This window comes from Oreochromis aureus, linkage group 10, assembly GCF_013358895.1.
Source record: "Oreochromis aureus strain Israel breed Guangdong linkage group 10, ZZ_aureus, whole genome shotgun sequence".
In the NCBI taxonomy this organism is placed as follows: domain Eukaryota; kingdom Metazoa; phylum Chordata; class Actinopteri; order Cichliformes; family Cichlidae; genus Oreochromis; species Oreochromis aureus.
Genome location: NC_052951.1, coordinates 32692275 through 32836453, shown reverse-complemented (window position 1 = coordinate 32836453; position 144179 = coordinate 32692275). Strand labels below are relative to the sequence as shown.

The window sequence follows — 144179 nt, the reverse complement described above, 5'->3', positions numbered from 1 at the left end:
GAGATTGTGTTTAAGGTTTAGGTTGCTGTGACACTAATTCAAACAAAGTTTATCGCAGTTCTATCTTTACACATTATCATAGTAAAAATAAAGATAAATGCACTTAATTACTTCACTTGTCACCTCCCTCTCTCCAACCACTTCCTTAACAGTATGGAGGAATAGTGGCTCTACTCGGGTCCTTCTACACACAGGAAGTGACTAGCAGCAACATGGCAGCTAGAGATGACTGACAGTCACGTCAGTTGAGTTCAGTGTAACTTATATGGCACCAAATCACAACAACAGTCACTTTAATGTGTTTAATATTGTAAGGTAAAGACCCTACAGTCATACAGAGAAACCCCAACAATCACACCACCCCCTATGACCAAGCACTTTGGTGACAGTTGGAAGGAAAAACTGCCTAACCCGGACTTGGCATTCCACCTTTTTCCCATTTATAAGCAGATTGTGCCACAGAGCTACAGATTTTCAGATTTGGAGTGGTTAATTCTCAGCACTTTTACTTTGCATGTTTCTACAAACTTCCTCAGTGTAAGATGGAGGTTTTGCAAAAACACTAGAGAAGCCATCCCGTGGTCACCAAATACGACACCTTGAAGATGACTCTTCTTCTTCTTCTTTTCAAGTCTATGAAAGTTATGAAAAGAACCGATGACAAATGGCATTTCTGAGGGAAACCAGTGTCCATCATCAGTGAGACTAACTGTGGACCATCTGGGCAAACTCACCCAGTATGTCAATCACCTGTGAGAGAAAGATGTGGAGTAACACTTCTGCAGCTGACAGCTATAATTAGTTTACTATGGAGTTGGCTGATTATTGGATTATTAGAATATGTGCTGTTTATAACCCACATAGATTTAGACTTTTGTTTTGATTTTTGGCTGACCCTGTGGGACTCTATACATACCGATTAAGCAAAACCCACCAGACTTCCATCAAACACTTCCTCTCCTCCTTTCTTTCACCCTCTCTGCCTCCCAGAGATGGCGAGGTAAAACCGGAGAAAAAGAGGGAGAGGAAAGCGGGGGGGCGGGAGGCAGAGAAGCCATTTTATAACTAAGTGACCTGGAAATGTCAGAGATGAGGAGCGAGACTTTCTACAAGACACACGCACACACTTTTTCCCTCACTCTCACACACACTCGTACAAATTTAGACTCTTACACACTTTCTTTCTTTCAGACACACTTTTCAGGGTGAGACGGCCCCGCAGGTGGTTCTTCTTCTCTTGTAAAAGGACTTTTGCCTTTGAAGCAACTGAATCCAAATCAAAAAGGAGCTACGCAGGAAAGTTGTATTACATCAGATATGGGACGTGTTTGTATGCCGGCGGCCCCACATGGTGACGGGAGGTAAGTGCTGGCCCTCTGAGAGTGTCACTACCATAGACAATATAAAAGATGGATGTAACCACGGTGATGCCCCCCACTGGTTTGTGAAGTCTTACTATGGAGCCTCTATATGAGTGTTTGTGCTGTCACCATTTTGGTATTTTGAAACAGGATGTGACACGCAAGGGGTGGACCCGACCGTAAATCCAAACAAAACAAAATTTTTCTTTTATGCAGTATGACCCGAAAGAGACTGAGCCATAAACTCCTGGCAGTGTTTCCAGAGGTCAGTGCAGAGGTGCTGTTTCAATAGGACTACATGTGCCGTTACAACCACGTGTGAAACACCACTACTGAAGTTCAACTGAATCATGAGAATGGGAAGAAAGTTGATTTAAGTAACTTTGAATGTAGCAGGATTGCTGTTGGGTTGGTCCGAGTACTTCAGAGACTGTTGGTCTGCTGGGATTTTCCCACACAACCATCCTCAGTGTTTACAAAGAACAGTGTGAAAAAAAAAGTGAGCGGCACTTTACAAGAGACAGTTACTTGAGTTGCAGTTTTGAAAAGGCGTTTATATCCACAGTAATGATGAAGTGTCACCTTTGAAGGCTTAGATTTATGCTTATGCTGCAGACTCATTGGTTCAGTGTGTTAATGCCTGAAAAACAACAGCACTGGCAGAGTGTTTAACAGATGAACCTCACAAACAGGACGAATGATGACTCACCACAAAGCCTGCTAAATAACCAACACCTCCACATCCACAGCTCACTGTGCACAACAGAAGCTGTTCATCATAAACAGGGCAACACTTTTTGCCATTCTAAACCATCAATCTGACACCAAAACTCTGGTACCAACTGCAAGGAAGGGATCAAGAATATTAGCTACAAAACAGCATCTGGAAACAATCTTTGTCTTCAAGAACTTTACTGGCACTGTGCACTGAAGGCTCGAACAATCTGAATGGGATGGATAGTCACGGTTCTGGGTCAGTGTTGACCCAGCATTTTGAGTTTCTTATGTTTTGGTTTATTTTTGCATTATGGATTATTTTCTGATGCTCTGGTGCTTTGTTGATTATTATTATTATTATAGATCTGTTTCAGTTATTCTTGGTGAGGGATTAGCTCTTAGGTTGTGTCTCGTGTTTAGTTTAGGTTTAATTCTGCCCGTGTAAAGTCCGTATTTCTTAGTCTGCATCTTTGTTTATTGTTTCCTGTTTTATCTTGAAAGGTTGTGTACTATGCCAGTGTGTCCAGCTTTGCTCCCCCTGTCTCGTAGCCCTGATCTCTCCCAGCTGTGTCTCCCCCCTGTCTTCCATTCCCTGATTACTTCCCTGTGTATATTAGCCCTGTGTTTGCCCTTGCTCAGTGTCGCGTTGTACCCTCACGTTATCTGTGTGTTCCGTCTGCCTGCCTGCTTAGTTTATTTTTGTATCCTCAGTTTAGTTTAGTTTCTGTTCCGTTTCTCCAGCAATAAAGCTGAGTATTCTGAGTTCACGTCTGCCTCCGAGTCCTGCATTTTGGGTCCTATCTCCCTGCCTGCCCACACACAGTCATGACAGATAGCACTGACTCACTTCCTTCTAATAAGTTGATAGTGTAAATCCAATATGAAATCAAAACAATTACGAGGTCTTTGAGGTCTGACCTGTGTAGTTTTTTTTACTATTGCCACAAATATGTGCCGTTTCTCATGACACACATTGGTTGGTTTAGGCAGGTGGAGTGACTCAGAAGCACAGAGGGACTGTGTAAGTAACAGGTTATTTTCACGCAGAGGAATGATTCTGCATTTTGTCATTTAATTTCTTTGTTTCACACACACAACTCTCACCTTCAGTAATACAGTATACAGAGTTGCTCGTGTAAAGGAGAGAACTTTATTTTGTGCACTTTTGAAAATCTCTGGTTTTGTGTTGCAACTCTACAACTTAGTCTCTTAGGAAGCGTAGCCTTTTCTACAGGTGCGAGCTGCTACACCTTAAATGTGATCATTTCTAAACAATATTTTTGGCCGTGATTTTGATGACCTGACAACTGAGCTGTGCGGTATAGATTTTAACTGACAGCTTAGAACTCCACAAGGTCACTGCTGGCTGTAAAAACCAACCCTGGCACAGGAGGAAGCGTGGGTCAGAAGGTCAGCAGTCCAATTAGCTGTGATCCTGTAGTATCCTTCCCACTAATTCATCTATTGGAGTGTGTGCAAATATCAGACAAAGTACTTGTCTGATATCTGCACTATATGTACATCATATGTACATCAGCCCATTTACCATTTGAGAGGCTCACGGTAGAGCTGGTACTCCTTCACATTGAAGGACTAGGATGCCCTTTAGTGGGAGAAGAGAAAGCCCTGGGGCAGACCCAGCTTGGGTGTCCCCCAAGATGAGCTGAATAAAGTGGCTGTGGGGAGGGAAGTCCCGATGTGCCTGTTTAAACCCAAACCTGGATAAGCAGCAGAGAATGGATGGATGGATACGTCACAGTGCATCAGTACTAAGAGTTTCTCTACAAGTGACTGCACGTTCATGTTATCTCAAAGAAAGCTGACCAGTAAATGCAGAGTGAAAAATGTATTCAACAGACTTTATTTCTTCTGATCTCTGTTTAAAACATAATATCTACGGCGGATTAAAATCGGCCTTAAGGCGGAATGATTAATCATAACCAGTGTTGGGAAGGTTACTTTTAAAATGTATTCCACTACAGAATACTGAATACATGCCCCAAAATGTATTCTGTAACGTATTCCGTTACGTTACTCAATGAGAGTAACGTATTCTGAATACTTTGGAATACTTAATATATTATCATGCTGTTTACAACTACATGAATGTCCTATTGCTGTGATTTATTACTGTTACTGAAGGTCCGCGGCTCAAACGTAGTAAAGGGACCTCTGGCTAATACGTCGGGTTCGTGTCGGGCTGGTAGCCGAAAACTAGCTTTACTTTGTTGTCTGGGTCAACTTTGCTTGCGGAGACAGAGAGAGCGTTGAAAGGCTTCTCCAACGGAACTTATTTTTTCCGGAGGAAAACACGAACACAGTGTACAGTTGAGTCTTAATAGCTTACTTACAGCTGGGCTCGTCAGGCACTCTTCTTGGCTGCTGTGGTTATTATTATATTTACATGCTTCCAGCTCCCGTTTTTGCTCCGTGACAGCTCGGACTTTTCCTTTCTCTCCTCCCTCGCTCACAGACACATAACGGGTATGGTAGTCCATTCTCCCTGCAGCACGGACTACACTGCCCATCAGGCTACATGCTTTAGGGCCATGCCTGTAGCATTCTGCCTTTAGCTTAGCACAACAACAACAACAAAAAGCGCTCTCTCACCCAGGAAACACGCAGAGAGAGAGCGCGTCACCCCTGTAACCATGGCAACCGTAACGCTGCCGCCTGGAACAACAGAACGTAGCTGTCAAACAAACCCAAATAATCCTGACCCGCGACAATATGAAACAGGGAAGTACCGCTGTGTATTCCATTTATTTCAACAAAGTAACTGTATTCTGAATACCACCTTTTTAAACGGTAACTGTAACGGAATACAGTTACTCATATTTTGTATTCTGAATACGTAACGGCGGTACATGTATTCCGTTACTCCCCAACACTGATCATAACACAGCACTCGCTGCATTATTTTTCCGAGTAAACACACTCTCCACACATGATTGTGACAGCATGCCCACTCCTGTTATTTTTCTTCATATCAAACTGTTGCCCTCTTCATAAACCCTTTGGAGTTATACTGTGTTGTGTTTATTTTTCTCATCTTAATCCTCTTCATGTCTTTGTGAAGCCACTGAACTCGGTTATTTATTTGCACACATTACTCACTTTTCCCATTGTTCTCTTCCTCGCTGATTTGGGAAATTTGTCAGGGGGAGTTTTTCTTTTTTCCAACTGGAATATTTTTGGAAACACTGCAGGGTTCATGCTTACAGTTCAACCGTCCATCCAGTCTGTTATCCATCAATCTGGAGAGCCAGCAGGTCTCCATCCATCATCCTCAAATACAGCATCCAACATTCCACTCGTCCATCCATCCATTCTGACAGCACACAGGCAGGCCACGTTTATTCATCTATACTTCAATCCATTAATCTTATCACTCATTAGTCTATTTTCTACTAATGTTCATCAATATCTATCCTTCTATCCATTAATCAAGTCACACAGTTGAAATTATTGAGGGTATGCAGTGATTCACCCAGCAATTAATCAGTTTTCCTTTGTGAGTATTGCAGCATCGACAGCGATCAACTCAAAGGAAAATGACGACGGAGGCAAAAATGTCCTTAATATTTCGGGAACTTTATTCCACATCAAGACGCGGCAAAACTTTTCCTCATGGGTGCCATTTTTGTTGTGGAATACTTTTTTCTCAGGGGCGTGATGACGTAGCATACGTGCCCTTGAGATGAAACAGTGCCTCCTTGTGGTAACAACCAAAATACTGTCTCTCTGTTAAACAACAGTAACCATAATGCAGTTAAACACACTGTACAACATGAGTACACACAATGAATATCTTAACATTCCTACTTCACAGCCTGATATCTTGACAAAAGATGAAATGGCCGCAATAGAAGGATCGACCTGTCTTGAGGGACTAGGGATATATACATTTTAATATTGGTGTTCTTGCTAGTCAGCACTAAAAAAATTAGTTGGTAAAATGAATTTGTCATATTTTATCAACATAAAACTCTGTTGTGAATGTAGACTCGCTGAATATTTGCTTCTCTCAAATAAACTTTGAAACTAATATAAATTAAAGTATGGTACAGTATGTTTCATGCCCTGTTTGCAGGTCTACCACATGTTTTTCAGTCCTCCGGGATAAATCATCCTTACAAACAAGAAAAAGTAGCAACAATTTTTAAAACCCAAACCTAGTTTAATTACAAAGTTATTTTGTTTTCTATCTAAATGGTTTGCCTTGTAAACCTAACCGAGTAGTTTTACTCTCGAAACCTGATCAAACACTAATGAAAGACTTTTAATGGGAAAGTAATACCACAGAAAGTTTCTCAGGGGTGTGAGAAGTACAATGATCTCCACCTTTAACACCCCCCACCCTCCAAATGCAGACATTTACCTGCTTTAAAAATCCTCACTATGGGGAACATGACAGGTTAGATTAAAAAACTAGTTTTACACCACAAAAGAGAGAGAGTGTGTCAGGGAACAATAAGCAACAGATTTAATTTGTATTTCAAGAACTGCTTGACACTGAGTTGTAGGTTACTATGGTATCTAACACTGATAATAATGCTGATGCCTGGTTTCTGAGCCCAACAATCTCACTCATGAAGTCAGCACAAAACTGAATATACTCACAACATTTAATCTATTCATCTTTGTTTCTGGACACGGATCACTGGCATAAGACCCACATGGAACTGACTGTTTTTAAACTTCCTTTGGCATTACTTTTGCACTTTAGTTAGGCTTTTTTATGCTTGAGTTTTTAATCAAACCTACTTGGTTAGGTTAAGGCAAAAACATGATAGGTTTAGGTACCATAACCTAACCTGATTAGCTTTAGGAAATGATAGTGGCTTAGGTTTCGATGATGAAAAGCAGTAGGTGTGAAAAAAACATTACAGATTAAAAAGCTTAGTTGCCACATTTGTAAAGTTCAGTTTTCTTAGTTGCTAAGGTTGACATATCCCCTGAGAGGACTCATCCACACAGGAAGCCACTAGCAGTGACATCTTAAAACAGACAGAGTAGAGTTTCTATGACAATCATCATCTTCCGGGTACAATAGGTGAAATAAGAGCAGGTGATGATGAAAAGTGAACAGGTCCCAAGGATATTGCTGATTGATATATGAGGACATTGGTTACCTGAAGCTCCAGTGGTGCAATCAGTTAGCGCGCAGTGCTTCTAGAGAGTATGGGGCTGATCAATGCCGAGGTCGTGAGTTCAAGCCTCACCTAGAGCAGTGTCTTTAGGCTTACCCTGACTTATAATAGATAAGAAACAATAGTATGTGGGGTGCCTGTAGAGCAGGTTGTCATTTCAGGGACCAACCTGGCTCCTCCAGTCTCCATGCCAAATATCTTTGGGCAAGATACTAACCCCATGTTGCTCTCTGATGTGTGTGTGAATTGTAGATAGAAAAAGCATAGCAAAAGAGTGAGTGAGTGATCAACAGTCAAATCTGTTTACATGATCCAAAACATTAAAAAGTATACCTCCTGTTTGAATATTCAATTCTAAATTTACAGTTTCAAGATTGTTTTGTTTGAAATTGACAACTCAGTTTGTTGTGACGCACTTGTTCATATATTGATCTGTTTATCCAGTCACTCAACCATCTAGCTTTTCCATCCATCTATTATGCGTGCAGTAATTTATCCATACAGTTTTAGTTTCAATCCAGTTCATTCAGTCCATCCTCCCCCCAATCCTACACAGATCTTCTCTTTTCCCATGAACTCAATCATCCATTCAACAGACAACTGCCCCTTGATTAAAGAGCAGGCTCATAGAAACAGAAACTCTGTGGGAAAGAAAATGGTCGCAGACATTGCATCAAATTGTATCAGCACGCCAAATTACCCACGAGTCTCTGCTCATTTTTCTCCCGTTGTGTCCAATCTGTCCGTCTGGCTCCAATGCTCCGCTGGGCAGTGCTGATAGGCCTGACAGGTTTCTGGATCCTCCTCGGATAACTGGGCCAAAAAAAAAAGAGAGAGAAAATGGATCTGCAGGGGACAGGAAGGAGCTGACACACTAAAAACTCTTAAATCCCTGTTTGGATTTGTGGCAGTTTACAAACATGGACGAGTAACACTAAGTATAGCTGGAAGCAGGAAAGAGAAAGTGTGAGGAAGTCCGCTGGATAAACTAAATCTAAACACTCTAACTAGGTCATATGGATGGATGTCCTGAGTTTGGTTTATTAAATGTTTTTCAGGCCCCTCAACAGAATGTGACACCACAACTCACACTTGATAACATCTGCACTGTAGAAGTACAAAAAACACACTGGATTCCATGGTTAAGTGTAAAAACCTGCTAAGATAATCACTAATCTTTTCTTTATTGAGTGGTTTTGGTACTTAAACCAAGTAAATATCTGGTAAAACAAACTTAAAGCTCTAGTCTGTTTGACACTGCTATTCTTTAAAAGCTTTCCTTCATGTTGTTTGTATGGATGTTCTTCAGGGAACAAACAAAAAACTGACATGAACGTTTTGGTTTATGGTTTGTTTCCATTTATATATTTTTATTTTAGCTCTGAAATGGTGGATTAAGGTAAAGCTGATTGTTTTTAAAAGATCGTTTCGTTATAACCACCTGCAGAACATCACTAACTGGCCTTTGTGGCAGTAGGAAAAAAGACATGGTCATTTTGGACATGATGATGTGCTGCTTTCTGACTCGGAAACTTTGGACTTTCCAACTAAACAATCTGAAACAGGCCTCAGGTTGTGTCTTTTAGATGATTTGGTCTAAGGCCAGCGTTTTTCTCTCATTTTTCTTCTTCTTCTTACTTCTCCTTTCCCAGTCCTCCTACTCTTCCATCTTTTATTCCCCTCCTGTCTTTCTCTGCCTAAGGCCACATGTGCTACGCAGTTGTTACAGCCATCAGTTTCTGTTTCATAAACCTCCACTTCTTCACTCTGCTTTCCTCTCCTCCCTGCTTGCGGCCATCCAGCTGAGAATTAAGAAGCGTGATGACCTCCCACCTCAACTCACTGATCATCACACAGCAAACATGCTCCGAAACACAGAAAGACAACCGCAAGGGACAAAGGTTTGGATCTGTCTGAACAAATGTTCCGTCGCATGAGTGAGCTGTGTGGAGTTGATTTGGGGTTATCAAATTTTATGCTGGTTATGTCCATCAGTTACATTCAGACAGAAGAACATGCTTTTACATGTTGAAACATTAGAGTCTGTGTAGATGGTGGATTCGAAGGAGGCAGCCTCTGAAAAAGGACACTGTGTTACTGAAAGGTCTTGAAACCTTGAGCTGTCTCTCTGATCACATTTATCAGCAATATCAGTAAGTAATCTAAGGATTTAATTCCTCCACTGTTACCTTCTTCAACGACATGTGTTGCTGCCATCAGAATCAAAATTTCACTTTTGGTCTGTCTTCTATGTTCTAGCGTGAATAAAATATGAGTTTCCACGTTTTACAGATCATTGACTTCTATTTTTTATTTACACTTTATACACTGACCCAACATTTTGGAAGTGAGGTTGTGCCTTCAGCACATATGTTGCTGAGAGTCTTCAGTGGTGAAGCAATAAAGAGTATAAACTCAACACAGAAGTGCCTTTATGAGTTTTCCTTTTAAAAGCCATCCAGTAAAACTAAACAACCGATGACTTTGTGGGCTATATAGCTTATTTTAATTCACAGCGTGAAACATTCATTCCAATTAGTAAATTTTGGTCACTCTAAATGTAAGAAAGTAGGATTACATAGGGTTTGTGCATTGGTTAACAAATTGTGGTTGAATTTCCAAATAAGAATTTCAGTTTTATCCATTCCTTGGTTTTGAGAAAAGCCTCAGCTTGAAACTTTATATCAGGACTTCAAAAGCGGTTTGGTGTCACAGCCCACATAGTAAAATTGGTATGGTCCGGATCAGGCCCACACAATGTGCTTACACATGGCCCACATACCGCAAAGAATGACGGCCCTTTGGTGGCCCAGACCAGGTTTGCCAGAGGTAATCCACACATGGGCCAGCAAAGGGCCACCAGTGTGTCTGCAACTGGCCTTGTGCTGGCCCGTGTGTGGGCCACCTTTGGCAAACCTGGTCTGGGCCACCAAAGGGCCGTCATTCTTTGCGGTATGTGAGCCATGTGTAAGTTGTGTGCAACCACGGGCCAGTTGCAGACACACTGCTGGCTCTGTGCTGGCCCAGAACAGTTTCAGCTCTGGCCCCAGATGTCAGCCTAATGTGTACCTTAATTAAGCCATGTAATAACAACATGTGCATAATAGTGCAAAAGTAACATGACGAAACTCTGTTCAGACAGTGAATGGACTGATTCTTATATAGCATTTTTCTACTCTCCCAGATTACTCAAAGTGCTCTATACAACACATTCACCCAACCACACACCTTCTCTTAACTGAGTGCTTCCTAACTGCATTTATACACACAGACTGGGGGATCGAACCACTAATCTTCCGATCAGTAGGTGATCTGCTCTACAGAGCAGATCACCTACTGATACCTCCTGAGCTACAGCCATCCAGTGGCAAAGCTGAGTAAATCCTCACTAGGATTTGGATAAAGTGTACACTCACAAACCTGTCAAACCTGCATTTGAAACGTTGGCTACCATAGCAGTATAGTATTGCAACATGGCATTTGGGTCTTCTCACTAAAATAGGAAAATAGGAACATAAATAGTGCCATCATTGCCAGACCTGGCCCACATCTGGTTGACATACACTCTGCCATAACACCGGTCAGTCAGAAGTGCCAGCTTGATGCCGGATCCCGGCCAGACCTGTTTTCTATGAGCCTGGGCCACATAAACCAAACCATAATCGGGCCAGATGTGGCATCCCATCACATAGACAGGCCTGGCCCATATCTGGATGACATACTATGTCTTATCATGCCAGAAGTCAGCCAGCAGTGCTGGCTTGATACCAGATCCGGGCCAGACCTGCTTGCTATGTGGGAGTGTGTCTTTTACACTAAGCTTTTTAAACAGGGACAATTTCATATTTTAACCCAAACCATTTACTGCCTAAACCAAACCAATTAGGTTTTACCTATACTAGAGACAGATGAAATTAATAAGAGTATAAAAATCAGTTGCTGTGACTATGTGCTGAGCAGTGATTCACTGGCACTACCGATCCTTCCGATCTCGAGCTGTGAACTGTTTTTACCCTTTAAAAGTGGGTCGCTTTGTGTACTTGACATGTATCAGCATCTGTAAAAACAGGTGTAGGGCCATAAAACTGTGGTTCAACCTCACTAAAACTGAAAAAAATTGATCAATGCAGAAGAAAAAGGTTTTAAATGTATTCATGGTGATAATAAACAGGCTGTTTGATTGTTCACAGTTGATGTTAATTGTTAATTTCACTTTATAGAATGCCATTTACCTCATCAGTTCTTTTTTCTACATAAAATGAGTTAGCATGCCTCTGGCTCTTTCTCCCTCAGGAGTGCGATAAGCAGAGTCTCTTCTCGACAGTCAGTTTGAATTTACTGATTAGCCTTCAGCTAACCTGTGGACGACAGGATCCACCGGCTCATGTCTGTCTGGATTAGGGTCGTCTGTTAATTCACCTTGTTGCTCCTGGCAAAATACCAAGTCTGGAGAAAAGACAGACAGAAGGAAACAAGAGGAAGAAAACAGCATCTGCATAAAGAACAACTTCCAGGAATGAAGAAAAGCAAAATGTCTAAAAACAGAAGTACTTTCTCTCTGAGGTCATTTTCTTCTTCTTTTGTCTCCTCACAGTCGTTCATCATCCTCAGGTACATTTCAGGCTGACGGGGAGGTTAATGTCTGGCGTGTTGAGTGTTCAGCTTGAGTCGGTACATTCGCGCAGCAGTTACAGCTTTCTTTAGGTTATTTTAGCGTGACACTCCAAACTGCAGCGTAAACAGTGTTTAAGCATAACATGAGCAGTCAGAATAAAACTTACTGACCCAAAGAAATGCTGTGATGTATATGAATTAGCAAACATTTACTTCTCTTTGAAACACTGGCTACTAATAATGCTTTTTAGCAGTTAGTTTCTTATAATGGACATTTTACTTTACAACATGTAACCCAATGACACTTTAACATTTGGAGTGTATCAAATAAAATCAAACAGTCTCAGCAGTTTGTAAAATACCCACAACATTTAATGTTTTCAACTAACTATATTTTTACTTTTCCTTGTTTTTTCTGATATAAAAAGAATAATTCCTGCACCACCTCATAATATAGGGCCTTTACCAGGCACTTTTATTTAAACTATGTACTATTTTTACTTTTTATCATGCTTCTGTAACACAATCATTTCCTTTGTGGGATTGGTAAATATCTGTCCATCCGAGGTATTTTGACCCGTCACACATGAGACCACAGATCCAATCCAAACATGGCTGATAGTTTTTATGATTCCTTTTGCTGTCCGCTTCTTAAGTAATGATGTATTGACCCTGTTTCTGGGTCCAGGCTGCTCTTGCAATGGATGACGCACATTGTCTATTGACCTCCCAAGACCCAAGCAGCCACAGGAAACAATCACTGATCATTACATGGCGTTTATTTATAAAGTACTGAGGGAAAACAACAGAACAGGAGAATCAACAATTGGGCATCAGCCGAGGCCAAAATAATAAACAAAACAAAGCTAAGCTATGATGCCCGCACTCATAACCTCATGGAGAAGAAAGAACCAAAGCAAAGACAGAGTCTGACCTCCTTGTCCTATCCAAAAACAGGAGAAAACAATGGGTCAAAAGTGATAGCAGCTCACCCCTACCCACTCCACTTCCTCAACTATTTCACTAGCTGGGCCCACGTCCTCATTTTAGGTTTGACAGCATTTTAGTAGGTAAAGGTGAATGCTTTGACATGAATTGAGCTGCGGTTTGGGGAAGGCCTCAAAGGGGACTGGCGATGGCTCCCGGGCCTGGCAGATCCCCGTGTACTAAATAGAAATGAAGAATGGAGAACAAGGAGGGAGGGAGGGTGGGGCATGTAAACGAGAATGATCAGCTTGCAGAACTGAGGGAACCTATATAGATGACAGCCAGAAGGAGCGTGTTTGGAGGCGTGGTCCCGCTCCTGAAATTCCGATACATAATCTCCAATAGAAAGAACCTCAGCCAGCGTCTCGTTTACGAAAATTAAAACAGCCATTTTTGAAAACAGGCAACGGGGAAAATGGCTACAAAAAAACAACCCCGTGTTCCCCGAGTCTAACGAAATGCCACAGACCAAGCAGCAGGTATATTCTTGCTTTGACGTCCTTCTTTGTTGTAGCGTTCATGACCCATATTAATTATGTCACGGGACGAGCAGACCCTTTGCTATAATGCAAGCATGCAAACAAGATGCTACTAGGTTGTAATTGAAAACCTCTCAATCCAAGTTGAGTCGTGGCAATCCGTGGCGAGTCGATCCAAGTAGGTACTAATGTAAAAGGGGCGAAATCTGCCCTAAATTCAAGGAATAAGAGCTGCTTCAACCAAAGTGCAATGGATGCCACTCTTGCCCAAACTTGCCTAACCAGAGGTTTTTTCCTCAGCAGGAGTGGCAACATTTGGGGAACATTACTCACCACCAACCCTTTCAAAATATGAAATTGGTGGTGTACTGGGGAGTTCTGTTTCTGATTTGTCAGGCTGTTTTCAGGCTTCAATAACAAAAAGTTCAGATTTACTGAAATTTTGAAGTTTTTTCAAGGAGAAAAAAATTCCATAAACTTTTCCAGCTCATGTCCCTCCTCTAGGTGCAATGGTAGTGCATCTGATTTCAGCTCAGAAGGTTGTGTGTTCAACTCATGCTGAGGTCAAAATGAGTGCCTTTGGTTTCAACTTCCAAGTTGTTCTGTTAAGACACATTGTTGAATTAAACATTGAAGAAGGGTTTTTTGTTTGTTTTTTTTGTTGAAGAACAACTTTATTTATTTCTAAAACTCCCTAAACTTTTTTTGGCTACCAACTGGACCTTGTGACACAATGGTACGATCTGTTTTCTCATCACATCTGGGTCAATGAATTTCTGGGGTTGTTTGTTTAGGAAACATGTTGGACAGATCTATGGAGCCAGCAGAGTGGTAAAATTGTGAAATTCTTTCACTTGTGTAAGCTTATAAAATGAATACTTCCCTGCAGCAACAACCTCTAATGTTAAATGCTTCACCTTCCTTTCCAGAGCCTCCTCCTCCAACCTCCACCTTTTGCTGGGGTACACTGAGGTCTTCTCACACCAACTGAGAGGTATAATCTCTCCACTGGGTCCTTGGTCTCCCAGTTCGATATGTCCAAAACACCTCAAAACCCTCGGCCAACATCTGATCATCAGTCTTAGCTTCATGTTGCCCAGTGAGGAGGTCTTGGTCTTTGTATCCGCTGGCTTATTTTTGGCTGGCCTTGTGGTGTCTTTTGGTAGCCCTAATTCTGTTGACCAATCAAATGAGTCCTTTTACTGGCCTGCATTTAATAACTTGTATAGAGAGCAAAAGAAGGTGTACATGTGGGACCTTGTGGCGCAATGGTAGCGCATCTGATTCCAGCTCAGAGGGTTGCATGTTCAACTCATGTCGAGGTCACCTGAAAGCTTCCTCAGTTTCAGCATTAAAGGTGAATCTGGGGGCGCTTTCCTATAAATTAGTACACAGAAAACATGTCAACACCTTCAAATTTATTCGTGTTTGTTGCATTAATAACTGGAAAAGCTCATTTTCCCTGTTCAAGAAGAAGAACTCCGTTATCTATTTCAAAGAGGTTCAAATGTTTTTTTCTTTAAATGAAAAAAACAAGAAAACTGTTTGAACATTTACATAAACAAGTTTGTATGTTAACACACACAATGTGTGTGTGTGTGTGTTTGGCAGGTAGTACACTAGTTATCAGGTCTGTCCAGCTGCTTCATGCTCTCTAAGCGCTTTACCAGTCGACACAACACTCCCAGGAAAAATAAAAAACATCCCTCACGCTCACATCTGTCTTCAGTTTGGCTGTGTAACAGAAGCATTCACGTTTCTGTCCTTTCTGCTTTTACTCTCGGTTATAGAGGTTCGACTTTCTGTAAAAAACATCATAGTCACTGTTAGCCAGGCTTTATTTAAAGTAGAACAGTCTGTAAAGCTGCCCTGCCTCTCACCATGTAACACTGACATATACCCCCATGACCCAGAGATGTGGACGGATAGACGGACAGATGGCAAAGTTAACCATGCAAGTTTGATCATAGCTGAGATTCAAGGATCTTCTTATAGTCTGTGACTTTTCATATATTGAATATTGTTTCCTTAAAAATGTCATTAACACTCATTCTTATTTCATCACTATATTAAGAAAACAATCTTTTGAGCTCAGAGAGTAAAAAACAGCAAATAGGTTTGTTTTATGCACAAAGCAAATCCATTTTCTTTGGCTGGTGCTGTGTATTTGCAACAACAGTGAGGACCACACTAAACCCAAGAAACGTAAAATCATCAGTTGAATTCTTTAAATGAAAAAATATCAATGGAATGTGAAAAATACCAGATGACAATAAGCAAAATTTTTACACTCATTTCTTTTTTTTCCTGATCTGCCTTCGTGAGCTGCAGCACATAATTTCCTCTGGATTCAATGAAGTAGTCTGATTATTATTCTGATTTCACTGCCTCTCCTCCCCACAGGTCTGAGCCTACATAGGTCAAGTCAGCGTCTTCCCTGTTTGTAGACGCCGATGGAGGAAACCTTGAATGGAGAGCAGAAAGCAAAGGGGGCACAGCCTTTCACATGATCTGGTTATACAGCAGAAGTGTATCTGACTCCAGATCAGAAGGTCCCGTTTTCAAGTCGCATTATTTTTTTTCCCAACTTGTTGTGAGTCCTTGGCTATGTGCGTCATAGCTAGTGGGTGTAGACTCATTACCTCACACTCTGGTTGTAGACTAAAGTCTCGGACTGCCTTTGATTAATATCATCATCAATGTTTCCATCCAGTTTATCCTTAGCCATGAAACATTGCTATGCTGACTGGTCATTAAAGATTTAGGTCGAGATCTTCTCCCTCAGTGATTCAGGTTCAGGTTTCCTTGTTCGAGCCTGTAGATAGACTTCAGTCATATATTCTCAGATCAAAACAAACAGCCAACAGAAATGCATAAAACAACACCAAAACAACAGATAAACAAATAAGGAGTCCACACACCAAAACTATGATTTTTTTTTTCAAATCAAACTTAAAGTTAGAAGTTCCATGTGTGCAGAAGAAGCAATTGGTTGAGCTGATTCAAGGTGATGTTAACGGGAGGCTGCTGCTATAAATTCTCTGCAACTTCTCACTTCATGCCTTAAATCATAACGATTGTGCTGTAACATCCCTCATAATTACAGAAAAATATTCTGCTGCAATCCAAGCATCTGAAAATGCCTAAAAAATTGAAATATATCTATTATTTGACCTTTTCTATCAAAATCAAAGTCAAAGTCAGTTTTATTTGTCAATTTCTTCAGATGTACTTGCCATACAAAGGAATTGAAATTACGTTTCACACTGTCCCATGCGTAGACATAGACAACAATAAAGTGCAGATGCACAACATTTAGGTACATACAGGATATAACAAGACAGGACCTACACATAACATATAATAAAGTGTTCCACAGTGCGCCCTGGAAAGTAGTGTACTTGTCTACTTGACGTAGTCCCAGGTTGTGGTTGGTAAGTGTTTTTGTTTTATTGCAGCATAAGACTGTAGCAGCAGTAATAGTAATATAAATAATATAAATAGTGCTAAAGAAAATACTAAAAATATATAGCAGCAGGTGTGTGCAGTTGTAATGTAGAGGTAGTCGTTTCCAGTCAGGAATGTGGAGAGTGTTTCCTTGTTGTGGAGTGTGTGTGTGTGTGTGTGGGGGGTCCAGTCTGTCTTCCTATACTCCTGCCAGTCTGGTGGTTCTGCTGGCTGGGAGCCGGGAGGGGAGAGAGTTCAGCAGTCTCACAGCCTGGTGGATGAAGCTGTTGGTGAGCCTGGTAGTGCGGGAGCGGAGACTTCTGTATCTTTTTCCGGAGGGCAGGAGGCTGAACAGACAGTGCGCGGGGGTGGGTTGCATCGTCGACAATTGTGATGGCTTTGCGGTAAGGCGGGTGGTGTAGATGTCTTTGCAGGAGGGGAGTGGTACACCAACTATCCTCTCAGCTGTTCTCACAATGCGCTGTAGAGCTTTTCTGTTATAGTCAGTGCAGCTACCGCCCCACACAGTGATGCAGCTGGAAAGGATGCTTTCCATTTGTTCTCGTAAAGAACAAATGTCTGGAGCATGTGTGTTCTTGTGTATTTAGAATTTCTCAGGCTCCAGTCGTGCGATTAAGTGATATATTATCATCCAGTGACTTATCATTTACTTTGGAGGGCAACAGACAGATGACAAGCCGAGTATGTGGAGACAACCTGCTGTTAGAAAACAAAAAAAGGACAAATACAAATGCATTTTCTATGTAAAATGCAGATATTTCACTCATCAGCAACTCTCTGCTCCACGTTCAGCTGGGACTGCTCTCAGCCATCAACACATTTGTGTCTTTGTGAGGACGTGCAGTGACTTCGTTCTAAACTGCAACCAAATTTAAAAGGAAAAAAACTTTGAAAGCTCGTGTTAAAGTATTTCCCAGCTTTTTAAAAATGTTGTTATTCCCAGAGTCTAAAACTCCAACTGGTGCTCACAAAGATAGAAATACACACTCCCACACATGCTTCCATCTTTCCAGCCTGTATTAATCCTGGAAGCTTCCCCTCTCTGTGACCGAGAAATTTACTGATGTACCTTATGGGGACTTAATTTTTGTCCCCCGAAGGAAGCTGAGTCCCCAAGTTGGGAGTGTGTGAGAAGATTTATGTCCTCCCAAAATGAGTAATACGAGTACACACATGCACAGGCACACAAACTGAGTCCTGAAGGAGATTTAGCTGTGACTCCAGATGATTCTGACAGATTTAGGCAATTGGAGAAAACAGGTGGTGTGTGTGTGTGTGTGGGGGCTGGTTCCAGATTGGTTAAACTGGAGGATGAAGGGATGAAAGGACAGGAGAAAAAAGCAAACTGCACACTTCCGAAGCTAAGGTCTGAAAAAACATTGTCATTGGTTGAGCAAAACTGAAGTGGGCGGGGCCACACACTGTGCATCTCTGCTGCCTCCTTATCACAACAGCATTGGGACATCGACTGCAGTCAGTGCAGAAGCCCAAACATCTGCAGTTCTTCTGATGTCCACTTGATGTCAGTCTGCACAGACTCCAGTATCACAGCAGAAATAAACACGTTTACAGTCAGAACTTCAGAACAACAACGTCAGCCATCCGGATACTGGTGATAGAGGTGTATCCCGTGTTGACCATCCTAGAAGTCCAGGCTCCAGTGTTGGTATTTAGAGAGTATCTGTGTACGAGTCTTTGTTGCTCCCACAGTCCATGATGCTAAGCCAGCTTTCCAGCAGTAGCTGATAACTTAGGACCTCCTCTTTCCATCCCTATGAGGTAAAATAGGGTTTCAAGATAATAAAAAAACCCACCATGCTACCATCCAAAGTGCTAAACTTTAAAATGCAGAATCCAAAAGCAGCATTATGAATATTCGACACTTCTGATGTCTCACAGAGGGAAAGAAATCAGAAAAAATCTGAGGTGAGAACCACGGATGATTTAAAGAAATGCATTAAGGCTGAGAAGTCTTTCATGACTTCAGAAAGGAAATGTTAGACAAACAAGCTAGTCTCATAATGCAGGCTAAAGTCCCCCTCCGTGGTGAGCAACTGAGGTCGTCTCTGTGTTGGTCGGAAACGTCTCATGACCTTACGAGGCGTTGTCACTTCACAGCACAACATATGTGGAAGATCAGCAACTTCGGGCTCAGCTGGGTGGTGAAAAGGATCTTATTTCTCTGTGTTTGTGTGAGTTTGGACTTCCACAGGGAGAATCTTTCAACTTTCCAACACGCTGTACTCCCCTGCCTCGCTCTCTCCCTCCCTCTCTGCAGTCCCCCGTGTGTGTTGTTGGTGTGTTTTTGTTCCCAGAGCACATTCGCTTTCTGCATCATTCAACAGCCCTCCAACCATCTACCACACACGCACAGAGACACAGACACAAACGCCAATGAGGATGCATTTCTTTCTTTTTCATTTTAATTTCAGTTCACACACACACGCACACACAGATTGAATATTTAAACCAAGAGGATCTACTCTGTCTCACTGAGTCAGTCGGGTGATGTCATTTTGTTTTGTTAGCGTAACAACCTTTTTAAATCATGCACGCTCTTGTTGCTCTGTTTTTGGTCTCCACTGACGCCTGAGGGAAATATTTCAAGGATTTTCTCCAAAAGCAGTTGCTGAAAAAGAGTCTATGGCTACGTTCACACTGCAGGTCTTAATGCTCAATTCCGATTTTTTGATCAAATCCAATTTTTTTGTCTGCTTGTTCACACTACAAATAAAATGCGACAGCAAACGCGCTCTAGTGTGAACGCTCAAAGCGGCCCGCATGTGCAAAAGAAGACGTCACACACAACGCGCTCTGTTTAGACCCAGAGCAAACAGTATTGTTTGACTGATGGCCCTTAATATAAAGACTTCGGACTTTACGTTTCCCAATTTTTGCTTTAAGTTATTTTGTTATTTACATAATAATGTAAATAACCTAATAATGATCCTTATTGCTGTTTTAGAGGAGCGGTGCTTTAAAGGATAATCTGCAGATTTCTGTCAGAATCTGCAGATTATACAGTACAAATAAAATGTTCACGTTGTCTTCCCAACAGTTTCACTAACATCTACACTGGATGGTCAGGAAGCGTTCGCGATGTCTTCTCCGGCGCTGATAATTGGCGTCTGTCTTGTGTCAGTGACGTAAAAGACTGATTTAATGCGACATGACCGTTCAAACAGCAGTCGCTTTCTAAAACATCGGATATGTATCGGATTCAGTACCACATATGAAAGTGACCCAGATCGGATTTGAAAATATCGGATTTGTGCCGTTCACACTGTCATACCATGATCGGATATGGGTCACATAGGGTCAGAAAAATTGGATTTGATGCGCTTTTGCCTGCAGTGTGAACGTAGCCTTGTGAGAGTGAATCACAACCCATGGGCTGTCTCTCTGGACTGAATACATTTACTGGACTTTACTCATTTAAAAACATCTAAACCTGATTTCAATTAAAGTTAAATTAAAGCGTTGTTCTTTCTCTCACTGTGAGCCTCAGGCTTTGTCATCATTGTCAGATAGTCCCAGTCAGTCTTTCACATATTTCAGTTGCATTCATTACCTGCTTTATTTTGGTAATATTGTGCATTTCCTGTTGTTCTTCCTGCATCTGTACTTTATTGATTATTGACTCTGAGTTTCAGTGTGGTACTGTCATAGGATTCCACTGTGTAATTTTCCACAGACAGCTGTAAGCGGTGTTCTTGCAAAGGGGAAGCACAGCAGCTCACAGTCCACATAAAGGGGGTCACTGACTCTCTGCTGGAGCTCCAGACCTCCTCCCACATTAACACAAGCACAAAAGTTCTGCGCCAGGAGCTTCATCATGGCTATCCACAGCAGATTCAGTAGGTGTAGCGTATAGGTGGTGCCTCACGGTACTTTTGTACTGTGTGCGTGTGGATATATATATATTCTTGATTTTCCCTTGGTCATCTGTCAGGCTGTCGCTGCATGTCCTAATCTTGCTGTTTGTCTAAATTGGTTTCAGTTCTATCAGAGTGAAAGGTGTTGCATCAGGACAGCAGTGCTGCAGGAGCACGATCACTGTGTTTTGTTTTCCTTCCATTCACTGGGTCAGGCTGTGAGTGAGCTCTGCAGTAACATCCTGAGGCGTCTCAGGGAGAACCACCTGAACTGTGCTGCTTTCCATCATGTTTACATGAACATGAGACAGAATTTCTAACGGCAAAGTGATAAAAATGTCCAAAGTTTCTAATATTGAAGTCAGTGCAGACTGCAGACTGCTCTAAATGCTGTGTTTAACAGAGGTTCTTATCCCAAATATGGTCATCTCCAGCACAGAAGCCCCACCCACTTACTGTCCAAATTTTCTATGATTGAGAAGCAACCAATCAGAAGATAGAACTGAGGCCTGGGATAAGATACGAACTGTAAATCATACAACTCCACTCTGTTAGAGTCCGAGGATATAAAGGAGCAGAATGGCTTCACTTTAACACATCTGTGGTCCTGTAGGTGTTTTAAAAAGAGCTTTTTACAAGCTATAGTTCCCTTCATGCTCATGAAAGGTGAAAACTCTTTCTGTTCTACAGGTGAAAGTCCTGCATTAAACAAAAGCTGACAAACCCAGTGGGTGCATGCAGTTAGTTAAAAGCATCTTTATTTCTTTCATCTATCACCTGAGTTACCTGCAGTTTGCAGCTTCACCTTCTGCAGGTTGTGGTGTTTCTGCATCTGTCATGTTATCAGCAGAGATGTCATCTCACCTTAAGGCTCCAAAACCTGCGCAGGTCCTGACGAGGCAGAGGCAGCATGGGCGCACCTGAAACTACAACATGTTTAAAGAGTTTTGTGTGAATCTAGTTTAATTTATGCAACCAACAAAAGAGTATGACAGGACCAGGAAGGAGGAAGTTTAAAGGTAAGAGGAGGTGAGGAATAACAGACGAGGGAAAGCGAGAGGATATCTATGGATATCATTTTCAGTATATAAAATTCAATTTCAATTTAGTGATGATCATTTTCAAACCATAAATTCAAATTCAAATTTAACTTATTCAAATTCAGTTTCTGATGGCACAGATTTCTGCCCATAGATATCACAGAAGAAGAAGAAGCAACGAGGGGAAAATTTGTAGAAAAGGGACAAGGAGGGTTTTGTTGGGGTTTGCATGGAGGAATTAAGCCTCAGTGCTTATGTAAGACGCCTCCAGAAGACAGGAGGACTTACATAACAGGGAGGAAACAGCAGGATCACAGTGAAACTTTCATGTAAAGGCTAGAAAACACTGCCAACTGTCCACCTGTGGCTGAAGAGCAGCTTGTAGTTCAGGGACTGACCTGCTGGTAAGCATCATTTAAGGAGGTCTCATGGGAACTACTGGCCCTCCAAAACTTTATATTCTGCTTGCACTCAGATATTCTGAACCAATCTTTCAGACATTGTTTTGTTTTACAGTTTCAGTTTTTTAAATACCTTTCTGTGAGTTATTAGAGATGTCACAGAGCCACCAGGTACTTTGCAGCATCTGCCATTCTGACTTTTCTCATCAAACAACACTTTAAATCAGTACCTTCCTGACAACCACCACAACTGGCTTCTTCACAAGTTTCTGTTGACGTTTAACAGAGCGACAGGGTGCCTTAAATGACCAATCAGCATGCATTAAAAAATTGGACAATTATCCACTGCTGTATCTGTGAAAACAGGTCTAAATCATTATTTTATCTATTTGGTTTCATTCATTCATCAATTTTGACAGTTTCACGAGCACCAATTTTTTCACCTTCATTTGAACTGAAGCAAATATCTGTACAACAGTATTAACAGGAAGTGGAATGACCCCCAAAGACACAGATAAGCTCTGGCTTCTGGTCCTCTAGTTCTGACTTTGGAAGAAATTCTATAAAAGTTCTTCTTTCCTTCACCTGTAAAAAGGAGGAGTAAAGTACCATAAATCATCAGAATGCACATTTCTGAATTCTACACCTGCTCAACATGAATGAGTCTTTTACAGATTAACTGAAAGACTGGGCTGAAACCAGAGCGTCAGTTCAAAGGTTACTGCCAGGAAAATGACAAATGTGACTTTGAACCCATTAGTTTATCATTGTGTGTAAGGTGGTTTAGATTCAGACCAATACTGTAGGAGGAGTAACAATTCTTATGAACTGTGGACAGATGGATGGATGGACACCTCACCATGGCATAACCTCATCAGACCTTGGGTCAAATTCCTAAAGAGGACTAAACATCCATAATAAGAGATCATTTATCTGCACTTGTGGAGGTGGATCATTTTCACTTTTTGTCTACAAAACACACATCGCATCATGCTGTTTAATCCCATCTGCGGTTGTTGGCACTGGTAGTGACCTCTTAGATCGTAGATCTTAGTAGATGCTATATTTTGTATTCACAAAATATTCATACAGTAACTACTCATTGTCAGTTGTTGCCATCTTGGGTACATAGCAGAAAGAGAGAAACCATCCCAAATTTCCACCAGCAGGAGTCGGACACGTTGCCATTATTGTATTGAATCCCGTTCTTTTTATTCTTTTACTGGACAGAGAAAACACAGACTCAGAGTGTACAAAGTATTTATAATCATTTTATTCATCTTCCGGAAGAGAGATGTGCAGAGCGCTAAGCCACTTGCAGATCTAAAGCATTACCAGCATATCATCTATGTTATAATCCGCTCCCTCCTCCTCTACTAAACCATCACTTGATCTATTTCAATACTACATGTCTGCCCTATAGCTGCAAAAACATCTGCACCTTAGCTCCTCATGTTATTTTGGCACACTTACACGTCACACAGTTTCGATCAAAACAACTTCTTTACTTCTGCCCCTACTTGATGTGTGTGTGTGTGTGTGTGTGTGTGTGTGTGTGTGTGTGTGTGTGTGCACGTTGCTTAGTTCCGCTTTTTCTGTCTACATCTGTTCCTGTTCTTAATATACTGCCTCTGCACAAAAGACTTCCTGTTCTGCACAGTTCCAGTCTGGCTGAGCTATTGGTTTGTGAGTCAAAGCTGGCCTGTTATTAAAATACGTAAACAAAATAATCAGAAAATAAGCACTAAGAAACATATATATATATCTATTCCTCAAGAATTGCTAAAGCTAACTAGCTAACAAAATTATGTGACAAAATGGGGTTGTTGAAGGATTGCAAACATAATTTCAGCTAAAACGCGCCCCATACAGTTTGAAACAATGCTACCTCATCACCTGGTCGAGCTGATGACTCACACACTGACGACTGGAGTCCTTGCTGCAGCAGCCTGGGGGTTAGTGAGCTGCAGACCATTTCATCTGTTGTCAATGCTCCGTTTCTCCCCCTCTGGATATAGCATACCTTATAAAACTGTACTAACAGGAAGATTTAAACTGAGAAAATGAAGACTTCACTTAAACCTGGAATTATTTCCCTGCTTCTACACTGTTGAGCTAGTTAAACTAGCAACATACAGTATAAAAGATGGATGTAGTCACTGTGACCTCATCCATTGGTGAATGAAGTCCTATTATGAAGCCTACTTTTCCTTTGGATAAAGAGGATTATGCAGAGCCAACCTTTGTCCCTGGTTCACCCCAACCGGTCGCAGCAGATGGCCCCGCCCCTCCCTGAGCCTGGTTCTGCCGGAGGTTTCTTCCTGTTAAAAGGGAGTTTTTCCTTCCCACTGTCGCCAAAGTGCTTGCTCATAGGGGGTCATATGATTGTTGGGCTTTTCTCTGTATTTATTATTGTGCTATCTACTGTACAATATAAAGCGCCTTGAGGCGACTTTTGTTGTGATTTGGCGCTATATAAATAAAATTGAATTGAATTGAATTGAATTAATTCTCCTTTCAGACTTTAAGAATCACTACAAATTCACAAAATGGACATCATTTTTCATTTCAGTGGGAGTTCAAATGAGAAGAGGTGTGCAGAGGTGAGTGAAGAAGGTTGTTTTCTCATAGACTTCTATAGGAAGTCTATGAGATTACAGCCACATCTATCGCCCCAAGATGGCCATTAGTGAGACTGCAGGTTTAAAGCAATTTTCCAGAAGGTGCTTCCATCTTTTATACTGTCTGAGAGCTGAAGTGCAACATTTTTTTTAACTGGAAGTCACAGATAAAAAAAATCGTGTTTCTTCTTTTCTGGTTCGCCTGCAGCTCAGTTTCAGTGACGGCAAAGTCAATGAACTAAAATTTCAATGGAAAAACATCGGCCAGCATGCCGTGACTACAGTAACTGGCAGCCCGAGGCCACTAAAGTGCAGATTTAATGAGTCGAACTGTCACAGGAAAACATTGCATTCAGCTGTCTTTGTGCAGCTTGCAGGAATAATGTTGAGACGGACGCTCACTCCTGACCTCCTTACAGCCTGCCTGCCACGCTGGTGATCGAGGAAATGAAGCTGTCTCTGCTCTTACACTCCTTTCATGTCGGTATAGATAGCAGAAAGCCCTTTGCTCAGCGGGCCAGTGTGAGCCGGTCTCCTGTGATTTAACTGCTGAGGTCGACCAAAGCCAATCTGCCATGACTGAAGTCTGCAGTGCTGCGCTGTGCTTGTGAAGTCTGGTGCTTTACTTGAATATTTCCATTTTATGCCACAATATACAATCCACATAACACAAACAAAGATAGTCCCTGTTAATACTGTTGTCCTCATCCTTACACAACCCTCACCTCAGCAACTCAACATCCAGTAAATACAACATTGAGCACAAGAGGAAATTCAAAGTAGAGAAATTCTTTCATACTCACTATGAAGTGGGGGGCATTCCCAGGACTTCCTATCAGCATATGTCCTTAGGAAGCCAAGCTGTGGCCCTCGGTTCTCTCCAGGTGGGGGGGAAGAGAGAGAGAAAAACAGGCAAACTATCAGAGAGAGAAATAAATAATGATTATTCTGATTCTGGATTTAACAGGAAGCCAATGACAAGAAGTTCTCAAAGAAAGCTAACATGATTTCCTCCACCAGCAGCAACATTGCGGCCAACATCCATTTCACTCAACCATCGGCCTCTGGGGCTGAAAATGAAACCACACTCAAAAAAATGAAATTGTTGTTGTTACATTTACAAGATTCTAACTTGTTATTTAAACAAAATAAGGTAATGTTTCTATGGTGAACATAATTAAATCATGTCAGATCTGCATGAAATTCAACACCTGAGTGGTTGGTTTCCTGGACTCATGAAATTCAGAAGATCACACAAGATTTCAAACCACAGGATAACCACTGCAGCCATAAGAGGAAGAAAAGAAATCACACACGCCGTGTACGCTGTTGCTATTTATTGTGGTTTAACCTTCCAAGACAAAAAAGGTAAAGAAAATGCTGTATCAAGCCTTGCAATCATAGCTGTCCTACTTTTTTTAAGTCTAGATTGACAGCTTGGTGGCGCAGTGGTTAGCACTGTGGCCTCACAGAAGAAGATTCTGGGTTCAAATCTGCAATCTGACTGAGTTTACAGTGGGTTCTTTGGGTTCCTCCCACAGTTAAAAGTCATGCAGTTAATTGGTGATTCTAAATTACCCATAAGTGAGTGCAAATGGTTGTCTGTGGTGTACCCTGCCTCTTGTCCTATATCATCTGGGATCGGCCCCAGGACAGACCCCTTGTAAAGATACGAGTATGGAGTAGAAGTTGTTATAAATCCATTAAAACCTTTTAAAAAATAACTGAAATGAACTTAAAACAATCATGGAACGGATTTCTATTAGCATTAAGTATTTGTCAGACTAACGTACTTTACATGGGTTGGATCAACTCAATTAAACTAAGTTTGACTCAACTGCAGTTGAGTCATCATTAATTAATTAAGGTGGTCCAACTCAAGTACATTAAGTTGCTAAAATAAAGCAATTTAATTATGTGGAAATTCTTTCCATGATCTTTTTATGTTTATTCAAAGAGGGATTTTTTGAGTGCAACAGCTAAGGAGCATGGAAACAAAGCATCTGGACTTCTTTGAGTTTCTTGAAGAGGTTTCACCTCTCATCCCAGAAGCTTCTTCAGTTCTAAGAGCAATTGATGGAGAGTCCTCGATTTTTTAAGCCCTAACAGGAGTCTTCATAAGAGGGACAAGGACCCACTATGCATCCTCTGCCTAATCACATGAGCTAAGGTGTGAAAACAGGTGTGTGGATATCAGCCAAGGTTTCAGGTGAGCCCACTGTTCTTGTCCCACCCGATCATGTGATTTACTAAGATCAAGTGGCCAAAGATGTGAGCGGCCGTTAAGGCGTCTGGGAAGAAATCTCAAACTTAGATTATAGATAACAGACAGGTGGTGTTGTAAGCCCCACCCTCTGTTCAACTACCGTCGTCCACAGTGGACCTTAGATTACTATGACCTGGATGACTGAGAACCTTCACAGACAGTGAAGTGAAAAACTTCAGTTCCTCTTTTGGCCACTTGAGGGGGCTGCAAAACTGAGTGAGTCCACAAAGACTTTCATGTTAAAACATCCAACTTTACAGCAGAAATAAACATGTTTAGAGCCTGAATCAGAAAAAAACACAGTCTTGATAGCTGATTTCTCTTTTATAGTTTTGCTTGTTTGTTTTGATTTTTTGAATTTCTCATTAAGTCATAAATTTAAGAGCGTAGTCGCTTGATAGTTATTGCAGGACAGGGAGCTCAGATGAAGCATTGCAGGAGAGGACCTTTAAAAAAAAGTGTTGTAAGCACGTCAGTGCGGGCTAAAGAAACCCCAGCAAAATGTGGAACAGCTGACTGCACAGAGTAAACCTCCATCACAACTTACAGTCTGTGCTCCTGCCTCAGTGAAACCGAGTCACGGCTAAATGAATCCTGGATATCTGTGAACTCCAGCTTTCATCTGCTCTCGAGGTTTTGTGAAGCAGCCGTCAGGTGGACAGGTGCTTCTAATAAAGAGGTGTGTGTGTGTGTGTGTGTGTTCACAATGAGAGGTGTGAATTATCCCCGTGGATATGACCCCCATCACCTGCATGAGGGCACACAGGATGTGCGCAGTTACATGTGTGTGTTGTAGAGTAAAGTGTCACGCAGACAAATCTGAGCTCCCCAGGCAGCGACACGCTCCATCCCCCGAGTGCCTCATCTACACCGACATATGGACGTGCACACTCCTCACCTCTGCAGCTGCTCTCCCACACATTTCCCACTCGTCTTCACCGGAGCTCATAATCTGCTCAGAGACTCTGTGGGCTCACAGCAGAGCTCTGTCATAATCCAACGGGACCAAAGTGTGCCGCTCCAGCCCGTCCACGTTTTTGAAAACCTTTATCCATGTGGGACGGAGGCTGCAGGCTTCACTCTGCTTCACCATCACAGACTCAAGACTTCTCCCATCAGTGTCCGTTTTTCACCTGAACTTAGAGACCAAACCCTGAGAATTATCTCCAGATGTGAACAAACACCAACATATGTCTGATCCCCACATTTACCCTTTAACTAATAACAGCACATGAACGCAGCATGGCGTGTAATCTTAAAGATTACATGTTACACATTGCAAAACAGGAACAAAGATTTTTGTCTTTCTCCATCAGGAGAACTGGGACGTGTCCTGGTGGCTGCTGTGCATCCATAATCACACGTGGTTAAATAACACACACAAAATAAATCTCTTATCTGCTGTTTGAGAAGCAAGACTCTAATTTTAAACCTGTTTTAAAATGCTTCTGTTTTAACAATCTGTTAAAGAAACGCCTCCATCTGCAGGACACGAGGATCACTGACTCAGTGTTTTAATGGAAGTCATATCCAATGAGCCCCACAGTCAACAGATTTGGAAGATTTTGGACCAGTTTGTTGGTCCAAAAGTCCCAGTGTGGGAATATCAGTGTTGATCCTCCAGGATACTTTGAGAATCAGTGCTAAGAAGCGCTGAAGCTGCTGTGGCTGCCCAGCACCCAGCTGAGACACTGCGTAGTGGTTTTTCTCTTTAATCTGTCACCCGATGGTCACTCAAAATAAAAGAAAACTTTCAGCTTAAAATGAGACTTTTGTGAGCTTTAAATCCATTGAGGTTTCAGTGGATTTGTTCAGGATTCAGAAAAATCAGTTTTCTCTCTGTGATGTCATCACAATAGAAAAAAAAATTAATATGGGCGGAAGAATAAAACACTGAGCACGTGCAGCAGGCCAGGAGAAAACCCAGAAGATTAAAACATTTTCATTCCAAAGGGAGACACTGAATCCTCCTTGAAGTGGATCTTCACTGCTTTTCCTCATTTCAGTATATATATATATACCGGGTGGGCCATTTATTTGGATACACCGTAATAAAATAGGAATGGTTGGTGATATTAAAGTCCTGTTTGTGGCACATTAGTATATGTGAGGGGGCAAACTCCTCAAGATGGGTGGTGACCATGGTGGCCATTTAGAAGTCAGCCATCTTGGATACAACTTTTGTTTTTTCAATAGGAAGAGGGTCATGTGACACATCAAACTTATTGGTAATGTCACAAGAAAAACAATGGTGTGCTTGGTTTCGATGTAACTTTAATCTTTCATGAGTTATTTACAAGTTTCTCTTTGTTCACAGCCATTGACATGTCGAAGAGGTTAACACGTGAGGAGCGGATCGAAATTGTGTTGATATCTGGTGAACGCAGTAACCGGGTCATTGCAGCAGATTTCAATGCAAGACACCCAACGAGACCACCCATCTCCCATGCTACAGTTAGCAAACTGCTTGCTAAGTTTCGTGAAACTGGTTAAGTGTTGGATTTGCCAAAATGTGGACGCAAGAAAACTGTCACTAATGAAGAAACATCAGTGGCTGTCCTAGCTTCATTCAGCAAGAGCCCACAGCGTAGCACTCACCGCATGTCACTGGAGAGTGGCGTTAGTCGAACATCCCTTCGGCGGATATTAGCTACTCACAAATGACACCCTTACAAACTCCAGCTACTGCAGCATCTCAACGAGGATGACCCAGATCGGCGCACAGAATTTGCAGAATGGGCAAAACAAAAACTGGAACAGGACCCTCAAATCACGCAGAAGATTTTGTTCAGTGATGAGGCAAACTTTTATGTGAATGGTGAAGTTAACAAACAAAACCACCGCTATTGGTCTGACACTAACCCACATTGGATGAATCCCTCCAAGACTGTTGGAACAACAAAAGTGATGGTTTGGTGTGGTATATGGGGTACAACGATAGTGGGTCCATTCTTCATCAATGGAAACCTCAAGGCCACTGGATATTTGAAATTGCTACATGACGATGTGTTTCCCTCTTTGTGCACTGAAGCTGGCACGTTCCCTGAGTTTTTCCAGCAAGATGGTGCGCCACCACATTATGGGTGCCAGGTCCGAGCATTCCTAGATGAACAGTTTCCTGGAAAGTGGATTGGTCTTCGTGGGCCAGTTGAATGGCCCCCAAGATCTCCCGATCTGACCCCCTTAGACTTTTATCTTTGGGGTCATCTGAAGGCAATTGTCTATGGTGTGAAGATACGCGATGTGCAGCACCTGAAACTACGGATACTGGATGCCTGTGCTGGCATTTCTCCTGTGGTGTTGCTATCAGTGTGTGAAGAGTGGGAGAAGAGGGTTGCATTGACAATCCAACACAATGGGCAGCACATTGAACACATTTTATAAGTGGTCAGAAACTTGTAAATAACTCATGAAAGAATAAAGTTACGTCGAAACCAAGCACACCATTGTTTTTCTTGTGACATTACCAATAAGTTTGATGTGTCACATGGCCCTCTTCCTACTGAAAAAACAAAAGTTGCATCCAAGATGGCCGACTTCTAAATGGCCACCATGGTCACCACCCATCTTGGGGAGTTTGCCCCCTCACATATACTAATGTGCCACAAACAGGACTTTAATATCACCAACCATTCCCATTTTATTACGGTGTATCCATATAAATGGCCCACCCTGTATATATATATATATGTGTGTGTGTGTATCTGTCTGTTTGATGTCACAGAGAGAGGAAAAGCCTAATATGGTTCTCTCAGGCACAGAAGCCCCACCCACTGGCTCTTCATGCATTTTTTTCAACAGTTCATGAAAAAAGAAGCTGGTTTAAAGGAGGAGAAGCTAAACCACTTACTTCACAGAGGACGAATGAAATCAAGGCCCAGATTGAGATAAAGTTCATTATTCTGAACTGTGAATCAAGCTCTGCGGGAAATGAACACAACAGTCTCTCATCAAAGCGAGATGTATGGCGGTTGAGCTGGGCTGCTCTGTGGACGTTTGGGCTACAAGATGGCGTCTCATCTCTCAACAGACAGTTTCTGTTTTACGCCTCTTGCACTCGGCTGAAATTTCAGTGAGATAAAACCTCTCCAGTATTATCACAAATGTAAAACTTCATTTTCTGTGCAGTTAATCTAAGTGTATCATTTTATATCAAAGTTGTTCTATTGCAAATTTAAAAACCTGGCCTTTGGCTCCATCTAGTGGACACTGAACAGAAACACTGCAGCTTCATCTCCTCTCCTTTGTTTCTTTTATAAAATGTCCTGAAGGCTTTCAGAGGAACTGACGAGTGACACCTGTTTAATTTGAGACCAAAAGCATCCCAGCTGTAGCCTGCAGAGGATAAATGGGCCGTGACAGAGTGCATGATGGGAAGCCCAGCAAAAGCTTGACTAAATATGGTGTAATGATCAACCTAAAATTAATGTACCCATCATGTGAAGATATACTAATGAAAGTTTACAAGTCAATTAGTCTCATTGGATTATTTTTACACTTTGAATTGAATCACTTAAAATGCAAATTGACTCCATCAGTTCAAATCTGCAGGGTTGGTTATATAATCCACTGGAAGCCTGTAATTATTGTGACAGCACACTGCAACCTGCATTAGTTTAGTTGAAGCACATTTGTGAATTACTGCATCACACTCAAGCCAAACAGCATGATATGTGTGACAAGTCCACACGTGTTTCTGCAGGTTTCAAAGTTGTAAAACAGGTGTTCTTAACACATTTACAATATTTAATAAGGAATAAAAGATTTCACACTAAGTTTAACATCCTGGGCAGCTGCAACCTTCAATCCTGCAGTCAGAACTTCAAGAGCACTCAATGTCCCATTAATGTGCATGTTGGGACCACTTTTATTTACCAGGGCCATGCATGTCACGTTTAATGTAAAAGCTAAGGTTCACCTGTACACCCAAATGCAGCAAACAATGCTAAACTCTCAGCTCTAACCTCACAGGGACAATCAGGCACGACTAAAACTGAATGCAAAAATATGGATCAAACCAACAGTTTAAATATGGACGTATTTACATAAAAAATACGACATAAAAAAAATGTCGAGGTTCAGACTCTGAATCTTCAAACATCATTTAACATAAAATATCACCAGAATACAATCAGATCATCTGCAGCCTGATTTTAAAAAGTCACTTCAAACTACATTTATTCATTTCCTTATTGTTTTTACATCAATATTAGGATAACCTCCCAGATCCCAGCTTCTGCTTGTCCACTAACTTTTTAAGGACTGACCAGACTAACCAACCAATATTTAGCATACAGAGAATTTCAGAAGCTAGAAAACAGTGAATCTTTGTATAAATTTGGTTTGCCAAGAAAAGTCTTTAAAAATTATGACTTCTGATTTTCCTTCACATATAAAAACAAACTAAATATGAACTGGAACATCTGCCAAAATACCTGGTCATGACTCGAAAGCTCAAAACTCATTTTCTTTATTTCATGTAAATAAAGAAAATGAGCAACATGAATGTTAAACTACAGCAGTATGCACTACTTTATGTAAACTTTTACAAGAACAAGATATTTCACCGACTTTTGATCTTTACTATTAACATAAAGTCAAGAGACAAATAATTATGAACACTGACCAAATTTTAAGGTGGAATGTTTTCTTTCACATTTTATTAAATGATGGAGTTGACATCACGAATCAGTCAAAACAATTAAATACCAATATGGCAGCCTTGACCATTCATTCTGTCCTCTTTAACTCACATCACTGAGGGTTGAATTTCTACCGGTTAACATTAACGTGGATAGTCTACTTCCTTGTTTGGAGAAAAAAAGTGGCACAACTTTTTTGTTACACTCCAGTCGTAACACACATAATTATAAGCAAAAGAACTCTACTGTGAATAAAGCAGCACTGAACCACAGTGGAGTCGAGGAGGCCCAGCAGTAACACGTCGTTCACATTTTAGAACCTTTATTGTCTTTCGTTGTAATCGAGACTGCAAAGACCCCACTTCCAGAGACACAGCTGGATCTGGTGGGCAATAACATTCACTAACTTGAGAACAAAGTTTAATCTTTATTTTTCCTGCCCCCTGTAAACATCTGCAGCACATCTGAGATATTTATTTGGCCTTCATGATTGAATGCGAGTATTTCTTCTTTGAGTTAAAAGACATTTGCTAGAACACAAGTAATCCAAGATGTCAACAGTTAAAAAAGAAAAAAAAAAAGATTACGAGAGTTGTTTTTTGACACTTTATAGACCAAAACAAAAATCGATCACTCTCATCTTCTTTATGTCCACCAGGGTTAAGGTCAAGCTGGATTTTAGGCACACGCTGAACAGAAACAGGAAGAGGATCCCCATTTCTATATAAATGGGTAAAGGTAAATTTAACTGGTTTAAGTAGATATAAAGCGATTCAGTTGCAGCTCTATCCTGAAAACTGACATTTAAAATACAAACAGCAGCTAGGACTTTATTCTATCTCGACTTCCATATCAACAGGCTTCAGTTTTCGGACAAACACAATGTCATCATTGTCATTATTAAGGTCCGGCTCGCCAAAGTCATCCTCCGGCTCCTCTTTAAAGACCACCTGGGAAGACTCAGGGAACTTGGAGACCTCGAAAGGGAGCTCAAAAACTTTGTTCAGGTAATCCCCTTTTCTGCGTTTTTTGCCAGTCATGGCTATGACCTGTGAGGCGATGGACCAGGCGAACTCCACCTTCCGGTGGCTCTGAGAGCTCAGATCAAAGTTGTACTCCAGAATCTCATACAGAGCAGGAACATATCGGTTGTAGTTTTGCTGCACATATTGGTGCACCTCAAACAAAACTCCTCTTGTCAGAACTTGCAAATCAAGTTTTGTTTTGGTTTCTGATTTGGAGCTGGGGTCGAGGTCCAGTCCGATCTCCTTGCAGTTCTGGTAGTCAAAGCATTTGACAAATCCACCAAAGCCATCCAGCTCCCCTTCTAGATCTGGGTCCCCATCTTCAGTTGGTGAGTGTGGAATCTCTTGCAAGTTGCCATTCAGCGGGACGATCATATTTAACCACCTGTTGATTTTCGGTGACATGTTTTGCTTTTTCATCAAGCTTTTCTGTGTTGTGTACCATCTCTGGATCTTCTGCGCAGCCTCAGTCTCACCACTTTGAAGATCAAGATCAAAATTGTGCTCAAGAATGTCATTAACAGTATTGCGGGCCTCACCACACAGCTCCTTTACAAAGCTGAAGATCTCAAGCACAGCGCCGGTTGTCAGGACGGTCAAATCAAGCTTCTGGTCTGATGGGCGTTCTTTGGTTGACCAAAGGTTTAGACCCAACTTTTTACAGAAAGGGTGTTTTTCTTTTTCAGCTTCTTCACTCTTTGCTGAATCTGATGAATCTAACCCTTCCTGCCCTTGACTCTGGAGTTCCTGTTGAGTCTGAAAATTGCTGGTCACATCAACCATGTGGTAAATCTCAGGAAGTTTGAAAGGCTTGCAGAGAAAATCCATATTCTGACTCTTTGGGTGGCTCACAAGATTTTTATGTTTTGCCATCATGTAAACTAAGAAATTGCGCTCATGTTGCTCATCTTGGAGCGTAAGAGTAAAGTTGTTTAAGAGAATTTCAAATAAAAAACTGCGTACACTCCTCAACAAAGCAGTTCCAAACTTGAAAACCTCCCACATCACCCAGTTGCTCAACAGTTGTAGATCTAAGCTCCGTTTTGGTGAACAAAAGTTGAAGTCTAATCCGATCTCTCTGCAATGGGCGAACATGTCATTCACTCGGCTCGATGTCAGGATCTGTTTTGTGCGAGCAGCGCGCCTCAGCCACAGCCTCTGCTTTGAGGTTTCTGCACATCTTCCCTCAGAGAACAGACACCAGTATGATTCCTGACTTGCATCCTTTGCCTGTGTGGGTGACAAAGAAGATTTGTGGCCATTATTCAAAGGCTGCATTGGTGAGATGAAGACTTCTTCCTCTTCTGGCTTTACATCCTGTAGCATGTTCATTTCTACCTCTGTTCCTGACAAACAACTTTCAGGTTTCACATTTTCTGGTTCAGGTTCTGTTCCTGACTGGAATTCTGTCTCAAACTCAACAGGACACATGTATGACAAATCATCCTCCTTCAACTCCTCCATTTTGCTAGCCTGCTGCTTCCGTGTTTGTCTTTTATTGGTGGCCAGAATTTGTGCTTCCAGTTCTTGGTTATCTGCATCAGGTGTTTTTCTTTTTTTACCTTTATATTCCAATTTATTCTTCTCAGCCGGGATCTTAAAAAGTTCCTTTCTGAAAGTGTCTTTGTCCTCAGCTGTCAGACAGGTGTATTTTCTCTCTATCACCCTATTTAGACACATTCGGAACTGAGGTTTATTAAAAGCATAACCAAAGTTGTGCTTGACCAGTTCATAAACTATGTAAGTGTGTTTTCCACACAGCACTCGGGAAAAATCAAGCATCTCTATCATCACACCATTGATGAGCAGACTTGGGTCCAACTTCTGTTTGGGGGCGTGACTTGGTCGAATAGCTAGGGTCACACCAAGCTGTGCACAGAAAGGGTTAGCGCCCTGTGTTTTTCTTAAACGGATTCCTCCTTGTTGTTTTGCAGTGTATTTATTGCTAGCAACTCTGGTAGTTTCAGCTTCGTGGTTGTCTGAAGACTGGCAGTTCTTGCTGGAGACAGTGAGCACTGAACTATCAGCAATTTTGTTCCATTTTGGACAGTATCGTCCTGACACGTCTTCTTTGGACCCGGCTAAAACACTTGGATCTGGCAACTGAAATGTTTCTTTCCATCTATTTGGCTTCATCTTTATTTGCTCCTTCAGGTGCTTAATTCTGTTGTGGACACGAACTGCATAGATGTAGCACAGACTGTCATTGTTTATGTCAAAGCCAAGGTCGAAGTTGAACTCCAGCATTTCGAACAAGAAATACTTCTCAGACCTGGTCACCGTTTTGGCAAACTGACAAATTTCCAGCATAACACTATTCGTCAGCAGGCTCTGATCCAGCTTCTCCTTCCTTTCAAGTGCCGCATTGAACTCCAGACCAATATCAACCGATTCTGGGAAGGGGACTGCTCCTCTTTGATACCTAATGCCATGGGCAATGCGGCGCTCCCAGATGTAGCTTTCATCAATGCCGTCCATATTGACATTTAAAGCCCAAAGTCATTAGAAACTGCTAAGATTGTGTCAAAAACCCTGGTCCTTGCTCAGGCACCTGGCTAGACTCCTAGTCAGCTTTCTTGTAGAGAAAACCAAGATATTATCTGAAGGCATCATCTTCACTGCCACATCTTCTCAGTCTGCAAGTAAAGACAAAACAGTTTCAATTAGTTAGGCTTAGAAAAATCTTAAAGCAGCAGGATCTGATTTCATCAAAATCCATGTGATGTATGCATTAAAAAAAATATTCAGCACTTGTAAAACAGAGTTAAACCGTGCTTAATAAAAACAGAGTAACACACAGATTTAAAATCTAAAAATAAGTTTTTGGAGCTTCATTTAGCTACTTCCAGCGCCCCCCGTGTGCGGCAGCCTGTTACAGCAGCTCTGCTCATTCTCAGTTTCTTTCTTTCTCATCTTTTTTTTCCTCGTAATTTTTATAACTAACGTATTAGCAATTAGACTCTGCAATCATGTTCTACCGTTTTGTGTTAGTCTTGGTCGTTTTTCTTTGTTTTTTTCCACCCGTGTTTGGGGACCCAGTGCAGGGATCCTTTGTTTGCAGCAGGGATCAGCTGTTAGCGCTGCGTCCCACAGCAGTGCTGCCGGTGGACAGACTCGCCATTCCCAGCGAGCTGAGGAAGAAAAGACGGGGGTTTCGTGCTGGGAGGGAGGGCCATCGCCCGAGCAGGAGACGTTGTCGACCATCTCTTCCTTCTGTAATTATTGGAAACGTAAGATCTTTGCCCAATAAAATGGATGAGCTCACGTCGCTAACCTGGTCAAAGAGGGAGTACCGGCAATGTAGCATCATGATGCTAACGGAGTCCTGGCTAACACCCCTAACCCCGGGCACATCACTGTGAAAGAACAACTCTGCAGCAGAGACATTGAGCTGTTAGCCGTTAGCATGCGTCTGTACTACCTGTCCCGGGAATTCTCGCATGTTATCGCGATAACAGCGTATGTCCCCCCCTCGGCCAACGCGGATGCAGCCTGTGACTCTCTCCACTCTCTGGTCAGCAGACTGCAAACACAATCTCCGAGAGCCCTTCTCCTAATATCAGGAGACTTTAATCATGTCTCACTGGACTCCACACTGCCCACCTTCAACCAGTATGTGACCTGCCCAACCAGAGACAATAAAACACTGGACTTACTGTATGCCAATGCTGAAGAGGCATACAGTTCATCACCTCTCCCTCCACTGGGCAGATCTGATCACAACCTGGTGCACCTTGTCCCTGTGTATGTGCCCTTAGTTCGCAGGGAGCCACCAGCCACCCGCACAGTACAGAGATGGTCGGAGGAGAGCGAGGAGGCTCTTAAGGATTGTTTTGAGTCGACTGTGTGGGAGGTGATCTGTGACGACCACGGAGAGGACATCGACAGCCTTACTACATGCATTACTGACTATATTAATTTCTGTGTGGACAACACCGTACCTACCAGGACTGTACGGTGTTTCTCCAACAACAAACCTTGGATTACCCCAGAAATTAAAGCTGTCCTCAAGCAGAAGAGGAGGGCCTTCAAATCCAAAGACAAAGAGGAGTTGAAAAGGGTGCAGAGAGAGCTGAGGGGACTGATAAGGAATGGGAAGGACAGCTACAGGCAGAAGATGGAGAACCAGCTTCAGCAAAACAACGTTGGTGAAGTCTGGAGAGGCCTCAGAACTATCTCAGGCCACAAACACCAGAACTCTCTGCCTGGGAGGGATGTGAGGTGGGCAAATGAACTGAATCATTTCTTCAACAGATTTGATTCAGCCATGAGGCAGTCTCCAACATCGGCTGCAGACTCACCCACCCCCACTGCTGCTGTTCCACCTCTGACACCTCAGACACTTCACACCTCCTCTATTCACCCTGCTCACTCCTCCCCACCCCCAACAACAGCATCCAGTACACACTCAACACAAGGCTCCAGCCTGTCTCTCTCAACCACCCAGGTTAGGAGGGAACTGAGGAGGATTAAAGCCAAGAAGGCAGCGGGTCCAGATGGCATCAGCTCGAGGGTCGTCAGGTCCTGCGCGGACCAACTGTGTGGTGTGATGGAGCACCTCTTCAACCTGAGGCTGGGGAGAGTCCCACAGCTCTGGAAAACCTCCTGTGTTGTACCAGTGCCAAAGACTTCACGCCCCAAGGACCTCAACAGCTACAGGCCGGTGGCTGACATCTCACCTGATGAAGACCCTGGAGCAGCTGGTCCTGACTCAGCTTCGGCGCCTGGTGAGCTCATCATTGGACCCACTTCAGTTTGCCTACCAGCCTGGCATTGGAGCGGATGATGCCGCCATTCACCTCGTGCATCGTTCCTTCTCTCACCTGGAGACCGCTGGGAGCACTGTGAGAATCATGTTCTTTGATTTCTCCAGTGCCTTCAACACTATTCTTCCCACAGTCCTGAAAGACAAGCTGGAGAACTCTGGAGTGGACCATCACCTCACCTCATGGATTCTGGACTACCTCACCGACCGACCACAGTATGTGAGGACTCAGGGCTGTGTGTCGGACAGGGTCGTCTGCAGTACGGGGGCCCCACATGGAATGGTTCTGGCTCCGTTCCTCTTCACCATCCACACTGCAGACTTATCCCACAACTCCACCCAGTGCTTCCTGCAGAAGTTCTCTGACGACTCTGCAATAGTCGGCCTCATCACTGATGGGGACGACAAGAAGTACAGAGGACTGACTCAGGACTTTGTGGACTATGGGCTCAAAATGTGGTCATAAATATTTTGTACTTGTAAATCAGTTTTGTATGTGTAAAAAGAATTTGTGCGTGCGTAAAAAAGATTTGTATGTGTAAAAAAGATTTGTGTGTGGACTTAGCCAAAAACCCCCTGCAAGTTACAAGTACAATTTTGACCCTATTTTTCTTCCTGTCATCTGATTGGTCAATGTCATGTCAATCACAAATGTAACAATCCAATCAGAGAACAGATGGGTTTGGCTGTCGGAGGGGCACTTTTTGAACTGCAGGTCCTTGAAGGAATAAATGCCCTTTACATGCCAACCCAGCGTTTTCCTTCATCACCACGAAGGAAAACAGTCTGTGGTCGTCCGAGTTTGGTGATTTTTGTGTCACAGGTCTCGTGTTTAATACAGGGACTTCCACAGCCTTTTCAACAGCGCTGCGGACCGCTGGGGGGGGCAGTGTTTTGGAAATGACAGTCTTCATTACAAAGCTTTCTTCGTTATGAATTAGCATACATGTTTTTATTGAACATTTGAAGAACTAGCAAAAAAACCAGAAACTCTTGTAGAGGACATAAAGTCAGAGATAGAAACGACAAGGAGCAGGTGCATCTAGTACAGGTAGAGCTGCTGCAAAAACCCACAGAGCTCAGCAGCCAGCGCAGCAAATTCTGGATCCTTTGCTTTTAGTTAGCAGTTAGCATTAGCAGCACATCCTGCATCCGATGTGAAAGGACTTTTATGCTGCGCACTGTGACTCACAGCAATGGTCCCGGGTCAGCCCTGACTTTGTGTTAAACTAATCCTAAAGTAATAATGGTATTTCTAACCACTGATATACCACAACTTTATCCTTTCAACAGCTGCTGAAAGTTAGCGGACCTAGCTGCTATCGGATATTTATATAGAGATCCTCCAGCTTCAAACTGTATTACCCTTCAAGGACCTGCAGTTCAAAAAGTGCCCTCCGACAGCCAAACCCATCTGTTCTCTGATTGGATTGTTACATTTGTGATTGACATGACATTGACCAATCAGATGACAGGAAGAAAAATAGGGTCAAAATTCGTACTTGTAACTTGCAGGGTTTTTTTGGCTAAGTCCACACAAATCTTTTTTACGCACGCACAAATTCTTTTTACACATACAAAACTGATTTACAAGTACAAAATATTTATGACCACATTTTGAGCCCATAGTGGACTGGTGCCAGCAGAACTACCTCCAGATCAACATTAGTAACACCAAGGAGCTGGTGGTAGACTTCCGCAGGCACAAACATCCTCCACTGCAACCACTGAACATTCAAGGTATGGTTATTGAGGCTGTAGACAGCTACAGGTACCTTGGTGTTCATCTGAACAACAAACTGGACTGGACTCATAACTCAGACGCCCTCTACAGGAAAGGGCAGAGCAGGCTGTACCTGCTGCAGAGACTCAGGTCGTTTGGAGTGGAGGGCCCACTCCTGAAGACCTTCTATGACTCTGTGGTGGCCTCAGCCATCTTTTATGGTGTGGTCTGCTGGGACAGCAGCATCTCTGCCGGGGACAGGAAGAGACTGAACAGGCTGATCCGCAGGGCCAGCTCTGTTCTAGGATGCCCTCTGGACCCAGTGGAGGTGGTGAGTGACAGGAGAATGGCGGCTAAGCTGTCATCACTGTTGGACAACATCTCCCACCCCATGCGGGAGACTGACAGCACTGAGCAGCTCCTACAGGCTGCGGCACCCACGGTGTGGGACGGAGAGATTTCGCAGGTCTTTCCTCCCCACTGCTGTCAGACTCCACAACAAAGACTTTTGCAGCACAAAAACACAAACCCACACATGTGCAATAAGACTAAGTGCAATACTCTTTTTCTGACAAAGTTGTATTTTTACTTGGTTGTATATAGCAATTGTATTCTATTTTTATCCTATTGTTAGGATTAAAACTAATCCTATTGTATTATTTTATTCTATTGTATTCTATACAGTTGTGTACAGTATATTATTCTTATTGAGTTCTAATTTTTGCAATATAACTTTGCACTTTCCACTTTCGGCTGTAACAAAACAAATTTCCCAAGTGTGGGACTAATAAAGGTTATCTTATCTTAAACTACAGAAAGAATTTGAAAATTATTTTAAAATATACCACACCTAAGTGGTTTAAGTGCAAAGTCAAAATAAAATAAAACGCAGTCAAAGTATGAAGTCTAATTTTTAAAACGAACGAACAGATTTAATCTTGAATTCTTCTTTACTGTGAGTAAAATATTACTTTAGATTACTGTTTTGTATTTTAAAGTATTTTAATGAATAATCTGTTAAAATTATTTCCTCAAGGATGTTTCCCACAGATAAAAAAACCCCCAAGTGATAAGACCCCAGCATTATTAGTATTCACATGGGACTGTGTCAGTGAGGTGGGGTAGAAAACCGTCTGTGCCCTTCTTTAAAGATGTGGTTCAGTCACTCAGACCGTGAATAAAGAAATTTGATGTAAAAGATGTGTTCAGGAACTCAGTTTTATCTTTTAAACAGTAAAACACACATGAGCTGTGTTCACTTCAAATCCACACTGAGAAAAAGAAATTTATTTTAAACTAGTGGTATGCAGTACTGCAAGATTTGGTATTGAGCCGATACCAAGAAACTACAGGGCCAGTATCAATTATACTAATATTTTTTCAAATTGCCAGATCTGAATAAATTTTCATGACCATTAAGTGTTTTGGGGGGATTTTTCCTTTGGATGATGAATTAGTTAAAACCCAGGACATAAATTATAAAATGTTTAAGTCTGCAGCACATCTACTTTCACAGGTAACACAAATCAAACCTGAGCCATATTATATTTGGTGAATTTTCATTTGCACTAAATGTTTTCCTTTAAACAACATGTTTCAGTTAGATGACTGCTCTGTGCTGCAGCGGTACTTAAACAGACAGCCAGGTTGCCTCTTTGATGAAACCGCAGAAACTAAAGTATCAGTCAAATTAGGCTCGTATCGATCAATATCAATACAATGATAGGTTTCAATATCATCGATATTTGGATCAATCCGCCCACCAATACTTTAAGCGTTCAAAGTCCAGCCACATTGACTCATGGCTCATCTTTCTTAGCTTTTCCTATTTATTCTCTTAAGTAGTTATCATCACTGTGGGTGTAACATAATTGTGGCCATAAGCGTGCTGTGAAGGCGCTGTTTGCACATTTAAGAAAATGTGCAAACAGGACAAGTTTGTTGTCCTTTTGTTGTTCTGTCACGACTGTGAGTGTGGCTCATATTTTTAAGAAGCAAATAAAGATTTCATACAAGCAAAACCCCTCAGTTTTTATTGACATCTAATAACAACAGTAACATGTATTAACAGTATTCTTAAGTATACTTACCTTTACCTCTTTAAAAACATTGAAATAATTGTTACAATGGCATTAATGCTCATTAAGGAAAAAGGGTCAAAGTGCATTATGGTTCCACAATTGTTTGCAGATTTTCTTGCATATGCATCATTTTAAGAAATTGCTAAAATATGACCTTTTTCGTATGAATATGGGATTTTCCTAGTCTAACTTTTAAAACGAACGAACAGATTTAATCTTGAATTCTTCATTGAATTGTTTTCGCCAATATTTATCCTCCCTGACTTCAAATTAAACTGACTCCACCTGGAATGGCTGCATTACTCTTTGCCGCAATAGGCTGCAGTTCTGCACCAAACCAGCGGATTTCAGGTATTTGAAAATCTTAGGTTCTTCGCTTATTGTTGCGCATGTCGTGGGGACAGGGGTGAACGGTTAGCTTTACAGATTTATGCTAAAAGCGAACTCCCTCAGTTTCCTGTTGAGTTTATGGAGCTGCAGAAACACCAACATCGGCATCCGCGCTAAGCTAACAGTGGGTTGTCTCGGCGGGTGGACGGAAGCTCCGAGGGCAGAAATACAAGCACTTACCCACAGCTGAAGCAGAAAACAAACACATCGGTAGTTGGTGAGAGTTAGAAAGTCTGTGGCTGCATAGTTTTTTTTAAAGCACGTACTGCAACACGGCGCTAAACAACAGCTGCAGCGACACATGCGTGCTTCCTGAGTACGGGTCGCGTTCAGGGACATATCGGACAATTCAGTTTTCACACAGTCAGTTTATATTTGTTTCACTTGTTACCCACAACGCGCCAAGACCACACGACTGCATGGCATATGGTTTGGTTACTTCAAGAAGACAAATAAATGAAAAAAATAAAGTGAAATAAAATAAACACATAATGTTTCCGTGTTAGGCGAACGTGATAACCACTACGCTACGGAAACCGTGTGGCGGCTCAAGTCACCTGAGCATACTTTTTAAAAGCTTGTATGCCATCTACCGTTGCACGAGTGTTTATTTCTCAGCAGCAGCAGCCCCCAACCTTTTTTGCGGCATGGACCGGTTTAATGTCCGACAATATTTTCACCGACCATTAAGGTGTCACGGATAAATACAACAAAATAAAATGATACGACCAAGACAGTGGTATTTTGTAAATATAATAATAAACGCGAATTCACTGTGTAATTGTGTAACTTTATTAGCAGCGTCCTCCTGAGATACGCCAACAACAATGAGAGTAACATCCTCCTCTCTGCCCCTTAAGGGTCTCTGGTCGCTATGGTAACACGTAAATATCAATCAATCAGACCTTTTATTTGTCACATGCAAGTTTGCACCTGCAGTGGAATTGGACCCCCCGACCATACGTACATAGCACAGACAGGTCGGAGACAGGTAGTAATTTGGAAGAACATTGAAATGTACAATACAATGGGCAAATGGAGGAGGGAAACAATGAGGTGGAGTTGTTGCCATGTCTGTCCCGTCTGTAACAACTGAAAATAAAAATAAAATTAAATAAATAATAATAACAACAAAGATCGATCAAATGGACCAATACGGCAAAGCCATGGTGATCCACTTGATAAAGTAAATCCGTTGGGTATCTTTGTTGGCCTTCAGACAACAATTCTGATGGCTAAAGAACCAAACGGGACAAGCAAAAGAAAAAAAAGTATAAGTAGACGAGACTAGACAAGGACATGAGAAGCCAAGCAGGAAAGATAAGGAAGAGGGAGAAAAGTGCGACTTGCCTTCGTCAAGAGCCAAACGAGAAATATTTCTTTCCATATTCAATATTTCTTTCAAAATAAGACACACAACTACAACACAGGAAACGATTGAGTTAACGATAAAAACCTTAAAAAACTATGAATTTCACACCCGAGCCTCAACTCTCGCAGCCAAACGACTCTGGTCGGTGACCTGGGGGTTGGGGACCGCTTATCTACGGTACGTGGAGGAATACAGGAATTTGTTTTACATGTTCAGTAGTCCGCCCACCACAATATCAGAAATAGCTAGCTTCTTAACTTTTCCTATTCATTGGCTGTGTCCCAATCCAGCGACCGCACGCTTCGTAGTACGGCGCGTACTGGGAACTACGAGAAGTGCGGAAGTGAGAGGCTTGTAAAATGGGACAGTCTGGCCTTCGTCGCGCTGCTCAGGATGCCTAGCAACCATGATACTAACTGCGAGAAACGTTTCATACAGCTTTGTTTGACAGAAATGAAGGAGAAAAAATGTTTTGTTCATTCATTTTTTTATGACATCACTTTGATTTGTTGAGACCACAGGACTGTAAAACATGATTGTTGGGCTTCATTTCTGTACTGAACAGTCATTTAAGATTAGTTAGTAAATAATAATTAGCTAATGTTGTTCATGAGACAAAAGTCATCTCACTGTGGTAATGTTAATATAATATGGACAATATTATATGTATTGTCAGATTATATATATATATATATCTATATATATATAGATATATATATATGAGCTTGAACTCTGGTTCAAAGATGCAAGTAGCAGTTATTTATATTTCCTATCACCTTAAATCTTCACTCAAAGACAAGTATCCCTGACAGTGTATATACAGATGTATTATATATATGAGACAAACATTGTTCTTTCAATATGTTGGCATTACTAAATTTGGCTCAATGCTTACATATATGTGTAAAAAGAAAACGTACGAGCTGTGATAACTGTTTCTGATAGAATGAAGATCAGACTGATATATGAAATATTCCTTTATTGGGTGAGAAAATCAGACCATGTCATAACTGCTTTAAGTCATACAGAATAGATATCAGAGCCTTAAACAGGCTGACTTCTGCTAAATGGGTCAAACTGGGCAGAAAGTCTACAAACACATAACATCCTTATAGAATATGATGTAACACTATAGATCAACTTACCTCAGAATATATAAAGCATATAAACAATTACAGCAATATGATGCAACAAACACAGCAGTGCTACTAATCCAAAATACTCAAAGCTTCATAGAACAAACAAACATTTATTTTTAGCTCCATTCTGCTGCTGATACATACTTAGGTTTCTGAATATTAAACTTGTTGCTGCCTTTCATAGTGTGTAACTTGAAGGCCCTGAGTACTTTCTCCCACACTGAAAACACTGGGATGATAACATTATTTGAACATTACCTAATAAGACTGATTCAGGACAGACAATTAGTTATGTTAAACTTTCCTAGCAGTCCTTCACAAACAGGGAACAGTCTGTCTATTCTCTCCATCTGTCAGCTGCTGCTGGCTCTTCCTCCTCCTCTTCCTCACACACTGCTGAGTTTGTCCTGGTGGATCATCAGGGGTGCAACACCTCACAGATGATGTGCAGCAGTGGGTCCCTCAGTCTGTCCTCACTCTGGACACTTGCAGTTGTCACACATGGAAATCAAATGTGTGATAAGCTGCAGGATTCAAACACAAGTGTAACTTATAAATACATGTTCATACTTTTATTCCACAATCAGAGAGACAGAAACAGAGAGAGTGCAGGACAGACAGACAGGTGACAGTCTCAGGTGTACACACTGCTACAAAACAGCACAAGAGAAGGAGGATTTAGTGTTTGTGTTATTACGAGTGCTAAACAAGAAGAGTTCCCAGATGGTACAGTGGACACATGTGTGACTCCTGTGATTAAAGCATCTTTCTTTCAGCTTAACGAGTGAACCGTCAGCTCGTTCAAACACACGTTAAAGTCCGTTTGGCTCCACACCACCGAACAGAGGCAGCAATATAACATAGCTAACATTAACAGTGCAGTGAATCCTGCTTGTGCCGTCATATTCAGGACTGCAAACCGAGCAGCATCACTGACTTTCAGCTTGTTGTGTTTGTGGATATATGACTGACTTTAATTATCCATAAAATCATCACATTCTCTGTAAGATTAAGGTCGACTATCGAAGGCCGTATATTTTAAAGTAAAGGCTTTAAAACCAAGTTAGTACAAACATCACTAATGTCACATAACTTTGCCGACATGTCGCCAACAGTAATGTGTTAATGTTCGTCATTATTAAACATTCCGTCATAAATAAGTGACATAATATTCACTACTTACTCCGCTTCATCCATCCGCTGTTTTTTTCCAAAAAACTATCCACACCCACCACCGCGCTATGAATTGTGGGATATATGGGACCACGAAGTGTACACCGGACCACGCTTCAAATTTGGGGAAATCGACGGCGCATCTGGAGTACAATTCGGATCGGGACAGCCGTCATCGTGTTGCTGTGGCGTAATAGGTCTCAAAATGCGTACTCCGGAGCGTGCGGTCGCTGGATTGGGACACAGCCATTCTCTGGGTAGTTCTTATCACTATGGGTGTAATATATTTCTGACCACAAGCGTGACTTGGGGCGCTGTTTCCACGTTTATGAAAATGTGACCAAAGTACAAGTTTTCTCCTTGGAGTAACGTTTTTATCAGGCTAATGATGTCATTCCGGGTTGAAACTCCGCTTCAGGTCCCAAAGTCAAACAAACATTGCAGCATCACTGAAAGTTAAAAACTGTTTGTCTTTAATAAAATGTTCAGTTTTGCTGCTCTACCAGGTGTAACAATTAAATTTAAGATCCAGGAACAAAAACAAAGTTAGAATTTAGAAAAGAGTTAGCACGCTAGTTGTTTCCATCTAAGGATGATATACCATGTTCTCACTGAGGGATTTCTTAAAATATTTCAATTCAATTCAATTCAATTTTATTTATACAGCGCCACATCACAACAAAAGTCGCCTCAAGGCGCTTTATATTGTACAGTAGATCCTACAATAATAGATACAGAGAAAAACCCAACAATCATATGGCCCCCTATGAGCAAGCACTTTGGCGACAGTGGGAAGGAAAAACTCCCTTTTAACAGGAAGAAACCTCCGGCAGAACCAGGCTTAGGGAGGGGCGGGGCCATCTGCTGCGACCGGTTGGGGTGAGAGAAGGAAGACAGGATAAAGACATGCTGTGGAAGAGAGACAGAGATTAATAACAGATATGATTCGATGCAGAGAGGTCTATTAACACATAGTGAGTGAGAAAGGTGACTGGAAAGGAAAAACTCAATGCATCATGGGAATCCACGGCAGCCTACGTCTATTGCAGCATAACTAAGGGAGGATTCAGGGTCACCTGGTCCAGCCCTAACTATATGCTTTAGCAAAAAGGAAAGTTTGAAGCCTAATCTTAAAAGTAGAGATAGTGTCTGTCTCCTGAATCCAAACTGGAAGCTGGTTCCACAGAAGAGGGGCCTGAAAACTGAAGGCTCTGCCTCCCATTCTACTTTTAAATACTCTAGGAACAACAAGTAAGCCTGCAGTGTGAGAGCGAAGTGCTCTAATAGGGTGATATGGTACTACAAGCTCAATAAGTCTATGTGTTGTATTATCTCGATTAACATGTTTAACTCTAGAGTTGATACTTCTTGGTAGTGAATAATGTCCACAACCCAGTCTTTCTATCTTTTCAGTAAAATCTGCAAATGTTTGAGGGTATCTGTTTACAATGATTTTAGCAACTTCTTCACAAGATGCACGTTTAGGGTTCCTGCAGTGAACTTGCATGGCCTCCACAACAATTCTAACCATACTTCTCCTGTCCTCTGGATGAGCTCTGTCTCCTCTTGTGATTGCATGCGACAGTCGAAGTGGAAATCTTTCCCAAGGAATCTGTAAGTGTGAGACCCAAGAGCTGGAGTAATGGTTGTACATAGTGGTGGACGTGGAGGAGGAGGGGTGAGGTGGATGGCTTGATGTTTCAGCTGATGCAGCAGGGCAAAGCTCCAGAGTAATGGTGTCATTCAGGTTCTCTGGTCTGTTGCCATCTAAAAAAAAAAAAGAGAGATCATTGGAAAAGCAACTTTAAATGGCTATTCCAACAAATATGTCCTCACTAAAAGATGAACCCTGCAATTAGGATTGAGTAGTAACAGAAAGGCAGTTTAGGGGACCTTGTCTGAAGATGAAAAGAATCAATCCCGGGACTGCAAACTCAAGGTCTTGTATTGAAAAGTCTTGTCTTGTATTGAAAAGTTGAAAAATACATTGAAAAATACACTATGTTTTACAGTTTGTCACAATTTCCTCCCTTAGTCCTACCTCTACCAATAAAAGGTTAATGGTGTAAGATTCAGTGTCTACTTTTCTTTATGTTTTCTGTGTTAATTAACTACCAGTCAATGTGAGCCCCAAAAAGCTCTTCAATATTATACTGTCAATGTACATGTGTACAATGGTATGGTGAAGAAAAAAGAAGCTAATCAGTGACATATGAGTCTGTGAGTTGTACAGAACCTACACAAACCTCCTTTAAATGCAAGAAGTAGTTTACGTATTTGAATTGGTGTGAGAAAGGGTTTGAGATCTTCCACCTCCACAAACAAAAGATCACTTTTTTGTTGTACACCAATAACGTCCATCAGATGTTCTACAATGCAGATTATTTTCTCTCTGTCTAGTGCCGGCAGGAGGCTTGTGAGTTCCTCTTCAATTTCCATCCCTGAAAAAGAATCAAGAGGAAACTGAATGGTGTAGGGAGACAACAAAAAGGCCTGCCATGTTATAAAGTGGTAGTGGGTAATAATCCATCAGACCGTCAGCATTTACACACACACTTCTTTCTGTAGGGCAACGCAAGCAGGGAGGTCGAAGGTCAATGAGGAGTACTGAGTGATGCAACTCGAGCACAAAGTACAATTCAGAATTGAGTATGAATCAAGCATAACAGCTATCTTCCCAGAAACCAAGCCATCATCAGTGTCATCTACAATAGAAACATAGCCTTTGACATACTTGGTACCTTTGTAGACAACTGCTGACACATCCAAAGTGGTCTGATTAGTGCAGCCTGCTTTTGCCACAGCTTCTTGAATGACAGCGTTGTAAAGATGATGATTATAATCACTTGTTTCTCCAATGATTTGAACTGTAGGTGGAAACAGTTGGCCCACTGAGAGGTAGGACTGCAGTAACTGATGCCGTTCTGTCAGAGTCTTGCATAAGTTGACAAAGTTGTGCACTGTTCTTGTACATGCTTTGAAATACAAGTGCTTGCTCTCAAACCTAAGGGTCCACAAACGAATGAGTGGTCCAAAGTGAAGGACAAGCTCTGCATAATGTAACAAATAGTGATGTTTTGCGTTTAAAGCTTTGTCAGGAAACCTACTGTGTCTGAGATATATGTAGTCCTCTATCAGTATCTTTATGTCAATGTCATTGTGACTTATTTTGGGGGCACATACAAGATCAACAATGTCTCTAAGTTTAAGGCATAACTGCCAAACCTCACTATCCACAGGATGTTTTATCTTTTCACCAATGTACAGAGGCAGTAGTCATTGAAGACATTAGTTTTGTGCTGCTGAACCCCCCAGCCTCTGCCCTGTTTTCACCTCACTTGGCTTACTTAAAGCATCACTTCCTACATGTTTGAACTGTACAATTGCTCTGTTTAACTGGTTGTATGTGAAATGCCCTTCCACTTACACAAGGGTATCAATATATAGCGACAAGTCACTGGAAACCACTTCTTCAAATAAATCATGGCCCAAACATGGAGGTAACCCAGAGCACACATGGAAATACTTCAGTGAATTAAACACAGAGTCAAATTTAATGCCATTCACAACCGAGTGGTCACTTGTAGAGAGGACCTCAACACTGTCTTTATAGTTATCATCTGTTCTCTTTTGTCCAAGTGATAGTGGATCATTGATAAAGCTTTCCCTGTCAATTAAGCAGTATCTGCAAAAATGTTTGCTGCAGCTGAAATTCTCAGTGAAACCACCTACGCAGTGGGAGCCCAGATTGTCTCCTAAGATGGCTATCAAAGCTGCCTTGATTATGGTTCCATCCTCTACCAGAACCCCTGTCTCTTCCATATCTTTAAGGTCTGCAATAAGACTGGAAAAAACTTTGTTATGGTCAAAAGTTTTGAAGTCAGTGTCCCTGCAAAGCAGAACAAGTTGCATTGCATCAACAGAGGACCGGTTGTGTGGTAAGATCTCATCTAGAGTCATGTACACTGCCAGGATTTTATGTTTCTTTTTGCCAGACCCTAACGGATTAACCACTTCAAATGCATCTTGGTAGAGAATGAGTGAAAGAGATGATGGATAGTGCTGTAAAAGTGCATTATCTTTGACATTTTGACCATCTCAGACATCCTCTAAAACCGTATCTGGTGATTGGCGCAGTTTTGACTGTTTGTACTGTTCCCGTATTGTGGGTTGTCTCAAGAGAGACTTCAGTGTTTCTTTAATTGGCACATACTAATAAATAGTGCTGTTTGCCTGTACTGTCAGATCCTAAAAACAAATTGAGTGGGTTTCTATGGGCTCAAATTGTGGTCATAAATATTTTGTATTGTAAATCAGGATTTGTATGTGTAAAAAGAATTTGTGTGTACGTAAAAAAGATTTTTGTGTGGACTTAGCCAAAAAATACGTGTGAAACTCTGCACTCAAGTTTCAAGTTACAAGTACGAATTTTGACCCTATTTTTCTTCCTTTCATCTGATTGGCCAATGTCATGTCAATCACAAATTTAGCAATCCAATCGGAGAAGAGATTGGATATATATATACATATATATATATATATACATATATATATATATGTATATATATATATATACATGTTCTCCCCGTGTTTGCGTGGGTTCCCTCCGGGTACTCCGGCTTCCTCCCACCGTCCAAAGACATGCAGTTTGAGGGGATAGGTTAATTGAATAATCCAAATTGTCACTAGGTGTGTATGTGTGAGTGAATGTGAGCGTGAATGGTTGTCTGTCCCTGTGTGTTGGCCCTGCGACAGACTGGCGACCTGTCCAGGTGTACCCGCCTCTCGCCTCTCACCCGGCGAGAGGCAGGGTGAGGCGGAGCGTCCATCCATGGACACATTTATATATATATATATATATATATATAAAAAAAACACCAACACGCCCCTGCGGGCGGTTTATCCTTCAACCTCGGGTCCTCTACCACAGGCCTGGGAGCTTGAGGGTCCTGCGCAGTATCTTAGCTGTTCCCAGGACTGCGCTCTTCTGGACAGAGATCTCCGATGTTGTTCCGGGATCTGCTGGAGCCACTCGCCTAGCTTGGGAGTCACCGCACCTAGTGCTCCGATTACCACTGGGACCACCGTTACCTTCACCCTCCACATCCTCTCGAGCTCTTCTCTGAGCCCTTGGTATTTCTCCAGCTTCTCGTGTTCCTTCTTCCTGATATTGCTGTCATTCGAACCGCTTCATCGATCACTACAGCCGTCTTGTTCTGTTTGTCTACCACCACTATGTCCGGTTGGTTAGCCACCACCATTTTGTCCGTCTGCATCTGGAAGTCCCACAGGATCTTAGCTCGGTCATTCTCCATCACCCTTGGGGGCATCTCCCATTTTGACCTTGGGACTTCCAGGTTATACTCGGCACAGATGTTCCTGTACACTATGCCGGCCACTTGGTTATGGCGTTCCATGTATGCCTTGCCTGCTAGCATCTTGCACCCTGCTGTTATGTGCTGGATTGTCTCAGGGCATCTTTACACAGCCTGCACCTGGGGTCTTGCCTGGTGTGATAGACCCCAGCCTCTATGGATCTTGTACTCAGAGCTTGTTCTTGTGCTGCCATGATTAGTGCCTCTGTGCTGTCTTTCAGTCCAGCTTTGACCAGCCACTGGTAGGATTTCTGGATATCAGCCACCTCCTCTATCTGCCGGTGGTCATTACCGTGCAGGGGCCTGTCCTTCCATGATGGTTCCTCGCCTTCCTCCTCTTTCTTGGGTTTCTGCTGCCTGAGGTATTCACTGAGCACTTTCGGTCAGTTGGGGCCATCTTCGTGATGTATTAGTGGATATTTCTTGTCTCATCCTGGACTGTGGTGCTGACACTCACCAGTCCCGGCCCCTTCCTTCCGCTTAGCGTACAGCCTCAGGGTGTTGGACTTGGGGTGAAACCCTCCATGCATGGTAAGGAGCTTTCTTGTCTTTATGTCAGTGGCTTCTATCTCCTCCTTTGGCCAGCCTATTACCCCAGCAGGGTACCTGATCACGGGCAGGGCGTGGGTGTTGATAGCCCGGATCTTGTTCTTACCGTTCAGCTGACTCCTCAGGACTTGCCTGACCCTCTGCAGGTACTTGGTGGTTGCAGCTTTCCTAGCGACCTCTTCATGGTTCCCATTAAACACGGGATCCCCAGGTACTTGTAACTGTCCTCTATGTCTGCAATGTTGCCTTCTGGTAGTTCAATCCCCTCAGTTCTGACTACCTTCCCTCTTTTTGTTACCATCCGACTACACTTCTCCAGTCCGAGCGACATTCCAATGTCATTGCTGTATATCCTGGTAGTGTGTATCAGTGAATCGATGTCTCGTTCACTCTTGGCATACAACTTGATGTCATCCATGTACAGGAGGTGGCTGACAACCGCTCCGTTTAGAAGTCGGTATCCGTAGCCAGTCTTGTTAATGATCTCACTGAGGGGTTCAGGCCTATGCAGAACAGCAGTGGGGACAGAGCATCTCCTTGGTAGATCCCGCGCTTGATGGTGACTTGTGCTATGGGCTTGGAGTTGGCCTCTAGTGTTGTACGCCACATCCCCATTGAGTTCCTGATGAAGGCTCTTAGGGTCCTGTTGATCTTGTACAATTCTAGGCATTCCAGTATCCAGCTGTGGGGCATTGAGTCATAGGCCTTCTTGTAATCAATCCAGGCTGTGCACAGGTTGGTCAGTCTGGTCTTGCAGTCTTGGCTGACTGTTCTGTCTACCAGTAGCTGGTGTTTTGCGCCTCTGGTATTCTTGCCAATCCCTTTCTGTGTCCCGCTCATGTATTGACCCATGTGCCTGTTCATCTTAGCCGATATGATGCCTGACAGGAGCTTCCATGTAGTACTGAGGCAGGTTATTGGTCGGTAGTTGGATGGGACCGGTCCTTCTTGGGGTCCTTGGGGATCAGGACCGTCCGACCTTGATTAGCCATTCGGGTGTCTCTCGTTAACTAGCAGCTGGTTCATTTGTGCTGCCAGGCGCTCGTGGAGTGCAGTCAGCTTCTTCAGCCAGTAGGCGTGAACCATGTCGGGGCCTGGTGCTGTCCAGCGCTTCATACTGGAGACCCTTTCTTGAATGTCTGCCACTGTGATGGTTACGGACCCTGTTCAGGGAGGTCGCTATGGTCTGCCCTCAGATCCACTAGCCACTGAGCATTGCCGTTATGGGTTGTGTCCTTCTCCCATATGCTCTTCCAGTATTGCTCCGTCTCCAGCCTTGGTGGTGCTGTTCTCTTATTGTTCCTTGCCACTGAGAGTACACCTTTGCTGGTTCTGTGGAGAACAGCTGGTTTATTCTCCTGCCTTCTATCTCTCTGGTGTACCTCCTCAAGCGGCTGGCCAAGGCTGTGAGTCTTTGCTTGGCAGTTTCCAGGCCCTCAGGTATGGACAGCTTGCTGTATTTCTTATGCACCTTCTTTGTCGCGCCTTTCTGCAACTCCGTTGGTTGGCTAACCTCCCTCCGTGCTACTTTGATCTTGCCCTCTAGCCTCCTTCTCCATGGAGGTACTGCCCCTTGTGGCTGTTCAACTTGTAGCCAAGCATCTCACTGATCACTGCTGCCGTAGTGTAGATCAGCTTGTTAGTGTCGGTAATCGTGGTTGTAGGTATTGTCCGTGGTGCTGCATTAACATCATCTAGCAGACCTTCTGAGGGTACTTCACGTAATCTTGGTAACCGGCTACGGGGGATCCAGGTTTCAAGCTTGGCCATGATCCTATCTTTCAGGTCAGTTCCTCTCGCACTCAACGAGTGCCAAGATTAAGTGAAGTACCCTCAGAAGGTCTGCTAGATGATGTTAATGCAGCACTACGGACGATACCTACAACCACGATTACCGACACTAACAAGCTGATCTACACTACGGCAGCAGTGATCAGTGAGATGCTTGGCTACAAGTTGAACAGCCACAAGGGCAGTACCCTCCATGGAGAAGGAGGCTGAGGGCAAGATCAAAGTAGCACGGAGGGAGGTTAGCCAACTAACGGAGTTGCAGAAAGGCACGACAAAGAAGGTGCATAAGAAATACAGCAAGCTGTCCATACCTGAGGCCTTGGAAACTGCCAAGCAAAGACTTACAGCCTTGGCCAGCCGCTTGAGGAGGTACACCAGAGAGATAGAAGGCAGGAGAATAAACCAGCTGTTCTCCACAGAACCAGCAAAGGTGTACTCTCAGTGGCAAGGGAACAATAAGAGAACAGCACCACCAAGGCTGGAGACGGAGCAATACTGGAAGAGCATATGGGAGAAGGACACAACCCATAACGGCAATGCTCAGTGGCTAGTGGATCTGAGGGCAGACCATAGCGACCTCCCTGAACAGGGTCCGGTAACCATCACAGTGGCAGACATTCAAGAAAGGGTCTCCAGTATGAAGAGTTGGACAGCACCAGGGCCCGACATGGTTCACGCCTACTGGCTGAAGAAGCAGACTGCACTCCACGAGCGTCTGGCAGCACAAATGAACCAGCTGCTAGTTAACGAGAGACACCCGGAATGGCTAACCGAAGGTCGGACGGTCCTGATCCCCAAGGACCCCAAGAAGGGACCGGTCCCATCCAACTACCGACCAATAACCTGCCTCAGTACTACATGGGTCAATACATGAGCGGGGCACAGAAAGGGATTGGCAAGAATACCAGAGGCGCAAAACACCAGCTACTGGTAGACAGAACAGTCAGCCAAGACTGCAAGACCAGACTGACCAACCTGTGCACAGCCTGGATTGATTACAAGAAGGCCTATGACTCAATGCCCCACAGCTGGATACTGGAATGCCTAGAATTGTACAAGATCAACAGGACCCTAAGAGCCTTCATCAGGAACTCAATGGGGATGTGGCGCACAACACTAGAGGCCAACTCCAAGCCCATAGCACAAGTCACCATCAAGTGCGGGATCTACCAAGGAGATGCTCTGTCCCCACTGCTGTTCTGCATAGGCCTGAACCCCTCAGTGAGATCATTAACAAGACTGGCTACGGATACCGACTACGAAACGGAGCGGTTGTCAGCCACCTCCTGTACATGGATGACATCAAGCTGTATGCCAAGAGTGAACAAGACATCGATTCACTGATCCACACCACCAGGCTATACAGCAATGACATCGGGATGTCATTCGGGCTGGAGAAGTGTAGTCGGATGGTAACAAAGAGAGGAAAGGTAGTCAGAACTGAGGGATCGAACTACCAGAAGGCAACATTGCAGACATAGAGGACAGTTACAAGTACCTGGGGATCCCGCAGGCGAATGGGAACCATGAAGAGGCCGCTAGGAAAGCTGCAACCACCAAGTACCTGCAGAGGGTCAGGCAAGTCCTGAGGAGTCAGCTGAACGGTAAGAACAAGATCCGGGCTATCAACACCTACGCCCTGCCCGTGATCAGGTACCCTGCTGGGGTAATAGGCTGGCCAAAGGAGGAGATAGAAGCCACTGACATAAAGACAAGAAAGCTCCTTACCATGCATGGAGGGTTTCACCCCAAGTCCAACACCCTGAGGCTGTACGCTAAGCGGAAGGAAGGGCCGAGGACTGGTGAGTGTCAGCACCACAGTCCAGGATGAGACAACGAACATCCAAGAATACATTGGGAAGATGGCCCCAACTGACCGAGTGCTCAGTGAATACCTCAGGCAGCAGAAACCCAAGAAAGAGGAGGGAGACGAGGAACCATCATGGAAGGACAGGCCCCTGCACGGTATGTACCACCGGCAGATAGAGGAGGTGGCTGATATCCAGAAATCCTACCAGTGGCTGGACAAAGCTGGACTGAAAGACAGCACAGAGGCACTAATCATGGCAGCACAAGAACAAGCTCTGAGTACAAGATCCATAGAGGCTGGGGTCTATCACACCAGGCAAGACCCCAGGTGCAGGCTGTGTAAAGATGCCCCTGAGACAATCCAGCACATAACAGCAGGTTGCAAGATGCTAGCAGGCAAGGCATACATGGAACGCATACCATAACCAAGTGGCCAGCATAGTGTACAGGAACATCTGTGCCGAGTATAACCTGGAAGTCCCAAGGTCAAAATGGGAGATGCCCCCAAGGGTGATGGAGAATGACCGAGCTAAGATCCTGTGGGACTTCCAGATGCAGACGCACAAAATGGTGGTGGCTAACCAACCGGACATAGTGGTGGTAGACAAACAGGAGAAGACGGGCGTGGTGATCGATGTAGCGGTTCGAATGACAGCAATATCAGGAAGAAGGAACACGAGAGCTGGAGAAATACCAAGGGCTCAGAGAAGAGCTCGAGAGGATGTGGAGGGTGAAGGTAGCGGTGGTCCCGTGGTAATCGGAGCACTAGGTGCGGTGACTCCCAAGCTAGGCGAGTGGCTCCAGCAGATCCCGGGAACAACATCGGAGATCTCTGTCCAGAAGAGCGCAGTCCTGGGAACAGCTAAGATACTGCGCAGGACCCTCAAGCTCCCAAGCCTCTGGTAGAGGACCCGAGCTTGAAAGATAAACCGCCCGTAGGGGCGTGCTGGGTGTTTTTTACACATATATATATATATATAAATATAAAACCTTCTATTTTATTTAAAAAAAAATACACATGATACACAAGATAGGAAACATTTCAGCTCCTAGAAATTCTCCTAGAAATTCCTCCACAGCACTGACACACATTTTTATATCAAACTAAATCAGCTGTTTACATTTTTATCATGATAGTCAGATTAAGTTTCACATCTGTTAAGTGTTTAAGAAAAATACCTGCGTGATCATCAAAGAAGAGAAAAAAGAGGAACTGTTGGATTTTGCTCAACTTAACAGGAAAGACTCCAGTTAAAAGCAAACATGTGGGCCAGCAGTCACCAAAATAACAGACTGACCAACACAGGACAGTGGAGCCAATAAAGAATAATACAGTTTACCAACTTATTAAAAATAGTCATGACCTAATGGAGGAGCAGCACTTTATGAAGAGCCGACACAAAGAAAGGACAAAGAGAAGAGAATCACTGAACATTTAACTGGATTTATTTGAATCAAAGATAAGAAGAAGAAGTAAATTATCTGAGTCAGTGGAATCAGAGGAGAAGCAGAAACAAATAAACACAAAACCAGCAGGTGATTTACTTCCTGTTTTACTTCTAAAAATCGCAAGCTCTGCCCACACAGGACAGTCCAAACAGGAAATGTTGGAGCTGTCACACCTCTCACATGGTGAAGATCAGATGACCGCTGAAAGTGGTTTGATGGTTTTGATTGTCATGTATCCTTGCACCAGCCCAGAGACGTACAGACACCTGATCTCCAACCTCTAGAAGCAGTGAGGCTCCATTAGAGGCGCTCACACCGCCAGATGTTTGTTGTTCATATGCAAGAAAAATGTTCTCTCCATTCCTGAACAACACACCACCTGTACCAATGTTTCCATATCCATATAAGCTCCACTCAAAGTGGTAGACTCCTCTCACTGGTGCAGTGAAAATACCTGTGGGACATTTGTTTTTGTTAAATGGAAAATCAGCTGTTAGAACATCTGGAACATCAGCCTGACATCAACATAGCTGTGTCAGTGTTATTACCTGTGTGTGGGTTGTAGGCATTTCCAATGTTTGTGACAACATGTTTGAAGATCAGAGTAATCTGACTGTTAAAGGGTCCAATGTCTCCATGGCCTTGATCCAGCAGAGAGGCTGAGAAAGCCACCTGTTTGACTGAGAGAGAGAGAAATGTCATTATTTTAAATTTTCTGTTCTAGAGTTAGAATCTTCCCCAAAAAGCAAGAAACAAGAAAGCTTTGGGGAGATTTTAGCATTGGTTTCTTTAATCTTATCAACAAAGATTCTGAGGAGTTTATTACTATCTATTTTAGAGTGTACATCTAAAGGTACCACATCTGGGGATACAATAGCACTGATTTTGTCACAAAGAATCTTGGGATTTCTCTTGTTTTTTGATATGAGTCTAGAAAAATATTCTGATCTAACATTTTTCACCGTATCATTTAAGGAGAGCATGAGATCTCGAAGATGGAGCCTGCGTACTTCAAGTTTGGTTTTCTTCCATAGTCGTTCCGTTTTGCGGCTTATTATCCTCAAGTTTAAGATTTAAGACTCATTTATCCAAGGGCATGTCTTCTCTTTTAAGGCAGAGCTTGTTTTAATAGGTGCCACTTGATCTAAAATGGATATGCATTCCCTATTAAAGGACTGAATAAGAGTATTTACATCATTTCCAGTAAAAAGTAGAGAACTGTCAAACATAATGGAGAAACTCTCAGCAGTAGTCTCAGTTATGGTGTGTCTGAGTTTGTAACTTCACTGTCATGGTCCACGGTGGGTGGCTGGAATTTCCATGAGGCTCCTGAACCTACCTGGGATCCGCCCCTGGGCAGGGCCACCTCCTTCTGCCCACCTGGAGCCAATTGCAGGCAATCAAGCCAGAGTGATTTAAGCCACACGCTGACGTTCATTCATCACTAGTTTGTCAGTTCTGTGATTTATCTTATTAACAAGACTTTCTTGTTCTGCAGTTTCTGGCTTCATCTTACTTCAAACCCTTGGCTCACACTCTACCCTAGGACTCGGATACCAAGCAATCATTCTCAAAATCACTCTGTGCCTCACCTGCCTGCCCTCCTGCCATCATACTCCTTCTGAAGACCCCGGATCTCAGGTCAGCCTTTCCAGGCCACTCTGCTCCCCTGGATTCTTGTCACCCCCCTCTCAACACTCTGTTTCTTCTCCTGCAATGTGACTGTTACCTGCCCAGCTCCAGTCTGCATCTCAGGCCCCGTTCCCTTGCCCTAGTTCTACATTTCCCTAGCCACGTTTCCCAGGCCACACCACGTCAAGCTCTGTCCTATTACTTTTGTCCTCGCCACGTTTCCAAAGTTGCGCCCGAGTCCACTTTTAGTACAGACCATTCGGTCCTGTGACATTCACAGGTGTTTGTTTAGAGCTAAAATTGAGTTTTAAAAAAAAAGACACATTATGATCATTTGAATGTACATCCTCAACAAACACATTGCCAATATTGAGGCCCAAGGAAAAGATAAGGTCCAAGGTATGGCCTTTTAAATGGGTTGGACCTGAGACATGTTGGACAAGGTGAAAAGAATCAGATAGATGCAAGTTCTGCTGCAGCGTTTGATGAGGCATCAGCAATATGAATATTGAAATCCAAAAGAATTAAAACCTTCTCCAGCTTGACAATAGAAGATAAGAATTCCATGAAATCCTTTAAGAACACAGTAGAGGGCCAGGAGGGATATTAGAACAGACTAAAACACAAGAAAAGATGTTCGTAGAGCCCACCTTAATTGTTTGAAACTCAAAAGAGGAATAGTTTTCAGTTTGCATACCTCTGCATTTGTAACAGTCATTAAAGACGACAGCAAGTCCTCCACCACGGCGACCTAAACGGGGCCCCCCCAAGTAGGAGTAGCAGGGCGTAGTTCGTTTAGGGGAATAAACTCGCCATCCCTCTGCCATGTTTCGGTGAGAAACAGAAAATCCAGGGTTTTTTTCCTCTGAAGAGCTCAGCAAGAAGTAATCCGGTGGGATAGAAGAGCACACAAATGGTCGGGGGAAAGTTTTCCTATAACTGTCCCAATCATCATAAAGACGTTCCATAGACTCTCCGATGCGGAGCAAGGAAGAATGCTCATAAATCACAGCAGCATAGCGCCATATATTAAAGGGCTGATATAATAGCATAAAATACAATACAACGCAGGCAGGTTGAAGTCAAGCCGAGCAAAGGCGCCATCTTCCTGCCACAGTCGGGAATGGAAAAAAACCAGAGGTGTTGGTGTTTGGACCTAATGGTCCCTGTGAGTCCTCTGTTGATTTGGGACTTCTGGAAGTTTATTTTAAACCTGCTATTACTGACCTTGGTTTTAAGTTGGACAGTGATTTAATTGGACAGCCAGATAAGAGCAGTGTTGAAATTCAGTTCTTGTCATTTAAGGCGACTGGCAAGAGCAAAATCTTTTCTTTCTAGGCAGCACTTTGAAACAGTCATCGATTCTTTTATTTCTTCCTGTCTGGACTGTAACTCACTCTATGTGGGAGTCAGTCAGTTGTTGCTCTTACATCTGCAACTTGTTTAAAAAGCAGCTGCACAACTGCTAACAGCAACTCCTAAAACAGAGTATATAACCCCTGTGCTGGCCTCACTGCACTGGCTCTGTGTCTTTTAGAAATCATTTTAAAATTCTCATGTTTGTTTTTAAATACTTTCACAATCTTGCTCCGCCTTACCTCTCTTCATCCATACACACCCCGTCTGTCTCTTAGTTCAGCTGACCAGCTGCTGCTGGAAGAACCAAGATCCAGGAGGAAGCTCAGAGGAGACGGGGTGTTAGGTCTAATTGTTGAATGTTGCCATTGTGTTTCTTAAATTTGTACAGTCTTAGTTTAAGCAGTATTATCAAAGCCATTCCTTTGATCCTGAGCACCTCTAACCACTCTGTGTTGGGGGAGGTTTTATTGTAGATACATCCTATCTGGAAGATCTGTTTCTTGTGTTGTAAGCTTCCTGCTTTTACGACCCTTTGGTCAGCAGGAGGTCTCACACACACACACACACACACACACTCTCCTACTTACATATAAAGGTTCACACATATACATACAATGCCTTACAACCATGTGGGCGTTGCTTTGCTGTGTTTTGTGTGAACTGTCTCTCAATAAAAGGCAGCGAGAGGAGGCCGGATTTGGGGTCATTTTCAATTCAATTCAATTCAATTCAATTCAATTCAATTCAATTTTATTTATATAGCGCCAAATCACAACAAAAGTCGCCTCAAGGCGCTTTATATTGTACAGTAGATAGCACAATAATAAATACAGAGAAAACCCAACAATCATATGACCCCCTATGAGCAAGCACTTTGGCGACAGTGGGAAGGAAAAACTCCCTTTAACAGGAAGAAACCTCCGGCAGAACCAGGCTCAGGGAGGGGCGGCCATCTGCTGAGACCGGTTGGGGTGAAAGAAGAAAAACAGGATAAAGACATGCTGTGGAAGAGAGACAGAGATTAATAACAGATATGATTCGATGCAGAGGGTCTATTAACACATAGTGAGTGAGAAAGGTGACTGGAAGGAAAAACTCAATGCATCATGGGAATCCCGGCAGCCTACGTCTATTGCAGCATAACTAAGGGAGGATTCAGGGTCACCTGGTCCAGCCCTAACTATATGCTTTAGCAAAAGGAAAGTTTTAAGCCAAATCTTGAAAGTAGAGATAGTGTCTGTCTCCTGAATCCAAACTGGAAGCTGGTTCCACAGAAGAGGGGCCTGAAAACTGAAGGCTCTGCCTCCCATTCTACTTTTAAATACTCTAGGAACAACAAGTAGGCCTGCAGAGCGAGAGCGAAGTGCTCCAATGGGGTGATATGGTACTACAAGGTCATTAAGATAAGATGGGGCCTGATTATTTAAGACCTTGTATGTGAGGAGCAGGATTTTGAATTCAATTCTGGATTTAACAGGAAGCCAATGAAGGGAAGCCAAAACAGGAGAAATATGCTCTCTCTTTCTAGTCCCTGTCAGGACTCTTGCTGCAGCATAGGTGCTGGACATTCGTGCTGGACACAGATGAGGCGTCCCTTGCGCAAGTAATCGACTGTTGCTGACTGTCTTGTTTTCATTCATGATGAATAAGTCTCTAGAATTAGCGGGGTTTGTGGGAACAGACCCAACATTTATTTGGTCCTTCGGAGCCGGATCCTAACACATCGCATCCACCGCGAGGAGAGGGAGAGGACCCCACCGCAACGTCTGGGATGATTGACGGAAAGCCCTGGTGCCTTGATGCTTGTCACCAGGCCGGAAAGTTTGCGTCTGAACTCCCCTCGGGATGGATGGCGATTGACGGGATACAGAGACCCTTCCCATGAACGGAAACAACACAAACAGTAAGTACAGAAGGCCTTGAGAGAGCGGCTACGTGACCCTGCGTTGATCGCAGGTGCGGGGCGCTTCTAGCCGCGTGAGAGAGACGCAGGCTTCTCCGCCTTGTGGGCGTGGAGACAACCTAGGTTCGGTGACTCCGCCGTGAGGAGTGTTCGGAATCTCCGCCATTTGGGGCGTTTGGAGAGTGTCCGACGGTTGAATTCTCCGCCATATGGGGCGTTTGAGAGTTTTCAACAGAGAGCGCTGGCTGTGCGTGTAGACGCAAGCGATAGGCCTATGTTGTGTGTGTGCGGGCCAGACGTGGTCTGCGTGAGTGTGGCTGATTGTTGTCTTGTGTGAGAATAATGTGTAAGGCTGCCTTAGAAGGGGATGTAAAATTTATGGAGAAATCTTCACCGGGCAGCATGCAGTATATAAGTTGTCGGTGTAAGAAATATGGATTTGAAGGGATATTAGTGGAAGTTCAGTATAAAATGCTTGTAGAAAGAATAACTGTAAGTGCAGCAGGTAAAACAGGGACAGCTAAGCAGAGGAAGGAATTGCAGTTAGCAGTCGCTAAGTTGTGGAACAACACCTAGAAAAGCATTAGAAAGAGCAAGAATGTTAGCAGAAAGGAGAGCCAGAGAAAAGCGTGAGAGAGCAGAGGCAGAGGTGGAGGAGAGACTAAAGGCTGAGTATGGAGAGGCATTAGGAGCAGCATTGAGTCCAAAACAGACTAGGCAGGAGAGGAGACAGAAAGGAAAGAAAGTGAACATAAGCGTTGCAACCACATATCCATCCCTGACACAACAGAAAAAAAAAAACATATGGTGTTTAAGTCTGCCTTGAAAGAGGATGAAATACACTGCAAAGTTTTATTGGGCAGCACGTGGTGTGTGGATCGTTGACGAATGAAGTGAAATTGTGCTCTAAGCAGAAGTGAGTGTGTCTGACGTCACGGTGTGTGTGAAAAGGTATCCAGCTGGGGCAGACGTGATTCTGCAGGTCACCTGCCCAGCGGACAAAGAAATAACATAGTTGTGTGGTGAATGATAGCACGAAGAGTGTTTGGTGTTTCTCAGCCTGAAACAGCTGTAATGCTACTTTCTGTTTATGAGAGAGAGAGAGAGAGAGGTGTGTGTTGTTTTAAGCCAGGGGTGCCCAATCCCAGTCCTCAAGAGCTACTGTCCTGCAGCTTTTAGATGCATCCCTACTCCAACACAGCTGAATCAAATGGTTTGATTACCTCTTCTGTATGCCACCAAGTTTGGCAAAGGCCTGATAACAAGCCATTCATTTGATTCAGGTGTGTCTGACCAAGGATGCATCTAAAAGCTGTAGGATGGTAGCTCTCGAGGACTGGGATTGGGCACCCCTGTTTTAAGCAGTGATGAGAATCTGATTGGATGAATGTTTGAGATTGATCTAGCTGTTGATTTGTCTTTTGTTACTAAGTTGAGCCTGCCAATTGGGTTGGTACGATTTATCCCCCTGGCATGAAAAACATGTGTCATGACTTAAACAAGGCCTTTCTTTCCTTTGCTTTCCTTTCTTTTTATTTTGTTACTTTCATGGTGCACTGAAAGTTTCGGTTGATGATCTCTGTTTGAGCAGATCCGCACGATTAGAACAGAAGCGCTATACGACTCGTCGTCGAGAAAACTGTTGCAAAAGTGAGTTTCTCCAAAAATTAAAATGGGCTCGGGAGAAAGCCACTTATTTGGGACAATCAGAAAACAAGTCCCTGCCAAAAAGGATTCAGCGACGTAATCCAGTCTAAATTCTTTTTTTTCTTTTTTTTGAAATGACGTCATTGCTGGCAGTAGAAACTTATTGCGTCACGAGAGGTTCTACTGTCAGCAAATAAAAAATGAGTGGAAAAATTGACTGACTGACAAAAGCTGACAAGACTGACTGACTTAACACCATTGTGTGAAGTTAACCCCCACCTGACAAAGGTGTGGATGTATCTCTGTGTGTGTCTCTATTGCAGGAGCAGAAGGAGACCACAAGAGGAAACTTGGGTCACATGACTATGTGAACTCTGCAAATTTAACCTTTTAGTTTAAAATTCTCTGTGTCTGTGAATTCACCATGGGTGTGTTATTAACTACTTTGTGTTGCTCACAGAGATTACTGTGAGAAAGAGTGTATACAAATGCGCAGCGCTAACATTTACATTTCTTTTCACAGCAGATGGTTAATCGTGTGATTTGATCATGTGATTTATAGTAGGACACAACTTAATGATGTTTTTCTATCACAGGATTACTGAGATTTTGTGTGAAGAAAACTGTGGTTACAGGCTGTGTGTTGGTGATGAAATTACACTGTGTTGTGGAGAAAATATGAATGTTACAAGGGAGAAGTGAATACAGTGTGACACTGTGTTTGAAACCAGTGTTACTTCTTTTTACAGCAGAGTGTTAACTTTATGACCTTCTTGATCTCTGGAATCTGGATGGCCGACGCCTGACCACCGGGATGAACCGTGTGTTTGGCTAATGTTTGTTTTCCTTTAAGAGTGCTTGTAAAGGATTCAGCACAGACAGACAAGTGACAATTGAACAAATGTGCAGTGGTTACAGAATAGTTGAATATGGGGCTCATTAGCTGGCCACTATTGAGCTCACAGTGATAAAATGAGTGGAGTGACATTGCTTAAGGAAAGTCACCGATTAAATTGTGGAATAAATTGGGATGGTTCATGATTTGGGACAAATTATGATAATAATAGTGATTTAATGATTTGAGAATATCTGCACATGATATTTGTCTTTTATGCTGAATACTTTATTACTCTTATGATCTATAGTTGGTTGAAAATGTGAAGTTTGATTTAAAGACTTTGTCTTCCAGGATACAAATCTGGATACAGGCTCTGGGTGGAGCTGAGAGTTAGACAAGCTAAACATTTAATTGCTGACTGATGTTTTTACACAGGGTTACAGGTTGGAGTGAAGCTGCTCCAAGGGACAAACCCTGGAGATTGTTTTAGGGAGACTGTGCAACATTCTTGTACATGTCTCATTGGGGTGTTGACACACGGCGGTAGCCATGTGGCGAGAGAAGTGTCATTTTAATTTGCAGATGTCGTGAGATGCCATGACGAGAAGGAGTGACTGAGAGGATCGTCCACAAGATGGAAGCTGAAGGCTGGAGAGAGTCTTCAGGAGGATCGGAGATCACCTTCAGCACAGAGAGCTGTGCTACTGAGCTTCTAGGAGATCGTCATGAGGAGACTCTGCACAGCGAAATCATAAATAAGATGAAAGACTTGCGACGTTGACATTGAGGAAGACAACTAAGGTGTACGACGTGCTCTGCCTTTAAAATCTTCAGCAACGTTGAATCATGAGAACCTGAGGGAGCGTGCCAAGCTCCAAAAAGCGACAGCGCAGAGGAGGTCCAGCGATGGACTTGTGGTTCTGTGAACAGCACAAATGCCAGGTGACTGTGAAATAACTAACAGCACTTTTTCCACCAGTGAAGCCAGTAACTTACTATCCTAACAGATTAGCTCTAGTTGCTTGTGCTTTACCTCCATGCGTGAGATCAGTATGTGCAGCAGCTTAAGCTGTACAATGTTTCAGGATATAGTTTTTCACCTTTTTGACACTGTTAGTTCCACACGAGGTAGATGTTTACTACTGCAGACTAAAATTACATTTCTGTCACCTACAAGACACTTGTCTTTAATGTTACTGTTACTCTCACAACCACATATTACCATAAAGTGATGCACAATTCTGAATCTGTCAAACCTTTTGCCAAAGAAAGAAGAGGGCACTTCTTATGAGTGTAGAGACCACGTAGAGAAGGAGTGTGTTTGAGGATGACTTAATAGATGTGCCACTTGGTGAGGGAAAGGTTTGGTTTGTTGATGGTTTGAGTTTTACAACGGCAGAGGGACAGACTAAAACAGGTTTTACTGTAGTAGATAGTGAGAAAGTTATCTGTGCAGGACGACTAGCATGTTTCATATTTGCTTGAGCAGCAGAGATGCTAGCTTTAACGGAAGTGTGTAAAGCTGCAGAGAAATAAGATGTGACAATATACACTGATGGCAGTATGCATTTGCTACATTAAGATAAGACAAGATAAGATAAGATAAGATAAGATAATTCTTTATTGTCATTGCACAGTCATACATAGTACAGTAGTACAATGAAATTGGAAAAACTGTCCTACGTCGGCACTACATATAACACAACACGACACGATATGACACATCACAACGCAACACAAACAACACAACACAGTATATTAACTTAGAAATAAAAAAGAAGAATAAGTGTATGTGTATTGCACACTGTTATTATTGCACATTAATTATTATTGTTATTGTTTTAAACATTGTTACCTCCCCCTAAAAAAAGTCCAGGCAGGTAGCCAATCAGGTCAGCTATTTGCATTGATTAGGGCTATTGCCCTGTTGTAAAAGCTGTCCTTGAGTCTGTTTGTTCGGGACCTCAGCAGCCTGAACCTCCTGCCAGACGGCAGCAGCTTAAACACCCCCGTGTCCTGGGTGTGTACAGTCTCGTAGGATGCTGCGTGCCCTCTTGAGACAGCGAGTGCTGTACAGGTCCTTCAGGGAGGGAAGAGGATGTCCAATGATTTTTTGGGCCATATTGATGACCCTCTGGAGTGCCTTTCTGTGTGCTGTGGTGCAGCTGGAGAACCATACACCGATGCAATATGTCAGCACACTTTCAATGGAGCAGCGGTAGAAGACGGTCAGCAGCTCCTTCTTCAGGTCCATTTTTCTGAGGATTCTCATTTCTTTGTGGTGCAGTGGGTGAGACGAGGTGTGACAGCCTCTACAGGGAAACCTGTAGAACATGCCAAACTCTTGCAAAATCTGCTGGAGGCAGAGTTTTTACCCAGTAGAATTGCCGTTTATAAATGTGTAGCACACATGTGAGGGAAAGATCCAGTTGCATTAGGGGATGCTTTTGCAGATAAGATTGCAAAAGAGGCAACTTTAGGAGAACATGGTGTTAACGTTTTAGCAGTGCAACGCCAGCAGACGTTGGCTATTATGCGGGATGCACTGGTAGACATGCAGGGCCACTCATCTACTGCAGGGAAACAGTTGTGATCTACAGAAGGAGCGAGCTTGTAGGATGGTGGTTGTTATCTGTGTGATAAACCAATACTGCCTTAGAATTTGTATAAGACTGCTGCTATTTTGCGCCATGGGCTTTGCCATGTCGCAACAGGAGGGAGATAATGAGTAGTTTATACTTTAAGATTAAATACCCTTAAAAAAAACTTTTTGCAGGTCATGTATGATATGTTGCAAGCACAATTCTCGGGGTAATTTGAGACCTAAGAGAGGGAAATTCCCCAGATCCAGTCACCCATTACAAATCATTCACATGGATTATAGAACTGTCCAACTGTAATAACTATAAGTACTGTTTAGTGATAGTGTGTCCTTTTTCAAAGTGGGTAGAAATTGTACCAACTAGGGAAGCAGATGCCATTTCGGTTGCCAAAGCAATATGTAAGAATATCATTTGGAACATGGGATTGCCGAGACCATTTATAGTGATAATGGTCCACATTTTGTAAATGAAGTGATTAGATTAATGGCACAACATCTAGGGATAACACTAAAACATCATTGTTCATATCACCCACAAGTGCAGGGTTGGTAGAGAGAACTAATGGAGCAGTAAAGCTAAGGCTTAGAGAGACACGCAGGACATGGTTAAACTGTATAGAATTAGTTAGGAGGTATACGAATGTACATGAGGATTACTCCAACAGAGAATGGTGTGACTCTTTGAGATTATATATGTTAGAGCATTTAGAGTTCTAGTCTTCTGTAGTGATGATAGGAGAGCAGAAGAGAGAGCATATTAGCAGATTAGATGCTTAAAATGTTTAAAAATAAAGAAGTCTTGAGAACAAATGATCTGCCAGATGATTCTGTTTCTCCGCAGGAGCAGAGTCTGAAGTCTGGAGATTGGATGTTGATAAGGCCATGGAGAGGAAGTGCTGGTCCAGTCCACGGTGGGAAGGTCCATATCGGATGCTGATGACGACCACAGCGGTGAAGTTGCTGGAAGGAACACTTGGATACATCAAGCACACTGCAAGAAGGTGACACACATCCAGGCCAGCTCGGGGTAAGTGGCAGGAAGACCGGGTACAAAGGGGGGGGAAAGCCTCCAGGGCCCCTCGTCTCAATCCAGCGAAGAAATCAACTGAGCCACAGGTACTCATCAGAATGGCTGGGAATGTGCTGTGCGCCTTCTTGTGCCTGTGGACCCTGAGTGGGATGACAGGAGCGCACTGGGACAGAGCAAATCACACCCAGTACTCGCATGGGGTTTTCAACAACTACTAGTGGCAGTTTGTGAACACAACCGCTCACATAAAGAACAAGACCAATGGTTATGCTTGTGATGCCACTGGCTACACATTCTTCTGGACTGTGGCCATATAGCATCACTGAGAGCGAGACAGTTTGTTTGGTTGCCTTAGCAACACATCCAGGAGTAAACGTACTTGGAACACTGCCAACTTTTCAATTTCTGAACCTGATTGGACGGTTGATTCACCAGTAGCTGGGAAGGTGAACTGCTCTGGTACGACAGACCTGATAGTCTGACTCAAAGTGTCTGACTTGCTGCAGGACATTGAACAGCTAAATGAACTGGAAGCAGGCCAGTTGCCTATGTGTATGAAGGGCAATGGATTAGTCCAAGTTGGGGATTTACCATGAAATCTGAGCAACGTCACCTATTCTTTGTGTCCTCTGCAAGAAGGATGCAAACAGAGAAGCTTTTGTCTACATTTACATCATGAACACTTCTCTAAGCTGGGGCCTGTTCTTCGTACCTCGCTTACTACATCCAAAATCAAATGACACATCCAAGATCAAATCATCGCGCTAACTTTGAGCTCGCTAATCCGGTTCTCCGAACACACCTGTTGTTGACGATTAGTATAGCTGGATGAAGTAATCTGAGATCACTGGGTGGCTTAAAAGGGGCTACGCATCGATAGTAGAAACATTGATCGGCAACCCTTTGATTGGTCGGCGAAGATGTCGAAGGAGCGCGCTCAGTATTTTTCGGCAGCAGAGCAAGAACTCTTGATTGAGGGATTTCAGGAGTTTCAGATTTTAATTAAAACGCAAGGGAACACTGCAAAGGCTGCAAAAGCAAGGAGAGAGGGCTGGCAGAAAGTTGCTGACAAATTAAACTCGTAAGTAATTTATTATATTATATTACATTATATCCTCTTTCACATTAGAGCCACAACAGGACCCACTAGAACATGGGAACAAGTAAAAGTGAAATATAAGAATATTCTACAGAATGGTAATATTTATCACTTATATTGCTTTTAGTCTCTTGAAAAGAGACCCTGAAATAATCTGTTTGTTTGTTTATAACAGCAACCAAGAAAAGGGCAGAGCAAATAAAGACAGGTGGTGGTCCTGCACCCCTCGTCACACCCGGCTTTTTGTACTGTGACATTTATTGACATTGTGGGTTTTTTGTGTGTAGTTTGACATAACACTCCATCACTTTTACCTGTTCCCATGCAAGGGGTGACTGAAGCATGCACAGTAAGTTGGGAGAATGTTAAGTAAATAATACCCTGACGGGAGAATCGATATCTCTCTATGAGCACACTGTCGCGCTGAGCTAAAGGATCCTGTCTATCCCGCAGTATCCGCTGAATTCTGGAAACTCTCCTTATCAATCTTGCACCTTCCACAATGGGTTGCTCGCGTACAAACGGACAGGACATGGCTGCGACAGACTTCCCAAATCCACCTTCGCTTTTATAGCCGTGGTCTCTCATCTTGATTACACGTAGTAATTTACTATTACTACTCTAAAATATGAATTACATCTGGAATAATCAAATACATGAAATAGAATGATTAATAGTACATTTCCCTTTTTTTTAGGAAATGACCTGTATGTATCTGTATGCAATCAATAAAAGAATCAAATACTGCATTATCTTTAGTTACATTGATAATATTTATTTATGGAAAAACAGTGGCGAAATATCGCTGTTGCTTTCGTATAAATGAAGCGGACATACCTGAGTGGCCGCGATCTAATCCTGTTTACATAAAGTAAGCCTGCTCCCGAGCAGGTTTACGTTTACGGATCTGTTGCTATGACAGCAAGTCCCGGATAAGCTTCGGAGAACCGAATGATCCAAGATCACGCGAAATCGTCAACAATCAAATCCGGCTAACTTACTTAGCGAGGTACGAAGAACGGACCCCTGGTTGAGGTTGTGAGCCAAGAAGATCAAAACACCTTGATCCAATTTCCTTTACAAAGCTGCGGTGACAACAGGACAGGAGAAGAGTTGTAAATGCGGATAATTTACCAGTTGACTCTAACCCCCACAGGATGCCTATAGTGAAAAGATCTGGGGGTGTTGATAGGAGTCATAAAGAAGGGTGTTGACCAGGCTACAGCTTTGAAGTTAGCTGAGAGCCACAAGGACAAACGATAAAGTCAACTGATGTGTTTGAATGTCTATGTCTGTATACAGTTGGATTGTAGTGACATATGATTTTTGAGAATGTTGATTCTTCTTGTTTGATTGTTACATTCAGTTGTTTACTTGCAGGAATACATAATGAATCGCACGACAGGAGTAGCTGCACCACAAGGCTGGAGAGCTCGGTTAATGTCTGGTCCTTGGTGGCATCTTCTTTTGAAAATATGAATTCCTGTTTTTGGACTGTTGACACAGATTTGCTTACGTATAGGATGTAGTTTACTGTGTATGAGATGAATGAGAAGCAGGTTAACTGCTTACATGTATTAACTGTGAACTTTTGCATCGATAGAGGGTGAATGAAGAGGAGTTGTGTATGAATGAAATCTACACTGACACTGTCCAAACAAAGGGTGCATAAGTTGAAATTTAAGTATATACAATGACAAAAAGGGGGGAAATGTTAGGTCTAATTGTTGAATGTTGCCATTGTGTTTCTTAAATTTGTACAGTCTTAGTTTAAGCAGTATTATCAAAGCCATTCCTTTGATCCTGAGCACCTCTAACCACTTTGTGTTGGGGGAGGTTTTATTGTAGATACATCCTATCTGAAAGATCTGTTTCTTGTGTTGTAAGCTTCCTGTTTTTACGACCCTTTGGTCAGCAGGAGGTCACACACACACACACACACACACATTCCTACTTACATATAAAGGTTCACACATATACATACAATGCCTTAGAACCATGTGGGCGTTGCTTTGCTGTGTTTTGTGTGAACTGTCTCTCAATAAAAGGCAGCGAGAGGAGGCCGGATTTGGGGTCATTTTCGTGCTGGACACAGATGAGGCCTCCCTTGCGCAAGTAATTGATCGATCGCTGACTGTCTTGTTTTCATTCATGATGAATAAGTCTCTAGAATTAGCGGGGTTTGTGGGAACAGACCCAACACGGGGTCTTTTCTACAATTGCTCCTAAATTATTGAATAACTTGTCCTTGCATGTTAGAGAGGCCCCTTCACTGTTGACTTTTAAAACACGTCTTAAAACTTTGGCTTTTGGCCTCAGTGAGACTTAGTTTCTCTTGTAATTAAATTAGTTATTAACTGACTAATTAATTATTTTACTTTTCTTTTATTTGTCTTTCATTTATATCTTATGTAATGTCATTATTTAGTTCTAATGATGATGAAAAAATGGTTAAACTGAAATAGGCTGTTTTACAGCTGATCAAAACTTTAGGACCACACCTCCAAAAAAAACCTGTAAAGCCCCCAAAACAGAAATCAAAGTTCCAAACATGAACTCAGTAATGAGCAGTTCCACCGTTGTTATTGATCACTTCAAAAATTATTTGCAGCATGCTTGATGCCAGCGTTTCCATGAGGTGAGTGGGAACATTTCTCTAAGTGGTGAAGACGGACACATGAAGGGCATCTACTGTCTGGAGCTGATGTCCAAATTTCCCTTGCCATCCATCTCCAAAAGTTCTCAATTGGATTTGGATCAGGGGAACACGCAGGGCGGTCCAAAAGAGTGATGTTGGTCTCAGATGCCGTCTGGTGGTAATGGGGCTGCAGTCGGCACCAATGATGGCCTTAATTTGGGTCGAGGATCATCCAGTATCTTGATGGACAGCCAATTCGATCCTCCAGCTCAGTGCTGGGGAAATTTGGGGGTCTTGACTTGACTTTTTTGTTCCATAATCCTCAGGATCATTTAAGAAATTCCAAACAACTGTCTTACAGCGTCCCACCTCAGTAATGATGGCACGCTGCGAGAGACCCTGCTTATCTAGTTCAACAACCTGACCACGGTCAAAAAGGGAACGTCTTTTGCTTTTGCCATCAGAACGTCATGAGAGTGAGACTACCTGACAGAAAATGACAATGAATCCACATTTTTGCACAGATTTTTAAAGGCATGTGGTCCTAAACTTTTAATGAGCTGTAAAACAGCCTGTTTCAGTTTGAATGTTGTTTTCAATTAATTGCATGCTCAAAAAATGTTTTCACTCACTCCCATTTCTTCTTGTGGCATATTGAAGCTCTTCTTGGAGCCTTGCTAAGATCCAACCATGCAAAATATGATTTTCTGCCATTTGTGGTCTTAAACTTTTGATCAAGACTGGCAGGTTTTTTTTGAAATGTCAAAACACGTTCTTTTTCACGTTTAAAAAAATTGTAATGTAGTCAATAGCTAAATAACCATTTCATGTGCTGTTTAAAATATATAATACCAGAATAGAAAGACCTTTGCTTTACTTTTATAAAACACTTTGTAGCTGTAATGTTTATCACAGTGTTGAGTTCTTTGGTAGTCAGATACATATAAGATATTTTGAAATGTAATAGTTGTTGTGACACTCACAGGTGTTTCCATGCAGTACCTTGTAGCTGCTGCAACTTCTTGTCAGTCTCAATCTCCTTTTTTTCCAGTTCTTTCAGTTTTGTCACATGGTCTGAAAAGTAGAGAGCAAGAGTTTAAATGATTCTTGTGTTGTCTGACTTTGTTTTTGTCTATTTGTTTTACCTTATGACGATGACTTTCTGTAATGAGATAGAGATATATATATATATATATATATATTTTTTTTTTTTTAATGAGAACCAATAATGTTTGTTACTTAGAATAAATATAAGTAAAAATGATTATTTCTGACCCGTGACAGTAGTAACACAACAGTGGATCATTTGGTTTCTTGACGATCTTACTTCTTTCACTGCCCGACATAATACTGTACTTTACCTTGATTCTCTTTTTCTAGGAATGCAATCTTCACCCTCTGTTCAGCCAATGCGGCGGTCAGCTCTCTCAGCACAGCGTGGATGTCCTGAGGATAGGGTTGCTGGAGTGCGATGTGCTGGTTAGCAGTATCTCTATCTTTATCTGCCTCCATCTGATTTGTGAGCAGATCAGAAGCAGCAGCAGGAAGAACAGTTTCTTTCCTGTTTCTGGAAATCCTCACAACTGAACTGTGACACCTGTATACCTGAGTGAGTGATCTATAAAGTGAACAAGACCATAAAAAGGTAACTTCCTCATTGTGCTATTGTTGTGATATGAGTGACTTGACGCCTACTGTATTTTTGTAACTCTCAGATGGGCTGGAAGGAGACACTAGCAAACTTTCATTAATGATTTTCCACTGACAGTAAAACAGGTTAACAGGTATGCTGTCTTACCCCACCCAAGGTCACCACAAAATACAAAAGCTACTTTTTACAAAATGTTATAGTTGTTAGTTAGCAAAGCCAAGAAGGTTTGAGCGTTTGCAGAAGAGGGATAGTGGATGGATAGCTAGACAAAGGATGATGAAGAAGAGGTAAAGTGTCCATGTGTCGCCCAGCATGCAGCCTGTTTCAGCTGCTCCTGCGTTTTCTCTTTAGTTTAACGTTTTTCTTACTTATTTCTTTGTCCTTTACTTAATATTTGGAGTTTATAGCTTAGTTTCTACGCAATTTATTTAGGGATTATTAAAGTATTCTGATTCTCAAAAGAAGAAGATGATATGTAGATGATATGAAAAGGAGATGCAGAAGGTTAGTGTGACAGAGGAGGATGCTAGGGATAGGGTGAGGCTGATCAGATTTAATGTGGATCATGTGTGATGTGAGGGTAAAACATCTTCTAGCAGTCTCGCAGGGACGCCTTCAAACAAACTTGTTGATAGTTTAGATATTTTAATCTTTTAGGTTTCCAGAAAAATTATTTTTCTTTTGAATTAGTGAAATGTAACTAGAGAGATTTAAATTCCTCTTATTTCAAAGTAGATTTTTTAAATATTTCATGTTCTGACCTATTTTAGTGTCAGCTGATAATTGTTGACAGTCACTTGTTCTCCTTGTAGCTTTGTATCTGAAAGTCAAAGATTACGTCAGTCATGAAAACATTTCAGTTACTTTTGCTTTGTGTTATCAAAGCAATATCAAAATCAAAGGCAGCCACCTCCTCCTCCTCTGTGCTTCTTTTTACTGTGCAGTGTAAAGCTTAATGAGGTTAAATCAGCATCATAAAGATAATCTTCATGTGCTGTGCTGTTCAAGCATGCAGAGCAGTTTTCTCTGTCCCAATAGAAACAGAACTGACCAATTTTCTATTTAAATATTTCAGTTCTTATTCTGTTTTTACCTTAAAAAATAAAATATCATTTTTACACCTTATTACAATATTTCATCAGGACATCATGAGCCAACTTTAATGGTCATCAACAATACATTCATTATTACAGCTTTGTTTTGTAATCATAATCTATTTATCTGTCATTTTACTGCATGATAATTTCCACATTACATTTATTTTTAGTTAAATATCAAATTGAAATTAGTCAATTAAATCATATTTAAAACTGCTATATGCTACAATACACGGACTCATGACTAAAGCATGACCTTTCAAGAATCTGAGCACCTGCTGCCCCCTGTGGGATAAACATGAATTTCATTGGCATATGGAAATTGTATTTGGAGTCATGCATGTGTATTTCTCTGGAAACCGTTCTGTGAAACCTGATGATGTTGGATTTAACCAAAACCACTGCAGAGGGTACAGACACAACAACAATCACACTGTAAGAGAGAGAAGACAACATAAAGGTCTGTACACATCTTTTGTCAGATGAATGATTTTGTTTTTCTAAACAACATGCTTGAGTGTCTGATCAATGTTGTGGTGAACACACACTGACACACTTCACTGTTGGTTACTGGTTTTCTTTTGATCTCAAAATCATAAAGATTACATTAGTCATGAACTTATTTAGATCAAGCGGGCCTGTATGGTTTTACTGAAACCTATGAGGAAACCTCACCAACACTCATACACTGTCCAAAGACAGAATAAAGACAATCATGTTTTTCACACATTTCTACAAATCAGACAAAGGCAGGTAATGAAATTAATGACCAGCCAGTTGCTCTTCAATAATCCTGTCCAAAGGACCTCCATGCTGTGCTCAGAGAGAGAACAGAAAGTGCAAATCATGTTCTTGCAAAAAGAGAATAAAGGTTCAGTATTATGTGTCATGGTCTGGGCAGTGGCAGTGTTTTTCCCCAATGTGAGTGAAGTTGCCCCCCCAGCTTCTTCAAATCCAACAAAAGTGGTATCAAACGTTTGTGCTACGTTTGTGCTGCAAATTTTTTTGTTTGTGCTGCTATCATTTCAAAAATATTAATAAAATAATGTCTTGATGTGTGCTCAATCATCCAGGTAAGTAAATTCCAAAACGTTGATTCTGTTCATCTGGACATTTTCAGTTGGAGAAACGTTTCATCACTCATCACAGTGACTTCTTCAGTCTCAGCTGACTGCAGGTTTCCCCAACCTTATAAACAGTACATTTGCACAGCGAAGGAAACTAGCACCACTGAATGAACACTGTGCTGGGGGGTTAGTTCCATGATTGTTAGTATGCAAATTCTTATGACCATTGATCAACGACTACTAATCAAAGACACAGATTCTCGAATGGCCATGAGTACCATGCACAGAGAGTTGGGGAATGGCTGCAATCACAGCATTGAAAGATGGCAAAAGATGTACCCTTGGGCCCCCCTCCTCGATTCAGAGATGGTCAGCATTCTGACAGCCTGATGGACGAAGCTGTCTCTCAGTCTGCGGGTTCTGGCCCGGAGGCTCTTCAGTATCCTTCCTGATGGCAGCAAACTGAAGAAGCTGTTGAAGGGATGAGTGGAGTCACCTGTAATGGAGAGGACCTTCTGGATGAGGCAGGCGCAGTAGATCTCCTGGGGAGGGAGGCAAGAGAGGTCCCTGCAAATCTCTCCACTGCTCTCACTACCCGTTGTCATTTTTTCCCTGCAGGACCCAGTGCAGGAGTCATACCACACAGTGGTGCAGTTGGTGAGGATACTCTCAATGGTGCCTCTGTAGAAGGGGCTCATAATGGGGGTTGAATCTCTTGTCATGGGTCAGCAGAGTGAAGAGAATTATTATGTGCGTAACTATTCAGCCCCCCTTTGGTCTGAGTGCAGTCAGTTGCCCATAGACATTGCCTAATGAGTGCTAATGACTAAACAGAGTGCACCTGTGTGTAATCTAATGTCAGTACAAATACAGCTGCTCTGTGACGGCCTCAGAGGTTGTCTAAGAGAATATTGGGAGCAACAACACCATGAAGTCCCTGATTTTGAACTGTTGTAGGCCTGTTTTAATTCTGGATCAGTTCTGGGTCCGGTTGAATTGGGGTGTCTTGCATATGTGATATATATTTTTCCCTATATGAAGTCATTCTTTTTTGAACAAAACTCAAAACAGAGCCAATTAATCTTTTAGTCATTCCTAACCCTCCTTCTCACTGAAAGACAAAAGAAGAGTTTCCCCTAATTAGTCTATCGCACCTGTTCCTCCCCGCCTCCCTGGTGCCCTTTGAGCTCACTGCGTTAACCCTCCGCTGCAGCAGGCCAAAGACCACACCTCACACAGAGGGTGGATGGGAGCACCAGGAGGTAGTAACGTAGAGAGTTGACCACCCCCCGGATTGCCAGGCACTTCTTCTCCACCGTGCTGTAGTGAGTCTCTCTGTCCGTAAGCTTCCGGCTGATGTAGAGAACAGGGCGGTTGCCTCCCCCTGCCTGCTAGGACAAAACGGTCCCAATTGCGTTCATCCTCGTGAATGAACTTATGAATCATGGACTTTAAAGTCTTATTCAGCTGCCCCACCAACCCATTAGTCTGAGGGTGATAGACGCTGGTTCGAATAGATTTAATTCATACAATTTCTTCAGTGTGCGAGACATGAATGATGTGCCCTGGTCAGTTAGTATTTTTTTCGGAATACCGACACGGGATTTGACCTGAAACAGTGCCTGCTCCACACGTTTTGCTGAAATGGTGCGCAGCAGCACTGCTTCCAGGTATTGCAGCAACGACACTCACACGCACACACCTCACCTCCACCCAATCTGCCTCCAGTAATACTCCGGGGCGAACTAAACTTTAGTGGACTAGGGTCTGCATGCAGCCCCTAGTCCACCATACTCCAGCACCAAAGTGTGGCGTATACCCCCTCGACACCTTACCGGTATGTGGTACGTCCCTCCTGGACTGGGAGCGGGTGCTGGAGCTCTGGCGACGCAACACACAGTCCTTAGTGGGCCAGATGAGTTCACTTGAGTCCTCGGTGAAGGCTGCTGCAGACTGCTGAGATGGCTCACCCGAGCTCTCAGCAGAGACAGGAAGCTGAGACAGCCTGGCAGAGCTCTCAGTCTATGAAGGCGGTGGCTGAACAGATGGCTGAGCAAAAGACTGACCTGGTGACAAAACAGGGGACTGAGCTAGTGACAAAACTGATAGCTGAGCTAGAGAGTGAGCTGATAACTGAATGGGTAACGGAGCAGAAGGCTGAACAGGTGACAGAATGGATGACTGAGCTGGTAATAGAGCTAACAACAAAGCTAGAGGGTTGTAGTGGTTGTAGCAGTGGTGTTTGTAATGATAGTAGTGATGGTGGTTGTAATAGTTGCTGAGCTAACTCTCCTGAGTCTTCAGAACACGAGGGGAATGACTCGACAGGCTCACCTAAGCCTCCAGCGGAAACAGGAATGGATGCAGGCACCTGCTGGACACTAGCCGCTTGCACCCGAGGAGTAGGTACGGGTGCAGGAGACAGGCTGTGTCCTGGCGGGCTTCGCCTCGGGGACTGACATGGGTACCGGAGCAGAGTAGGTATGGGCGCAGGAGGGAGCTGGTTCACGGCAGCCCTTACCCTAGGAGCCAGAACAGGCACCAGCAACGGCTGGGCGTCTGCTGTCCCTACCCAAGGAACTAGTAAGGGTGCAGGAGGTGACAGAGCTTCAGCCAGCCTGAAAACCGAAGCAAGTACCAACTGGGCCCTAGCCCCCCTTACCTGAGTAACTGTAATGGGTGTAGGAAAAAGGTGTGCCCAAGCTGCCCTGGGTGCAGAAACACAGATAGGCAGGAGGGCACACTCAGCAAAAACAGATTAATCAAAAATAGGTTTTAAACTTTTTCTACCCTGACGAGCAGTTTTTGACAAAACAGTCTTAGCTGACTCAGAAAGAGCAGTGTTAAAACGGTTTCTTAGGTTCATGGAGCTTGAATCAACAGGTCCAGAACAAACAGGGGTTGGCATAACCAGAATTAACAGAACCAGAGTTAGCAGTTGTGAGAGTTGATGTTTTTAAGGTTGTCATTTGTGCTTAGAAACATATAATCATCTATGCTTAGAGATATATAATCATTTATATGCTGATAAAATATCTTACCCTTATTAACTTTTAACATATTTTCAGGTGAGAAAGTAGCTGTGTACACTTCAGTTATCTGCTCGATTTATCAAGGCATCCCATATTTGCAAAAGTGCTCCAACGTTTTCAGAGACGTCTGTTACCCACGAGCTCGATAGCTAGCCGGGGTTCAAGGCTCACTAGAGCTGGCGAGAACAGCAAACTCCCGGCACATCATTTTCAAACCCCCCCGCGGTCTTTCGCTACTCAGGTTAAACATGATATATAAGTCACTTAGATAACTTAAAAATTTTATTGTTTGGCTTTTTTTCAGTGTTTTATTTGTTCCTGAGTAAATCGGTTTGGCTGAGATTAAAGTTATAGTTTTTAAACAGCTGAATAAACGTTAAACAGAAAACCTATTAAACAGAAGTGTGAGATGGTAGAATTTCCTCCAGTGTCCTGTGTGAGTACAAGAAAACAATTAACAGAATATAATATGTTAAATTTGCTTAGATAAGAGGGTCCAGCACTAGTTTAGAGGAATAGGGAAGGATTTGTCTGTGTGTTTCAGTTTGGTTTAGTGATAGGCCTGAGAGTGTGTGTAGTTGTGTAGAGGGAGAGGAATTTATGGACACTGGGGGTCAGCCTGTCATAAAAGGAGACAGGAAGCTACAGTTGGGGGAAGCTGATGTTGATGCTTGTCGCTGAATGTAATAAAAGTTCATAATTGTCATCATAACTTAGAAGTAGGTTTGCAGGAGACTCTCCACATGCGTAGCTGTAAAAGTAAGACAACAAGAGGCCAATGGCCCAGTGGATGCAGAGTGGGGGTCTCAGTGCTTGTAATATGTGTTGTATGTTTTGTAAAGGAATTTGGTGTAGCTTGGGTGAGGGGAGATGGCCCTCTTTATGACTGGCAGGAAGTCACATATACAGAGACACACACTCACTCACGTGCGCTCACATACACACAGGTACGCCCACACACATTCACTCACGTGCTCACGCATACATACACAAACACAGAGTTTACAACACACCATGTGGGTTTTATGATGGGGTCGCTTCTATAAAACTGGTTGTAACAAACAAAGAAGTGAAGATCTGCAGAGGGACACCAGCCTTGCACATCTTCCCTTCTAGAAGGTGCATGCATGACTGAAGATGAATAAAGGTTTTGTGAAATGACTACTGAGTCCGGTGTAGTCTCTGGAGGCCCGAGGAATAAAAAAGAACCGGGGTGAAACTGCTTTACTTAACACTAGAAATCAAGGGGATTTTTTATAGTTTTCAAAAGTCTTTGTACTAAGAATTGAGTTTTTCTGAATAATTTCATTTAATTCTAGTCTTGTTTTATGTATTTTGTTCAGTATTTCCTGTTCCTGGCAGGACTTGTAGGCTTCTTCTAAGGATTTGATGGTTTCTTCTTTTCATGTTATGAGAAAGAAATGATTTTACTCATCACAGCTTTTCCTGCTTCCCAGAGAACAGATGCTGATGTTGCAGGCAGTCTAAATATAAAGAGTACTCTTTTTACACATATTTCATCACATTTTCATTTTTCAGCAATGATCTATTAAATCTCCTAGTTTTACTTGGCGTAATGACCTTCTTACTTATTAGAATTACAGATGCAGGCGCATGATCACTGACAGCTTTTTGTAAAGATCAAAAATGTTCCAGACTAATTCAGACACATGTCGGTGCAATAGTTGTCTAGTTATCTCATTTTTTTAACTACACATATTTTTCTCACATCTGACATGACTCAAAGAAGAGATTTGTTCTATTTGTTAGTTTGTAGTTTTGTTAGAATAAACATTAATGAAAAAATATTGCACACAGATGTTACAGCAGTTCTTTAATCAGAGTGTAACCTGGACGTGTGTCCCTCTATCTATAAAGAGATGGTCTATACTGCTCGCCCAAGTGCAATGTCTACAATATCTGAATCTAGGTTTGGGAAGGAGATTGGCGGTAGCAACTCTGTAAGAGCAATAAGACTTCCAACCCACATAACACGCACGACCACAGGGTTGTGAAACACAATTTGCTTTATATATATATATTTCCTTTGGATCAGTTCCCTTTACTCATCCTCAACATAGGGATACCTTCAAATGCAGTAACCATCTCAAATGCATCACAAGAATAATTGAAACAATCAAAACAGATGTAAGACAAGAAAGAAAATACAATATTTCAACACCCCAAAGAAAAGGAAAAAGAAAAGAAAATGTGGTACCACTAGACTTTTACTGGTTGTCAACCGTCAGTTTTTATGAAATCAGTTTCATTTAGTTACCAGTCTATTTGGGTTTGAGAACAAAAAACAACCTGAGTTCCAGGCGGAAAAAAAGTAGCAAAAGAAAATGATAAAGTGTATCTCAGGTGGACTTCCTTTTGTTTTTTTCCTACCGCCCTCCTGGTACGTCAGGCATCAACGAGTCGCGTCCTGACACACAGAAGGCCTCCACAGCAGCAACAGTGTCCTAGATCTGCGATGGCAGCTCCTTATGCAGCACACATGGAATTGTTCCTCAACAAAAAAAACAGTCTGCACACAACATGCAGAATGTTAGATGTCCACATTCCTTAAAAGTCCTTATTCCTAATGTCCTTGGTTATTTTTAAATATTAAAATAAATACACTGGCATTACTGTGCATCACCCGCAGTTACAGCTACAGCACAGTTACAGCACATGAACTGCGCATAACCACTTAGCTGGCCGCGGCTGAACTAGCAGGCCCAAGAAAGGAAAAAACACTAAACACTCATAATAAACAAAACTGTCACAACATCGCAATACTATGAAAACACATCTTAAACATCATTAAACACATTTACTACTATTCTGACTGGTTAGTTTTTTTTTTTAGTGCATTGAACTGCAATAGCGGTGCTAAGCTAACTCACCAGAATAGTTCAAAAAGTTCGAAGAAACACTCCAACTCCTTCGAGGTAGGTACCCGTCTGTGGTTCACCGCCAGAGCTGGACTGGCCATCGGGCATACCGGGCATTTGCCCGGTGGGCCGCTGGCGATTTTTTGTTTTTATGGGCCGATGGATTTTTTTTTATTTTTTTTTTTTTAGGAAGGGTATATATAATGAAAGGTGTTGGATTGGCCAATTGGTCATGATCGACTCTGGGCTGGACCAATTACAGCCGAGGAGGCCAGATGCACCCTCCCCCTTGTTTAGCAATCTTATAGACGAACTAAAGAAAATGGAGAACAAAAAAAGGAAAGGAGGTGTTTATGAAAATATCACTAAGTCTGTCATTTATTAATTTTAATATTAATTAATGATCATGTCTCACCTCTAGTGTTCTTGGTCTTAATTTAAGGTTTTTCCTATAGCGATTGACAGATCATGTGACTTTCGCGCATTGCATGCCGGGAACTCGAGGCAAAACAATCCAAGTACTGCATCAAATGCAAGCATTTGCAGCACCGCAAAACGTTCATTCTCCGGTTCCAATACCTTCTTGGTTTTTCTTTGCCGCACAAAAAAGGAATGTACAAAACGAAGGAGAACAATGCCGGACCGTACAAAGACAGACTCGACGAAAAGGCAAAGAAAAGATACGAGGAAAAAATCAAAGGAGTGACAGTGTCAGACCCTTACGAGCACACAGAGTGGACAAAAGACGTTAGCGTGCTGCCCAACTTTCACCACGCTCAGATTTATAATTATACGGTTCTTGGAGTGAGTGCATACACTCATGAAGTTTTTAGTACCTTCAGGTCACTGCAACAAGCCCAGGTACAGTTTACCAACGGATGGGTACAGGACCTTGAAATGCACCGTGTAGAACGACCATCGTACAAACAAAGGTAAGTTTACCAGTCTCACAAATCGTTGTCATAAATACACATTCGTTAACCGTTTATTAATATAACCTTTGTGCTCAACGGTAATTAATTAGTAGTGGAAATAATTTCTGGTACGCATTACAGAAATGTAGCAGTGACAATAATATTGTATGTTGTAATCGCACTGGACAATTAGTGATACAAAAAAACTGTTTTATCCTGTGAATAAAAGTATATGTTTTTGTCAATGTACCGTGGTAATAACAGAAGCGAAACGCAATATTGTGTCAGGACAATTCACTATTTATGCACAATAAATAAAGGAGCATAGCGACAATTTCTGTTCAGTACCAGACTTGCTTGTAACCTATATCACCAATTATGTTAAGAAAAATGACGTATTAACTACTACAAAACACTGACCTTTGTGGGAATGCTTGGAGCAGACTAACATGTGAGCTGGAGTGTTCTGAGACGTTATATTTGGTATATCCAGACCATCCGTCGGCTCTTACTTCAGAAACATGGCTTAAAAAATTTCTCTTCAACAACGTAATCCGATAACAAAAACGATCTCTTTACCCGTCGGCTTCCCGTGGCTGTCATACGACCGGCTATTGCAGTTAATAATACAACAGCTTCTTGCCATTTTTGGGGTTTCTTTTTATCGCTGTGTAACTGAGTTCAATTGAAAGCCTGCGTGCGCTAGTACTTCTTGCCTCAAGTTCCCAGAATCCTTTGCGGTTTTACCCCTGAATGACGTCACATTTTCAATCTCTATCCTGGTGGGCCGGTCTCTAGTCAAAATGCCCGGGCCGATTTTTTGTCCCAGTCCAGCCCTGTTCACCGCTAACGGCAGCTCTCTCACAAATGTTAATTGAACCTCTTTTCTCTCTTTCAACTGGGAAAAACCGTGCTTCGTGGCAGCATGGAGTTTTTCCTTGCCATCTTTGTTCCTCTACACCACACTAGTGATGCGCGAATCATGAACGAATCGTTCAATACTCGAGAATCACTTTACTGACTCGTGAATCATGATTCACAAGCGCAACTGACTCACTGACTCATCCCTGTTGCTGTTAGCAAACTAATTTCATTAGTAGAAATATATCTAGCTTATAATTCAAATTGTGAAGAAAAACACAACATCAACATTTCTGCTCTGAACTGGAAGAAAAAACCCTGAGTAGAGCTCACATCAAGACAATAGCTCCTCGGTTCACAGTAGCATCGCTCTGCTGACATGCTAACAGCACATTTGAGCTACTCACCCCCTCCCTTCCTGCGCTGAATCGTTGGGGAAGCAAATCACTCAGGACTCACTAACCCCCTCCCTCCTGTGCTGAATCATAGAGCGAGCGAATCACTCATGACTCGCTCACCCCCTCCCTCCTGTGCTGAATCATAGAGCGAACGAATCACTCACTCACTCACCCCTCCCTCCTGGCTCGAAGCTACTTCTTCTTCTTCTTGGTTGGCAACCAATGTTAAAGGCGCACTACCGCCCCTGGCTCACAGCTCAGTGGACATTTAGATGAGAAAATATATATTTGACACATGTAAGGAAAATACTAATAAAATAAAAATAAACAAAAGAAATGTTCCTTTAGAAATTCTTTTTGCTCTTTTTTGCTATATAAAATAGTTGTTTTCTTTAAGAATCACTCATCTTAGCAGTAGGATTTACATTAAAAGAGAAACAAATTAAGTGTGAGTGAAAATGTACATTTTTTGCACTCTCTGGTCAACTGACTCAGTGACTCAAATGACTCAAAAAACCCGATTCACTTTGGTGAGTGACTCATTAAAACTCGATTCAGTAAAAAGAATCAAATTTACCATCACTACACCACACCTTCACGCGCACCGAGCTGCAGGTGATGCCTTCAGGGCAAGCCCGGAAATTAAACTATCAGACAAGAACTACGATGCATTCAAAGAACCCTGTACTCCTGATTGCTGTAAATCTTACCAGGGTTACAAGAGGATAAAAAGAATGAAGAAACACTAAATTTTAAAAAGAGAAGATAATTGTAAATAAACATGTTTGTCACCATGTGCATTGTAGTCAAGATTCTGAATATGAAATATTTCAAATTTAAATTGTTGCTCTCCATTGCCATCTATTATTCCATCCATCCATTCTCCTCTGCTTACACAGTTCAGGGTTGGTGGGGTGTCACCATGGAGACAGACAACTAGGTTCTGACATAAACGGTAGTAACCAGACCGAAAAGCAGCGCACATTTCGGTGCTTTTTTTTCCTGAGCTGTGATACACTTTAGATTCTAGCCAATCATTTTATGTTTCCGACGATAGTAGGCAGGCTCAGGTACGTACGTTCTTTTAGAGCAGACTCGGCACATAAGCGAAGACGACAGGAAAAAGAAAGTTGCCTCCCTGTCAGGGAATCGAATCTCCGACAGGCGGGGATACTAACCACTATACTAACGAGGAGTGTGGTATAAGGACAAATTGCAGTATACTTTTTACTCATCTGACTACTGTTGCTGTTTCAATGTGATTGTGCTATTGTTCTGATGTGTCCAGAGAAGGTATCATATCCGGTTTTGTCTTTGTATTTTGGGATTGTTTAGCTAAACGGGCCTGTCGCTACCCGATCTGTACCGGAAACCCGATCCGTACCACACATGCGCAAATCTTATGTCACTTTCTCTCTTTGCCAACATTGCGACAGTTATGTATTTAAATGACACAGTTAGCGCCCAGTTAGCTCCTAGCATTTCTCAACAGCTCTGCCTCTTTTTCGACTGCCCGGGACATTTAAACAATGGATAATCCGTATACAAAGAAATTCATGCTTTTCTCCTCAACAGAGAGCATCCCCCGATTGAACAACAGCGCCGTAAAATAAGATGAATGGCGTCTAATTACAGACTTAATAATACAGACTTAGTAATATCTCATGTGAAGATTCATCAGCCAGATTAAGTGTTTACTGACAATTGACAGTGATAGCGGACATCATCATCACTATTCCGACAATCCTCTCCACACAGTCAAGCATAAACACACTCAACTATCACTAAATCAAATTTTACACGCATTTGTAATGACGCTAATTCAGTTTACAATAGGGTTCATTAGCTCGGTCAGCAGGTGGCGGTATCCTCGTACACTGGGGAGTAAACTGCCATTAAACCAAACAGAAGAATAAGGGTTGACCCGATTTGTACAGTCGGACTTTGCACATGCGCAGTGAGGATGGGGGAGTCCTGATCCGTAACAATATTTTTATTTTTCGGTTTTGTCTACACTATATTGAAATGTTTCATTATTGCAAACATTTTAACAGATACTTATTATTCTTAACATCTTAACAGATACTCTGACTATCGTAAACTGTCGTAACTATCGTAAAATGCTTCGACCACAAGTAGACACCTTTCGCACATGCGTGGTACCGATCGGGTTTCCGGTATGATCAGGTAGTGACTAGGGGTGGGTTTTGATTATCGATTTATCGATTAAAATCGATTCTAGCTTGGATAACATGATATTGACTCATTAAAATCCAGAATCGATTTTTTAATATAAATTTATTTTGGCCGAAATGCCAGAATCTCAGGTTAAACCTCAAAACCACAAAGACGTAAACACAAAGCGCAGACCCGCCAACGGATCAGAATCAGTGAGACGTCGCCTTTCTCACCCAACGGCATGGACACGGTCGGGGCTGAAAGCCGACAACTCGCTGATTCTGATGTTTCAGCGGGTCCGCGCTTTGTGTTTACGTCCTTATTGCACTAGATTCTGAAGCTGCAGGTTTTATCTCTCTCCAAACAATATTGACTGAACCAGCAGTAAAAGAAGATCCAAACTGCGCTTCACATAAACATCGTCATGGATTCCCTCTGACTTTTGCTGTTTTGCTTCCACCACGATAAAATCACACTTCATGCACAGCTCTCTCTCTCTCTCTCTCTCTCTCTGTACTTCAAGAACAGTTTCCCGTCTAAAAATCTGTTTTCTGCATTATTCGCTTGCTTGTTACGCACAAGTCTACCGTTCTTACAGCGCTGTCGGCAGCTGGTTTTTCCTTTTACTTACTTCCAAAAAGAAAGCCTCATTTCTGCTGTTCAATGGGCTACTGAACAAATTTAAACTTTTTAAAGCTATGCAAAATTGCAAAATTCTTAGCTGTGTCTCTAATAAAACCTTTGTAACTTTGCTCTGCTTCACTTCAGCAGCATCAGGTAATGTTCATATGTTGATTAATGGTTTTCTTTAGTTTTTGATCTACTGCAGAATATTTTTATAAAATCCCAGGCCAGGAAAATCACCTTCTTGTTTTTCTGTGTTTTATCTTCAGCTACTTTGACACAAAGGCATCTGCTGTGATGCTTACACCTTTGATAAAGTCTCACAAGTGTCAGCTTTCTTTTTATAGATACAAAAATATGGAAATGTACTGATGCATGATCTGAATTATAATATTTCTGACCGTCTTAAGCTAAATTTCCCCGATTCGAATCGAATCAAATTGAATTGAATCGTGGATCGAATCGATTCTAGCAATCATTGACGATACCCAGCCCTAGTAGTGACAGGGCCTAAACCGTTTCCCGTTCATTCTCTATAGTAGTGCTAAACCACTACAGATGTAATATATTCTTGGCCACTATGGTCTTTCGGCGCTGTTTCGAGTTTGAGTCGTGGCACTTTCGACTAGTGATGGTAAATTCGATTCTTTTTACTGAATCGAGTTTTAATGAGTCATTCACCAAAGTGAATCGGGTTTTTTGAGTCATTGAGTCAGTTGACCAGAGAGTGCAAAAATGTACATTTTCACTCAAACTTAATTTGTTTATCTTTTCATGTAAATCCTACTGCTAAGATGAGTGATTGTAAAAGAAAACAACTATTTTATAGAGCAAAAAAGAGCAAAACAAAATTCTAAAGGGAACATTTATTTTATTTATTTTTATTTTATTTTATTAGTATTTTCCTTAAATGTGTCAAATATATATTTTCTCATCTAAATGTCCACTGAGCTGTGAGCCAGGGGGCGGTAATGCGCCTTAACATCGGTTGCCAACCAAGAAGAAGAAGAAGCTGTGAGCCAGCAGGGAGGGGGGTGAGTGGGTGAATGATTCGTTTATTCGCTCAATGAAGTCGCAGACATAGGACGTGTTGCTAGAAACATTTCAAGTACGACGTTTCCGTAGTGTAGTGGTTATCACGTTCGCCTAACACGCGAAAGGTCCCCGGTTCGAAACCGGGCGGAAACACTTCTTGCTGGACGGCTTTTTCCCGTTTTTATTTTTATTTTTAAATGTATAACAAACATACTGTATTATGTGATGTGTGAAAATGCTATATTTATAAAATGACGACAAAATTATGATATACTCAATATAATAATAATTTTATTTAATATGTAGTGGCAGATTATGTATAATATAATTGTATATAAAGCAGAAGAATGGGATCTCATCTTGACATGTCAAGGTGACATTAAAGCTTGGTTGGCTTTAAACTTTTTAAATATTAATGAAAAGAAAACAGAGGTGTTGGTCCCTGTGAGTCCTCCTCTGTTGATTTGGTACCCTTGGAAGTTTATTTTAAACCTGTTGTTACTGACCTTGGTTTAAGTTGCACAGCCAAATTAGAGCAGTGGTGAAGTCCAGTTTTAATCATTTAAGGCGACTGACAAGAGCGTAGTCTTTTCTTTCTAGGCAGCACGCTGAAACAGCGATCTATGCTTTTTTCCCGTCTACTGTAACTGTAACTGCAACTGGTTTAAAATGCCGCTGCACGACTGCTATGGTTATTTGCTCTCGTAAAAATGAGCATATAACCCTGTCCTGGCCTCACTGCACTGGCTGCCTGTGTCTTTTAGAGTTAATTTTAAAATTCTCATGTTTGTTTTTTAATGTTTTAACAATCTTGCCCCGCCTTACCTCTCTGAGCTTCTTCATCCCTACACACCCTGTCGGTCTCTTAGGTCAGCTGACCAGCTGCTCCTGGACGTACTGAGATCCAGGAGGAAGCTCAGAGGGGACAGGGCCTTTATTATCCTGGCTCTTAAGTTATGGAATAACTTGCCCTTCCACGTTAGAGAGGCTTCTTCACTGTTTTAAAACATGTCTTAAAACCTATTTTTATTATTTGTCTTTTGGCCTCAATGAGACTTAGTTTCTCTTGTATTTAAATTAATTATTAACTAACAAATTAATTTTATTTATTTTTTTCATTTATTTATATCATATGGAATTTTATTATTTACTTCCAATGTACAGCACTTTGTGTCAGCTGTGGTTGTTTTACAGTGCTTCATAAATAAAGATGATGATGATGATGATGAAAGGTCATAGGAAGACTAATGTGAAACTGTATAACCTTATTTAATAAATACTACCTCGCTGCTTATGTACTCAAACTTTTAACGTTGCTAGTACGGGTGTAATATATTTGTGGCCACACGCGTGTTTGTGGGGGCGCTGTTTCTTGCTGTGTGATCAAAATGAAAGTAATTCCTGGACATCACACTGATGTGTTTTTCTTGTGAAACATGTTGGGCCATCCTATTTAGTATTTTATGACCTATATATCTATGATATATATGAATGTGAGAAAAAATCGAGAATAAAAAAGAAAAGGTATAATAACTTGTTTCCGCCCGGTTTCGAACCGGGGACCTTTCGCGTGTGAGGCGAACGTGATAACCACTACACTACGGAAACTGGTTGTGTGAGTTTCGGTGACGTAGCCAAAAATATGTATCACCAAAAAGAACCAAAGTTAACCACAGTTATTTCTATAGTTGTAAAATTTAACATCTAAAGTCCAAAGTGCGAGCCCTTCTTCATGTTTTCCAAAGACGTCCAATGGGCTGTGAGAGTATTTGCTGAATATAGATTGTTATACACCGTTTTATATTTATTCTTTATTCTCAGAGTATTAAACCACACCGAGGAAAGAAACAAAAATGAACACATTAATGTAATGTTTATATAAAGGTAATAATCAGATTCTCCCACAGACCCACAGTGTATTCTGGTCTTCCTCTGTGAAATCTGCCGCTCTGCTGCCAGCACACTTATCAATAACTGATTGATCAGATGCCAACACCACCTCTTTCACCTTGGTTCAACTTTGTGTGACCCCCAGTGTTGGGGTAAGCGAAGCCACAGAAACATACCGCGTGTAGCTGATTCAGCCCTCAGATGTTGGTCCTGCCTGATCTGAGCGACAGCAATGTGACTAAGGATGTGTCACATGGAGCAGGATGTGTCCAAATATGACCCCCATTACTGATGAAACAGCCTGAAAATAATCTCATTCATCTAAACTTATCTCACAGTCACTTATTACCTTCTCATTAATATGTAAACAGAAAAGCGTGGGCAAAGCAGACCCACGTGCCGCTGAGTACGTGACTTCACCCATGTGTGTTTGTTTGTGTTTCTTTGTGGTAGTTCCTCCTGTCCTGTTGCAAGAGCTCTGGCATGTCACAAGTTCGGCTCAAAGCCCCCCTGAAAGCCCACACAATCAGCTGCTGGAGTTTGTGTTTCCCCTTCTAGTTGATGGTGAAAAACAAACTCTGAACTTTCAGCATTTCTTTAAAACAGGTTGGAGCGTGACTCCTTCAGCTTTTACAGTAATTCATCCAGCGTTTGAAAATGAGATCAGAGTTTGTCATGTCGCTGTCATTCATTCACAGCAAAGTCCAAAAAGAAACCCCCCAAACCCACGAGGCAGCACATCAGGAGGACGCAGAGGGGACACGTCTCTGAGTCCACGGACAATGTAAAGTAAATAAAGGAAAGGAATGTTTCTATCATTCCTTTAAATCCTCCCCTCCTGAAAGAGAAACTCTCTGAAGGAGAAACTCTTGCAGTAATTACCTGTGTGCGTTTAGTAAATCTGAAAGCACTTGTGCTCTGTTTTAGTTTTATCAGCGTAAAACACAGGCGTTATTATTATTATCATAAAAATTATATTACAGTCGAGAAGTGAAAGCAGCAGCATTTCCTCCTTTCTTTTTCTCTGTGTTGAAATGTTCACAAAGAGGAACTAAACTTTGCCGTGGCGCACAGACAGTATAAAAGCCTCGCGTCTGTTGTCTTTCAGCTCAGTTGGACTCCGCCGGTGTGTTGCTTCTCAGCATGGAGGACATCTACGTCAGGCATTTGGAGCTGCTGGGCTACGAGAAGCGCTTCTTCCCGAGTCAGCACTACGTAAGGCTGCAAACATCTTATTCTGCTGCCCTAAAACTCAGATAAAATCCTCCTAAAACCCCCGAGTGTAGAAGCATTTTTAACATCACCAACAGCACCGAGTTCAATTCTGAGGGTCGAGAGTCTTTAAACGTCTGATGAACTGTGTAAGTAGCTCCTCTGTTTGTGCCTTTAAATGCCGTTTAAATGTGTGCAGGTGTACATGCTGATGGTGAAATGGAGCGACCTCTCAGAGAAGCTCATCTACAGGACGTATCCTGAAATCCACACTTTCCACGTAAGTCCATCTGCGCCACGAAATAAAACCTCTACTCAGTAACATTTGGACAAAATAAAGTTCAGTCGTCAGAGCTCAGAAATATTTTGTTTTCATCACAGAAATCTTTGAAGGACATGTTTCCCATCGAGTCCGGTCAAATAGAAAAGAGAGACCGAATCATCCCCTCATTGCCAGGTAAGAAAGAGGAAGCTCTCCTACTGTAGGTAAGTTATTTATATGTAACACTGCAGAGGTCAAAATCAATACCTCAGCCGGTAATCATATGGAACCACAGAGTAGTATTAAAAGAATAATTTCCAGTCGTATCTCTTCTGTGTAAACACCTCCCCCCCCCCGCTTTCAGGAAGCACCTGTGATTATCAGACACTTGCAGCCAGGCTCACTTCTCCTTTTCCCCCCAAACGCAACACAGCTGAAATCAGCCGGTGTCAAAATGCAGCTCTTGAGCAGCAGTTAAAGTGAAATCTAAAGACAGGAGAAAAAATACGTTATGAAAAAGAAGAAGTGGGAGAACTGTGATTAATTCTCCAAACAAAATACAGCGAGTCAGAGCAGCGTGTTGCACTGGTGACACAACACACAGCTTATTTTTACCGGTCACAGTTGCAAAAACAGCAGCTGTGAGACGTGCAGACTTTTAGAGACATTTTAGGGCATTTCCCGTCTGATTTTTGGAAGTTTGGATCCTTTCATTTTAAACAGAAACGTGTGAGTCCTTGTTTTCACTGTCATTTTCTGTTCCTCTTCAAAGAAAACAGAACTGCCACCTTACACACTCCTCTTATGAAACTTTAATTACAAAACAGGTGTTGCGACGTGAAGAAGACAAAACTGCATCTGTATAAATATATTTAAATATATCTTGCAAATATAACATGTTTGAGATGCAAAAGTAGGTGAATCTTTTTTACAGTGCAAATGTTTCTTTATATTTTGCTTCCAAACAGCCAAACCTTCTTGTAGTTTTAAAGCCATTCTCCAGGTTTTCTGAAGATTTTTCAACATTTTGAACACTGGCTACTTTCTTACTCAGTTTAAGCCAAGTTCATTAAAGCATAAAAAATGCACCTTACTTAAATAAACCGCTGATGTGTGTCCACAAAACAGACAGCTTGGCAAAGAATCAATTTTAAATAGGTTCTTTAGGCGCTAGCAGTCTGTCACCAAACACATCATCTGTTCCCGTTTCTTTAGTCGAATGTATGAAAAATTCAAGAAGATAACACAGATCGATGGCGTAACATATTATTTTTGCACTAAGAAGGCGATTCCTAAAGATACGTTAGCTGAGAACTTGGCATATCTCGTAGCATCCATCCAACCACTCATGTTTTTCCACCTACCTAAGTCAGACAGATGGGGCACACCCTGGACAGCAGCATGGGGGGTGACATTTTATAGTGCAGTAAGGATGGAGGGATGGATGGGTGGGTGGGTGGATGACATCTCTGCTACAGAAAGCATTGACTGAGGCCAAGGCCGGACGTCTCTTTGCAGCCACAGGTTCTGCATCTTTTATACTGACTTTAGATCATCCAAACAGGAAGCTCTTCATCAGTTATTGCAGCTGCATAAAACTGAGTGTCATCAGTTTAGGAGTGAAAAGTGTGTAGCATTTACTGAGCATAAAAGAGGACCTAACGTGGATCTTTGAATAACAGTTTCCTGTTGTTATAGAAAACATTACCCCAAAGACACAGACTGTGTTTCTGTCCTCAGCTCCTCGGTGGTTATGGGAAAGTGAGAAGTCAAGAGAAACCACGAAGAGCACCCTGGCTGAGTACTGCCAAAAGGTCATCAGCCTGCCGCCTCACATCTCCCGCTGCAAACACCTCTCCAACTTCTTCAAGGTCCGACCAGAGGATGAAAACCCACCTGCCCCAAACACGTCAGTACATCACGCACGTCTCTGTTTACATTACAGCAGTTAAACATAGAACAAATGTATAAATGACCCTTTCCTCCTCAGACTGAAAAGAGCCGAGACCTTTTTGGTGTCCAGAGACCAGGCTAGAGGCGTTGCATCTGGTAAGACTCACTTAAACTTACAGCCTTCAGGGATCCTGTTATTCACGTGTTACACTCTATAATTCATTCAGGACCACTATGGTCAGAAGTAGCAGTTATATTTGGTGTGATGGCAGCCATGTCCTTCTAAAAGGTGAAGGAAAGCAGCAAGACGGAGCAGACAAAAGATGAGACACTGATTAGATCAGACACCCTGAAAGGGAGGAGCTGAGGAAAAGGTGGGCTGCAAAGAGACTTGGAGAGATGGAGGCCAACGTGTCTATTTCCTGATCCCACCTCAATTTTTTCCTTTTTAACTCTGTTTATAAAATCGCTCAGACTTTAAAAAGCTGCACACTCTGAGCTCTTTGATCAAATCTTTTAATAAAAACAAAAGTTTGGTGGGATTTGTTTTGGCCACCTGGTTACTGGGCACATGTTCAGAAACTGGAAGACATCATCATCCAGACGTTGCAGGTCTTTTTAATGAGACTAAAACAGATTCTTGTGTTTGACTTCTCAGAGATTTCCGCCCCCATCATCTTGGACACCTACAGAGTGATTGCGGACTTTGAAAAGTCGACCAAGTATGAGATCACTCTGCACACCGGTGACCTGGTGGAAATCGTGGAGAAAAATGAGAACGGTGATAAAACAACTGAATCTTTTAGAGTTTATTTGTTATTCTGAATCTTATAGCCTTTGTCTTTTCCCTGAAATTTTTATTTTCCAATGATTGTTTTTTTCTATAAACCACATCAGGCGAAAATTAAGACTTGCTGTTTGGTTTGCTAGCCCCACCTCTCCAGTGACTAATAATTTTTACCACGCATAAAATCTGATTTTTATATCTATTTTAATTCTGGCCTGCCAAAACTTTGCATGCTTTCTTGTGATTCTTCTTTAAAAGGAAGCCTAGCAAAGGGCATTTCTTATGAGTAGCATGGCCATCATTTCCTGGCCGTGCTGTCTCTGCTGTAAACGACCATATAAAGAAGTCGGTTCGATAGATGGTATTAGAGGAAAGCTTTTGACTCACAGAGATTACGCATACATTAGTTAGCCACATTATTTCTTAATATCAGTAAAAAAAACAGCAACAATCAAACATATCTGCATGTAAAAAACAAAACATAAAACAGCATAGTACAGAGTTTATAATAAATGTACAGATTTTAAATCCCTATGTTAGTTAAGGGAAAATGAAAAGATACAAATAAACAGAATGTTGGGTTTTTTACTATTCAGTGATGATAAATTAATTCTAGAGAAACAGGAAGTTGGTGTTACACAGGAGTTAGTCAAGTTTTATGGTGACACTGCCTGAAAAGGACGAGCTGGGGTGGAGAGAGGTTGCAAAGTAGCTTGCAGATGTAGAAGTAAAACAAAAGAAAACAAAAGTCCGAGCAGACTCTGATGGTGCTTCAAACTGGTTTGAGTAGAGTTTTATGTGATCTGTCTTGATGCATGCTCAATCATCCAGGTAAGTAAATCCCAAAAGGTTGATTCTGTTTATCTGGACATAGCGTTTGCAATGAGAGAAACGTTTCGTCACTCATCCAGGAAGTCACTTGGATGAGTGACGAAACATCTTCAGGAAACTTAAAGAAGTCCAAACTCCTTAGCATGACCTGGATGACTGAGAACCTACACAGACATCTAAATACCACCTTTACCACTCTGACTTTTACTTCAGCTCTTGTTTCATACTTCATACTTCACTTTGATCCAGAATCAACAGTATTTCCAGTCACAGTATCACACACTGTATATAAAAGAAGGTCTGAAAGGTGAAGGCAGTGCAGAAGTGCCTTAAATGTGCATTCTTTCTCATGGCCACCAGGGGGGTTTGTTTTTAAACCAATGAGCCAATTAAGGTCACTCTTTCGAGGATGCCAATGTTCACATTTTGGACAGAGAGGACAGATGGTTTGAAAGAGGAGTGAAAGAGGCCATCTATGTCCACTGTGAGCCACCATCTTTGAACAGAGGCGGTGGTTTACGACACCAACTGTCTGCCATCTATAATCCAGTTTTGAGATCCTTCCCAGACGCCTTAACGCCCACTCACATCCTGGGCCATCTGACCTCAGGAAATCACATGATAGGGTGGGGCCAGGTTTCACAATGAGCTCACCCGAAACCTTGGCTGATTGTGACCCACACCCGTTTTCACACCTTGGCTCATGTGATTAGGTAGAGGATCATCAGGGGGTCCTTTGTCCCTCCTTGGGGGGATTCTCCCACTGGGTTTAAATCTGGGACTCTCGGCCATTTGACCTTAGAACTGAAGAAGCTTCTCAGATGAGAGGTGAAACGTCTTCAAGCAACTTAAAGAAGTCCAGACGCTTTTCTTTCCAAGCTCCTTAGACTACGATGACCTGGATGACTGAGAACCTTCACAGACACTTAAGCCAATGAGAAAACAACCCATCTTCTCACTTTAACGCTGACCTCAGTAAACACTTAACAATTTATGTGTTTGTCTCGGGTTTCAAGCCTTACTGAGTGACATTTGATGTTCCTGCTGTGATCAGGTTGGTGGTTCTGCCAGTGTGAGTCAAAGCGAGGCTGGATTCCCGCGTCATACCTAGAGCCTCTGGATGGACCGGATGAGGCCGAGGACGCTGAACCCAACTACGAAGGCAAGAAGCTCTGGTTTTATACCACAGTTGTGGGTCATGACACTCTTTCTTTTAGGCACATGTTCATATAAAATGCTGTGTGTCACTGCAGGAGATGAGCACATCACCATCCAGGCCTACAAGGCAGAGCAGGACGACGAGATTTCTTTGGAGGTCGGTGAAACTGTCGAGGTCATTCACAAGCTACTGGACGGGTGGTGGGTCGTAAGGTACGACGAGGCCTTCACTTCAGAGCACCTTCAGTACATTTAACAGACGCTTGATCTCACAAACTCTGCATTCATAAAAAACACAGATTCAGAGAGTTTTTGTACTTCGACACCGGTCTCAGTCTTAACTTGGAACCACTCTGCTTGTTTCCAGCTCCAGCTTCTTATACCATGACTTGGTCTTGGTATAAGAAGCTGGAGCTTGTGTTCCTAAAAAGACAGCTTAAAACTGCAGCTGTGTACCTGAGATGAACATATCAGGGATATCCCCTTTCTGTATGACATCATACAGACTGCACAGTTTTAAAAAAATAAATTTTTAACACTCAGCTCAACTCAAAAAATAGGTTGTCTAATGTGTATTTCTCTAACATGCTGCACTTTAGGGTTATAAAGTTAAAGAAAAGCTGTTGTTCGGGACTAATTCCACATTTCTAAAGTTCATTGAACCCTTTTTTCTTCTTAAACTGCTGTTTTGTACAGGAAAGGAGACGAGACTGGATATTTCCCCTCTATGTTCCTGTCGAAGGCCGGAAAGAGAGAGAGATTGAGCCCGGGTGGGCAGAGGCCACCACCTCGCAGGTCTGTGCCTCATATTAAAATAAATAATGAGCTGGTTTCTGTTGCCGGGTCTGCACTGCCTCCTCCGTTCTCACACTGTCATTTTATTGTGTAACATCAGATTAAAGGGAAGTGAGTTACGAAAAAAACCTCAGGACGTGATTTCATTTCTCCTTGTTGCTTTATGGTCCGCTTATGTGCTCATAGAGTTAGAAATTCCTGGAAATGCTCGGAGTTATTTTTGGGTGTTGGGGTCATTTTTCTGCTTTTTAATCTGCCACAGCTGACGGGAAATCAGCAGCTATGTAATAAAAACAGATAATATTACCGGTTTTTGTAATTACAATTAACAGGCTACCCAGATTTATGTCACTTATGTCACTGATGGCCTTCAGTTACCCCCAGATGCCCATTATGAGTTAGGTTAAAACACTGGGGTTCCCAAAGACGATTGAGAGATTCAGGTTAAACATTTGATCTCAGCGATGGATACAGGTTGGATAAATGCTAAAATAAGGGATACATTAATCCAGGGGATGTTGAACCTTTTGAGTCCAAGGACCAGTTATAGGGGAAGAAATCTTCCAAGGGCCTCAGATTTAATACCAAACTTTTACTAACCGTTTTCCACCCAAGAAGAAACCAAGTCTATCACTTCACCTTTTTTGCAGCTTGCAGCTGTTCCAAAAACTTAACAAACCCTCCACCTGTCCTTTATCTCCCTCAGATCGACAATCAGAAACGCCAAGAGCATTCATAACAAGTCTCGCCAGCGGCTCAGCCAGGATACCTACCGCCGGAACAGCCGCCGGTACTTCCAGCAGAAAGGCAGCCGGCTCAGCGAACCACAGAGGAACTCCAAGAATGCAGCAAAGTCCCCGCTGAAGGAGAGGAAGAACCAGGGTAAGGACCACGTGTCCACCACAGTCTTAAAAAGTCTTAAAAGCTCTGAAGTAAATAAAAAAATAAATGTAGTAGTGTTCACATGTTTGAACATCTACTTTTTAAAAGTCTAAAAAAAACCACTACAAGTTTTGGGTTTTTTTTATTGTTAAATCAATTTTTTTGCAGTTTATTCATTTTGGAGGTGCTCAAAGCAAATATGCTACCACAAACAGAAAGCTTTTGAGGCATGGCCGAAGCTAATACAGGGTGATGTATGTGGGAAACCGTACGCTATCTGCAAGCTCCACGTGATGGAAATCAAACTGAAAATGTTCCCACACCCTGGAATTCTCCACATATTTGTAATTTTCTCTAACAGGACAGCGGTCTGTGCTAGTCCCCTTTGCATCACTCTCAGGTAATCTGATGTATAAAAATACACCAGAGCCAAGCTGGGAGAATTTTTGACTTCCTCATAATCCCATTTTGCAACAAAAAGGTTGGATTGTTACAACTGAGCTAGACGCACAACAGGGAGCGCTAACTAGACAGTCCTCACTGAATAGGAATGAATGGAATTAAATGGCTGAATTGATAAAACTTCATAAAAACAATTAAACACTTACAGTTCTCAGCTACAAGGGGACCTTCTTCCAGCTCCAAGCCCAGATATACGATTGCATACGAAGGTCAAAAGGCATAAAAAGTCTTTGACAGGTTGAATATGGATCAAACTTATTTGATAATACTGGAATGGTTTAGGCCCAGGAGGAGGCCAATGATCCACTGAGATGGCCAGCTATCTTTATTAGAACCAGTTTGACCATCAGAGTAAACAGAGCGTTTTGGTTCCTTCAAAGGCCTGTTTGGGGTTTGGAAACTTGTTTTAGGGTTAAAGGTAGACTTGAATTCAGGGCAAAGGTTGAGTACATATTTGTGGTGGTTAAACATCGTGTTAAGAGTCTTGGGAATACATTAATGAACAGTTCTTGTGATACAAATTTGGAATTAGGACGATATTTGACAGGAGCAGAGGTGGGAAGTAATGAAGTACAAATACTTATGTTACTGTACTGTAGAATTTTCAGGTATCTGTACTTTACTCGAGTAGTTTCTCTTCCGACTACTTCTTACTTTTCTTCCCTACATTTTTGAAACAGGCTTGTAACTTTTGCTTTTACACATTTGAGGCGAGTTATTATTTCACGCCACTGCAGGTTTTTTCCATATTGTGAAACATGCTGCAAAACAAAGTGAAGGAGACTTATTTCAACTTTTACTGGAGTATTTTTTTAACACCAGTATCTGTACTTCTACTTAACTACAGAATGTCTCTGATAAAGTTGTGCCACCTCTGCACAGGAGTCTCAACCACACCATTAAAACCAAACAACCCTGACACTTCCGTTTTAGTTATTGTGAACTTGGTCTTTAATGTTATTCCTCGAACCCCGGTCTGACCCGCTCGTGTTGTTGTTTCTGTCTCACAGATAACATTCCCGAGATGTCCGGCTCCAGCTCGGAGAGCGAGCTGAAGAAGGAGGCGCCGGTCATCCCTCCCCGACCCAGCCCAGAGCTCATCTTGGAGCGCTGCACCGACAACACCCGCAAGAAAGTCAGCATCCACAAGTCACGGTCCAGCTCCTCAAGCTAGCACAAAAAAGATGCAACGAAGCAATCCTTAGAGAGCTGTTTTGTTAACAAGAGTCCTATTAATGGGAGAAAAGCGGTCAGTTTTAGAAGACGTTCATGTTTTGAGTTTTTAGATATATTACAAGGTGTGGATAAAAGGGCTGGAAATGTAACTGCCATCAAACGCATGGAAAGACCAAAAAGCAGCCATGTGTCAGCAAGTTATTCAGTGGTTTGTGCACACCTCACTAATTCAGCCTTTCAAACATTTCCTCACTTTTTAGGACAAAACGTGTTTTTCGGGAATTATTTTCAGTGGCGTAATAATCCATATTTTCTAGCAGATGGACGGTCAGAATAAATGACAGAGTGTAAAGTTACGTGGTTTGACTTTAGGCAGCAGTACATTTTGTTTCAGAGCTTTATCTTTTAAAGACTCCATGTTTTATATCTTTGGACTACTAGAGCAGCTTTGTATGATTCAAGTCCAAAATAATGCCTATTTGTTTTATACTGGGCTTGAGCGCAGCTCCTAAGTTACTCCTCTGTCTGACATAAGCTTTTTTAGCTCCTTCTCTTTTAAGCCAGCTTTCTTCTGATTGGCTGCCCCTCACAAACAGGTCTGAATAGCAGGTTGTCTGTTGTAGACGTTAATCTCAAAGATAACACCATTAATTTTTATTATGATTATAAGCAGTAATGGAACTCTGACCCACCTGTACCATTAACATGTAGATTTGGAACTTTGGTGATAAAAGAATAATCGTGTCTTTGGCACATTTTTATTAGTTATCTGGGGTAAAAATGCTTTGTTTTGTTGTCATTTGTAAACTTATTTTTAATTTATGCCAAATATCAGCACGAAAAATGGTTTCGGAATGAGTAAATACCTGCATTTGTGGAGCATCACCTCACCTTTTTATTTGCTTGTTGTCCTATTTAAAGTGTATGTGTTACGCGACTTTGACTGTCATACCTCTATTTTTTTGTAAATTGCTTAATTAAAGTATAAAAAACAGTTTGAGGTGTTCATTGGGTAATTTACTTTTATTTAAAAAAAATAAAAAGCCATTGCACAGGACATGTGCTTTATGTACATGAAACTCTTTATGTATTTTTTGGTGATTCAGTCATCTGTGGTCGCAAATTTTAAAGCCATCCTGATAACCTTCTCCCACCAACGATGTGGAGATCCAACTTTTTTAGATCCAGTTAAAATCAAGGCACTCAAACAGATGCTCTGAAAAAGAGTAGAATTCTTGGAACAGCGCTTAATACACTGAATCATATGAACAGCAAGAAAATACAAAGTATAGCAAGATAACACATAGCAGAAAGCAAGCAAAGCAAACCCCCAAGGTGTACAGCCTTAAGCACAGACAGCAGAGCAACACAGAGACGGACCGCCTCTGGTCCTGTAATATATAGGGACCAGTATCCCCACCCCCTGCTGCAGGATAACTTTCCCACCTGTCCTCCAGCCAAACACAGCTGCAGGGGTCAGGGAGCAGCCAAGGTCCTGTCAGGACTCTGGCTACGCTTTTGGCTTTGGCTTATCACAATAGGTCATGGCACGGTAAAACATCGCATATTAATGTTAATTATGAAATCTTACAAAGCAAGTGGCTTATTCTTATAATATACTAATATACAATCTTATAACTACATAGGTTACATGCTTAACACGGTGATTCTCATACATAAAAACACTTCAGTGTAGGTTCAAAGTGTGTGTGTGTGTGTGTGATTATATTGTATGATATTGTATTGTGATGTGTTCAGGATCTCTATTACAATGTTACTGTTTTGATTGTGCTGCATAAAAGACATTGAGTGTGTACTGGGAGAGGTTAGTTACCGGAGCTGGGGAGTGAGTTATTCAGGAGAAATTCTCCCCTTACATTAACTGCCCTGTTACTGTACCACCTTAATAAACCATGTTCAGTGCAGTACACAAAGGTTAAAATAAAGAAAACTTTAAGTAATAAAGTAGACAATATAAACAATGCGAATTCACCAATGAACAATTTTGCTGTAAAATTATGAAGGAAAAATAAATTAAAAAGATAACATGACCCCGACGTGATTTGAACACGCAACCTTCTGATCTGGAGTCAGACGCGCTACCGTTGCGCCACGAGGTCCTATGTGTAGTCAGTGGGTATATGGTCATATGAATAAGCACCATTCATGCTAACGTTATTTTTTAAGATGTAATATCAAAGGAAAAGACACGTGCTGCCATCATTTGTAGCGACAAAACAAAAGCGACATAAAGCCGCCGTCATGTGTCGCGTCGCTGTCGCCCCGCAAGGTAAAGCTAGCGAAAGCCGCTAGCGAAGGGCTAACGGCTAAGCAACATTTAAAAAGCAGGGCTCTAAAGTAGTTTATTAGCAGTGAAGGGAATTGTTAGCCTTATGTCGCCGTCAGTGTACCGATATAACAGACAATGAATAGCTCTTCTGCTCGTTGATTAATATTAGCTACTATGTTGCACATAACCACCTCATATGACGTATAGGGACTCACTGTACCAACTATGGATGTGCCTGGTGAAGCGCGACCCGTATCTGTCCCTGGTGGTCTAGTGGTTAGGATTCGGCGCTCTCACCGCCGCGGCCCGGGTTCGATTCCCGGTCAGGGAACATCTCCTTCTTTTTTTTGCCTTTTTAGCATAAATTTACAAACTTTTTGTAAATGAAAAGTGATTCTTTAGAGTTATTTATGTCAGTATGCACAGCACAAGACTCACTAAAGCAAAGATACTCTCAGGCTGTTGCATCTTTGGTGCATCTTAATGTTCCCTGCAGAGAGATTGCGTGTTCTGGCTTGCTGCATAAAGGCACGACAAGTCATTTAGAATTAATAAGGCGAGAAGAGGAAGTCAGGTGATTAAAACTTCCCTTCAAAATAAAAACGCAGTTTCACGTTAGAAACGTCTTTCACCTGTCAGAGGAGCAGGGTCAGCAGGACACCATATGCATTGGATAGGTAACCAATTATGACGGGGGGAGGGGGAGGGGGGGGGGATCAAGTCACTCTGGTATTCACAAAATCAATGAATCAATAAATAAAATGATATAACAGCAGCAATAAAACTGTAAAAATATCTAACTTAGATTGCAGAAGCAAATTGTCTGCATGACCAACCGTCCTCTTCTTTTGCACTTGTCGACTTGTAAAAACATATAAAGACATTTTTTATTTCACAATTCATTAACCACACAGAGAAGGCATCATTTAAATATGTTAAAGTTTTCTTGAAGCAAACAGTATTTTTAAAGTTCTTCATGACTGGTCCAAGTATCCTTTATGGAAATCAAAATATGATCACCCTAGCATGCGCTCATCAGTGTCCTCCTCAGTGATTATTGGTGATATGAGTGTTATCAGTTGTATATCAGCAGAATTCAGCTTAAAGGGGGACATTGATTTATTGGGGAGCCTGGACCCTTGAGGTCCAGCTATGATCCCAGCACTGTGGGAGAGGAACGTTATGACCTCCAAAACTAATGTTTAGGTATGCATGTGACATCAGTGATGAAAAATAAGATGTGACTGAAAAAGATGTTTCATTTATACAGCAGACATCTCAAGGCAAGATAAAAAATAAAGTTAAACCCCACAGCACCGGAGAGAGAAAACTACAATGATCAGATGATCCCTTATAAGCAGCACTTGGCAAGCACGGGGAAGAAGAGCTTCCCCGTGTGATAACTGCGATAACTGCAGAACCAGCTTCAGATATTGTCATTCATCATGCTGAAGGGGGACAAAGTGAAAACATATTAACTTCTCATTGATTTCTTAGGGTTTGGCATATCTCTCTCACTTACATGTTTTAGATCATCAAAAAAATGCAATAAAATTACTTTTAACAAGGCTTGGCTGGATTTTTCCTCTTAATAAAGAAAAACATAAATCGAATTTGTTTTTACTTGGATTAGTTTCGTGTTAAATATATTAAAATGTATTTAATGATCTTAAAAAGTGTGACAAACAGAAAAGTAAGAAAAGGAAAACAATTAGGAGAAGTTACAAAATATTTTTACACAAAAAACAAAGAAGGTTTGAATTGAGGTATTGTCATGTACATCCTCTCTCACTTCTGTAAATCTCTTAAATTGGTAAATCTCTTCTTAAAACTGTCTCACAGTTAATTTTAAGATTTTGTTTCTTTCTACAATTTTATGTATGTTTTACTAAACGTGCAATATTAATTAATTAATTAATTAATTTATTTATTTATTTCTGTGAAAGTCTAAAAAGGTGCTATATAAATTCCATATTGATTTACTTAAATGTATTATTTATTTTTGAAAATCTCATCGGAAATGCGCCGCTCGTGTCAGTGCTAGCTTGTTGCTCGATGCAGCAGCAGGAGCAGCCTGCATGGTGACCGTCACAGAGAAAGACAGTAGAAAAGAGAGGGGCTAAAACGAGAGAGGACTCACCGCTCCCGGTCTCCGCTCATGCCAGCGGACACCGGCAGCGGCCTCGGACCGGACGGACGGACAGCAGGACCGCGAATCACCGGAAACATGGCGGCGGGAACAACAAGCTGCTCGGAGCCTTAGCGTCCACAAATCAGAGGCAGGAGGCGAGCGGAGGAGCATCACCGATACAGGTCACCTCAGACATCTCTCTCTGTTGATGTGTCTGTGCTGATCCAATGCCCGGCGTGTGTTACTGTATTTACTTTATTCCCGTCAGTCATTAATAATCATGTGCACTGTATCTACTGTGCAGCAGCATCATTAAAGCTGTTATTTTTCACACGGTTTTAAATGTCTTGTCCTCCTTTCTTCCCTTATTACGCTGATCTTTGCTGTCCAACAGCAGCATCATGTTTCTGTCCTGGTGTCATCGTGAGTGAAGCAGACAGTGAAAGTGCTCCTGAAGGCCTTTTAGTCCAGAGTGCATTAATGCAGCAGTGATAACAGAACAAAGCAACGTGCTGCACATTTATCAGGAAGCTATCATAAAAACACAGTCTGAGTTTGTTTACTCAGACACATTTATTATGACTCTTTACTAAACTAGTACGACTGTAGCTTACAATGTATTTATTTTTGCTCTAACACGTTTGCTCCAGTTTTCTTTATTAAGTGTTTATTTTAGATAAACTGTGAAAGAGTTTAACGTGGACTCGATGTGTATGAACCCTGGATTTACTGTATATATTCCTTTCCACAGTGGCAATGAGGTGAGCGCTGAAAGCAGCGTCCTGTTTCAAACCATCAGTACGACCAACGCACTAAGACGAGCCATGGCCTACAAGGTAACGTGCTCACCCCCCCCCCCAGGTCATCTGCAGTGTTTGCTCTGAATCCTCCGAGTGATATAAAAACCGTCCTCTCTGAGCCTGCGTTTGAAATCTCAGCCTCTCTGGGCTCAGAAACGTGTGCTTTGTGATGAAGCTGACTCACAGAGTCAGCAGTAGTACCAGCAGCAGATGCTGTGGGTGTCGAGTTTCATTCTGACAGCTTCAGCTGCGCTGAGTATCAGTACAAACATCACAGGGGTGGCACAGCAGCTGTTATAGTAAACAGGAAGCAGCACAGCAGCAAGGTGTTTGTTCACAAAGCAAAACCATTTCTGCGTCTGCAGGGTCGATCCATCGACAATCAAACTGTACAAAAGTTCCCCGGCAGGCCTCTCACACTCAGCTGCTTTTGTCTGATAATAATAACATACAGTAACCTTCAAACTATGACTGTAGAAGTACATGAAGATGGGCCCAGAATTAAGACCTTGATCTAGGCCCTTCAAATTTCATTGGAGATCTGTCGTACTTATAAAGCTCAAATACACAAAATTAATTAAAAAAGGCCAAATTTCACCGTACACCCTGTTTCCAACCAGCCGGGAACGTATGAGGATTTTGGTAATTTAGAGTTAAACCAGTGAATGCTGCGTTAAACTGCTGTGTCTGTGTTCAGTGATGATTTCAGGAGATGTGATGCTGGTGATCTGAGGCGTAAATGTCCCACTGCAGCCGACCAATCAGCTGCTGTGTGGTGTGACGCCGCTGCCAATCTCCCTCAGTGGATGGATTAAAACATGCACACGCCGGCCTTTTTAATCACGGGTAGTTTATGGCTTCATATCTCCTTGCATGACACACACGCACACACACACACCTCTGCTCTCTGTGTGAGGAGCAGCTTGATTTTGTGATCTCATGAAGAGTGAAGAGGCCATTTTGTGTGAGTCTTGACTTCCTGGTGCCTTTAAAGGGCCGTTTCAGCTGCAGAGTGAGTATCTTCTCAAATATGTGTGTGTGTGTGTGTGTGTGTGTGTGTGTATGTGTGTGTGTGTGTGTGTGTGTGTGTGTGTGTGTGTGTGTGTGCGGGCGGGGGGAGGGGGATTTGTCTTAACATCTTTAATCAGATGCCCTGTCACAACATCTGTTTGCAGTCAGCAGCACTAAACTGATGCTGCCTCCGTTCATTCATTCACTGGATCATGTTGGAGGCTGGATAAGCTGGTAACCTACAGATGGACGTAGCCACTCTGATGCAAAACGCCCCAAATGCTAAAAACATCAACTTTTTATTTAATAAAACCTGAAATGAGCAAATAAGGAAAATCATCAGATTATTATCACCAAATTATTTCACAATATTTCACGAACGTTTGTGGGAAAGCACCCACTGCACAGTGTTTTATTGCTGTGTCACTGACACCTCCAGTTTGATTTCTAAGTGTGAGTAAATGAAGGCTGTTTCTCGCTGAGCGGCTCCCACTGACGACACGCTTCATAATTCAAAGTGAACGTGTTGAAACAAAGTGTGAGCAGCAGCAGGAGTCAAATGTACGCACAGACAAAGGCTACGTCCACACTAACCCGGATAGATGTAAAACAGTGTTTTTGGCTCCGCGTCCACACTAGCGTTTTCAGTCGTTTTCACAGAGTTGCGCGTCCACATTGAAACAGCTGAAAATGCTTACGTTCCAGTCCTGCGCATGCATGAAACGCAAAAGCGAGTGAGAGTTAAAGAATTTGAAGAAAAGCATCTGGAGCATGTACAGACTGATATTAATCTTTAATAGGGCTGTCAAACCTGAGAGCAAACAAAACAACTGCTGTATAATGCCCTCCGCTGTCTTAGTTTAATTGGTCACATGGCTGCATCATATGACTAACGTGTCATCGTTTTCGAAAGTCTCCGTTTTCGCTGTCCGCACTGCGACGCAAAAGCACCGTCTTCAAATGTATGTGTTATTGAGTGTTTTCAAAACGCTGCATTTTCCCTCTCAGTGTGGACGGGAGGCCAAAACGGAGAGAAAACGATTAGTGTGGACGTGGCCACAGACAGAGAGGGCTAACACATAGAGACAGACAACCATATTCACCCCTATGGGCGATTTAGAGTTACCAATTAACTGTTATGTGTTAGCGCTGCCACAGGCTGGCGACCTGTCCAGGGTGTACCCCGCCTCTCAGGGTGTACAGCTGGGATAGGCTCCGCCCCCCCACGACCCTGAAAAGGACAAGCAGAGGAGAATGGATGGATAGAAATTTAAGCTGCGGTTATCGTGGGTGATGATGTACGTCTTGGGGCACCCAAGACGCCTCCTGCTGGTCATTGGCAGAAGGGTTGGCAAGGTTTGCCTGCGCGCACATCCTCAACTCTGCTGCTCCACCCACAAATACATCCTCCCCACCAATGAGGCGCCGTGTCAGAGGACGTAAATCAGCTTTTCAATAGTCTAAGATTTATTACTGAGAAGCACCGCTACACAAATAATCAGCCAAACGCAGGTTTTCTTACTTTTTGTCCTAAGTATAGTAACTATTGTGGCTATTTCCTTTTTTTTTGTATGCTATATTTCTTATTTATTTTTCTAATAATTTCTCTAACAAACAGAAAGCAGCCTTTCAAACGCAACAAGTTTACTGCACACAGCTGTAGTGAATTTGGTCCGTCTGCAGTCCCCCGGCCATCGGCTGCCCCCTGAGACTATCAAAACAGGAAGAAGTTGTCAACACAAAAACAAAATTTATTTTAATAACAGTCTGATAATGATAATAATACTGATTTAAAGCATTAACCCGACACTATCAAAGCACTTTGTGTGCTTTTATTCCTGCATGCGAAGGCCAGTGGAACTGATGCACATCTGATTGGTTTTTGTTACATGTGGTCTGAACAGGATGTCACGGCGCATGTTGTGATCAGCATCTAGCATTTAGTGCTGCTGAGTCTCACTCTGCTTGCCGGCGTTATTAGAGGCGCTGAAGAGCTCGTGATTAGATGTGTTGGAACGTCTTTTCAAAAAAGTAAGACGGTCTTTATCTGTTTACTAAAAATCATCATTTCAGGAGATGTTGTTGGGTGGAGCTGTGCAGACAGCCGTAAGCATCAGTACTTAGATGTCCTGTTCTGTCTTTGCTGCACTTTCTTCTCTGGAGCGTGTTGTTGGTAGACTTGTACTAATTTTGTGAGTGTGTGTGTGTGTTAAACCAGGAGGTCATGTATTTGGTGTCACTGGTGTGTCGTTCTGTCTGTGGAAAAGTTTTGAATGAATTGTGATAAAACTTTGCATCGGTGTGGAGCTGCGTCGTGTTAGCAAATTTGGCTCACATCCACTGAGCTCTTCAGGGGCGACCTAATGATTTATCGATTTATTTATTTATTATCAAAAAACGATGACACTACACGCTAACTACACACACCAAACACGTTAAATGTTGCTCACATCTCTAAACTCGCTCTCGCTCTCTTAACCACAGCTTTCTCCTCTTCCTGAGTAACAAACTGTGACGTGTCGCCGTGTAGTTTGTTTGATTGGTTGACACGGTGCAGGCGGCCTGCTCTGCTGTAAACGAATGACGTGTCGTATCAGTGGCGGGACTATGACGCAGGATTTGGGATTATTCACTGACTAACTCTGGAATTAATCCTGGGTTTTCTGTGCTGTCTGTCGGGTTTATTTTATAAGGGGAGACGCCATAAACTCAAAGTACAAATGTCTTTCAGATTTATTAATCAGTTAAATGTTCGAGTTTTAAACGGATCTGTGTCTCTTCGTTCACTCAGGAGACCGAACGACCACACTCAGGCTGTAAACACAGACTCGACTCTCATCCTCACTTTCCATGTGCTCCACCGTTCTCCAACATCTAAGGCTGTTTTATTATGAAGAACCAAGTGCAGCACATAATAACACTGAGCACCTCCCCTCTCTGTCAGGAGCATCTCCTAGGTCACCCTCAGTGACATGAAAACAGACCTGCGATGGTATTTTCAGATTTAGTTAGCCGATTAGACATTATAGGAAACTTAATTAATGCGGTCCACAGTTTATTAGGGCTCATCCAACAGGATGGATTTAAATTAGTTTGCAGTTTAATTAGGTAACACATGTTCATTAGATAAACCTCTCAGAACTTCATTAACACCAATTTATATCAAAATCTCTATTAAATCAAGATCAACATTGAGGACTCATCATAACTGCACTGGTACGTGAGCGAGGTTGGACTGGCGTCCTCACAGTCACTGGAAGCACCAATCTTACCGTCGTACAGGTTCCTGACCACGTCTGAGGCACCAAATCTAAAAGTCTTTTCCTCCACAGAACCAGAGGAGGTCGGCCCTGAAAGAACGAAGTATCTGAGGGCTGTTAGACCCATTCTTAATGTTTGTTACACCACGCAGGCTCCACCTCACCCACCTCTGTGGTATTATGATGAGTTAGACGTGTGTAATTATCTTGCTTTGGCGTGGAGACAGATGGTGCTCAGAACATAACAAACACCTGCTAAGTAATCATTTTATACGTAAAGCACCTTTTACATGTATGGACGTGTGTGTGCGTGTACATGTCTATACTTATAGATATCTTTTACTTACATACTAATATTGGTGGTAGAATACTTTATTTCTTGAATATTTCCACAACCCTCTATTCATAATCACATACTGTGTATGCTGCCATGTATATAGTGTATTATCTTATTTATTTTGTGTTTCTTGACTTTATCCTTTCTGTTCTTCTGCTATCTCTACCTGAGCTGAGGTAACGAACAAATGTTCCCCGCAGTGGGATCAATAAAGTCTCATCTTATCTCTTATCTTAATCATACAGTGTAGACCTTACAACTTCAAGTGTACCCTCAGGAAGACTGCAACAGCAGTCACTGATGATGTTTAGCAACAGTTTGGCAGCATCGATGAGATGGTCATGTTGACAAGATATGCAAAAGCAGAGATATGAATGATTGAGCTCAACAGAAGTATGGAGCGCTCAGACCTAATAAAAAGGCTGATTAACAGAATGACTCATTCCCTGCAGCAAAGCTCATCTGTAATGAAATGCACACATGAAATTATCATTTATCATATCATTCATCATTTATTAGTCAACTATTGAAGTTCACTTCTTTACAGTGTAACCACAGGATTGCAACCTAATAAGGTCCCATTTAAACATTGCTGATATGGTTCAGTGACTGAATCACTTATGTTGCAACAAAACAGCAGAAACAAACACGGGGCTAAAAATGTCACAGTTGCAGGAACCTGAACTAATTATTTAAAATGGAAAAAACAAACTTTTTTGTTCAGTTTAGTTTTAGTTTTGGCTTTAGTGTCACTAAAATCCAGAACAGACTGTTGAAACTGTGCTCTGCAGTTTGTTTGTTCTCTTCTTCTCTTTATCCTGAGACTCTTTGGCGGATTTCTTTTCAGTCTTCTCTCCTCAGCCTGATTCAGATGAAGATCTGGCAGGCTTCTCCTCTGTGGCCTGAAACGTTTGCCCTCCTGCGGGTGTCTCGCCTCGGCCTCCTCGGCACAGTCATGTTCTTTGGAGGTCGTTCCAGCTGCCATAGGTGATGTGCGGTTCTGTCAGAATACTGAGGACTTTGGTTTTTCTGAAACATTGCTGTTTGTTTTCAGTAGCGGGCAAATCCAGTTTGGCCTTTTTCCATGTTGTCCAGTCTTGAAGTGTAGTTCATCAGTAATCGTCTTCCTCCCTCTTCTTTCTGAAAAAGGAAGCGTCACCGAGAACGAGAGGGGGGAGCACACATCATAATTTATGGCCTCGTTTTGTTGCAGGTATCACAAACCCACACGTCCTTAAGTGGGGTCGTCTGTGTGTGTGTGTGTGTGTGTGTGTGTGTGTGTGTGTGTGTGTGTGTGTGTGTGTGTGTGTGTGTGTGTGTGTGTGTTAGTGTTCTGTTACACTGTCTGTGTAATAAAAAAGAAAAAAATTAGTGTAACAATAATGAAGTAAACATGTATTAAAGATAAAATATAAATTCTAACATACCAACGCAGTTCACTTGTTACGTTGCTATGGTAACTTGTGCTGCTCTGGAGTGTTGTGTACTACCTTAGAGATCAATCATGTCCTACTGACCAATCAGTTATCAGACAAATAGCCCCTCGACTCCTGAACATCGCTCAGACATCAGCGTGTGGAGAGAGCGAGGCTCTGAAGTCATTTCCTAACGAGAGTCGCTAAAGCTGCGCGGAACGCCGGCGTGTTACTTCAGATAGCGTGACAGCGGTCAGAAGAGTGAAGTCTGATTATTGGCATCATGTGACAGAATGTCAGTCCCAGAGTTGCAGCGTTTACACTTCTGGACTGTCAGTGTGGTCGTTTTGCTCCACGCCTGCACAAATAAACCACATCGAGGTGGAAGATGGACACAGCTCGATGTTAGCAGACTTAATAAACCAGCTCCTGTCTGGTCTTACTGAGCGAAGGCCATGAAGAGTTCACACCCCAAACACATCCTGTAGAAAAAAACAAACAAAACAAGCTTGTTCTTGTTGACTTTCAGCGTGACTCGAGGCGTGCTCGCAGAACTCTGTGACGAGTCTGACACTGTTGTAAGGACTCACCTTTCAGCACACTCACTTCACCTTTGACTGTGTGGTGCTTGCCCTGAGCAACTTCATATTAAGTCATGAATTTTAAACTTCACTACAACCTTCACTTCAAAAATGTAGCATTTTGAAATCTGACGGTTCCTCTCTGATGCATGTATCATTTGTAAGGTGCATGACTTCCTCATGGTTGTCTCTGTGGTGTCAGCGTGCTCGTAGCTAGGCTGATAAACGGGGGGGTGGCTTATCGAGTTGATAACCTGCTTCATGTGATTGCAGATGTTAGGATAAGAGGAGCTGTGCTGAGCTGACAGTCGGGGTTTCATGTGGCACAACAGTCTCCCTTTACGAGGCTAAATCGCCATGGTAACTAACACTGAACACATCACCTGGTCAGGAGCTGGTGATGTGCAGAACGAAGAACCAAGAGTAAACTGTGGATTGCAGTGTGACTGAAGCATGCATGTAATAATTTGGTGAGAAGATGTGTAAATGTTTTTATAGTCTGCTGCTGGAAACTCAGAGCACGCCAAGAAAACCTGATCAGTCAGATTAATTTCACTTTGATCTGCGACAAGCTGAAGTGTTTTCCACGTCTTCTGTATCAGGCTGTGGCACAGTTAGAAGACTGACCTTTAGGACCTTATTTCTTTCCACCATCCTTTTTGTTTTTTGGTATCTGGATCGTTTTGAGGACCTTCTGTGTGAACCACCTTTTTATTAGCACCTCGTGCTTTGGTTGATTTTGATGTTCATCCAGTTTGTTTCTTCTCCCAACCTTTATTGGGTTTTTTAGCCATATGTTTTGTTCCACATTTTTATTTGTAGCTCTGTTTTTGTGTGTTGCGTTCTTTTGTCATTTTATACTCGTGAGTCGCTCCTGAGACCAGATTTGATCCGCCGTCGTCCAGTTATGAGTCCGTGTCCTCTTCCACTCAGCTGATGAGCTCAGGCAGTTTTAAACTTTTAAACTTCTGTTCAAAGATGGTTTACGACACCAACTGTCTGCCATCTATAATCCAGTTCTGAGATCCTTCCCAGGCGCCTTAACGCCCACTCACAGCCTGGGCCATCTGACCTCAGGAAATCACATGATAGGGTGGGGCCAGGTTTCCCAGTGAGCTCACCCGAAACCCTGGCTGATTAGGTCCCATACCCGCTTTCACTCGTTTTCACACCTTGGATCATGTGATTAGGTAGAGGATCATCAGGGGGTCCTTTGTCCCTCTTTGGGGGGGGAAACTCCCACGGGGCTTAAATCTGGGACTCTCCACCATTTGACCCTGGAACTGAAGAAGCTTCTGGGATGAGAGGTGAAACGTCTTCAAGCAACTTAAAGAAGTCCAGACGCTTTTCTTTCCGAGCTCCTTAGAATATGATGACCTGGATGACTGAGAACCTTCAGACATATTTGTGAACACTAAAAATTTGTTTTATTGTCTCAGGTGACAGAAAAGCATCAGCTACAGTCAGCTGTGAAGATTAGCAGAGATTAACTGAACAGTCATAAAACACATCATCTTGATATTATGAGTCTTAATTTCATGTGTGGACTTAAATTTCTTAAACAGCACTGATGGAGCCGTTAGGGGAAGCTGGTCTCTGAGCTCTGTGGGTTCTCATCAGCTGCTATAATGAACGCTCACTGAATTCCCCCGATACTGAATATGAGATGTGGCACACCCGCACCTCGTCTTTTATAAGCTGACCCACTATTTCAAACAAAAAACACAGAGTCCAGATGAGACACGGCGGTTTTGACGTGTAATACAAACCTTTGATTCTGTCTTTGCAGATACCCGGGGCAGCGATGGACAGAGTCAGCCTGCTGTGGCGTCTGAGGCGTCGGGCTCGCCGCGGCGTGCTCTGCATGACCTTCTTCTGCATCTCCATGGCTCTGCTCTACGCCATCTGCGCTGAAAACAGCGTGCCCGTCACCGACGCCATCTTTGGCGTCCGGGCACGAACCCGCGCGCAGCCTCATGCACACAATGTCATCAAGGTCTGAAAAGTTTAACCCAAAAACATTTCATTGAATAGTTTCTATTCAACCCACAGCAAAACTACAGCAAGGAAAACACAGTTTTAAATTAAGGTGAAAAATGAAATTTGGCAAGAAAACAAACAAGCATGCATACTGTGCAAAAGTCTTGAGCCACCCCTTGTTTCTTGATATTTTGCTTCCAAGCAGCCAGATGTTTTAAAGTGTTGTTTCTACACATAATAACAACTTTTATTAGCAGACCGTCACAAAAACACATCATTTGTTCTCATTTCTTTGGTTAAATATCAAAAAGTCTCAAAGATAACAGTCTAAGGCATAAAATACTATGTTCGCACCAACAAGATGATTTCCAAATAGCTTTTAGATGAAATCTTTGCATAATTCAGCACAGTGTGCAGTGTGTCCTTAAAAAATCTGGGAAAACTCAGTGAGTGGAGCCCAGAAGAAGACGCAGCAGACCTAAAAACAACTACAGCTGAACAGTATCTGAAAGTCATGTCCTTAGAAGACCTGACACAGAACCACAGAGAAGCAGTTGGTGCTCTGCTGTTCCCTGAACCAATCAGAAATGGCCTCAAGGCTAAACCAGGGTTTAGTGGTCCAGGTTTCGTTCTCTCCATCGTCATATTTAAGGTGTAGCAGCTGCGCTCCAGCGACAGAAAGCTACAGGCTCGATGTTTGAGCTGGTGTCATGCACCACCTGCAAGTTTGCACCACTTCCTGAAGGGGGAAGAAACGAACAGACTTGAGTTATTTGTGGTGAACCACAATAATGTTGATGCTGCTGATTCCCACAGGTGCTGCGAGGTGGAGCCAAGCCCATGTACACGGACCCTCAGAAGCTCCCGGGTGTCATCCCAGGTGACCCTCGCCGTCCGATCCCCGTCCTGTCCTCATCCAACCACAGCCACGAAGCCAGGGATTCGTCATCGAAGCGGAAACAGCGGGAGCCCCCGGGGTTTTTTAGCCGGCTGCTGCCGCGCCCCTTCACGCGAGCGCTGGAGACCCTGTTCGGGGGCCGGCGGAAGGGCGAGCTGAGCGGCAGAGGCAGCGACGCCGAGTTCTTCGGGCCTAACGGGCTTTTGGGAGAGGTGTGGGACGACGAGATGTCCAGCAGCATGCTGGGAACCAGGATGAAGAAGGTGGTGCAGAACTACCAGGTGAATCGAGGACCGGGGACGCAGCGTCTACAAGTTACATGCAGGCTAAGTCCAGTTTTATATTTAGACTTCAGCGGCCGGCAGCTGAAAGAATAAAACCGTCTGTAAAACATCTGAAGAACATTCATTAGATGTGATCTGTAAGTGCAGTCAGAGGCTCTCATATCGGACTGACGTCCTCCTCTCTCCATGTTTCCTGGTATTTCTGTCAGGCGATGAACAAATACGGAGTCGAGCTGTCGGGCCCCGGCGGCGTCTCTGGCACACCGAAGCTGAGCGGTCCCGAGCTTCTCTGCCAACTGAAGGACAAAGTAGAGGTCGCGACTTTGACCCCTGACCTCCAGCCCTTCTCCTTGCTGCCCTGGGCCACCCAGCTGCCTCCGCAGCAGCTGACCTCTGACCTCGGACCCTACAAGAGCTGTGCTGTGGTGTCATCGGCGGGGTCGCTGCGCTACTCTGGGCTGGGCAAAGAGATCGGTGAGACATTTAAATGTGAATTTGGTGCTTTTCACTCCCAAAATCTGGGATTTAAAAATGTCCCTCACATCTGGACAGTCCAGAGGATGAGACGATATTTCTCTGTCGAGAACCTCAGAGCTGCTCTTCTGCTCCCAGCATCAGCAGTGAGCAGCACGCGAAACAGAAACAAAAGTTAAAAAAATAAACAGCATGGTTCAAAGTGACCAAAGCGAGGTTTGCTGTAAGTCCTGAGCCCTGCTGCTCTCACGCAGAATCATTCCCGCTGTGTGAAAGTTGCAAAGCCCTCCCAGAAGTCCATGTGGAGCTATTTTAAGCCCTTTTTCCCTTAAAGTTGCTCTCTGCTGCACCACAGAGGAAGAACGTGTTTGAGCTGTTTTCTGCAGAAGTCTGGTAGCTCCAGAGTTTCCCACACAGCATGTCTTTAAACACCATTTAACACAGTTTGCTTGGCGCTCTGACTGAAGTGTGAGCTGCGTGCAGCGCCTGTATAACCATCTGTTCGAGGATGATGTGTCTCCATGTCTGAGACTGTTGGCATTAGCCATAAAAGGGTGGAGTGTCCCCTTCAAAGGCCCCTCGAGGCCCCGGGACAGTCTGGGAACATCTTGCTGTTGCCTCAGAGGAGGCAGGAAGAGGAATGTCTGCTGCCCACACGGCCCGGACAAGCTGCAGAAAACGGGTGAATGGACAGACTGTCCAACTGAGACTGAACTCCACCACTGTGGGACAGAACAAGTCAGCTGCTGTTTTCTTTTTCTGGTGTTTGTGTCCGAAAACGTGGAGGAGGCACAAAGTAAGTGTGAAAATAGGCTGAAAAGAAGCATGTTTAGCAGTTTAAGTGACCTCACACTGCTTTAAATTCAGCCAGTGTTCCTGCTGAAGTCAGCTCTTTATTTAATAACTGACTTTATTATCATCTTTTAAAATACCCTGTTGAATTAAGAGTGTGTGTGTGTTTGTGTTCTTGGTTGATTAACAGAAAATGCGTCACTTCAGTGAATCACAAACTTTCACTTCTTCTTAACCAAATTCGTTTTCTCGTTTTTCAGACTCACATGAAGCTGTGCTGCGCTTCAACGCTGCGCCCACCACCGGGTACGAGAAGGATGTCGGGTCCAAAACCACCATCCGCCTCATCAACTCACAGGTAGGCACAGAAACAGCCACCAGGTGGTGACAGCTGAGCTGAGAGAAAGTGCTTCACTGTAAACAAAACAAACGTGGTGATAGTCTATTTTTAGTGTTCACAAATATGTCTGAAGGTTCTCAGTCATCCAGGTCATCGTAGTCTAAGGAGCTCAGAAAGAAAAGCGTCTGGATTTCTTTAAGTTGCTTGAAGACGTTTCACCTCTCATCCCAGAAGCTTCTTCAGTTCTAGGGTCAAATGGTGGAGAGTCCCAGATTTAAACCCAGTGGGAGTTTCCCCCCAAAGAGGGGCAAAAGACCCCCCTTTGTCCCTCTTGGGGAGAAACTCCCACTGAGAACCTTCACAGACAAACGTGGTGATAATAACTAACAATAAAGACAAGAATCCAAAGATCATCTGCGCTTTGATTTTTAATCTGCGGCCAGTTTTATACGATAATTTTCTCTGTCGCACTTATTAACTTACTATCTTCTGATTGGCTGCCCCTCATAAGCAAAATATTTAAACAGTAGATCTGATTGAGATCTCCTTATTAGTGTTAGGCCCCCTCTGTGACATCACAGAGATCCAAGAGGAGAAAAACTGTGTGAAACGAAGCGTTTAGTCTGATTTTGACCTCATTGTTAGAAACCTGGCCGTGTCTAATATGAGCACCCACTAATGGAACTAAACACATGTGACAGAAATAATGTTAATTGTTTTTATTTATTTTTTTAATAACTTTTTCCATACAACACGTGCACCTTTGTTATTTAAATCACTTTGATTAGTGTCTGTGAGAGCGTTCGGCTCTCCTCCAGAGTTTGGAGTAAAGTTGAGTTTGTAACGACGCTGCAGGCGATGGTCGCGCTGAAGAGGTCGAACTCGGAGTTTGCAGATGGGCTGTGGGTGTTTTAGTGGAGAGGAGCTGCCTGTGGCTGTTTTTAGATGCTTTTATGTGAGAACACCTCGCTGTGAGGATCTGCAGAATGCTTCTGAATACTGCATCATCATCAGAGTCAAAACTCTATTTAGTGAAATTGGCTTAATAAGTAGAACCAGAGAATTTAGCTGCTCTGTTTTCACAGCTTTTCATTTTTAAAGAGGTTTAACAGTCATGAAAGCAGGTTTTATTTATTAAAGCTTGTGAGACGCGGCTCGCTCGGCGACGTGTGTCAGTGTGCTTTTTCTCTGAATCTTTTCCCGCCTTTACAGGTGATGGCGTCTGATGACCACCGCTTCCTGTCCAGTTCTCTGTACAGCTCAGGTGTTCTGGTGGCCTGGGACCCCGCCCCCTTCTCTGCTGATCTCACAAAGGTGATGTTTCACAAAACTGTCCTGTGTTTGGATTTAAGCTTGAAGCTCTGTCACAACCAGCGTGTGTTTAATAACTTTGTTAAATTGTTCAAATTAAATGTAGAATTTTTGTCAAATAAGAGACACATTTTTTTCTCTGAGTAAGTTTTTCTCCTACAGCTCTGTCGTGTACACACATTCATGCATGCGCTTGTATTAATCAGTTTGTGGTTTCTTTGGACATTTGTGGATTTTAGACTAACATAGACGTGCACTGGTGAACATGATGGTGTCTCTCTGGCTGCAAGAATTTTGTTTGGAAAATGTCAAATTTGTGCAAAAACAGTGAAGCATACAACATAAAGCATGCAGCTTACTTTGCTGTGCACACAGTCGATACCTGCATCTGTATCTGTAACTTCTTTGACGGTCTGTGTGCAGAATTAACAGCAGCTGTATTTATTATCAGATCAGTTGCATTAAAAAAGCTCTGACAGCACAAACACGGTCCAGAGGTCCAGTTCAGGGAGGTCACTTAGCTGAAGTTGAGCCTAATAGGCCACACCCCTAATACATAAAATGTAAAGCTTTATGACGGGAAGATTCGCTGGAGAGCAAAGTCAAACATTTTAACACGAGTCTGTGGGGACTGGCTCACTGCTGGGACCTCTAGTGGACACTTGAGGGACTGCAGGTTGAGGCTCTTGCACACTGGCTTCTTTTCTCAGGAGTTTAAAGGTTGACATGATGAAATGTTCCCCTCATGGATGCACAGAGCGTGGAGTGGGTCTGACTCTGCGCTGCAGGGAAACTGAACGAGTCGTCAATAAATCCAGTTACCAGCAGGAACTCTCTGATCACCGACTGCAGCACAACTGCTGGTTTTCCAGCTTCAGAAGCTGATTCTCTGATGCATAATTCATGTGTTTTTCCTGAGAGGAGAGGACAAGTCTACCACTACAGAGGATTTCTTCTGCTCTTTGTTTTTATTCTTGGACTCCACTCGAGTAACCTGGCACGATTAAAACCCAGTGGACGTCATTTATCTTGTGCTGGTCCTTTATGCAGCCCAGTTGGTCTGCGCTGAATGCATTTTGTCTGTTGTCCCTTTAAATGGAGACGCTTTCGTTACTGGAAGCTGCATAAAGGACAACTCTGACATTTAGGCCTCGGTCCAGCAGTGGGACTGAAAGATTTGCACATGAAGGACACCCCGAACAGCGGGGGGGCCCTGGCCCTTCTTCTCCTCTCCGAAGCCACCGCCCCCTACATTATCTCTGCAGCCTTTATGTGGTAGAAAAGTCATGATCCCAGTGAGATTCTCAGGGTCTGAGCTCGTAAAGTTTCTGGTTTATTTGAGCTGCTGTTTTCAGTATTTTTGTGATGTTTGTATTTATGGAGTTTATCGGTTCCTCTCAGTGTTTTACTCTCACGTCTTTGTTCCCCAGTTTTCAGTTATGGTTGCTCACTTTCTGTTCTAAAACATCATCCTTCGGTCACTAATTAGTTAACATCCTCTTTCTGCAGCCTGCACTGAGCGTCTCCCTGATAACTCAACCACGTATTCAAAGGAAAGCATCAGTAAAACAAAGACTGAAGCAGCAGGATTGCTGCTGATACTGAATTTATTTTGAGGTGTCAGAGGTGTCATTTAAAACTTATACCTGCATGCCCCCCCGCAGTGGTTCAACAGGACTGATTACCCCATCTTCACCCAGTACCAGAGGTACAGGAGGCTCCACCCTCTGCAGCCCTTCTACATCCTGCATCCTCGCTTTGAGTGGCAGATCTGGCAGCGAATACAGGACAACATGGCCGAGCCCATCCAGAAGAACCCGCCCTCCTCCGGCATGCTCGGTATGGTTTTCTCTCACTTCCTGTTATGCTACAAACTGCCTTCATAACACACGTGGGGCAGAAATCTGAAACAAAACATTTACTGGACACTCGTTAAAATATAAACTCATAGGTCACTAATATGAAGTCCTGTGTGCGTTTAGATATCAGACGTTTGTGTCTGCGACCTGATTGGCTGCATCGATCATGTGTTGTGTTGTTTGTTTTCTATAAATGTTGAGTCTCCTGGTCCAATCACGGTCTTCTGAAAGGACGTTTGTGTGACAGCTGCTTATTGGTCCGGGCTGATTCGCTGATCGATGAGGCGTTCATCCGCCTCACTCCTCACGCCTTCAGCTTCACCTCAGAGTCTGCGCACCAGGCGAACTCTGCAGGAGCGATAATGAGGCGTCCAGCAATGTGACCTTGCCGCCGACTGAAATCTGCTTCAGGAAACTTTGCCCTCTTTATGACGCTGTCATTAGAGCTTCATGTGACGAACTGACACACATTTGTTTTTTCTTGGCTTCTTTTTTTGGTACTTTTAATTTATAGAAACGATTCTGCAGGCTGCAGGAAAAACATTTAGTTTGATTTTAGGGGTGAAATGTCCCTTTAACCTCCTAAGACCCGAGCTCTTCCACAGCATGCATTTTTAATTTCTCTTTGATATTTGGGCATATTGGGGCCCGATGAATGTAAAAACAAAGAATTACCAGATTTTTTTTTTTTTACCTGATTTTTGTTCTTAAGAAAAATGAGAGCCACAAATGAGGATATTAGTTTCAAATTTTGATAGAACAGTAACAGTATAATGTCCTCGTAAGTGGATATCAGACCCTTGTAGAGCAAAATTGAGTATTTTGGTCTAAATAACCCAAAATGTGATGTCCACATATGTGGGGATGGGTACCGGTGTCCGGTGCCATGATGGCACCGGTTCTGACATAAACGGTAGTAACCAGACCGAAAAGCAGCGCACATTTTCTTTATTTCGGTGCTTTTTTTTTTCCTGAGATGTGATACACTTCAGATTCTAGCCAATCATTTTACGTTTCCGAGGATAGTAGGCGGGTCCAGGTACGTACGTTCTTTTAGAGCAGAGCTACAGATTAAAAATGCCCAAGGCGAAGCGATCAAAAGTCTGGCTGTACTTCACAGCAAAAGATGCAAACTCAGCAGCCTGCAACAAGTGCTTTAAGCTGATACTGTGATACTGTCAAAGGAGGTAACACCTTGAATCTGATGAAACACCTGGCGACGCATAGCGTTTTTTTTTTAAAGCCGAGAAATGCGCCGTGTTTGATAGCTTGCTGCGAGCCCTCACACCGTGCACATCTACTGCGGGTGTGGTGCCTGTTATCGGACCCGGAGTTAGCAACATCCCCCAAAAACCCGAAGAGTAGAGTCCTGGCCCCTAGCCCTGTCAGTGTAGCAGAAATGATGACGGATGATGATGGCAGCAGCAGCCGTTCTCCTCTGCGTGAGTAGCTTCATGTTGTTCGTGTGTAACGTTGAGTACGCTAACCACGTTATTACATTAATGCATGTAAGGTGAACTAGCAAACGCCGTCGTAGTTACATGCGGCTGTCTTCTTGTTTGATGGCAGATGCTCCCTTCACCCTGGCCAAAAAGGCTAAAATGACCAAAGAAAAAGTGAAAAACAGCTAAACGTGAGAGGTTTTTGGACAAAGTTTGTGTTTTTTCCATTGATTAAGCACCGGTTTGAGCACCGTTTAAGCACCGGCACCGTTTTAAAAGTACCGGTTTGGTACTGGTATCGGATAAAACCTAAACGATACCCATCCCTACACATATGTGGACGCCAGGTCCTAGGAGGTTAAGGTTGAACGCATATATACAAACTCCTCTGTTTCTTCTGTCAGTCGTCTTCCTGTTTCATTTTGAAAGTCTGTTCCTCGTGGTGTTTTGATCGAGTTCAGCTTCCCCTCAGTCTCAGTTTGTTTCCTGTGTTTGGTTTCTTTGTAACCGATCACGACTCTTGATTTTCATATTTCTCTCTCTCCTCCAACGCCTTCCGTTCATGTCACGAGTTTAACAAATACAGGATCTGATTTGTAACTGGAGCTCCGCCTCCTTTGGTGTCTGATATTAGAGCCTCAGTTCATTATAAACATCTCTCCTCCAGGATCATCAGACAGGAAGTAGATCTGTTATAGAGAGCTGATTATATGTAATGAGAAGGTTGTTATTGTTTATGCTAATGCTCTGGTTCTGCAGCATGTGTGCGGGCCGTGGAGGACGTGAACATGTTGGCAGACCTACAGTGCGTAGGCAGCCGTGCTGTACTGTTTGTTACACAACTGAGAACAAAGCTGTGGGCTGGATGAAGAACACATGAAGGCTTTATGTTTGTAGAAGTTGCTCCAAAGTGAGGATCAGTCCTAACCAGCGCTGGGCCACATGGGCAGAAATGATATCTTCATATATTTAGTCTGAAAGCCATCTTTGTTTCCAGTATTTAAAATTAAATCATTTTAACTGTTTTCACTCAGTTGGGTATTCTCTGTCAGGTTTCATGTCCTCCTGGTCTTTTGTGGTTCTGGTCATTCGATTTTATTTGATTTATAGAAGCACAACAGTTGGTGATCAGAGGAAGAACCAAACTGTCTGAAAACCTCTGCAAAGTGTCCTCATACCCTCTGCTTCCTGTCCAGGCACCGTCCTGATGATGTCGCTGTGCGAGGTGGTGCACGTCTACGAGTTCCTGCCGTCCCGGAGGAAGACAGAGCTCTGCCATTACTACCAGCGTTTCTACGACGCCGCCTGCACGCTGGGCGCCTACCACCCGCTGCTGTACGAGAAGAACCTGGTTAAGCGCATGAACCAGGGCTCCGACCGCGACATCTACACCAACGGACGCGTCACGCTGCCCGGCTTCAGGAAGCTGAACTGCAGCCAGACTGCCGGAGGAGACCGCTGACTGCAAGCATCAACGCACAAATCTGAGTCCTGCATGAAGATGAGCCGACGCATGCAAACCTCATCCACACTACCGAACCACAAGGAGCGCTCTATAAATATTTCATGCTGTTAACACGCATACTGGAGTCCGATCAGCTCATACATGTGCTGCTGTACACACATCCCTGTGAGGTCATTGACGCGTGTTCCCGAGTCTAAATCATGATCATTGGATGCTTCTTTCAATCAGTTGCCCAAATTGTGATGCTCATGTTGACCTTAAAGGGTAATTCTGGTGGTTTTCAAGGAATCTCTGTGATTGCCTTTAACTCAGGGGTGGGGAACTCCAGGCCTCGAGGGCCGGTGTCCTGCGGGTTTTAGATCTCACCCTGGGTCAACGCACCTCAAATGATTACCAGGCCTCTGGAGAACTTCAAGACATGATGAGGTCATTTAACCACTTAGATCAGCTGTTTTGGATCAAGGACACATAACCTGCAGGACACCGGCCCTCGAGGCCTGGAGTTTCCCACCCCTGCTATAACTATCCCAATAAAGCTCATACGAGGTGGAGAGAGTACAGGTAGAGCGACTGACAGACCATCAAAAATGTCCTCTGATCAAAAAGTGCATATTAATATATTCCAGGACAGATTCCCTAACAGCCAACCTGTTTTATGGATGTATCACTGTTAGCTTTTTCTACAGGCCTGTTTTGAGGGTTCCAAAATCATTTCTTCCTGAAGTTAAAAAGCAGATAAAAGTCCAAAATTTATCAAACTGGGTCATAAATATCAGTCATGCACAGGTGCAGCGTCACCGTCTCTGCTTGTGATGTGTGTTTGTGTTCTGGTGACAGTTTTGCTCAGGCAGTAGGAGGCCGCTGTGCTCTCTGTGTGATTACATACATGACGCTTACACACCTCACTGAACCTGTTTATTGAAGAAAATACTGCCTGCAGATGAGTTTACTTCTAACTTAACCCAAAAAGTCACTTCGTAGGTTTTTTACACCCTTTGTGAGTCCTGCCATTTCCAGTAATGTTTTTGTAATCCTCACGTAGTGTAAATATTATGAAAGTATTATAGGAGGAGGGTCTTTACTGTGATATCAGCATTTGATTTTTCTCTAACGTAAAAGCCCCACTCGGTTTATATGAACATGCTAACTGGCTTTACATACCTGATTGATATTTTATTTGCAGTACTTGTTTCTTCAGTCCATGGCAGACTGAGCACGTGGCAAAAATGACACAAAGTCCAAACTTATAGTTTAACGTATACCTGTAACGTGTTGTGGAAAAAATGCACTGTGATAAAAATGAAGTCGACATGTAGCCACGATGAGCTGCTCCTGATGCTTCTAAACAAGAAATGGAAACTTCTCAGGAGAAGACAACAGCAGGGAGAATGTGATGGCCTGATCCAGGAGTTTATCACGACCGTGGATATTTCAGGATGTCAGTGGGGCAGTTTGAGCTCTTGTTGTCAGAGTGTGGACCACATCTCAGGGTGCAGAGAAATCATTTAACGGGGCTGATTGTCCCAGAGCAGCATGTAGCTGTGTGTCTGATGTAAAACAGTATTATTTTACTATTTGTGTATTCAGTAACAGTGCACGCTTTGAGCTACAAACGCTTGTTGCCAAAAGCAGAGTTCTGATTGGTCTGATCAGCTGATTTGAATCGTAAAAATTGAGCATGATTCAAAAAAAATAAATGTCCAAATTAATCCAGTGAAATCATTCGCTCTGTGTAAACGAAGAGTAGGTGAGTCTGGCAGTTTCCACCAAAACAGTTAGTTAGTGTGACTGAGCCTAAACTTACACCGCTGCTTACACATTTTCTAAGAAAGTCTAGAAAAGAGTTTCACATAAAGTACATGTATTGTTGCTGTTTGCAGACAAACACCCTCCAATTAAACAACCAGCCAAACTAGCAACACACTGAAAAACTGGCATTTATGTCTTCTATAAAAAACGTTTTTTGCTAATGGTACAATCACAAATCAGAACTGATTCAGAACATGTGAGGCTTTAGGTACTGTGTTTCTTAGCTAATCATGAAAATATAAAGTGCAGGTATGAGTAAGGCAGTAGATTACAAATATTAATTTCATATGAGCAATTTCTACCACAACTTCTATTAACAAGCAGCTAACGCTACTAGCATAAAAGACAAGGGGTAGGTAGCGCTGTGTCCTTCTAGAATGATCAAAAATGTTAATAAGTTTGTTTTGATTCATTATTTTATATATAAGGTGAGCTTTCTCACTTGAGGACATTTATGGGCAATTCCATTTAATTTGCTGGTCAATATAACATTTTAAAAAGTCACTAAATGTCCAAAACGTCTTTGAGTCTTTAAGCTAATTTAAGCAATTTTAATGCAATGTTGAGTATTTTATTTAACAAAAATATTGCATTATAAGAGTTTTATGATCCATATAATGCTCCTTGTGTCATTTGCACTAATTATGCTCCTGCTGGTTTCTATTTATGCTGGATTTTGTGCAGAAAATTTTTGGATTAAATGATTTTAAGTATGTAAACCGAGTTGTTCTCACTAGCTTTAAGGCTACTGGAGAGTCTGCTGAGTGGTCAGTTAGCTTAGTTAGTCATCTTACCTATGATCTGATGGCAATTTCTTCTTTACTTTTCTTTACTGTAACATCTGTATGACTGCTCCGTTTTCAGTGCTATCACAGTAAAGATCAGCCTCGGGAGGATTTTTGACTTAATCTCTTAATAGCGATGAATGTTTAAAACCAGTTTTCCCTAAACTAGTGTTGTAACAACGAGAAAACATCAACAAAAGAAATCTCTGAGAAAACAGAGAAAATATCCGCATGGCACTAACGCAGCTCCTCATTTCTCAATATTAACCACAGTCCACTGTAAAACTTGTTATTTGCTAGCTTCATATTTTCGTTCTTTGACTCTCGCTATAGGCTATAGTAGCTTTGCATGGTTCACAATCTTTATGCAGACCCCCTCCCTAACAGCCTACTCTTGTCTGATTGGTCAGGTGGGGTGCAGGTATTCAAACAAATAAATATATATCTCATAAAATACAGAAAAGCTAATAGATCCCCTTGAAATATACGACTAGCTGGGCTAGTTAGCATTTATCAGGACGAGGTTAACTGATGGTGATTTTTTTCTCCAATATAATCAGATGTAGCTCAAATTTTATGTAGTATTTCATATATTACGATGTTATATTGTATATGTGAATACATGAAACATGCAAAAGTGGGGAAATCAGCTGTAGCAAACTTAATCTCACCAGCTAGCTTTAATTAGCCACGATGCAGACACTAGAGATTTTTAGATGCTGTTATTTTTATTTTTTCAGATAAAACACACACAAGTTTAGTAACGTGTAATAAGTGCTTTTTGAATATGATACATGCTAACACAGCTAATTTAATCCTGAAGCAGAACGACTCGGAGCTCGAGCGAAGTCGTCAAGAACAAAAATGACTCCGCTGTTGTGTTCTGGTCACTTCAGTTTCATGTTTACCAAGACCTCATTGTTTAGTCAAAGTCACACACTTGAATAATTGATGTCATTGCATTTCAGAGCAAAGCTATGAGAACATTTCCTCCCTATGCAGTCGAGTCTCTGTGTACGTTCATGTGAAGCCTTTTGATATTCTGTTGTTTCAGCTTACAGATGCACTTTTTCCTCTGCTTTGCCTTCTTCCTCTTCTGTTTCTGAGAGGATTGGTTAAATGTTGTGAACTTAGATTTAATTTCTTTATTTTTTTTCTTTGCTGTCTTGTAACTTAATATCAGACTAAAAATGTGCAGAGTTCTAGAAGCATGCAGCTGATCTGTCTTTGAGATGATTTATTTGATCTTTTTCTGTGATATTTTCTAATTCTCAGCTCTACCTTCTGTTCCTGTTTGAAATATTTTGTTTGTTTAACTGTAAAAAAATAAATATGATAAACTGTAAATTCCAAATATATTTATTACTTGTTCCTAAAAGATCCACAAGTCTAATCGTCTGCTGACATTTTGTAGACTTGTGAATTAAATTTGTCTGACTCCGGTTCCACAGAGATTTGTACTCGAGCTGCTTCCCACAGTCCAAAGAAGTGCAGGTTAGTGTGACGGGTCATTCTAGCTGTGAAGGTGAGTGCGAATGACTCTCTCTCTCTCTGTTAGCTCTGCATCAAACAGATGACCTGATCAGGTGTACCCCACCTTTAGAGCACATTCTCACTCGTAGAGTATTCAGTATGTAATCTACATTCAGTATAATAATTAATAAGTGCAGTTATTTTCATATCAAAGGAAAAAAGAGCAACCTGTAGATGTGGGGTGTCAGCACACAAAAGTATATCAAATTTAACACTTACAGCACTATGTTTTTTACATTTGTTTTACTTTGGTTAATTATAATGTTAATATCTTTGTTTGACACAGACTCCACTGATGTGCTTCAACTCTTTCAATGTAATACCCCATCTGGCCACAGTGTGTCGCTGTCTGATGGCAAATGTGGTTTGTTTATGAAGTGCAATGAATCCAAAATGATCAAACAGTGACAGTGTTGCATATGGTCGGGTGTTGTGGTTAACCTCAGTATTGCAGTAGTATGTCATTTTAATGCCTTAAAAATCAGTAAGAATTCACTTTTGTAATGTAATTTACCCACAGGCTGTCAAACATGCCCTACCTCCACCCTGATTGGAGGATAACTGCACTGCCAACACTCATGGACATTACACCTTATTTATAAATCGTATTTCTGTTTATACTTCAATGCAAACAACACCCTTACCACTTTAAACTGTATTTATTATAACATTATTTAGTATAGTTCCAACAGCACCCCCCCCCCCCCCCACTCAATGTGCAATATCATCCCCCCGCCACACACTCAGTGTGCAATCACTGATCACACTGCACCTCTCAATGCACCTGCTAGTTAGATGGCATGTATGTGTATGTATATAGATGTAAGCGTGTATGTGGAAATATGTGTGTGTATGCTTGCACGGATGCAAATATGTATATATATACATATATGTATGTATGTGCGTGTATGTTTGCAGGTGTATGTATAACTTGTACATATCTTTCTTGTGTAAATGTAAATTTGTCATTGTGTAAATACTTACGCTATTGTGTACTCCACACACATGGAGAGATGCCAAACTGCCTTTCACTGTTCTTGTAACAGTGACAATAAAAAGCTATTCTATTCTATTCTATTCTATTCTAATATAAGCCTCTTTCATAAAAGATAATTGTTTTACAGACAAATGAACAGGAGCAATATGTCAGACAGGAGTTGGGCTTTTTTTAAAGTTCAATTGTGTTTTAATGAAAAGAAAACAAGAACCAGTTATGGAAAAGCGGAAAATATATGGTTCTGTTTTTCTAACTTTCCCAGCTTAGAGTGGATAACTGAAACTGTCACATAGGATTCAGGTACACACAGGCCATCACAGGGTGACACAGACACACAATTCAGAATAACCAATTAAATTTAACAAGCATGGAAGAAGCTGGAGCAAAACACATTTTGAACTAGGGATCTTGTATGGGCAGAAATCTGTGCCATCAGAAACTGAATTGGAATAAGTTAAATTGGAATTGAATTGCTCAGACTGAATCTGAATTGTAACTTGAATAAATGCTTTTTAAAACTGAATTTGAATTAGCCTAATTTGAAATTCAATGTATTGGTTTGAAAATGTTTGTCACTAAATTGAAATTGAATTTTATATTTTGAAAATTAATTCATTTGCTTTGAAACTGTATTTTATCCTTTAAAAATGTGGCTCTCGAATAATTTGTTTCACAAAATTTGTTTCAGTCTACTCTGTGCGCATTAGCATATGCTACTTCCGGTGGGGAAACTCCTGTATAGCGCCAAAACAAGTCAACCAAATGGATGAATCAAGCGGCGATTTACATTTCTCAAGATGTCTTGGGCATCTACCGAATATACAGTGGGATGCAAAAGTTTGGGCAACCCTGTTAATAGTCATTATTTTCCTGTATAAATTGCTGGTTGTTACAATAAATAATGTCAGTTAAATATATGATATAGGAGACACACACAGTGATATTAGAGAAGTGAAATGAAGTTTATTGGATTTACAGAAACAATTTATACAGGAAAATAATGACTATTAACAAACTTTTGCACCCCACTGTATATGCATGAACTCTGTGTACACAGTCAACTGCAGAAAGTTAAAAGGAGAATATCTTTTCATTCCTGCTCTGTTTACATGACCCAGTTTGTTCAGTCATGCAGTCAAAGTCTGATTATTGAGTCATTCACCAACAGCACCTGTAGGAGGTGTGGTCCTGTGGCTCTGCAGTGTGTGAGGTGGAGGATGAGGGGACATGTGGGGCAGTAACCTCCTCATTCACGCCTCTTTTCCCCTCGTTATAAAACTCTCAGATTAACAGATGACAGTTATACAGCAGGTTTCTGGTAACAGAATGAAGATCATCATGTTTTTCCCACTTTTGCTTCTGGTCTGCTCTGTTTCAGCAGATCAGACTGAGACTGCAGTCCAACAATCCTGTCCACAGGACACCCATGCTGTGCTGAGAGAGCTGACCGCCTCATTGACAGAGCGGATCACTGTCCTACAGAGAGAGAATCAAGGTACAGTTTCATACATCAGTGTGACTTCAGAAACCTCCAGAACATCAGAAACAGGAATGACCAACATTCATGGTTATGTGTTTTCTTATGAGACTGAATATTTTTATCACAGGAATATTGGAGCAATCTTCAGAGAATTAATGATGCAAGGAAACAAAATGCTTTAAAGAGCACAGAAAGAAGCTTAAACAGGTGGAGACAGAAAACTGAGACTGATCAGCTGAAGCTGCAGTCAAAAGAGATTGTAGTGAAACCATCATGGAGCTGTAAATATATCCTCCTAATTATGTGTGATATTAAAATATGTTGTTTTACATGTTTGATTGTAAAAGTATAAAACTTTAAAACAGTTTAAAATTTTATAGCAGAACGTCTGTTTTCATCTCAGCATCAGGAACTGACTGGAATGTGTTTATAATGAAACAGCTCACGGCTCCTCTTCATGGCAAACACTTCCAAACCAAATACTTCAACATTTACTTAAACACCAGTTTCTGCTCATACAACAATTCTAACCATCATTTAAAGTCTGTGTTTGTGTTGTAGCGCCCCCTGGAGATGGAGGCTCAGTAACTGATTAACTAACTTCCTTGTTAGATGTTTAGATATTTTATTCTGTGAATATGATTTTTGATATTTGAGCCACATTAGGAAAAAATTATTGTTTATTTTGTGAAAGAAGTCAAAATGTGGAGGTCTTCAACGAAGTTCTTTGTTCAGAAGAGTTAGTGAAATCGTACTTCAGAGTCAGTATATATACGAATACATTGGGAAGATGGCCCCAACTGACAGCGTGCTCAGTGAATACCTCAGGCAGCAGAAACCCAAGAAAGAGGAGGAAGACGAGGAACCATCATGGAAGGACAGGCCCCTGCACGGTATGTACCACCGGCAGATAGAGGAGGTGGCTGATATCCAGAAATCCTACCAGTGGCTGGACAAAGCTGGACTGAAAGACAGCACAGAGGCACTAATCATGGCAGCACAAGAACAAGCTCTGAGTACAAGATCCATAGAGGCTGGGGTCTATCACACCAGGCAAGACCCCAGGTGCAGGCTGTGTAAAGATGCCCCAGAGACAATCCAGCACATAACAGCAGGGTGCAAGATTCCAACTGGCAGGGCATACATGGAACGCCATAACCAAGTGGCCGGCTTAGTGTACAGAAACATCTGTGCCGAGTATGGCCTGGAAGTTCCGAGGTCAAAATGGGAGATGCCCCCAAGGGTGGCGGAGAATGACCGAGCTAAGATCCTGTGGGACTTCCAGATACAGACGGACAAAATGGTGGTGGCTAACCAACCGGACATAGTGGTGGTAGACAAACAGAAGAAGACGGCTGTAGTGATCGATGTAGCGGTTCCAAATGACAGCAACATCAGGAAGAAGGAACACGAGAAGCTGGAGAAATACCAAGGGCTCAGAGAAGAGCTCGAGAGGATGTGGAGGGTGAAGGTAACCGGAGCACTAGGTGCGGTGACTCCCAAGGTAGGCGAGTGGCTCCAGCAGATCCCGTGAACAACATCGGAGATCTCTGTCCAGAAGAGCGCAGTCCTGGGAACAGCTAAGATACTGCGCAGGACCCTCAAGCTCCCAGTGGACCCGAGCTTGAAGGATAAACCGCCCGCAGGGGCGAGCTTGTTTTTTTTTTTATATATATATATACACATATATGTACGTATAGGTACGTACATACATACATACATACATACATACATACGGGTTTAGGGTCAACAAGGTCCGCGTCAGATGTTGAGGAACCAGGGCACCCTGACGAGAAGTGGGCTGGTGGGCAAGAGATGAAAACAGGGCGTTGTTGGAATGCTGCTACGCAAGTAACCCTGGCGGAACGGGTTACATGAATAGGATGAGGGCCCTATAGATGCTTCGATACCCAACATCCACAATGACGGCGAAACAACTAGTAGCTCAGTGTTCCAACATTCGAAAGAAGGGACTGCTCTCACAGCTAGAGACTGACGAGGTACAACATAAATGCTATGGCAAGGGGGAGCCAGGACGCCAGGTCAGGGGGGAGATATAATCACCCCCACCCGAGATTGGGTACCAAATGTGATAGGAGAAGGATCATTGAGTGCGAGAGGAACTGACCTGAAAGATAGGATCATGGCCAAGCTTGAAACCTGAAATATTGCCGTTCAGTGCCTTCGTAACTTAAATGGGGTATTCGTAAGTCGGGGTTTCACGGTATATGGTTTGGTTGCTCAAAAGTGGTCATCTTAGTGGCCATCTTCTACATACAGTCTATGGTGCATGCCTAAGTTAAGGAGTTAAGGAGGGAAGGAAACGGAGTGGAGAGACAGATTTCACACACTGTGGGACATAGGAGAGTTTAGCTCGTTTTCAACAGAGCACCCCACAAAATAACCATATTAATAGTAATAATAGTGTATTTTAGTATTATTTTCTGGTATTATCTTCAAATGTTAGATTGTTCTCTTTTATTTTAAGGAGAGTCCACTACAGAACGAAAACAGGTTTCATGTCCAGTGTTGATGATGTCATGATGTTACAGTTGCTCACACAGATGCTAGTTTGTCATTAACAGCCTAAGACTGCTGCAGAAAGTGAGTGTATGACCCAAATCAGTGATGCACATTTAAAACACACTTTAACTGAAATACAGCAAAAGTTAAAACTGCTCTGATAATGAGGGGACATCGCTGTGACTTATAAAGTGTCTGCTTATTAATTTTGTTCTCTAAATAAGGTTAAAAACATTAACTGATGTAATTGAATCACTAGAGATTATTCACTAACGTTAATATTGTGATCAATAGTCTGCTTGTATATCGTGAGTTGCCAGCCAAGGTGCTGATGTACTTTGTGAGTTTGTTTAAAAAATCCATTCGGGGAGTCCGATGACGTAGGCGGTCAAGATGGCAGCTTGAATGGGGAAGCTCCGTCGCAGTGGCAGCTAATTTGTATTAGACTTTGAACGTTACGCTACATAACACTTACAAAATATCACCTCAGGACAGTGGGAAGCTTGAAGACTCTCCGTGAAAGCTCAGAAATGCCGAGTCACCAACAAAAACTTACGTTTCGACGGCAGGAAGGCGCTAGCAAGGACACGTCGGCGAAAGCTAACGAGGCGCACCCGCCCTCACCTCCAATGTTGGATACTATTCAGACTGCTACAACTGAACAAATGGCCAAAGACATTGCAAGTATTTACGTGCTACTTAAGGAAACCTCCGAGACACAAGAGAGCAAGCTGAATGCTATTCAAACTGCTACGAGGGCAGTGGAGGCTAAGCTAGCGGATATGGCTACTCGAATAAGCAACACTGAGTCTCGTCTGGATTTCCTTGAGGATGCTAGCAGAGCGCTAAAGGAAAATCCTCCTGCTACTAGTGACGAAGTGAACGCTCTACGACAGAAATTAGACGACCTCGAAAACAGAGGACGGAGAAACAATCTGCGCTTTGCCGGCTTTCCAGAGGGCTGCGAGGGTTCGGACGCTCTAGCCTTCGTGCGCAACACGATCCCACAACTCTTGAAGGTCGACTTCCCCGGCGGGCTGGAGATTGACCGCGCACACCGCAGCCTGGTGAGACGCAAACCTGACGGTCATCCCCCGAGGGTCATCATCGCCCGATTTCTGCGATTCCAGGACAGGGAACGGGTCATGGAAGCTGCGCGGAGGCTGGGACAGCTGAGCTGGAACGGCCACCGCATTATGATCTTCCCTGACTACTCCAAACTTGTCACGGACAAACGAGCGGCATTCAATCCCTGTAAACGGCTGCTGCACGAAAGGAAGATAAAGTTCTCCCTACTGTTCCCAGCGGTGCTGGTGCTGAAAATGATGGAGGGCAGACGTGAGTTTACCGACCCCAAAAAAGCCCAGGACTACATTCTGTCTTTACCTTAAGGGAGTTATTTACAATCAGGGCTTGGATTTAAACACTACCCTTTTTCTTTTCCTTTTCCTTTTTCTCTTTTTGCCCTAGCGTTAATTAACATGCCATACACGATATACTTTGCACCTCCTAACTGTTCAGTCTCAATATTATAGGGCTTCGCAGTTTGATTTGACTTTTTCGGTTGTGCTACTTTTGAGAATACGATCCAATCCGCTTGGTAGAGAAGCTCACTAAGACTATTAAATTCCTCTTTTGGTAATTCAGTTGTTATGAAGCCCTTTTCAGTTTGTCAGGGGACAGTTCTAACCAATCTGCATAGAGGTTTGTTCAGTTAGCTAAGTCCCGGATTGACTGGTTTCCTCATATTACATCGACTTAATATGCTGCTGCTGCTGGCGACGGGTCCTGTTTATGACTGTTCGACTGGTTAGAGTCACGGACCATAAAGTTTATGTTTTATTTTTTGGGGCTTATACCCCACCTGAGGGTAACTAGTGTTCTCGGTTGCCCCAGAAGTATCTGTTTGAATGTTTATCGATTGTTATTTTTATTTACTCCCAAACCCCCCCACTTTTCTTACAGCCAGCCTTCCAAATATTGTCCACTCAGCACTGAACTCCTGGTTCTAATAATAAGTTACCCCACTGTTATATGTCTGATACGTATTGCATGACGGTGAATAAGCAACAAAGGGCCCTTACTTTTATGACCTGGAATGTAAAGGGCCTTAACCATCCAATCAAAAAAAAGAAAATCATGACATTTATCAAATCAAAAAAAGCTGACATTGTCTTTCTTCAAGAGACTCACTTGTCTCCCCAAGAGTCAGGTAAACTTTGCCGTGATTGGGTGGGTCAGGTATTTTTTTCGTGTGGCAGCAGTCAGAGTAGGGGTGTCGCAATTCTAATTCATAAGCGGTTACAGTTTAAATGCACCCGGGTGGTTAAGGACGAAGATGGGCGGACATTGCTACTCTTGGCTGAGATTCAAGGCCATAGGATGATTTTAAGCAATATCTATGCACCAAACATTGACGACCCCATCTTTTTTGGAAACTTGGAATGCAAAATTAGTGATATGGGCGACTACCCAATCCTGATAGCAGGGGACTTCAATTTGGTCATGGATGATATACTGGATCGAAGCACTCCCTCACAGCGACACTCTAGATCAGCTTCGGTCGCTATAAAAATGTGTAGGACCTTGGGTTTGGTTGACGTATGGAGAGTATTCAACCCATCCGCAAGAGACTACACCTTTTATTCTGCCCCCCACAACACTCTCTCAAGAATAGATTATTTTCTTGTGTCAAATTCTATCATGCCCTCAGCATTGTCTTGCTCTATTGTTAGTATACATGTTTCTGACCACGCCTTGGTGCTCTTGCATCTGAGCTCATTTGGTAACCCCCTCAAGCCTCCTAGGTGGAGGCTAAACTCAAGCCTTTTACATGATCCCAACTTTCTCCACTCCTTAAGAGAGCAGATCAATTCTTATATAGAAATTAACCTCTCCACAGCTCCTAGTGCAGGTGTAGCATGGGAAGCTTTGAAAGCTTTTATTAGAGGGTTCATAATCCAGCATGCCTCATATAAGAAAAGAACTGCTCTGACCAAGCAGATAGACCTGGAGAGGAAGATCGCCATAGCTGAAGCCGCTTTTAAGGCAGACATGAGCTCAGCAAATCTGACCCACCTAACTAGACTTAAATATGAGTTCAACTCAATTTTGACTCAGAAAATGGAGTTTTCTCTATTTCGGGCTAGGCAGAAATACTTCGAAGATGGAGATAAACCTGGCAAACTGCTTGCAAGATATATTAAACAAAAAGAAGCTCAGACTATCATAGCAGCAATTAGAGCACAGGATGGCACTCTGGTGTCAAAACCCTCTGAAGTGAATGAAGCTTTTAGAGATTTCTATATGCAACTCTACTCCTCAGAAGTACAAGCACACTCTCAGGAAATTAACAGTTTTCTCTCCCCCCTCAACCTCCCAGCTCTCTCTAAGACACAGGTGGACTCCCTGGATGCCCCAATTTCAAAGGAAGAGATCTTAAAGGTAATCAAAAACCTTCCAATCGACAAGGCCCCTGGGTTGGATGGGTTCACAGCAGAATTTTACAGGAACTTTGCAGAGGAGCTCTCCCCTTTACTCCTTCAAATGTTTGAGGAGGCCCTGGATAAGGGCAGCCTGCCACCAACACTGTCGGAGGCACTTATTTCCCTTGTCTTAAAGAAAAACAAAGACCCGCTTGACTGTAAGAGTTACAGACCAATAAGCTTGATCAATCGCGATTGCAAAATTTTAGCCAAGGTACTAGCAACCAGATTAGATAAGGTCATGACTTACTTAATACACCCCGACCAAGTTGGTTTTATTCGGACTCGCAGCTCTGCCGATAATGTTAGACGCCTAATTGATATTATGTGGGCAACCCAGAATAAATCCCCTACAGGGGACTTTTTTCCAGCTATAGCCCTCTCCCTAGATGCAGAGAAAGCACTCGACAGGGTAGAGTGGCGTTTTCTATTTTCTGTAATGGAAGCAATTGGCTTTGGCCCAAAATTCATAAGGTGGGTCAAACTTCTCTACAACAATCCAAGAGCATCAATACTAACGAACCGTATTATATCACAGTCCTTCGACCTCCACAGAGGTACAAGACAGGGCTGCCCACTGAGTCCTCTGCTTTTTGCTCTAGCTTTAGAGCCTCTGGCAGCGACAATACGTAGAGACCCTGATTTTCCAGGTATCCAGGTCCATAATGATAATCACAAATTGATGCTACATGCTGATGACGCCCTGGTCCTAATATCGCAGCCAGAACGCTCTCTACCTGCTCTCTTAAGAATTATTAACCGGTTCTCTAATATATCAGGATATAGAGTAAATTGGTCAAAGTCTGAAGCGCTCCCCCTGACAGCCCCAAAACCCTGTTCCAGCCAGGGGATTTCAGCTGGCCTCAGACTGGGATTAAATACCTGGGCATTACATTCCCCCGTTTGTTGTACAACATAGTTCAGGCTAATTTTGAACCTCTATTGGACAAGTTCAGAACTGACATAATTAGATGGTCCCCTTTGTTTCTCACCCTTTGGGGTAAAGTTAACATCATCAAAATGAATTGTACTCCAAAATTTAATTACCTACTACAAACACTCCCGCTAAAAATCCCATCAAAATATTTTCAGCAATTTGACAGGTTATGTAACCAATTCATATGGAATAACAGGTGCCCTAGAATAAAGCTTAAAAAGCTACAGCAACCAGTGGAGTCGGGTGGCCTAGGGGTCCCAAATTTACTGTTTTACCATTATGCTTTCAGTCTGAGACACATGGTTCGCTGGGCTCTCCCTCCAGAACGAGCCCCCCCATGGTTTAGTCTGGAGAGTGCTTTGTGCTCACCACTCCCTCCGATGCACATTTTAACCACCAAGCTCCCACCAGATATACAAACCCACCCCATTCTTTCATTCCTACAGACGGTCTGGAAGAAGGTGGCCTTGCTGTTAAATTTTAATTCCCACCTTCATACTGAGGCCTCCATATGGCTTAATCCCAAACTTTGCATTAATAAGTTTCCGTTTTTCTGGAGACTGTGGGTTCAGAGAGGGATACTTGTTCTCGGAGACCTGTATCAGGGGAGAATTCTCAAGTCCTTCAATGACCTTAAAGCACAGTTTCAGTTGCCACAGAGTCAGTTCTGGAGGTACTTGCAGCTCCGGCACTTATTGCTCAAAACCTTTGGTTCCTCCTCCACACCGCCTCCTACGATTGAATATCTCAGCTACATCAAAAAAATCTTTGGGGTAGGTCGTGAAGTCTCTAAATACTACTCAATGCTTGTTGAGGGCACGAGTAAAGGGCTTCCCGCCCTCCGGTTAGCTTGGGAATCTGACCTTGGTGTGGTTTTTACGGATCAGGAATGGACTATTCAATTCAATTCAATTCAATTTTATTTATATAGCGCCAAATCACAACAAAAGTCGCCTCAAGGCGCTTTATATTGTACAGTAGATAGCACAATAATAAATACAGAGAAAAACCCAACAATCATATGACCCCCTATGAGCAAGCACTTTGGCGACAGTGGGAAGGAAAACTCCCTTTTAACAGGAAGAAACCTCCGGCAGAACCAGGCTCAGGGAGGGCGGGCCATCTGCTGCGACCGGTTGGGGTGAAAGAAGGAAAACAGGATGAAAGACATGCTGTGGAAGAGAGACAGAGATTAATAACAGATATGATTCGATGCAGAGGGTCTATTAACACATAGTGAGTGAGAAAGGTGACTGGAAGGAAAAACTCAATGCATCATGGGAATCCCCGGCAGCCTCGTCTATTGCAGCATAACTAAGGGAGGATTCAGGGTCACCTGGTCCAGCCCTAACTATATGCTTTAGCAAAAGGAAAGTTTTAAGCCTAATCTTGAAAGTAGAGATAGTGTCTGTCTCCCGAATCCAAACTGGAAGTTGGTTCCACAGAAGAGGGGCCTGAAAACTGAAGGCTCTGCCTCCCATTCTACTTTTAAATACTCTAGGAACAACAAGTAGGCCTGCAGTGCAAGAGCGAAGTGCTCTAATAGGGTGATATGGTACTACAAGGTCATTAAGATAAGATGGGGCCTGATTATTTAAGACCTTGTATGTGAGGAGCAGGATTTTGAATTCAATTCTGGATTTAACAGGAAGCCAATGAAGGAAGCCAAAACAGGAGAAATATGCTCTCTTTCTAGTCCCTGTCAGGACTCTTGCTGCAGCATTTTGGATTAGCTGAAGGCTTTTCAGTGAGTTTTAGGACATCCTGATAATAATGAATTACAGTAGTCCAGCCTGGAAGTAATAAATGCATGAACTAGTTTTTCAGCATCACTCTGAGACAGGATATTTCTCATTTTAGAGATGTTGCGCAAAATGGAAGAAAGCAGTCTTACATATTTGTTTAATATGTGCGTTGAAGGACATGTCCTGGTCAAAAATGACTCAAGGTTTCTCACAGTGTTACTGGAGGCCAAGGTAATGCCATCCAGAGTAAGAATCTGCTTAGATACCATATTTCTAAGATTTTCAGGGCCGAGTACAATAACCTCAGTTTTATCTGAATTAAGAAGCAGAAAGTTAGCGGCCATCCAGGTCTTTATGTCTTTCAGACATTCCTGCAGTTTAACTAATTGGTCTGTGATACCTGGCTTCATGGATAGATAGAGCTGCGTGTCATCTGCATAGCAGTGAAAATTTATGCTATGTCTTCTAATGATGCTGCCTAGGGAAGCATGTATAATGTAAATAGAATTGGTCCTAGCACTGAACCCTGTGGAACACCATAATTGACCTTAGTGTCTGAAGAGGACTCTCCATTTACATGTACAAATTGGAGTCTATTAGATAGATATGATACAAACCACTGCAGTGCAGTACCTGTAATACCTACAGCATGTTCTAATCACTCTAATAGGATATTATGGTCAACAGTATCGAACGCTGCACTGAGGTCTAGCAGGACAAGCACAGAGATGAGTCCACTGTCAGAGGCCATAAGAAGATCATTTGTAACCTTCACTAAAGCTGTTTCTGTGCTGTGCTGAGCTCTGAAACCTGACTGAAACGCTTCAAATAAGCCATTCCTCTGCAGATGATCAGTTAGCTGTTTGACAACTACTCTTTCAAGGATTTTTGATATGAAAGGAAGGTTGGAGATTGGCCTATAATTAGCTAAGACAGCTGGGTCTAGAGATGGCTTTTTAAGTAAGGGTTTAACTACAGCCACCTTGAAGGCCTGTGGTACATAGCCGATTATTAGAGATAGGTTGATCATATTTAAGATTGAAGCATTAATTAATGGCAGGACTTCTTTGAGCAGTTTTGTAGGAATGGGGTCTAAAAGACACGTTGATGGTTTGGAAGAATTAATTATTGAAGTTAACTCAGAAAGATCAATTGGAGAAAAAGAGTCTAACTTAACATCGATGGTTATTTTGCAGAATAGTAAAAAGGTGTCCAGGGAACTTAGAACGAGGCTAATCCAATTCAAATTACTACACCGAATTTACTGGTCGCCACACAGACTGTATAGGGCGAACCTCATACGGTCCCCTGAATGCTGGAGATGTCAGACTGGGGTGGGCACATTGACCCATATAATTTGGAGCTGTCCTAAAACCCAAATCTTTTGGACTGAGATACATGACTTTATCAAATTAACTATATGATGGGATATTCCTTTCTCACCAAGACTATTTGTTTTGGGGGACCCATCACTCCTTAAAAATGCTCCGCCTAAGGCCGCTGAGTGGGTACAGACTGCATTGATGCTGGAGCGTAAACTCATTATCTCCCAGTGGAAGGCCCCTTCCACCCCACCTGTCTCTGTATGGCATATTCAACTAGGGAGACTCGCTGCACTAGAACAACTTTCATACAGGCTTCTGAATAAAGTGGAGAGTTTCCATCTGAAGTGGGATCCATATCTGTCCAGAATAAAAGGATCAGACTAGCACTTAGAGTGGGACAGACACTGGAATTCTGAAGAAGCGCACTCAGGGAGGTCAGAGTGTGACATGCAGTAAGACCCACGTAGTCATAGGCTGGCTGTCTTTGTTTTTGTTTTGGGGTTTTTTTTTTGGTTTTTTGTTTTTTGTTGTTGTTGTTTTTCGTTACTTATTTATTTATTTATTTATTTATTTTTGTTTATCTCTTGTTTTGCTCATCCCCCCTCATTTTGGTTTTGTGTTCTCTACTGTTCTGCTGATATGCTGATGCTTTTTTTCTATGTGATGTAATCTGTCTCTACAGTGGACTGTAGTGTTCTAAAAAATACAATAAAATATTAATCGCAAAAAAAAAATCCATTCGTATTCTGGTTGAATTGGGCTTTGGTGTTTGTTTACAGTACAGCTCCAGATCCAGCAAGTCAAAATGAAGTCAAAAACTTTAATAAAAGAAAACTCTACTACCAGATTGCTTCATGTACAGGACTGTGGAGTGGCAGCGTGTTTTCCAGTGTCTGTACTGAATAATACTTTAAGTGCTTGATTATTTGGTGGACTGTCTCTGTGTGATTAAGAGAAATAATGCTGGGCGTGTTTCTCATCTCATCTGCTTTGCCACAAATGGTTCTTTAACTTTTTCAATGACTGAGCCTTTGCTTCAGGTTTGGTAACTAAAGGACTGAAATCTCTGATTATTCGCTCTGAATTACTCTCAGACAGTACAATAGGTCATCCAACTAATTAGGTTGCTTTTGGAAGTAACATTGTGATGTTTCTCCAATTGAATTGAGGTTTGCAAATGTGAAAAGGGCTGATTACATTTGTAAACGGCATATTCCCCTCTTGTGTTGTCCTCGGCTCAAAAATGGTCCCTAGGTGAATGGCAAACAAGTATATGGGAATCCCGAGGACACCACAAGCGTCACTAACATGCACTGCAAGGTAGAACCTAGAATCTCCCCTAGTGTGGATAAAGATGACACAATTTAACTGCACAGAGTTCAAATGAGAATCAGTTTGTTCCGTGATCCAGTCAAACAAGTCTGCTTCTTCAACCATTCTCCACCCAGCACCTGTAAGAGGTGTGGTCCTGTTGCTCTGCAGTGTGTGAGGTGGAGAAGACCACCGCTCAGTGTAGCATGAACAGAATGAGACTCACAGTTATTTTCTATAATTGATAAAGTTTTACAATTTTAGAATTAATGCTTGATTTTAAATCCAAAATTGCATTTACCAGAGCAGTATTTATGTTTGAATGTATTAATGTTAGAAACTAAAACCTGCTCTGATCAGCTCAACGTTATGAGCTGACAGGAATGTGTTACATGTGTTAATGCTGCTCAAACACACATTTGAAGCTGTATTTGTGCTGTAGCGCCACCTGCAGACAGAAGTCAGCAAACTCTGGAGGCTCAAAATATGTCAGTGCTATAAATCTGTCCACAAGGTGGCGCTACTGTGTTTGAATATCCTTCGTTCATTCACAGGGGCAACTTTAGTACCAACAATGTTTTTATTTCTTCCACATGATATCTGAGGGCAACGGTTCAAACTAACTGACCACCTGGTGACACAGTATGTGGATTACATAATGTTACATGACACATGATGGGGGGACATTTGAATATGAATAGAAGCAGTAATATCTCAGATATGTTTGAATTGGGTCAGTGTAAATAATGTTTCCACAAAAAGAGCTTTATAGTGCAGCGTGTGGTGTTTCTGTCAGCATGAACTAAAAACATGAAAAAACTCAAAGATCATTTATTTACCATAAAACATGTTTCTGGAACATGTTTAGTATTTGAAACTACAGCCAGTCCAAACTTATTCCTAAAATATTCACTCTCAAAAATTGCAATAAATAATTGCAGCCATGTTTGTAGTTCTAATAATGTGGGAGCAGGAGAGCGAGTAGAGGATTTTTGTGATTGTTATCTGTGATTAACAGAGGTGTTGTTTACAGGTGTATCCCCACTCTGTGCAGGTCATTAAAGTGAAAGCACTCTTTAAGCTTCAGAACACACATTAAGTTCATTACTGGATCTAATTTACTGAATGACATTAAACTGAGTTCATGTTTGTCTGAAGCACAAACCAAGATGCAACTAAAACACTGAGTAACACAGTTTGTTGTCTTGGCAGAAGCTACAAAATAACTTCCTGTCTGATCTAAAGGACGAGTTTGGGATCCTCAAAAATACATTCAATCAAATTTCAGTTTCCAATCACAAAGTTTGATTTCTTCTGTGACAATGAAATGTTTTCAGCTGTCAAACATTTCTTTCATTGGAGATTAAAGTTTTTGTCATGGTCACTTTATTGGGAAGAGTCTAACTCTAAAACACAAAGTATCAAATAAATAATGTCATAAAAATGTCAAATAATGACATTTCTCTCTCTCTCAGTCAAACAGGTGGCTTTCTCAGCCTCTCTGCTGGATCAAGGTGATGGATATACTGGACCCTTTAATGCCCACACTACTCTGATCTTCAAATATGTTGTCACAAACATTGGAAATGCCTACAACAAACACACAGGTAATAACACTGAATGTCATTTCTCAGCTATGTTGATGTCAGGCTGATGTTCCAGATGTTCTAACAGCTGATTTTCCATTTAACAAAAACAAACCCACAGGTATTTTCACTGCACCAGTGAGAGGAGTCTACCACTTTCTCTGGACAATATATGGACATGGAGAAATTCCTGTAGGTGCTGTGTTGTTCAGGAATGAAGAGCACATTTCTCTTGCATATGAACGTCCAAGATCTGGTGGTGTGAGCGCCTCTAATGCAGCCTCACTGCTTCTAGAGGCTGGAGATCAGGTGTCTGTACGTCTCTATACTCAATCAAGGATAGCTGACAGTCAAAATCGTCAAACCACCTTCAGTGGTCATCTGATCTTCACCATGTGAGAGGTGTGACAGCTCCAACACTTCCTGTGTGGGCGGAGCTTAGCCATTTTTAGAAGTAAAACAGGAAGTAAATCACCTGCTAGAATCAGTTTCTTGCTCTCTCTCTTTCTGGTTGGTTCTAGTTTTGTGTTCATTTGTTTCTACTTCTCCTCTGATTCTACTGACGCAGATAATTTACTTCTTCTTCTTATCTTTGATTCAAATAAATCCAGTTAAATGCTCAGTGATTCTCTTCTCTTTGTCCTTTCTTTGAGTCGGCTCTTCATAAAGTGCTGCTCCTCCATCAGGTCATGACTATTTTCTATAAGTTGATAAACTGCATTATTTTTTATTGGCTCCACTGTCCTGTGTTGGTCAGTCTGTTATTTTGGTGACTGCTGGCCCACATCTTTGCTTTTAACTGGAGTTTTTCCTGTTAAGTTGAGCAAAATCCAACAGTTCCTCTTTTTTCTCTTCTCTGATAATCATGCAGGTATTTTTCTTAAACACTTAACAGATGTTAAACTTAATCTGACTATCATGATAAAAATGTAAACAGCTGATTTAGTTTGATATAAAAATGTGTGTCAGTGCTGTGGAGGAATTTCTAGAAGCTGAAATGTTTCCTTATTTTTCATCTGAATCCAAATCCAGACACAGATAACTGACTGTAAACTTACTCGGGTTCATTTCTTTCTATTCTTTAGTTTCAAAAAATAAAAGTATTGTTGAAACAATGCTGTTGATTTCTTTATATGTGTTTCATATATAGCGCAGATCAAACCTACACATGCTGGGAGTTACTATCACAGGTAAAGTGACACCTGAGGGGTGACCTATGATGTGAGATTAGTGGTTTACTACTACTACTACTACTACTACTACTACTACTACTACTACTACTACTACTACTACTAATAATAATAATAATAATAATGATAATAATAACAATAACAATAATAATAATGCATTTTATTTAAAAGCACCTTTCAAGACACCTATACCTATACATACCTGAGCACCCAGCACTGGACACCAAGAACCACCAACACACTGACGGCTGAGGGCATCAGCCACCGGCAGGGAGTGTGGTAAGGGTAGATAGGCCTCCATACTGTGGAGCCTGAGATGTTCCCAGAGAGGAGGAGTCTAAGACTCGACCTGACATATAGACACAGACAAAAAGGCACACACAGACACAAACGTGCATTTCTGACCTCATGCACACATATACAAATACTCAGCACTCGCCCAACGTGGATACAGACATAAATGGACACTGTACACACAATCACACTCCCCAAACATACTTTATACACCAGGTCTAGGTACCCTCGCCTCCAGAGGCAGAAACCGCACGCAGACCCAGGAGATGTTACCCTTTTCCTTGGGGTGGAGACAGCAGAGCGCCCCCAGCTCCGCAGTAGCAGGGAGGCCCAGGCCCATCCGTACGAGGTCCCACAGCACCAGCACCGCCCAGCCCCACAGAACCTGGGGTAGTCCACCCGACCTCACCCCAGAGAAAACTGCACCCACCTCATCATCCAATCATTTCCCAGACTACACTAGACAACAGACACTAGAGATGTGCAAAGCAGCCTGTTGGGTCTGTGCTTCCACAGGCACCGCTGGTTCAGAAACTTATTCCCGTTGACAAAGCAAGACAGAGCAGCGATCGATTTTCACATGCTATAGCAAGAGGAGCCGGACGACAGCAGTCCTCTGCCCTCGGTGTCAAACGAGTCCAAAGAACCAGCTTCCCCTGCAGCCTTTTATTCTGTTACACACAGTTTACACAAACACCCATTGTAAAAAAAAACCCTATGGTGCGTCATAAACCCTAAGGCATTGAGTGTGTATGTGTGTGTATGTGTGTGTGTGTGTATGTGTATGCATATGCACGTGAGTGTGTGTGTGTGAATGGGGGTGCGTTTGTGTGACTTCCTGCTCACAAAAGAGTCATCTCCCCCCACCCTGTATATGGCTTAACCCCTCTAACGGTCTCACCATACACAAACACAGGTGAGGTCATAAATGGCAAGAAGTAAACATCCTCACTAATTAAGAAAGCAGAACCCTCACATAGGATGTGCCTACAGTTACACTATAGCCCCCCTCACCATTCAACATGCTGGGGAGGGGAACAGAAACAGAAGAATAAGATAAGATAAGATATACCTTTATAATGTCTTTGATCCTACAGTTTTAAGCCAAGACTTACAAATTTAGGTAACACAATGACAACATTTAACTATTTCAACCTAACAGTCCCCCCTTTTTGTCATTATGTACTTAAATTTCCACTTATGCACCCTTGTGTTTGACAGTTTCAGTGTAGCCTTCATTTACACACAGCTCCTCATGTCATTCACCTTCTATCACTGAAAAGTTCACAGTTAATACATGTGTCAGCAGTTATCCTATTTCTCATTTATCTCACACACAGTAAACTGCATCCTATAAGTCAGCAAATGAATGTCAACAGTTAAAACAGGAATCAACATTTTCAAAATCATAT

The 144179-nt window shown here is 42.4% G+C and overlaps 5 protein-coding genes, 2 long non-coding RNA genes and 5 other non-coding genes across 14 annotated transcripts; 7 read left to right on the top strand and 5 right to left on the bottom strand.

Moving 5' to 3' along the window:
* The first annotated feature begins 14565 nt into the window (after positions 1–14565).
* trnaw-cca lies at positions 14566–14637 on the top strand. The gene has a single exon. It is a non-coding gene; the product is annotated as a tRNA-Trp (tRNA).
* Positions 14638–32929: 18292 nt separating this feature from the next.
* Positions 32930–43288, bottom strand: LOC120442328. The gene is made up of 2 exons (XM_039618720.1): positions 42789–43288; positions 32930–36285 (listed from the first exon to the last, which is right to left on the bottom strand). Exon 2 carries the CDS (start codon positions 36125–36127, stop codon positions 33455–33457), a length of 2673 nt encoding a protein of 890 aa, XP_039474654.1. The 5' UTR covers positions 36128–36285; positions 42789–43288; the 3' UTR covers positions 32930–33454.
* Positions 43289–57244: 13956 nt separating this feature from the next.
* LOC120442149 (complement C1q tumor necrosis factor-related protein 3-like) lies at positions 57245–73665 on the bottom strand. 2 transcript variants are annotated; one of them, XR_005614518.1, is made up of 4 exons: positions 73375–73656; positions 72997–73087; positions 57814–57945; positions 57245–57719 (listed from the first exon to the last, which is right to left on the bottom strand). XR_005614518.1 is itself a non-coding variant. In XM_039617958.1 (4 exons), exons 1-4 carry the CDS (start codon positions 73523–73525, stop codon positions 57442–57444), a joined length of 633 nt encoding a protein of 210 aa, XP_039473892.1. In that variant the 5' UTR covers positions 73526–73665; the 3' UTR covers positions 57245–57441. The 2 variants fall into 2 exon arrangements, 1 of the variants encoding a protein (XP_039473892.1); XM_039617958.1 differs by having other exon boundaries at positions 73016–73087; positions 73375–73665.
* Positions 73666–80802: 7137 nt separating this feature from the next.
* On the bottom strand, positions 80803–81892 carry LOC120442382. Its single transcript, XR_005614698.1, has 2 exons — positions 81752–81892; positions 80803–81390 (listed from the first exon to the last, which is right to left on the bottom strand). It is a non-coding gene; the product is annotated as an uncharacterized LOC120442382 (long non-coding RNA).
* Positions 81893–84927: 3035 nt separating this feature from the next.
* LOC120442383 lies at positions 84928–90378 on the top strand. The gene is made up of 3 exons (XR_005614699.1): positions 84928–84982; positions 90093–90245; positions 90338–90378. It is a non-coding gene; the product is annotated as an uncharacterized LOC120442383 (long non-coding RNA).
* trnav-aac lies at positions 87830–87902 on the top strand. The gene has a single exon. It is a non-coding gene; the product is annotated as a tRNA-Val (tRNA).
* trnav-cac lies at positions 89285–89357 on the bottom strand. The gene has a single exon. It is a non-coding gene; the product is annotated as a tRNA-Val (tRNA).
* Positions 90379–90753: 375 nt separating the features above from the next.
* ncf1 (neutrophil cytosolic factor 1) lies at positions 90754–100103 on the top strand. Its single transcript, XM_031756375.2, has 11 exons — positions 90754–90854; positions 91051–91131; positions 91233–91308; positions 92854–93022; positions 93104–93162; positions 93665–93787; positions 95679–95786; positions 95878–95995; positions 96479–96577; positions 97284–97459; positions 98932–100103. The coding sequence occupies exons 1-11, from the start codon at positions 90783–90785 to the stop codon at positions 99093–99095; spliced, it is 1245 nt and encodes a 414-aa protein (XP_031612235.2). The 5' UTR covers positions 90754–90782; the 3' UTR covers positions 99096–100103.
* A 1042-nt stretch (positions 100104–101145) lies between these two features.
* On the bottom strand, positions 101146–101217 carry trnaw-cca. The gene has a single exon. It is a non-coding gene; the product is annotated as a tRNA-Trp (tRNA).
* A 429-nt stretch (positions 101218–101646) lies between these two features.
* Positions 101647–101718, top strand: trnae-cuc. Its single transcript has one exon. It is a non-coding gene; the product is annotated as a tRNA-Glu (tRNA).
* Positions 101719–103423: 1705 nt separating this feature from the next.
* On the top strand, positions 103424–125811 carry st6gal1 (ST6 beta-galactosamide alpha-2,6-sialyltranferase 1). 2 transcript variants are annotated; one of them, XM_031756373.2, is made up of 9 exons: positions 103424–103700; positions 104270–104354; positions 112712–112918; positions 113719–114081; positions 114294–114558; positions 115611–115708; positions 116903–117004; positions 118666–118840; positions 121499–125811. In XM_031756373.2, exons 2-9 carry the CDS (start codon positions 104343–104345, stop codon positions 121762–121764), a joined length of 1488 nt encoding a protein of 495 aa, XP_031612233.2. In that variant the 5' UTR covers positions 103424–103700; positions 104270–104342; the 3' UTR covers positions 121765–125811. The 2 variants fall into 2 exon arrangements, with proteins under 2 accessions (XP_031612233.2, XP_039474656.1); XM_039618722.1 differs by lacking the exons at positions 103424–103700; positions 104270–104354 and adding an exon at positions 107239–107360.
* A 2244-nt stretch (positions 125812–128055) lies between these two features.
* Positions 128056–142398, top strand: LOC120442168 (complement C1q tumor necrosis factor-related protein 3-like). Its single transcript, XM_039618004.1, has 3 exons — positions 128056–128386; positions 141173–141304; positions 141405–142398. Exons 1-3 carry the CDS (start codon positions 128185–128187, stop codon positions 141680–141682), a joined length of 612 nt encoding a protein of 203 aa, XP_039473938.1. The 5' UTR covers positions 128056–128184; the 3' UTR covers positions 141683–142398.
* Positions 142399–144179: the final 1781 nt, after the last annotated feature.

Coding starts and splice junctions, on each gene's coding strand:
- LOC120442328 (XM_039618720.1), bottom strand. CDS start 36,127: ATGGACGGCATTGATGAAAGCTACATCTGGGAGCGCCGCATTGCCCAT.
- LOC120442149 (XM_039617958.1), bottom strand. CDS start 73,525: ATGGAGGCAGATAAAGATAGAGATACTGCTAACCAGCACATCGCACTC. Junction 57,946..73,015: donor GAAGTTGCAGCAGCTACAAG/GTACTGCATGGA, acceptor TCTCTCTCTCAG/TCAAACAGGTGGCTTTCTCA. Junction 57,720..57,813: donor TGCCTACAACCCACACACAG/GTAATAACACTG, acceptor AATGTCCCACAG/GTATTTTCACTGCACCAGTG.
- ncf1 (XM_031756375.2), top strand. CDS start 90,783: ATGGAGGACATCTACGTCAGGCATTTGGAGCTGCTGGGCTACGAGAAG. Junction 93,788..95,678: donor CGTGGAGAAAAATGAGAACG/GTGATAAAACAA, acceptor TGCTGTGATCAG/GTTGGTGGTTCTGCCAGTGT. Junction 96,578..97,283: donor CAGAGGCCACCACCTCGCAG/GTCTGTGCCTCA, acceptor TATCTCCCTCAG/ATCGACAATCAGAAACGCCA.
- st6gal1 (XM_031756373.2), top strand. Junction 112,919..113,718: donor ATGCACACAATGTCATCAAG/GTCTGAAAAGTT, acceptor TGATTCCCACAG/GTGCTGCGAGGTGGAGCCAA. Junction 114,559..115,610: donor TGGGCTGGGCAAAGAGATCG/GTGAGACATTTA, acceptor CTCGTTTTTCAG/ACTCACATGAAGCTGTGCTG.
- LOC120442168 (XM_039618004.1), top strand. CDS start 128,185: ATGACAGTTATACAGCAGGTTTCTGGTAACAGAATGAAGATCATCATG. Junction 128,387..141,172: donor CCTACAGAGAGAGAATCAAG/GTACAGTTTCAT, acceptor TCTCTCTCTCAG/TCAAACAGGTGGCTTTCTCA. Junction 141,305..141,404: donor TGCCTACAACAAACACACAG/GTAATAACACTG, acceptor ACAAACCCACAG/GTATTTTCACTGCACCAGTG.